The 143,743-nt window shown below is 45.5% G+C and overlaps 3 protein-coding genes and 1 pseudogene across 8 annotated transcripts in view; 1 reads left to right on the top strand and 3 right to left on the bottom strand.

The window, feature by feature from the left end:
- The window catches only part of CUNH19orf12 (chromosome unknown C19orf12 homolog), a 14,388-nt gene extending 12,962 nt beyond the window's left edge, over positions 1-1,426 (top strand). For both annotated transcript variants that reach the window (XM_041644901.1, XM_041644902.1), the window contains exon 3: positions 1-1,426. This exon is cut by the window's left edge and continues 1,034 nt beyond it. The gene's annotated coding sequence lies outside the window, so the exon portion shown is untranslated.
- Positions 1,427-21,962: 20,536 nt separating this feature from the next.
- Plekhf1 (pleckstrin homology and FYVE domain containing 1) lies at positions 21,963-27,055 on the bottom strand. Of its 5 annotated transcripts, XM_041644888.1 has the most exons (3): positions 26,817-26,975; positions 25,479-25,553; positions 21,963-23,497 (listed from the first exon to the last, which is right to left on the bottom strand). In XM_041644888.1, the coding sequence occupies exon 3, from the start codon at positions 23,479-23,481 to the stop codon at positions 22,660-22,662; it is 822 nt and encodes a 273-aa protein (XP_041500822.1). In that variant the 5' UTR covers positions 23,482-23,497; positions 25,479-25,553; positions 26,817-26,975; the 3' UTR covers positions 21,963-22,659. The 5 variants fall into 5 exon arrangements, with proteins under 5 accessions (XP_041500822.1, XP_041500819.1, XP_041500823.1 ...); XM_041644885.1 differs by lacking the exons at positions 25,479-25,553; positions 26,817-26,975 and adding an exon at positions 27,006-27,055; XM_041644889.1 differs by lacking the exon at positions 25,479-25,553 and having other exon boundaries at positions 26,821-26,975.
- A 48,860-nt stretch (positions 27,056-75,915) lies between these two features.
- Positions 75,916-87,774, bottom strand: LOC121443223 (annotated as a pseudogene).
- A 15,367-nt stretch (positions 87,775-103,141) lies between these two features.
- LOC121443209 (uncharacterized protein C2orf78 homolog) lies at positions 103,142-140,746 on the bottom strand. Its single transcript, XM_041644883.1, has 4 exons — positions 140,521-140,746; positions 106,806-107,567; positions 104,515-105,031; positions 103,142-104,465 (listed from the first exon to the last, which is right to left on the bottom strand). The coding sequence occupies exons 1-4, from the start codon at positions 140,744-140,746 to the stop codon at positions 103,142-103,144; spliced, it is 2,829 nt and encodes a 942-aa protein (XP_041500817.1).
- Between the last annotated feature and the right edge of the window lie 2,997 nt (positions 140,747-143,743).

Raw genomic sequence — 143,743 nt, 5'->3', positions numbered from 1 at the left:
TTATCTTTTACTTTTATTGTCAATTCTGGACCCTTTTATTCTCTACGCTTGTAGTCTAAGTTAATTTCACTCTAATTTTTTTTCTTACTGTGTTGCCTGGACTGGCCTTGAATTCCTGGGACTGTAGGCTGTGCCACCGTACCCAGCTTTACCTCAGAGACTGTTCTTTTCGCCACTGTATCTAAGTTTGTTCTTCCAGGTTCTCTATCCCAGCTCAGTTTTCTCCCCTCACTGGCTGCAATTTACAACTCACTTGTGTGGAAAGGCAAAATTAACAATGAATCGAGTTCAAAGATCCTAACTGAGCTGGGTGCTGTGGTGCACACCCACGGTCCCAAGTAAGGGAAAGGTCAAAGCAGGAACATCCTTGAGCCCAGGATTCAAGACCAACCTGGACAACATGGAGGAACTGGGAGATAGAAGGTGGGGACATAGCTCCTTGCTTAGCTTTTATTTACAGCCACAGAATCAAGACGCAGTGAGTGTTCTGATGTGCTCGACAGGAGACGAAGGGCAAACACAGACAATACCAGCACTGAGGTTAACCCCTGGGCAGCACCTTATCGCTCTGGTTAAAACCAGGGATTTGGCCATCCTCTCCTTGATTTCCCCAAGTGACAACAGCTCAAACCTGACAAGCAGCTTGTTTGGTATTCGTTTTTCTTGTGATGCTGCGGATGGAGCACGGGGCCTGCATACTCTAGGTAAATACCACCCCTGAGCCCTGCTCCCTGCTCTCCCTTGCTAGATCCAAGGCCAGTGCTGTATGGGTAAGCCTGCTCCCAGCCCTTGAGTGGCTCAGTTTCGGTTTGGCCAGTTGGTTCCAGTGCTCAACGGATGACATCATATACATTTGATTAAACATTTGAAACTTCTTTTTTTTCCCCCGTCAAAGATGGGCACTCAGGGAGCGCAGGAGCTATGTGTCTTGTCATCTTGTCACACCCTACCCATCTCCAGCTTGCTCCTGCTTGGCACCGTGGCTTTTATGTGGGGACACTCAATGAATATTCATCTTTAATGCTATGTGCTTTAGGTCTTTCTGGATTTTTGTTTGTTTATGTTTTGTCTGCATTTATGTAAACATAGTATGTATGTGTGTGATTCCCACAGAGGCCAGAAGGGGGCACTGGACCTCCTAGAACTGGAGTTACTGACAGTGTAAACTGTCATGTGGGAGTTGGGAACCGAACCCAGGCCCTCTGCAAGATCATTAATGGCTAAACCGGCTCCCTACCTCTAGGTGTTGTTTTTTTTCAAAACAGGGTTTCTCTGTGCGGTTCTGCTTGGTTTCAAACTCATGATCCTCCTGCCCCAGCCTTTTGAGCCATGAAATTACAGGCAGGCATCACCAAGCTAAGATCTATAATATTTTGTTGTTGTTGAAGTCTTTAAATTCTCATTGTTTTTTTTTTTTTCATTATTTTGGGACAGGATCCCATGTAGCCCAGGCTGGTCCCCAGTTCTCTGTAAAACCAAAGATGGCCTTGAACTCTTGACCCTCCTGCCTCCACCACCCACCAAGTGTTGGGATCATAGAGGTATGCGTCGCTATGCCAGGCTTCAGCAAACAGTTTTGGGAGTCATTGTTTTGAAATAACTTCCTATGGAACTTCTCCAGGAAAAAGACAAGTGACAGAGGAAACCTAGGATTCGATTTCAAGCTTCTTGAAACAAGTGGGGTTACCAACCATGGAAGCCAGACTTTGACCTGGTGATTCTAGAACCCAGAGCCCTCACTCAAACACCAAATGGGAGCTCCCCAGTTTTCGCGAATAAGTTTGGGGAATGTTTTCCACATGAACTATTTTTAGTAAGATGTATGCTGTCTCTGAAGTGATGGTGGTGAGGCCCACCCATGGACAACCAGGATTTCTGTCCCCAGGTCTTCCCTGATACTATCTTCTCTTGCTTTCAAGACTACACCCCGAATGTCATCAAATTACTAATAAATTACTTTCCTCTGAAAAAGTCATTTTCTGTGTATTTTGTGTAAGCCACTTCTGAGATTTGAAGCCTTAACCTAAAAGGGAAGGTTGTTTGATTTGTGGTTTTACAGGATGGGTAAAAAGCTGCCCAGCCCAGCTCCTGACGACTGTCTCAAGCCCAGCTTCAACTGTGTTGTTGCATGGCATGCTTAGCCTCCTCCAGCCGCCTCTGCCAAGTCCCGTGCAAGGGTAGTTAGTGCTGGGACCGAGATTCTGTTTATGGCTGCAGCCTGAGATTTCAGCCGCCAGAGGCAGGTGCTGGATTGAGGGCCAGCTGGGAGAGCCCAGCCTCTGAGTGGCAGAGAGCTCCGTGTGTTCAGGAAGCCTTCTGTGGACTTCGCCCCATGGGGGTAGGGATGGAGGGGGCGGAGCTTTTGTATCAGAGTACCTCAGCTGGCATTTGTCAGATGCTCTGTGACACCTGGAGCTCCTGAAGTCCGAGAAAGGGGATGGGGCAGGGCTGGGAGCAGGTGCTGTCTTTGGAGACTATGGTTCTTCTGGTTGAGCTGACATTTCCTGTTCCTCCTGCTAATCATTAAGTGACCCTCTAGGCCTCTGGAACTAGAAGTCTAAAGTCGAGACCACACCCCCAGTTGCTATGGCTTCACTGGGCTCTAAAGTTGCCCTCTTAGTGGAGCAGTGAAGACATCGGGTGGCAGATACTTGGCATGAGACCACAGTTAAGATTTTGTTCAGTGCTTCAGGTCAGGGGATACTTTCCCTTTTACTTTGTTTTGTTAGTTTGAGTCAGGGTCTCACTGTCTTTCTATATAGTCCAGGCCGTGGGACTCAGCAATCCTCCTGCCTCAGCCTCCCAAGTGCGTGTGCCCCATTTTGAATGGTATGTCCAAAATGGGGCACACGCACTTGGGAGGCTGAGGCAGGAGAGTTCTGCAACTGCTTACACCCATGCATTTAGAAACGTCAGTGATGTAATAGAATTCCACCAGTTAGGCAGTTGGACCCAAACTTCCATGCTCCTGCATGAGGTCCCACTGTGTGCCAGGCTTGGGGAACGAGGAGGCCTGGGGATTTGTGTCTGATGGAGAAGCCCTCAAGTGAGGGCACCTTGACAGCCAGTCCTGCTGTGACTCAGTGACATTGGGCCCAGCAGGGCACCCACCTTCCACCATCCTTTTTTCCAGGAGTGGGAAGTGTTTACCTGGATTTCCCTGGTGGTGGCTTCTCCGTCCCTAGTGATGATGGCTTCTCCATTCCTGTTCTGTAGCCCTGCATCTTTTTGGTTAAACTTTATTTTGAATAGCTAATAGCTGACCGGCACAAAACTACTAGCGAGCCAGAGGACGCTAACTGTGACAGAAAGCTGCCTGGACTGACTCAGAAAGGCAGCCGCTCTGCTGGGTTTGCCCTGATTTGGTTTACTTTGGGGTTATTTTTGAGACAGGGCCTCATCGTGTAGTTAAGGGCTGCCCTCAAACTCATGATCCTCCTGCCTCAGCCACCTAAATACTAAGATCACAGGCATGTACCACCATGCCCATCTTTAACTCTGTATTTTGAAACAGTTCTTAGAGACCACTTATTTCCTTTTATTTGTCAATGATTTTTGCTGAAAACTTAGAAAAATCTAGAAAAGTGTATTACTTCTGCCTCAGTGGCATGCACCACTAACTTCATATTCCTTTTAAAAATGTATATATTCATTTGTACGTGTATGGGTTTTTTGCCTACGTGTATGATTGCATGCTACAGGCATGCCCAATGTCGACATATGCCAGAAGAGAGCATCAGATTTCCTGGTACTTGAATTATGGACAGCTGTGAACCACCAGATGGGTGCCGGAAACTGAAGCTGGGTTCTTTGGAAGAGCACCGAGGGCTCTCACTACTGAGCCATTTCTCCCCAATTTCATATTTTTAAGGTAATTTCAAACTCCTTGGAAACACTGGCAGTGGTTATACGGAATCTTTTATATCATAGCATGGTATAGTTCTTATCTTAGTAGGCAAGTTCTTATCTTCTTACATCAGAGCGCTGCAGTGAATATGCTTGTTACTATCTCTGTAATTTGCATTTTGATAGTCTTTGGGTTATGACAGATTTTTCCAGAGCGAAATGACTAGATTTCAAAGTATGTGTTGTTCAATCAAAATTTCTCATTAATTTATCCTCCCAGGGTTTGGCGTGCAGGTCTTGTTGCATCTTCTCCGGCAAACCGACTATCTGTTTAATCTGGGTCCAGGCCTCCCTGGGGAGAAGGGGCTCCCTGCAGGGCTGTGTCACCACTGGTAGCTGGTGGCAGCAGGTGGCAGGGCACACGTGGGGGTGTGACACCCACCTGCTCCCGCTGGGGAGGAGGCAAAGGGGAGCAAGCCGAGGCAGGGATCCGGTAATTATAAAAAGCGGCCATCTGCTCAGAGGCTGGTTATTAACCTGCGTCGGGTGCTGACATGGCAGCGCCAGAGAGATTTTATTCACAGGCAGATGGTGTATTTTCAGCTAGACTTGATTTTGATTCTGTGTTTGGAGATGCAGCCAGAGTCTGGAAGGAAGCGCCCGGGGAGCGATGCAGGGCGAAGGCACTATGGCTAAGGATGCAGGACAACGTTCCTATGGTTAAAGATGCAGGGCAGAGGCACAATGGCTAAGGATGCAGGACCAAGACCCCGTGGCCAGGAGAGGAGGCAGGCAGGGAGGCTTAGAGCTGGCTGCTACTACTCAGCGGAGATTATGAGGCACCATCTAGCGGTGAGCCACACAACTTCTGCAGCTCAGGTCGCGGGGCGCCCTCTCGTGGTCACCGTTCAAAACCCAGGATGTCACCACAGTGGAGTCTGGTTTATGAGCTGGGGTGCAGAGGACTTGAGGACTTTCTGAGGTTTTAATAAGCCTAGAGCAGAACACTGTCTGAGTCTCCTGCAAGCGATTTTTTTCTGCATGCAAAACTGGATGTTTCGGCAGTTGAGCGAAGCAATTTTTTGAAGGCGTTCACACCAACCCTTCAGGAGGGCGTGGTCAAGAAAAAAAAAACTGGATGTTTCTCTATTCTAAGCAATCAATATATGGCGATTAAAAAAAAATGTCAGGATTCATCTTATCCTGGGTCTGTCTGGTGTCTCCAGTTTGCTGGGAGGAGATAAGTGGCTTCAATAGCCAGAAGAGACTTATGAGGCCGGCATGATAAATGGAGGCTCAGAAGGCTGGGCTCTGGCTTGGCTAGGTGAATCACGGGCTGGAGGTTAGCTCTGGCTACTCCCCCCCTTATTATTTTGGATTTAAATTTTTTTTACTATTTTCTAAGACTTCACTTTCTATGTGCACGAGTGTTGTCCTCACACGTGTGTCTGTGCCTTGTTCATTCTGGAACTGGAGTTTTGGGTGTTACTTTATGTGTGTCCTGGTAATTGAACTGAGGTCCTCTACAAAAACAAGTGCTTTTAACTGCTGAGCCATCTCTCCAGCCCCCTTAATTTTTACTTAAAAAGAGATAAAAGATTTAGTTTTGTTGGATGTGGTGGCACATGCCTTGAATCTCACTCAGCACTCTGGAAGCAGAGGCAGGCAGATCTCTGAATGAGGCCTGCTTAGTTTACATAGCAAGTTCAGGCAAACCAGGGATATATGATACAACGCTGTTTGAGCTGCCATTGGCATGCTGGGAATTGAACCTGGGTCTTCTGGAAGAGCAGCCAGTGCACTTTAACCTCAGCACTATTTCTCCAGACCTGTGATTGACGGAGACAGGGTCTCATATAACCCTGTGCTGTGTGTGGGACAACGGTCTTATAGCCTGTAAAGTTTTGTAAGTTGTACTGGTTTAATAAAATGCTGGTTGGCCAGTAGCCAGGCAGGAAGTATAGGTGGGATGATGAGAATAGGAGAATTCTGGGAAGAAAAAAGACTCAGTCTGCACAGAGGAAGCAAGATGAGAATGCTTCGCTGATAAAAGGTACCAAGCCATGTGACTAACATAGACAAGAATTATGGGCTAATTTAAAATGTAAGAATTAGTTAATAAGAAGCCTGAGATAGCCGGGCAGTGGTGGTGCACACCCTTAATCCCAGCACTTGGGACACAGAGGCAGGAGCATCTCTGTGAGTTCAAGGCCAGCCTGGTCTACCAAAGCTAGTTCCAGGACAGGCACCAAAGCTACACAGAGAAACCCTGTCTCGAAAACAAAACAAAAAACAAAAACAAAAGTCTGAGCTAATAGGTCAACCAGTTTATAATTAATGTAGGCCTCTGTGTGTTTCTTTGGACAGAATGGCTGTGGGACCAGGCGGGACAGAAACCTCTGTCAACAACCATGGTTGGCTTGGAACTTACTATACAATTCAAGATGGCCTTGAACTCACAGAAATCCTCCTGCTTCTGCCTCCTATATTCTGGGATTAACAGTGTGGACCACCATACCCAGCATAACTGCATTTTTTTTTAAAAAGTAAGAATAGTGAGCCACTGAGATGGCTCAGTGCCTAAAGGTGCTTGCTGCTAAGCCTAGTGACCTGAGTTTTATACCTACAACTCACATGGTTGAAGAACTGGCTCCTGCAAATTGTCCTCTGATCTCTCCACACACTGTGATACATGAGTGTATGCGCACACACACCACACACACACACACACACACACAAATTTTAAAAACATAAAAATCAGGGACTCTGACCCCAGCAGGGGAGACAGATGCTCACAACATGGTGTGGGTATCAGAATCCATGGGTAGCAGTGGGAGAAGGTAGCTCTGAGGATGGGATTTCACAATAAAAACCACTACAAGCTCTGCGATTTCCAGGCAGGCGGTAGAAAAGACTGTGGAGAGCAGTATATATTGTTTCGATATAAATTTACTGCTCAGGTGAGAGATCCTGACCCTGGGGAGTCTGTTAGCTAGGAACTCACAGACCCTTGTCTCTGCCTGTGAAAGGGGGGTGGGGAGATGGCTGCAGACACTATGGCCTGAGCAGAGACTGGGTTCTAGCATCACATTCTTTTTTCGTTTTAAATATTTATTTATTTATTTATTATGTATACAGTGTTCTGCCTGCATGTACACCTGCAGGTCTGGTTGAGGGCACCAGATCTCATTACAGATGGTTTTGAGTCACCATGTGGTTGTTGGGAATTGAACTCAGGACCTCTGGAAGAGCAGCCAGTGCTCCTAACCACTGAGCCACTTCTCCAGTTTAAATAAGTGGGCATCAAAATTGAAAACTTGCTGGGCGGTGGTGGTGCACACCTTTAATCTCAGTACTTGGGAGGCAGAGGCAGATCTCTGAGTTAAAGGCCAGCCTGGTCTACAGAGTTAGTTCCAGGGCAGTTAGGGCTACACAGAGAAACCCTGTCTCAAAAAAAAAAAAATGAAAACTTTTGTGTTTCAAAGACCACCAATAAAGTGAATAAGTAAATCACAGGATTGAAGAAATTATAAATCTTCTGATAAGGAACTAAAATACAGAATGTATAAAGAATTCTCATATGCCAATAAAAAGACAATGCCATTTAAAATGGGCATTAAGGAGGCTGGAGAGATGGCTCAGTGGTTAAGAATATTGGCTGCTCTTCCAGAGAACCTGGGTCCTTTCCCAGCACCCACATGGCTGCTTACTGCCATCTGTAACTCCAGTCCCAGGGGATCCAACACCTTCTTCTATCCTCCAAGGGCACTGTATGCACATGGTGCACAAACAGCATGCAGGTAAAACACTCATAATACAAAATAATAAAATAAAATACTTTTATTTAAAGTAAGTGGGCAGCCGGGCGGTGGTGGCGCACGCCTTTAATCCCAGCACTCAGGAGGCAGAGGCAGGTGGATCTCTGTGAGTTCGAGGCCAGCCTGGTCTACAAGAGCTAGTTCCAGGACAGGAACCAAAAAGCTACGGAGAAACCCTGTCTCGAAAAATCAAAAAAATAAAATAAAATAAAGTAAGTGGGCAGTGAGCATGTGAGGTGAGTTCTGCCCTATTCATCACCCCAACAAGGAGGGACTAGAGAGGTGGCTCAGCAGTCAAGCATGTTTGCTCCGACATCACACTGAGGCAGGATCAAGGTCCTCCCCCCCTGTATCTAGGCTGCCAGTTCATGCACTAAGGATAAATCCTAATCCCACTGCCAGCGGCATCATAGACTGTCCAAGCCACAAAACTGTCACCCACATTCAGAGGGTCTAGTTCTGTCTTATGCAGGTTCCCCAGATGCCTCTGAAGAGTGGATGAGGGGATGGGGTGGAAAGAAGGTTGGGGGAGCAGGAGGACAGGAGGGAAGGGGAAACTGGGATTGGTAAGTAAAATAAAAAAAAAAGATTTTTTTTTTTTTTAAAGAGTGTTTGTTGTTTTCACAGAGGACATTCTGGTGGCTCACAACCTACTGTAACTCCAATTTCAAGAGATCGAACGCCCTCTTCTGGCCTCTGTAGGCACTGCACTCACATGTGCACACACACACACATACACACACAGACATGTACACACTTACATACAGACACATGTGCAAACATGTAATTACAAAAATCTTCAAAACCATGAGAAGATTTGATTTCTTCCCTACAAGAATGGGTAAAATAAAACTCGAAAGAAGTGTCAATGAGATTGGAAAGAATTAGAACCTTCCTTCTGTTCTGGAGGGAATGCCAAATGGTCCAGCCCTTTGGAAAAGCAGTTTGACAGTTACAAAACCTTAAACCCAGACTTGCCAAGTAACTCCACTTTTAGGCCTGTCCCCAAGATCATTGAAAACACATGTCCACACAGAAGCTTGCACACAAATATCCATTAGCCTCCTCACTCATGTAGCCAAAAAGACAGAAACAAAATAAAACAAAAACCCCTACAGTTCAAAAGATGGATAGAAACAAAATATTTTTTAAGTGTGTGCGTGTGTGGTGGGGGTGGCATGTGCGCATGAGCCATCGTAAGGACTAGGAGTCCCCAGAACTGGATTTACAGGCAGTTGTGAGCGGCTGTGTTGCTGCTGGGAACTGAAGGTTCCGACCTCCACGGGGACCATGTGATGAACAGACAAACAGAAAAGTGACTAATACAAGGGGCCTGGAGAGCACTTTTTGGGCAAACTTCCATGGAGGGGAGGGTTGCTCGTGAGGCAGAGGACAGGGGAATTCCAGTAAATGACTGTGGTGAGCGAGCTCTGCCCCTCCTCCTTGCAACCACAAGATAACCTGATGCTTTTACCTGCCTCCTGTAGCACAAAGGCTAGGCCAGGCCAAGTCACACGATAGGGAAGTCCCCATCCTCCCTGAAAATCTGTAAGAACCCCTTTCATTTGGGGGATCTGACAAGGCCTTCAACCTCCCGTCTTGCTATATATGGAGGCTGGCTTTCTTCGGATGCATTTCCTCTTAGGCCCCATCATGAGGTCTCCGATGTGAAGGTGCATCTCTCCTGATGTTTTCCTCCTTCAGGACCCAGCTACGGTCCCTCTGGGGTAGGGGCTGTCTCTTACAGCACACTCTGAAGGGTGGTCCAGGACAATTCCTTTTCTGGGAACCTGCCTATTTTCCTCTGACAGCTCCACCACCTGAAACCGACCATAGCTGCAGTATCTCCCTCCCTGTCTGGTAGCTTTCCCATAGGAGTTAGCATCCGTCTACGTGGTACTGTGGTACTGTACTTGCCTGCTCCCAGTTAGCTTCCGGATTGCCATGATAAACATCATGACCAGAGGCAACCTGAGAAAGATTATTGCCATATAGAACTTACAGTCCATCAGGAGGAGAAGCTAGGTAGGAACTCACATAGCTGATGCAGGGGGGTGTGCATGGATGATGCCTTCCGACATCTCCCCCCCCCCCCCCCATGGCTCACTCAGCTTGCTTTCTCATCCAATCCTGAAACATCTGCCTAGAGCTGATACTACCCACTGAGGGCTGGGCCCTCCCACATCAATCATAAATTAAGAGAATGTCCCCGCAGACGTGGCAATCTGATGGAGGCCGTTCCCCAGTCAAGTTTATATCAAGTCGACAGACACTAGCAAGCACACTGCCCCTCCCCCAGATGAAAGGATTTGTATCCAGGGGAAGAATATTAAGATAATCTCTTGAAGGTAACAAGCTATACAGCACAGCCGCAAGGCTGAATTCATATGTTCGGGCATGCGCTTTACAGATGTCATGGCCCCTCTTTGCAGGAAATCTTTCTAACACTGGAGAAGATGCAGGAGATACGGGACTGTAGGGAAGGCGAAAGCAGAACACTTCTGCCCCTGACACAGGGCTCGCTGGAATGATCTGGAAAGAGATTGACACAGGCAATGGGGGCAGTCACCGAAGCATGCTTGCCTAAAGCCAGTGTAGGGCAGATTCCTCTGTGTCTTTCTTCATGGAGGCTCAGAGATGGAAGTGAACTTGGGAGGCAGTGGAAATGAGAGCAAGCAACAGTTAGTGATCAACTTTTTGGAAAATGAACCTTGGGAGAACCATAGCTGACAATTGGTCCAGGCTGTCTCTTCCTCTTATCTGTGTGCATACAGGCATGTGCATGTGTGTGTGTGTGTGTGTGTGTGTGTGTGTGTGTGTGCATGTGTGTGTGTGTGTGTGTGTTTATTCACTGGAGCTCTGGGGGTGACCTAAAGTCCTTTATCCAGCTGAGGGAGCGTCCCAGGAAGCCTCCCACAGTATCTCCTGCTTACCAGGGGCCTTTACTTTAAACTGATCCCCAGGGTACACACTTGTTTGGGGGTGAAATTCCCTGGATTCCTCTGGTAACAGGATTCTAACTTGTTTCCTGTCTATCTGCCTGCCCCAGCGAGCTCCAGGAGAGAGATCTGCCTGTTTCCTTCACAGCTGTAGCCCCAGTTCTCGGAGGCACCCAGCACGTTTTTTTGTTGAACGAATAAACAAAAGATGAAAAAGACAGGAGGTGACCTGCTTCCCTTTCCTGTGGCTTCAGTGCCTTCTGAACATTCATTGTCCCTTTGGAGGCAGGCCTCTGGCCTCAGCACGATCTTGGACTCAGATGCCCATGGGGGAGTCAGTTCCTCCTAGTGAAGGAAGGAAGGCAGACTGTCACAGCCCAAGGTCCGAGGCCAGAGTTCCAAATACAACCAGGATGGTCACTGGGCAAAGGACTCCAATCCTGTGGTGTGGCAGTTGAATGATAAACGCCCACCATAGGTTCGGCATCTGAACAAGGTCCCCAGGCGGTGGTGCTGTCTGGGGAGGTTTAGGAGGTGTGCAACCTTGCTGGAGGCAGTATGTCACTGGGGGGCCAGTTTTGAGAGTAAGTAGCTTCACCCTGCTTCTGGTTTGCTCCCTCTGCTGCATGCTTGTGGTTAAAATGTGACCTCTCAGCTTCCTGTCCCTTGCTCCATGCCTGCTGCTTGCTACCTTGCCTCCCTTGCATGATTTCCAATCAATTTCCAGGTTCGTGGTATGCATTCTTTTAATTCTAGCATTCAGGAGGGGGAGGCAGGTGGATTTCTGTGAGTTTGTGGCCAGCCTGGTCTACAGAGTAAGATCCAGACCAGCCAAGGCTATAGAATGAGACCCTGCTTCAAGAAACAAAAACAAAACAAAAAGTTGTGTTTAGGGCTAGAAAGATAGCTATGTAGCTAAGAGTGTATATTATAGCTAGGTGTGGTGTTTCATGCATTTAATCTCAACACTGGGGAGGTAGAAGCAAGAGGATGTTTGTAAGTTCAAGGCTAGCCTAGTTTACATAGTGAGTTCCAGGTCAGCCAGACCCTTCAGAGAGAGAGAGAGAGAGAGAGAGAGAGAGAGAGAGAGAGAGAGAGAGAGAGAGAGAACGAACATACAGCTCTAGAGGACTTGGGTTCAGTTGCCAGCACTCATGTCAGGCGCTCAGAACTCCAACTCGGGGGATCTGATGTCCTCATCTGGCTTCTGAAGCAACTTGACTCGTGTGTATATGCTCCTTACCTCATAACTAAAAATAATAAAAAAATCATTAAGAAAATGTATGTGCTTCACTAGAGGGATGTTATATAGCAGTTAAAAGAGAAAATGGGGGAGGGGGGAATTAAATGGAGTTGTTCAGACTTGGAATCTCGGTTCCTCAGGAGGCTGAGACAAGAGATCACAAGTTTGAAGCTTGCCTGGACTACAGAGTGAGTTCATTGCTATCCGGGAACTTACTGAGCCATGTCTTAAAATAAGGTAGAAAGAAGGCTGGGATGTAGCTGAGTGGTACCTTGCTCACTTGCCTTACATGTTTAACACTCTGGGTTCCGTCTCCAGCACTGCAAAGAGAACAGAAACAAAAAAACAACTCCAAGCCCACCGAGGACCAGGCCAACCTGGGCTATTGAGTACGACCCAGTCTCCTCTCTCTCTCTCTCTCTCTCTCTCTCTCTCTCTCTCTCTCTCTCTCTCTGCAGGCATGCACAAATGAAGGAGGCTGGGGCATGACTCAGTGGTAAAGAGCTGCTCTATGCTCTAGCATAGGCACAGGCCTAGGCTCAATGCCTAGAAACACCAAAAAAGAAAGAAACAAACTTTTAAGGAAGGAAAAAGGAAAGATGGAGGAAGTGGGGAGAAAGGGGAACAGTGGGATGGACTGACCATCTTCTGTTCTGTATCAGGCTTCCTGCTAGTTCTTCCTAGGACTTCTCTGGAGACATAGATTTCCCCCTCCTGCTCCACCTCTGTGGAATCAGTGTACACAGTACAGGTGTGCCCAGGCTGACTGACAGGAGGGCTCAGGCTCTGACTGACAGGAGGGCTCAGGCTCTATGACTGACAGGAGGGCTCAGGCTGCTGTGCCACAGTGGGTCTGCCCAAAGGTCTTCCTGCATCAATATTTTTCTATGTTGAAGAGGGCTAGAAGGCCTTTATAGCCCTAGTCAGTTTGTATCTGAATTGTGTTTCTTCCTGGGCTGTGACTCATGGAAATTGGCTCGGGAGGCAAACAGCCTGGCTTGTTTGTGACTAGAATAAAGGGCTCTCTGTGTCCATTGTGGTTTGGACACCCTGTTACCGTCTTTCTGCCTTGAGCTGATTGTTGATGATTTCTTTCTCAACGGAACTCTGCACAGGGCTGGAGAGATGGCTCAGTGGTTAAGAGCACTAGATGATCTTCTAGAAGTCTCAGGTTCAAATCCCAGAAACCACATGGTAGCTCACAGTCAGCTGTCAATCCAGTCTCCAGGGATTCAATATCTGTTTCTGACTTCCATGGGAGCCAGGCAAGCAAATGGTACAAACACCCACACCATGTGACTGAGGGTGCAGTGAGTGAAAGAGGGAGAGAAAAAGAGACAGAGAGACAGAGACAGAGAGACAGACAGAGACAGAGAGACAGAGAGACAGAGACAGAGAGGTGAATCCAGATCCTGAGACCCTAACTCACTTGTTTTCTTTTCTTTTCTTTTTTCTTTTTTTGGTTTTTCGAGACAGGGTTTTCTGTAGCTTTGGAGTCTGTCCTGGAACTAGCTCTTGTAGACCAGGCTGGCCTCGAACTCCCAGAGATCTGCCTGCCTCTGCCTCCCGAGTGCTGGGATTAAAGGCGTGCGCCACCATCGCCCGGCCTCACTTGTTTTCTGAGACTCTCCCAAGAATCATGGTGACACCTGATGACGTGACCTCAGGACTACAGCTCCCTGACACAGGTAGGAGAGATGAGGTTGGGTTGGCCCTCACAGACTGAGGACTGTTCTGGTTGTCAATACTTAAGTTAGAAGGCTATGTCTAGAGCCAGGACATGGGTGAGGTCATCCTTGACAAACTGAAAGGCTCAGGGAGGAAGGAGTGATCTTCTGAAGAGGACTGACGTTCACGGGAGCCTCCATCCGCAGCTGGGCAGGGGCTGCGGGCAGGGAATGTTTCTAGTTAAGAGTGTAGAAATGAGTAAGAGGGGGCCTCACACTTGTTCCTCCTGTGTACCCTGTGCCCTTCAGCCCCCTGGGACGACAAGGCCGTATAGGACAGGGCACTTGCGTAGTTGCCTTCCCTAAGACCGCTTCTTCTATGAGGCTCTATTTCTCATTCTTTCACTGGACTGACTCCAGAAGACATCCAGGAACTCCCACAGGCCAGCAAGAGGATGATTGGCTCAGGGCTGAAAAAGGTCAAAGGCTTTGCTCCTTGGGGATAGGAGTGGGAACCCCCAGAAGGCTTTGATGCTATTTGGAACCCAGGAAGAGCCATTGGGTGTATTCAGGATTTTGATGATTTGCAAACTTCATGAAGTTTCCATGGTATTACTGTGGACAGCTGGGAGCTACGGTAAGCATGACCATACAGAGGGAATGTCATCCTTGGCAGACTCCTGCATGGTAGATGACTGGTTCAGGTGCCAGGTTCACTCCCTGCCAGTTTGAAGCCACTTTGTGCATGAAGGGGACTCTGGAAGACCTGCTCACTGGAATCAGACATCTTCCAGAATCTCCACGGAGCTCCAGTGACTGAAATTTCCATTTGTTTTTGCCCAGAACTGTCTGACTCTGTGGTCCGCCCCTGCCATCCCTCACATCCATCCTCATACTGCCTTTATGTTGGCCTAGGAGGCTGCACTGGGAGACAGCAGGAGAAAAGAGGGGCTTGGGAAGACAGAAGGCAGCCCTGGTCTCAGTCTATCCTGTCCTGAGCGTCAGATGGGGGTTGAGTCCCTAGGCTTTGGTTTCCTAACCCTGAAGATGAAGAAGGGTGAGAGGAAGAGCTGCCTGGAGAGGTTGTGTGTGTGTGTGTGTGTGTGTGTGTGTTGGGGTGGGGGGCTCTGACAGAGGTCCTGCCTAGAATCTACTCAGTGAGTGACTGAGGGTGCCATTCAGTAGGAGAACCTGAGAGTTCAGCAGCAAAGGTTTGGCAGCATGACTCTGCAGTACAGCTTGCATTAGATCCACTATCAAGGGACTGGTGACATGACTTGGTGATGGACCTTGCCTAGAATCTAATAGCAAGGATCTGGGGGCATGGCTTAGCCGTAGACCACTTGCCTAGAATCCACCAACGATGGGCAGGGTCCATGTGTCTGTCAGTGGCAGAACACCTGCCTAGAATCCTCCAGCAAGGGCCCAGAGGTTAGTGAGAGAACACTTGACTAGCATGCCCGAGGCCCTAAGTTCAGCCTCCACAACTGAAGATCTCCTTGCACCCATCCATCCAGTCTTTACGTCCATGATGAACCAAGGGAGTCCTATGTCTGAGAGCAGGAAGGAAACAGACTGGAGCTGGAGGAGAGAGAGAATGTGAGAAGTGTCTCCTCTAGGATCTGACTCCACCTACACAGCCTGAGCCACGTTTACCCCTGCGTTCTTGCTGGAAGGACTCCCACTCGGCTCAAAGGGAGCTCCTTGGGCACTGCACTGTACAGATCCCACTCCTATGCATATTTCCCCACGTACTGGGGTAGCCACAGGGTTCTGGGCCCCCAGGGCATCCGCAGATAGGGTGTCGCTGGAAGGGTGAGGGAAGAGGCAGAAACAAGGGCGGAGCTGGGAGATGCAGGAGTGTCTGACTAGATTGCCCACTGCAGGTGTTGACCGAGGTAGGACCAGTAGGTGGGGATGAGGTCACACTTGGAGAGCTGTCTTGGTTACTCTCTGTTGCTGTGAGGGGACACCAATACGAAGGCAACTTTAAGAGAAAAACATTTCATTGGAGGCTTCCTTATAGTTTCAGAGTTCAGCGGCAGGAGGGTTGGGGTGAGAAAGGGGGTGGGCTGGGTCTGGTGGCTTTTGAAACCTCAAAGCCCACCCCCAGTGACATCTCCTACAACAAGGCCACACCTCTTAATCTTTCCCATACAGGTTCCACTCTGGTGACTAAAGCATTTAGAATATATGAGCCCTGAGCTGTGAAGCAGTGGTGCACACCTTCAATCCCAGCACTCCAGAGGCAGAGGCAGACGGATCTCTGAGTCTGAGGCCAGCCTGGTCTACAGAGCGAGTTCCAGCACAGCCAAGGCTACACAGAGAAACCCTGTCTTTAAAAATAAAACAAGTCAAATCAAATCAAATATATAGGCCTATGGGGACCATTCTCATTCAAAGCACCACATTTTCCCACAATGCCCCAGAAGCTAGCGGAGGTACCGATGCTTTCAAAGGAATCATCTGTGATTGCTCAGCACTTCACAGGGTACCAAATGGGATACTTTGTGGAAAGGTGGGGAAGCCAGCGCAGGGGAACATAGACAGACACGTCAATTATCCAGGCTGCAGAGCGGAGGTGGTGTCTATGCTGGAAGGCTGAACATTCTGGCCTGAGGAGGGGAGTGGTGGGCAGCCAGAAAGCAGCTCTGGGAAGCTGAGGCAGACTGGCTCTGCTCCAGCCCCCTTTTGTCCTCTGAACACAGTTCTGAGCAACACTGCTTGGATGGAGGCAGAGCATATACAAGGAGGATGTGGGCTTTCACAAGTGGGGGCCTCTGCAGACAGTGGCAAGGACTGAGGCTTAAGCTTGGGGGTAGCCAGAACTCGATGATCTTACCTTATGAAATGTTTCCCACACCCAGCGACAGTCCTGCCTCTCCCCACAGCCCCTGTCTGGGTAGGTCACATCCTGGAGGCCTCAGGAACAAGCAGGTCAAGAGGAAGTGGCTGGCCTTGTTTTGTACCTGTCCCAAGACTTCAGGTTCTGACATGAGAACTGAGTCAGCCTTTGAATCACGCTTATAGGGTCCCAGTCCCAGTGGGTGATCCGAATTCCTCCAGCAGGACTGAGAGGCAAGGGAGAGGCCAGAGTGGCAGTCAGGTGTCCACTTAGATTACAGAGCCTCAGCCAATCAGCGGGACAGATGCAATCTTTCCAGAAACTTCTATGGTATAGCGGGCACTTCTGCCCCAGCCTGAGGGCACCTCACAGTGGGTGTCAGGAAGAACTCGCCCTGCATCTGGGACCCTGTGTGTCAATTAGCTATTGGAACCTTGGGGTCAAGCTCATCCATGGTGTGTGGCACCTTTCTGGTATCACTTTCTTCGAATGAGACTCTGAGGTGGGGAGCTGGCTCAAGTGTTGGATCTTCCATTCAGCTGAGGGCCTGCGCACACTGTTATAGATAGGATGGCTGGTCTAGTCCACTTGCCCTGTCAACGTTGCGGGTGGGTCCTTTTACCCACAGCCTTACAGCAGGGTTTTTTACTTCTTAAATAGTAAACATCCTAACTGGGGTGAAAGGACAGGTCAATGAAGTTTTGATTTATATACCCCTGATGGCTAACCATACTAAGTATTAATATATATTAATTATATATAATCAATATGATTATAAATGCTTAGTATTAATGTATATAGGAAAAATATATAAATAAAAATGTATAATATATATTTCACTACTTCTTTTGAAAAGTGCCTATTTGCCCAATTTTACAACTAGCTTGAATTTTCTTTTGTTGTTTGTTTATCTGAGGCAGAATCTCACTATGCAGCCCAGGATGGCCTTAAACTCACAAACTGGCAGTGCCACCCCATGACTCAGGGGGCAAAGGCAGGCGGGTCTCTGTGAGTTCAATGCCAGCCTGGTCTACATAGTAAATCTCAAGCCAGCTAAGGCTAAAGTGAGATCCTGTCTCAACACCTTTCTGTTTGTTTTTTCTTTCTGCTGCCAGACTGTCCAATCTTTTGAGTCTCTTCAGTTGACTGTAGCCCCCTGTCTATTTTTGCTTTTGGTGTCATATGGAAAATCATTATCTGTTTAAGTCTCATGAAAGTCTGCTGGTGCCTACATAAGCAGAGAGAGAGAAAAGACTTCTGCAAGCTGTCCTCTGACCTCCATATGGCACATGCCACCCACATTACAAATGTAATACTTTTTATCTTTTAAAATTCTCTTCGAGACAGGGTGTCTTATTTAGGGTTTCTATTGCTGCAATGAAACACCATGACCAAAAAGCAAGTTGGGGAGGAAAGCGTTAATTTGGTTTATACTTCCACTTTGCTGTTCATCACGGAAGGAAGTCAGGACAGGAACTCAAACAAGGCAGGAACCTGATGCAGAGGCCATGGAAGGGACCTGCTTACTGGCTTGCTTCCCATGGTTTGCTCAGCCTGCTTTCTTACAGAACCCAGGCCCAGCAGCCCAGAAATGGCACCACTCACCATGGGCTGGGCCTTCTGCACTGATTGAGAAAATTAGAGCTGGATCTCGTGGAGGCATTTCCTCGGCTGAGGCTCCTTCCTCTCTGATGACTCTAACTCATGTCAAGGTGACACATAAAACCACCCAGTACACAGGGTTTCTCTGAGTAGCCCTGGCTGACTGTCTTAGAACTTGTTCTATAGACCAGGCTGGCCTTGAATTCAGAAATCCACCTACCTCTGCTTCCCAAGTGCTTGGATTAAAGGTATGTGCCACTATGCCCAACCATGTTTTTTAATTTAAAGAAATTTAAAAAAAAAGAAAATTTAACAAAATAGCTAAATATCAGTATCCCAGTCCTCAGGGATACCAAGAGGAAGCCTGCTGAGGCACCTCATTCTGAGGTGCCAACAAATGCCTCCTTTCCCAGGAAGCCTTTAAGGCCATTCTTTTTGAGCCTCAAGACTTTGTGTGACCTCCCTTTGTCTCTGCATGGAACACAGATAGACCTTAGTAAGTGGCACCAGCATTCACCCTCATCACAGGGACAACATTCCTGGGGGCCCGGGACCCCCTGCCTTCCTCCCCACCTGGACAGACTGCATTTGGATGTCATTAGTTCTCTGTAAGTGGCAAAGTTCTCCTTTGAGAAAATGTGCCACCTAGAAGTCCCATGGCCAATGCGCAGGCTAGGATCCCTAACCATGTCCTTTGCACAGCCTCTCCTGGTATCTGAATCCTGTGCAAAGATTGGACCCCATTGAACTGCAAGAGCAGCCTGTTTCTGACGCACTGGGCCCCAGCTGCAACCTGCCGCCTGCCTCAGAACTCCATAGGGCTGGACTCTGCACAGCTGCCTCAGACAATGCTGAGGCGCAAGTTCCCACGCTGCAGGGTCCTGGCCTCAGAGCTCCCTTGTCTCTCTCTCGATTTCCAGGACAAGCAAGGCAGACCCCCTCCCAAGAACCAAATGCTGCCAGAGGATCACATGTTCCTGGCAGGGACAGTATTCACACAGCTGGGAGGACACATTCCAGGGAGACTCAGCTGGCAGGACAGTGGGTTCCTGAGCCCTTGCCAGGCCTTGTGAACAGAGCCATGGGCAAGAGAGTGAAGCCTGGCCCCAACCCATCAGACATAGCTCTCAGATCCTGTTGGCCTTTAGTTCAGTACTGGGTAAATAAGACACTGGCAAAGAGCTGAGGTGCGAGTTCCTGGGTAGGCGGCAGCCAGGGGCAAAGGTCAGCAGTATAGCCTTGATTCAGCACCTTAGCTGAGACAGCTTCAATAGCACTCTTGCAAGCCTGGATCCCAGCCTGGCTGACCACGGTGCCTCAGCTAGGGACTGAGGACGATCTCCCCCACGGTTCCTTCACTTCCCAGGCTGCATTCTATGGGCACCTGCTAGCTTTTTTTCTTTTCTTTTGTTTTGTTACATTTACACATCCTTATCAAACACTTTGATCATATTCACCCCCTTTCTCTTCTTAAATAGTACCGTCTACATTCTTATCTTTTCCTTAAAAAAATTAAGACACTGCCTGTGAGAGAAAACATGCGATCTTTGAGTCTGGCTTGTTTGGTTTCACATGGCAATCTCCAGTTCCATCCATTTCTCTGCAAATGACGCAATGCCCTTCTCCTTGGTGTCTGGATAGATCTCCAGTGTGCATGACATTATCTTTATCTGTTCATGTGCTGATGGACACCCAGGCTAGCTCCATATCGGCTGTTGTGACTATCACTAGGATAATCATGGTACCCAAGTATATGCTGACCACCCAGATTGAACAGGGTCACCCCCAGATGTTTTGTGTACAATGACGGCTATAGCGACCAGGGCACAGGTCTCCTCTTCCATACAGGCTCAACATTTTGTTTCCTTATACATCTTATTTCGAGGCCTTCATTCCTGTAGTTTGTTCCCCTCTACGCTTCAGCAGTGGGGGATACTAGGTGTCACTTGGTCTCACACAAGGGTCCTAGCAGTCATTTGGCTCTTGGGAGCTCCCTCAGTATCTCAGTAGAAGAATTGGGCAGAAGGGAGGACATGAAAGTGTCCCACCACCATTGGCAGAAAGAGCAGAGGATGGACTTTTGATAGATTACCCTCCCTTGGATATCCCAGGCTGGCTTCTGGCCACACGGTCACCACGCCTGCCTACTTCTCCACTTTCTAGCCATCTGCGGACAAGTCACACTGCAAAGCCATCAGAGCACAGACTGCTGCCTGTGGAAGTCACTGTGGTCCTGAGTGGGGGTCTCTTGTCATTTGTCTTGACCCCACCATGTTTCTCCAGGACACATGGGCCCCTCCCGCTTCAGGGCCTTGACCCTAGTCATTGCCAATAACTCGAGTGCTGTCTCGCTATTGGCTGGCTCACTATTGCTGTCTCGCTATTGGCTGGCTCACTCTCTTCACCCAGAATGTGCCCCTGTATATCTAGTGCCAACCTCTAGTCTCCCCTCTCAAGTGAGAGCCAAGCCCATCTTATTCACAGGCAGGGAACATGGCAAGTCTCAGCAGCTTTGCATCAATGAAGACCTTCCCAAGGATGCTGACCACCTGGGGCCCTTGTGGTCTCCAACATTTGGAGGCTTAGGAAAGTAACATCCCTGTCCTAGGTCTATGGGAGAGGGAGCTGGACTGAGGGATGAACCAGCTTTTTTCTCTGCTCTCCACAGTGCCACACGGCCCCCCACAGCCTGCCTCAACCACCCAGTTCCCGCCACCATGCTCGTCTGCCAGGTGGCTGAGGACAGCGGCTATGTCCAGGCTCAGCATCAGGCAGTTCTGTGTGTCTACGGGAACAGCTGATTTTCCAGGAAAGGAAGGTTCCAAGGGAGTGAGGTTTGTGAGTCACCAGCCATGAGTGGAAGGGATGGGGCTGCCTTGTCTGGACTTCCGAGAAGACACCAGGTCTAGCTTCAGGAAGCTGCTCTTCACCTAGGAACCTGCCTGGCCCTTTGCCCAAACAGGAGAAGCAGCCTGAACGAGTCTGTGTGGCTGACAGAGGCCACAAAGTGAAAGGGCTGCAAACAAACACATCTCCAGTCCTTCCCAGCTGTCACTGCCAGGACAGGAGGGGTAACAGGCAGCTCCTCGGTGCTCCATAGTCTACCCCTCCAGCTCTCTTTGAAGAGTGACCACGTCTGTCAACTGCAGGTTTTGGAATCTGAACCTAACCTACAGAATCAGAACATGGACAAAGACAATATTGTACTGGGGGGAAGGGAGATTGCTGATAATAGGGATTCACTGTACTAGAGTTGGAGGAAGCTTTCTTAGCTCTAAAGTCCCACATACAGCTGACATTGAGCACACTCTACACACAGGGACTCCATGCAAGGACAGCCAGGCACTAAGTCATAAGTAGTCAGGGAAAGCATGGTTTCTCAAGACAGGGTTTTTAGGTAGCTGGGGCTGGCCTCAGACTCATAATCCTGGCTCTTTGAGCCCTGGAATCACAGGCATGAATCGCCATGCAGAGCTTTAAAGATAGCTTCCGAAGGGCCCTGTAAAGCTCTCTCGTCTACACACAAAGCTAGCGGCTCACTCTCCAAATCATAGGCACCGTCTGCTGGGGCTGAGCCAGAGACTACACAGGCGTGTCTTTTCATTCCAGAAGGATCAGGCTGAGCCAGACAAATACCTAGTTTCCTTTACCACCCATTAGGTAGCTCACACCAATAAACCAGGTGTAGTGGTACACGCTGGTAATCCCAGCACCGGGGAGGCTGAGGCCAGAGGATCTCAAGTTTGAATCAGCCCTACATAGCAAGTCCCTGTCTCAAAAGAAAAGGAAGGCAGGCAGGCAGGCTGGCTATCAGAATAACAGAATGGGGCTTTGTTCTTGGGCAGCCAGACACAGTGTGGCATGAATGTCTCACTGGGTGGGAGGCATTTCCAGGGATGCCCAGTGTGGCAGTATCAGTGATGGTTGTCCCTAGTCCCTCAGTTGAGCAGCATCTGAAACTTGGGTACTCTTAGAATTAGCAATCAAGATTTGTTTGTTTGGCTTTTTTTGTTTTTTATTGGTGAGTCAGTCTGGATAGGGTTTCTGTCCTTGAAACCAGAGTCCTAAGGAAAGACATCACTTCTACTGACTGCAGATAGAGATGAGGGCAGGACAAACAGGCACCAGATGAGACCTTGATGGGTGGCCCTGGGTTGGGGGAGCTCAGGGGGCAGCTCACCTGGGCCCAGAGGGCACACACAGTGCATCTGGGGTCCAGCTTGGCAGGACCCGGTGGCCAGGTGGTGCCATCCGCATGGTGGAAAGTGTACAGGCCTTCTGCTCTGGCATGGCTGTGACTGTTAAGGGGCAGAGGTGGGAATGGGGTCTGAAGCTCAAGCTTCAGAATGGAGTGGACCCCAGCTCTGGTTTGGTCTTCCATTGGCTCTCTTCAACCATGGCCTTTTAAGGCTTGGGACACCTGGCCTGGTCTAACCCCAAGGGCTGTAGCTGTAGCCTGGTCACCAAGGGTTCCATGTTCTGGGCCTTGTGAAATGGAAAGACAATTATCTGACCAGAAGTAGAAGACGGTAGGAGGTTGCTGTCTAGCAGAAAGGCACTGGTAATGGCTCTGGAACAGCCACCTGTCACAGGCCCACTACCATGGGCAGGGGTCCCAGCAAAAGTCAAAGTTCAGGACCTGCACTCTTGGAGCCCTGGGCAGTGGACTGGTTTGATGCAGACACTCTGAAGCTGAGGGTCAACTGTGGAAGGCTGACCAAGAGACACCAGAAGCGTAGAACTCCACCTGGCTGGGCCAGTCACCTTCTCTGTCCTCATCGGAGTCATCGTCACTGGACGCCCCGCAGACTGCGCCCCCTAGATGGGTTGGCTGTCCTGGAGAGTCCCCGTACCTCTCCTTGGCCTCCTCGCTCCGCTTCTGCGCAGCTAGCTCTCGGTAGCAGAGGCTGCAGACACGGAGGGGTTTCGGGGAGAGACGTGGCAGCAGGAAACGCTCCTTGGAACACTCAGCACAGACCACAAACCCACATTTGCGGCAGTGGTGACGCCGGGTGAGTGCCGAGAAGCGTGTCTGTGTGCAACGCATGCAGATGTCCGTGGCTTTGTCAGGGATCCAGGGCGCAGCGTGCTCAGTGGTGGGCTGGCGGCCCGTGGCCAACAGCTGCCTCCGTACACACTCTTCGATGTGGCTGATCCACTCCTGGCGCTCCGTGGTGGAGGCCGCCGACACCACAAAGGACTTCTTGGCTGTCTTGATCATCCAGCGGTTCTTGGCCTGCAGGGTCTCTGGCAGCGTCTCCAATGTTACCTCTTCCAGGGGGATAATATGCTGGCTGCGGTACTTGCGTTTGCTAAGCACAATACTGCCGTACACCAGGATGTCATTGAAGAGGAAGAAGATGCGCGGCTTGGCCTTCTTGCGGCACTCCTTGGTCAGCACCCCCTCGCCCAGGAGCACACGGCCTGGCAGGGCCAGCGGCTGCCCCGACGCCCCGAAACAGCTCTCCACTGCTGCGATCCGCTGGCTGTTGATCTCTGTGTTTGCCAAGTGGTCCACCATCTTCTCAGTAGCTAGGCTGTAGGAGGCAGACAGGGAGCGATCAGCTTGTCCTTGAAGTCAGAACAACACTGCTCATGCCCCCCACGCCAGCTCACTCACCCACCAAACCAGACAAACCTATTATCCCACTGTGCCTCACAAGCTTACCCAGCCACCCGGGCATGGAAACTGAATGCTCCAGAGGCCGACCTGATACAAGAAGTGGAAGAAATGATTGGGGGTGGAGTGGGTGAAGGGGACCCTCCTGCAGGAGGTATGTGGAAGGTAGATGGTAGTGAGAAAACAGCCATGAGGAGCTAACTGCAAGAAGTAAGAGACTCAGTGGTCTGAGGAGCCTTGGAAGTAGAGCACACTTCAGGCATGCATCAGGAGCACGGAGGCTGGAATAGTGAGCCTCCAACTCCCATCCGCTGATCTGGGACAGTCTTGATCAGAAGAATGGGGGTCCACGTGCTAAACACTGTGTGTCAGACAATATGAACGGAATACAAACCGTTCACAGACTCTGTGATCTCTCATTTGCCTCCAAAGTATCTAACTGTTCTGGGTGGCCTAAGGTTGCCATGGCCATCTTGGGGGCCATGTGCTGGGTATGATCTACGCCCGGGGCAACTTTATCTCTGCCTCTGCCTCCCAAGTGCTGGGATTAAAGGCGTGCACCAGGTGGCATTTTCTTAGTGATTGATGTGGGAGGGTCCAGCTCATTGTGGGTGATGACACCCCTTCGCTAGTGGTCCTGGGTTCTAAAAGAAAGGAGGCTGTGCAAGCCAATCAAGCAGGCCAGTAAGCAAAACACCCGGTTTTTTCCTGTCTGGTTACTGCACATAACCTTCTGTTGTCTCTACTCACTCCTTAGCTCCAGCAGAACGGTAGCCTTTTCTTGATAATGGCTCCCTTGACAATTCTTAAAACTGTGCCACATGTATGAACCTCCCTGTGAGACCCAGGTCTTACTTGCTGGGAGGAAGCTGGAGTGATTTGACCTCTTACCACATGCAAAGGTCTGCTGAGACATACACAGCCAGTCCCTGAGCTGCATGTGTGTGTGACACACACACACACACACAGCTGCCCACACCACTTGATGTAATGACTATTTTTAGTTTGCTGATCTTGGCAACAAACTTTGCAACCCCAAGTCATTCTGCCACCTGATCACCAGTTCTTGGCTGAGGGACGATCTGACAAACCTACAGCGTGTCCCTTAATGTGCCAGCATGCTACCTCCACAGCCACCAGGCACTGCGCTGAGGATCAATGTGGATAACATCTCACTGTGGAGAGGCCAGAACGGCCCAGGGGCAGTAGATGCAACAGTGCTGTGGCTTCTGGGTAGCAGAGACAACTGGAACACTTAGGAGCAGAGGGAATTATAAGACACAGGGTTTTGGGCTGGAGCGATGGCTCAGCAGTTAGGAGCACTTACTGCTCTTCCTGAGGACAAAATTTGGATCCTAGTAATCACAGTGGGTGCCTGGCTCACAACTGCCTGTAACTGGAGCTCCAGGGATCTGACGTACTCTTCTGGCCTCCGAGGCATTCACACACAGGTGGCATTCAGTCACACACACACATGAATAAAAATTAAACAAAACAAAACAGGGTCTCCTCACACGATGGATAAATGGACCAACAGGAGGACCACTTGATAGACACCCCCCATTAAAAACAGAATTATCATTCACCCACATTTCTCACTATGGTTCTATCTCCAAAGGGACTGGAAGGAATATCTATATTCTTGTGTGTGTCCACAAAAGCCAAGAGGCAGAAGCAACCCAGATGCCCATCACTAAGAAACACGTGAGTGAAGATAACCAAGGAGGAAATGTTATCTACAACCAGGACCCAATCTGGCCAACTGCCAGCCTTCCTAAATGCGACCTTAGTGAAATACATTCAGGCTAACATGATCTAAAATATATTTACGCTCTGGTCCGTTGTAGAACAGGTTTTTTGACCCTTGACCCGTGTATGATGCACTCATGGATACTGACAATCACATCTGTCCCGACCATAGCCATCAGGTCCCGTTGCCTGCTGTAGTACAGCCGCTAAGAGAGGTCTGGGTCCTGGAAGGAGGGGGGCACAGGGAGGGGTAAAAGATCAGGTCACAGGGGCAGGTAGGGTCATCTTGCCGGCTCACAGGTCAGTGTTATTGCAAGGGTAGTGAGTCACTGAGGTTTTTCTGGAATCCTCCTTCAGGAAAAAAGAATAAGTAAAATGAACCCTTAGGTGCCAGTTTCTCAGCACCTGCTGCTACTTAGGGACAACATTAAGCACAGAGAGCATGGTTGATCTAACTCAGTCCCCTCAAACACGCACCTGGAGGAAGCACCAAGCCGCTTCACAGCCACCTCCCTAGAACCTTGGCGAGTGGCCAAGTCTCCAAATAAGCTCTGAGGCAAAGAAGAAAAACTTTGGCCTGGGGTGCACACCTGTAATTCAGCACTTGAGAAGATGAGGCAGGAGGATAGCGTTCAGAGTCATTCTGGGCTACACAGAGAGATCTTATCTCAAAAACCAAAACAAAACCTAGCTGGGCAAAAAAACGGCTCAGAGGGTAAGGGTGTTTGAAGCCAAGACTGACTGAATCCCATCCCAGGAACTCCCAGGAGAGAATGAGTCCTGAAAGGCGTGCCCTCTTCCATATTAAACAAAATAAACATTCCCCCCCCCCACACCCAGAATCAGAAGTTCTTAAACTCCAGAGTGTGTAGTCTTTTCTACTGCCCAACCTTCGTGTCTTCTCTCACTACAGACACACAGGGTGGCCTGTTCCACCCTGCAGGTCACTAAGCCAAACCCCTCCTCCCTTGGCGCGGCTGGGTTGGCCAGGTTCCAGTGCTCAGGCAACTGGCCTGGTCAGTGTAGGCAGTTCTGAGGGCTGACGTGGGCAGGACGCACAGTAAGTGAGGCGTTCAGCGTCCATAAACCACTGGGATCTTGACCCCAGCACTGATCGTCCCTCCTCCGTGGGCTCTAGCCCCGTGGAATCTGATACCAACTCTGTTCAAATTCCAAGGCCTGTGCCCTCTAGGCGTGGGCACCCGTTCTAGAGTGACTCGGAACTGCCTTTTTTTCCCCTCCTACCTTGAGGCCTGGAGACGGGGCTTCTGCACTTCAGGTGTTCCCTAAGAAAGTCCTGTCCCTGTCCCACCGCAGTAACTTCCTGTTTGAAGAGTCGCCAACTCAAACTCCTCAGGATGCCAAATCAGAGGACAGTGAGAACCGTCCTTCCCACCCCAAGGCGTCTCGGGCCAAGTAATGACTCCCGGTAGGACAAGGTGCGGGCAGAGATTCTGTGGAGGACCCTCCCCCGGCTCAGAGCTTACGCACAGCTCGGGGACTCCGTGGCCCTCGAGTCCCGGCTGTCAACCGCTTTCCAAGGAGCCCCCACAAGTCAGCAAGGAGCGAGCACCCTCTGCTCCAGTGGAGTCCCGGGACGTCGATCCCCGTGGCCACCTCGACCCGTTCCCCTGCGGGCGGGAGGGGAGCGCTTCCCGGTGCCGTAGCACGCTTACCTCCCGCGGAGATCCGCGCACCCAGCACGGCCAGTCCGCCTACGGTCACCGCTCAGGCTTGCCAAGTCCGGCGCCGCCCACGTCTCCCGGTTCCAACTATTTGGTCACGCCTTCTCGAGGGCCTCCTGGCTAATCGGAGCCCTGGAACGCAGGCGGGGGCGGAGCCGGAGCAGGCCCGAGTTCCTCAGAAATGTGAGCGGGTGGGGTTGAACCGCTGGACGGCAAACGGGTCAGCTCGGGTTCGGGATGCGTGGGGTGGCGGGACTGGTCCCTGGTTGGAGTCCCGTTCCCGGCTTCCCTAGCCACCATGCTGAAGACTGAATCGGCGCAGGTTCGGGGTACGGGCCACGACTGAGGCACGCGCGACGGGATGGTGGGACCGTGGGCCCTCAGATGCCCTTGCTATCATGATGGCGATCTATTTTCGGCAATGGTGACACGCATTTTATTGACGACAAACAGAACTTTTTAGAAAATTCTTAGTGGAAAATGTCAAAAACATAAGGGAAGAAATAGATGAGTTCTCATAACGTTGCTACACCGTAAGCAAGTACTCCATGCTTGACTCCACCCAGGCTGGTGGTGACATTCGGAGCTCAATTCCAAGCCTGCCTTCCTGTCTCACCTGCCCCCCCCCCCCCCCCATCCTCTCCCACCGTCTTCTGGTTCCTCAAAAACACTGGGCTGGTTCCACTTTGCACGCCCCTTCCTTTGTCACTTCAATGTCACCTCCTCGGAGAGGTCTCCTTGGCTCCATGGCAGCAATTCTCTACTTCGTCAGTTTTTGTTGTTGTTGGTTTTTGTTTTTGTAAAGACAGGGTTTTACTATGTATCTATCCCTGGCTGGCCAGAAACTCTGTGTCGACCAGGTTGAACTCCCGGAGGCTTTGCCTCTGTCTCTAGAGTGCTGTTGTATAGTGCCAACTTGTTACATTGAAGAGGTCCGAGCTCTGCTTACCCTGGTGCCTGCTGGGTCAGGGTCAAGGCAAGAGAGACCTGGAGGGTTTTGAAAGAGTTAATGGGGCCCTCAGTGTTGATGTTAGGCGCAGACCCTTACCCAAGCTGGGTCTCCAGCCTTCTATCCTTTAATCCCCACCAAATTCCTCCTGTCACCCTTACCCTTATCCCTGTCAACATTTATTGAGCGGCCATACTTTTAAGAATATTTCTTTTTGGTTTGAAATTGGTTTAAAGGGGCTGGAGAGATGGCTCAGTGGTTAAGAGCATTGCCTGTTCTTCCAAAGGTCCTGAGTTCAATTCCCAGCAACCACATGGTGGCTCACAACCATCTGTAAAGAGGTCTGCTGCCCTCTTCTGGCCTGCAGACATGCACACAGACAGAATATTGTATGCATAATAAATAAATATTTTTAAAAAAAGAAATTGGTTTAAACATTTACAAAATGCACTGCAGTGAACATTTCAGATTGAAAGAATTCACATAAAATTGGGGACGTTTAGTCCCCTCTTATCCCTTCCTCACCCAACTTGTATTGGGATTTGAACTCAGGGCCTCATAAACTAGATATTTGCTACATCAATGAGATGTATCACCAGACCTGATTTTTAGCTTGGCTTTAATGGGAGGATTTGGGGGCCTGGTGGCACGTTCCCATAAAGGTTGAGACTTTTAGTCCCATTCCTCCCTCCTCAACTTTGTTCTCCCTACCCCACCAGTACTGGGATTTGAACCCAGGGCCTCACACACTACACAAGTGCCAAATCAATGACCTATATCCCCAGACCAGATTTTTAGCTTATCTAAAATTTGGGGGCCTGGGTGGCACATGCCTATGATCTCAGCACTCAGGAGGCTGAGGCAGGAGGATTGAGTTACAGGTCAGCCTGGGCTACATAATGAGTCCTCGTCTCAGTCAGTCAGTCAGTCATGGAAACACTGGTCTACTGGTCTACTTCTCCACAGCACACTGTCCCCTTTAGTTGGGGTTTGTGTTCTTTCATTCACCATGGAGCGTACCACTCTGTGGTTTCATTCCAGGCCTCCCTGACCCATGGATGCATCCCAGCTGGATCTTTGGTTGGTGGTGTAGCCAAACTCTTCACTGGCCAGAGGGCAAAGACAGGGTCTGAAGCCCCACAGGCTAGAAGCCTGACTGAGTCTCCACCGATCTCCGGTCTCCAGTGATGGGCCAAAGGCAGAGAGGAGACAGGAAGAACAGATTGTCAGGTCTCAAAGTCCGGAGGCACCTGTTTGACATAACAAAGCAGATGCTGGCTGCCCGCTTCTCCAGCATCTCTTGGGATCCTTACAGAACCATCCTGGCTTACGTACCTCACCTGCTACCTTAAATTCTCCAGCTTCATCACTGGGTTGGGCTTCCCTGCTGTCTCTTGGGCACTGCTCTTGGCCCCTGCTCTTCTGATGTTTTGACTTCTGGCTCTTACCTCTCCCCTGACCCTTCTTCCCACATGGCCCGGTTCAGTCTGCCAGCCATTTCACTGTGGACTTTTCCAGATGACTCTACCCATGCACTTCCTCATAGCCACAGTAAACCTTCTCCTCCATCATACCTAGGAGGGTCATATCCTCATTTCATATTTTCATTCACAGTTAAAGGGGTTCTATGACATGCCACGTCTATCTTTGGAGCACTGACAAAAGCTTTAGGTTTAAATAGATGATGAATTTGGGTAGTGTAATGGATTAAGTAAAATGCTGTGGATGGATGGGCACGCCATGAGACCATGCTGTGGGCCCCTGTGGTCCCAAGCAGGGAGCCATGAGGTGGGCGAGAGACAAAGACATGGGTAGGTACACCATGCAGAGTGAGGTTGGATATTTATTTAGTGGGTTATGGAAGGGAAGGGGAGAAGGGAGAAGAGGAGAGAGACGGAAGGGGGTAAGGGAGTAAGTGGGGAGAGACATAAGCTGCCTCTTTGAGAGGATCTAGAGGAAAAGGAAGAAACTCAGGCTGGAAGTTGAAGACCAGCTTGCCTCTGTGGAGAGGGGAGAAAGTGGGTGTGGTTTGTCTCCTAAAGGGACAGAGCAGACCATTATAGGTAGGGGGTGAGAGGACAGGCAGAGACCATTGTGTGAGGGTGACTGGGGTTGGGGGTGATAGACCAGGAGGCTTTGCTAGTCCCAAAATTCACGAATTTGGGACAGTGACTACAGAGCCCCTGTGTGTTTGGGATTTTTGGAACAGGAAGCTGAAGGCAAGATGCTTCCTGTGTGAATGTCATGAAAGCAGTTAGATCCCCCTTGTCTTCAGACCCACAGGCCTTTAGTGGGTGACATGCCTACACGTGGGGTAAGCAGGTGGACTGATGGATAAAGAAATGCAAGCAGCCATGGTGGGCTCTCATCCTTTCATGTCTCCTGTGGGCGCAAGTGAGGAGTCTGCTTTACAAAGAGGCAGTATTCCAGTCCCCCCCAGCTCAGGTAGGATACTGAGAATGTCATCCCAAGGGCACACACTGCTGTGTGGAGGGGTTTTTAAGCTGAGTTGTCAGGGACATGGTTCATGGCTGCATCAATCCTCTGATCTTCCTCCCTTCCCCCTTAGCAAGGGTGGATAGAGATATGGAGGTCGCTAGGATGAGAATGGTTCCTTCTGAGGGCAGAGCAGTCTTGTTGATTTATGATGGCATCTCGGCATCCAACAAAATATCTGGCGGAGAATGGCTGCCCAAAGTAGGGAGTCTAAAAAACCAGAGGAAGAAATGAATACCTGTTGATTCTGGGGTCAGGCAATGCCTCCAGCTTCATTCCACTGGTGATTCAGGGCCCACTGAGAACTCAACAGTCTCCTTCTGTCCCAGCATCCCATGCAGCTGAAGGTTGGGAAATCCCCTACAGCTATATAAACTGATCAGCCACCCACCCCTTCCCAGAGGGGCCTGGCTGTGGGTGGGGAGGCTCCCTCCCTCCTCCAAGGAAGAGGACAAACTCGTGACTCAGGGAAAGGCAGAAGTTGAGTCAACCAAGCCACAAGCTATGGAAAAAATGAAGTTTCCTGGAGGCCTTTTCTGCTTCCTTGGCTAACCATCCTTTCTGGGAAAAGCTGGTTTCCAGACTCCAGGAACCAGGGAGTGAGGGAAGCCTTGGGGGTTTAAGCAGGCCCGGGGCTAGTTTGTTTTTTTTTTTCAACCCTGTATGAAAAAATGCCTGGAATTTTCATTGCTTGTTTATCGAGTTCTGTTTACCCATCAAGCACAGCGCAGCTAACACTTAATTATCTCAGCCCTCCCCTCTCTAAGCCTGCTCATTTCCTGTGACTGGCTCAAGAAGCAGAGGACTTGGGATGTAGCCCAGGGACAGAGGACTGGCCCCGAATGGTCCTGGGTTCCATCCCAGAAAAAAAAAAATGGTAAAGAAACCACTAACATACTTAGGGGTGGAAGCAGCAGAAAATCTTAACCCTTGTTGAGCTGGAGAAAGTCTTGGCCCTGTAATGTTTTCCATCCCAGAACCACACAAAAGACATCTAATCGTTTGCAAATCTAAGTCAGGGGCTAGCAAACTTTCTGTAAAAAAAGTTCAAACAGTAAGTATTTGGGGCTTAGTGAGGGGGTCTCTGGGACCACCACTGCAGAGAGAAAGCAGCCGAGGGGAACATGGAAGCAGAGGTAAATGATATGGACACTAATATTTGAATTTCCTATCATTTTAAAGTGTTATGAAACATCCTTCCTTCTTTTGTATTTTCGTCCTAACCCTTTAAAAATGTGGAAGCTGGAGGGTGGAGAAATGGCTCAGAGGTTGAGAGCGCTTGCTTCCTTCAGAGGATCCTGTTTGGTTCCCAGTCCACAAGGTGACTCACACCAGCCTGTAAGTTCAGCTAGACACTATTACACAGAAAATTAAAAATCTTTAAGGTGGGGGTAGTGGTGCACACTTTTAATATCAGCACTCTAGAGGCAGGTGGACCTCAGCAAGTTTGAGGCCAGCCTGGTCTACAGAGTGAGGTCCATGACAGCCAGAGCTACACAGAGAAACCCTGTCTTAAAAAAACGAAAACAAAACAAATGAAAATGTAGACACCACTCTCAGTTTGTGGCTCATACAGAAATAGACCTCCATTGCTTGTATTTTTACAACTCTGGGTCAGTATAAAAAGTTCAAAACAAAATGTTGGGAAAATAATTTTTAAAGGTCATACCTACAATCTCAATATTTGGAAGGCTGAGGCAGGAGGATAGTAAGTTCTAGGTCAGCCTAAAAAGCAAACAAAAAAACCAAGGACTACGGCATGACACGGTGTGCTTGCCTAGCAAGCATAGGCCATCAGGTCGTGGGTTTTGTCCCTTGTACAGGGGTAGGGATGAGGGGAAGAGAAAAAGAAAAGGAAAGAAAGTAAAAACAGATCATAAAGCTGATGACAGGTATGTACCACCTCCCAACCCTCCACTCCCACCCTCTTTGTTTGGAGACCTGAACTCACTAGGTAGCCCTGGCTGGCTTGGTACTCACTTTGTTGGCCTTGAACTTATAGAGATCCACCTGCCTCTGCCTCTGGAATGGAATGCTGGGATTAAAGGTGTGTGCCACCCTTCCCAGCCATTTTTTTGTTTTGTTTTGAGACAGGTCTCACTAGTAGACCAGGCTGGCCTTGAACTCACACAGATAGCTGCCCCCCCCCTCTGCCTCCTGGAGTTAAAGTCATGCCCAGCTGTTTTGTTTTGAGACAGTGGTTTTACTCTGTTAGCCAAGCTAGCATCAACCTCACAGTCCTCCTACCTCAGCCTCCTGGGGGCTGAGATGACAGTTGTGTGTCAGGTCAACTCTATTACTGTCTTAACAATAATACATTTTGATACTTGTTAAGCATTTTCTTTGAATGAAAGGAATAGGAGACTGGGGTCTGGAAGGGTCTTTAGGGTGAACTAGGACTGGCTGGGGTGAGTAGCAACCACAGGAGTGGAAATGTCCCATACTTGGGGATCTACTGGATCAGGGAGGGTAGGGACAGGACAGTCTGGGGTAGGAACCTGTGAGGCTGTTAAAGTGAGAAGAAAGTGTGACTCAGGAGAAGGTGTGGGGGACAAAGTGAGTGTGGCCCCGAAGTGGCTGAGAAAATCTCAACCAAGTAGACTGCAGGGCAAGTCTATGACTAGGGAAGAATGAGAGAAGAATCACCCTGTAAGAATGCAGGGCAGTGGCAGAATTTTAAGTAAGAAGGAGCGGGTCCCATCTACCCCCATGACTGAAATTGGTGAGGGGAACTTAGGGCCCAAGTGAGATGTTAAAATAGAGTAGGTAGCTCCCATGTCCAAAAAGAAAAGCAATGAAATTACCCACTACCTGCAACATTACCTAGGCTCAGAGAGAGTGATGAGAGTCACTGTAATGGTTTTGGCCCCTGGTCCCTTTAAGAGCCAAGCCATGGCCACCCCCCCCCCCATCCACGGAGGCAAGCTGATCGTCAGCTTCCAGCTTGCTCTCTTTTCCATCTTCCTCTCGGAGAGGCAGCTTTGCTTCTGCCTCTCTCCCCACTTCTCTGCTTCCCCCCTGTCTCTTTCTCCTTTTCTCTTTCTCTCTCTGCCCCCCTTCTCCCTTCTCCCCTTCTCCCTTCCTCCTTCATAACCCCCTGAATAAATATTCAACCTCACTCTGCAAGTCATGTCTATCCATGTCTCTGTCTTCTGCCTGCCCGCCATGTGTCTCCATGCCTGGGACCAGCCACTGCTCAGGGACCAGCAGCCATCTCTGCCTGGGACTGGCTGCTCCCAGGGCCCGCTGTCTGCTGCCACATGGCTCGCTACCACCATTTTGGGACCTACAGCATTTCTGCTGCCTACTGCCACTAGGGATCTTGTATCATTTTTTAAAAAAATATAAAAGTCACCAAGTCTGGGCCTGTCAATCTTCCACAAGGCTGAGTAGTTAGAAAGTTGGCACTTGCTGATGTTGGTGAAGCTGGAGCTCCATGGCGTGGCATAGAGAACAAGCCTACACAGGGGCATTGTGTCCAGGCTGCTGGCAGATAGGGAATGGCCTCGTAGGCAGCAGAGGCCCAGGGCAATATTGTGCCAAATGACCATTTAGGCCACATTTGCAGCAGGCTCCTAGCGAGGTTGATTTAGGCTGAGCTCCAGTGGGATGGAGGCTTGTGGTCAACTTCCCTTGTCCCCCTTCTGGGAGTGCCAGTGGCTTCAGGGCAGCTGTTAGGACTTGGGCTTGGAGCATTGCTTCCTGCTGTAGACTCGTCTGTCAGGAAAAACTCAGCTGCCTCTTCTCAGGCACTAAACACTTTAAAGGCTATTTTCACCAATTCCTTTAAGGGGATTTGGGAACCCTCCTTAGCCTTTTTAATTTTTTTTCTAATATCTGGTACTGACTGAGAAATGAAATGGATAGCCAGGACTGTGACTCCTGTTGGGAAGGCTGGGTCCAGTCTAGTATACTAAATTATGATCTCTCTTGTAATCGGTTTTAAAAGAAGGCTGGGTTTTCATCAGTTATTTGTATGATCTCCTGGAGTTTGTCGAAATTAACAACTTTTTCCAAGACCATCTTCAAACCCTGAAGGCCATGATGTCCCACCTCTGTATGCTGTTTTGGCCTGGTTGATAATCCCAGTATGGTTCTGTGGCTGGCACCACCAATTTCCCCACAGGGACTGTGCTGTCTGCTCTGTGCGCTGTCTTGCTGCTGCCTGAATTCTACTTCTTCAGGAGTGAGAATAGAGACCTGGATGACATAGACATCATGCCAGGTTAAATCGTAGGCCTGGGACAAATAGCAAAACTGTCTATAACATAATAAAAACAGAAGGATTAGCTGAGAAGGAACCCAACTGTTTTTCTATTTGGGAGAGGTCCAGAAGAGAGAAGGGAATGTGGACTTTAATAATGGCATCTGCTCCTGCTGCCTCCCTGAGAGGGCAGAAAATGGCAGGGTTATGGTGGGACCTGGTATGAGAAGAGACAGGGGAGGACTGGGAGGGGTTAGGCCAGTGTGTAGAAGGGGTCCAAGAGGTGAGTTGTGATGTGGAAGGATAGGGAAAGGTGGTAGGAGGAAGGGGAGGGGAGGAAGGTAGGTAAGGAGGAGGAAATTGGCCTTGAACCTCTTGTTTGACTGGGGTGGGTAGAGGAAGAATGTGGAGAATGTTGCTCCACAGGAGGGGGTTGGGTAGTTAGGGTTGGAGGGAGTGGGGAAGGGGCCAATGTCTCTGGCAGCATAGTCATGGCAGAACTTTCAGGGTCCCAGAAATCTTTAATAAATAAATTAATTAATTAAAAAAAAAAGAAAAACTGGCTAGAAACAAAAACAAACAAACAAAAAAGAACTTTCAGGGTCCCAATTCCCAGATGGTCGGGAATCTGGAGGCGCTGTTGTTATGGTAAAGGTAAAAATGCTGCAGATCCCCAAGTGGTTGCAGCAGACAGTGGGTCCTGAGACCATGCTGCAGGTCCCCGAGCAGAAGCAGGCAGTGGGCAGCAGGTCCCAAGAGCATCCAGTCCCAGGCAGGGACGGCATGTTCCTCAAGTGGCTGCAGTGGTTCACGAGGGGGAGAGAGTCCCTGACAGGGAGCTGTGTGGCGGGTGAGAGAACTCAATGGGACAGTCCCATGAGAGACAGACAGATGGGCATGCCACAAGACCACGCTTCAGGTCTCTGAAGGTGGCTGGTCCAGGGCAGGGAGCCACACGGTGGGCAAGAGACAGAGACATGAACAGGCACTCCATGCAGAGTGAGGTTAGATATTTATTTAGTGGGTTATGGAAAGGGAGGAGGGGAGAAGAGCAGAGAGAGAGAGAGAGAGAGAGAGAGAGAGAGAGAGAGAGAGAGGAGAGACAGAAAACTACCTCTTTGAGAGGGAGATGGAGAAAAAGGAATGACTCAGGATGGAAGCTGAAGATCAACTTGCCTTGGTGGACAGAGGTCAGGGGAGGGAGTGGGCATGGTTTGTCTCTTAAAAGGACAGAGCAGATAATTACAGCTGTGACCCTGGCAACCCAAATGGGTACTGTAAGACACTGGCTACTGAGGGAAGGATGGAGTGAAGCGCCTAGAAACCACAGAAATCTGGGTGTTCTTTCTACTTATCCCCGTGCTGGCAAATATTTTCAAGGTCCCAGAGGATGGAAAATTCAAGAGTTCCCTCTGGTGGCTATTATCTGGTGGCTATTATCAAGGTCATGTTGAGGCCAGATCTTAGTGCGTAGAGAGATTAGCCATTTGGGACAGATGGTATCGGATAGTCCCTATTTATAAAGATTTTGTAGAAGGCAGCCCAGGGGCGATAGAGGATCTGGCTTGGAATTGTAAGAGCCCATTTTACAAGTCTCTACCAAATCTTGGAACCCAGTGCCTATCACAATGCGTCCACCATGATAAGACTCTTGAGTCAAAAACAGAAGAGCATGAGAAATGCATGGGCAGATGTCTCTACCCATGCAATCCCACCTCAGCGAGGACTACCTCGCCACTTGTGGGGTCAGGCATCTGGCATGGACTGTGACTTCCACAGACTCCCCCACAAACGACAAACATAAACATATGCCTAGCGGCACGTACTTGAGAAAGGGGAACTCACCCAGACAAAGTCAATCTTAGACTGGCAAAAAGCGTGGGTGAGAAGGGCATTTTCCAACACGTAGCCCTGGGCCAGTGGGAAAAATAGCCCTCTCCCTCGTGGAGCCTCCCAATGTTAAGTATTTTCAGATTGACAAACCTCTCCGCTGATGCAATAATCCCAATCAGACCAAATCAGACTGAATTAAAAGAGGCCCAGGTTTAATGGGTGCCAGCGCTCTCAGGTGGCCCCCAGGAAAACACGGAAGCAGGGATAGGAGGACCAGAACGACCACCGAAGAGGCAAAAGGGGAGACCACATGTTTGTTCTCTGGCAGGCAGTTTAAATAGCCTGTGGGAGTGGTCTTGGCCCTCCTTGGGGAGGGCTCACCGTTTGGCGGGCTTTCTCGGAGGTGGAGTTTGGACTGAGGCAACTCCCAGGGGAGGGAACTTTGTTCCACTCTTTTCTTTTCTTTCTTTTTTTTTTTTTTTTAAAGATTTATTTATTTATTATGTGTACAGCATTCCTTCCATGTGTGCCCGCAAGCCAGAAGGGGGCGCCAGGTCTCATTATAGATGGCTGTGAGCCACCATGTGGTTGCTGGGAATTGAACTCAGGACCTCTGGAAGAGCAGTCACTGCTCTTAACCACTGAGCCACCTCTCCAGCCCAGGGAGGGAACTTTGAAATGGAACTTTCCACCCAACATTTCAAGATGGTTGCTGGGGTGAAGCTCCCCAACTAAACAATCTAAACTCTTTGTATACAGGGGTACCAGGGAGCTGAGGTGATGCTTCCAGCCAAGTAATACTGACTCTCAAAGCTGTGAGAATGTGGAGCATTTTGGAAAGATTTCAGTTGCAGTAGTTGAGAGGACAGATTTTAGGATGTGAGTGATGATTCAGTGCCTAAGAGTGTAGGACCAGCCATGACAAGCTCAATAGAGGCCTGAGTCTCAGTAGTTTATCCTGGTTCCAAGAAAGACCACAAACTGAGACTACCAAGGCACCACCCAGGAGCAGACCATCCAAAGGAAATTCCTAACATTCCATCCATTGTGGATAGGATCACCTGCCAGCACACACACACACCGCTTTTCACCAGGACACCCCTAGACAAATGTCAGCCAATCAGAGGTCCTGAACCTATACCAACCAGTGTCTGAAACTACTTCCTATTGCCTGCAAGCTGTAGGATTCTCACCTACTTCTCCAGTGTGTCTGCCTGCACACCGCCATGTCCCACCTTGATGATAATTGACTGAACCTCTGAACTGTAAGCGCCTCCACCCCAACGAAATGTTTTCCTTCATAAACAGTTGCTGTGGTCACGGTGGCTCTTCACAGCAATAGAAATCCTAAGAAGACAGGGTCACATCATTCGGAAGGTTAAGAACCACAGGTATAGAAGAAGGAGGGCTGAGGGAGGAGTGTGCCAGGAGGACTGGAGAGATGGACTTAAGAGCACTTGCTGCTGTTTTTCCAGAGGACCAGAGTTCAGTTGCCAGCACACATACCAGGCAGCTCACAACCACACATAACTCCAGTTCCAGGACTTCCTGTACTCTTTTGGGTACCTGTGCACATGTGCACGCACACACACACACACACTTTTTTTTTTAAAGTGGCTGGAGTAGCCTACAAAAACAACCAGATTATAGGGATGAATGATATTCCATTTTAAATGACTTAATGGCTCCCCAGACCGCCTAGCGCATTGCCTACTCTTTGCTGGGAGGGAGCATCAGTTGTTACAAGAAACATTTGTGAAGGGCAACATGAATCACAGGGGAAAAAAATCAAGCAGGTCCTCCTGCTAGCTGGTCCACTTCTCGGAATTTGTCTTTGAATATTCTTATGCCTGTGCAAAAGGTTATAAGCACTAGTTAATCTAGGGCAATGTTGCTTGTTTTGCTAGACAGCTGGAAGCATTCCAATCCCCTGCCCATGGGGAGGGTGAACTGACTTACGGCATGCGGGCACCAATAGGAAGGGCCCCCCTGCAGCAAAAAAGAAGGGTCCGTTACTGCGATCTGAACTTGTTACTGAACAGTTACTTGGAAGACTTACTTCCAAGACATGGAGTGCAAAGTTGTACTTATGGGTGAATGCAGTTGTGTGTGTGTGTCTAAAGGATACTCCTGGGAGCTTGCCAGATGGCTCAGTGCTTGCTGCCAAGCCTCAGGACCTTAGTCTGATCCTGGGAACTCACGTGGTGGGAGGAGAGAATCAACTCTTGAAAGTTGTCCTCTGACCCCTACATGCATGCTGTGGCATGTACACAACCCTGAAAAATAAAATCAAGAAGTAAATGGTTTAAAAATTACTGCCGCTTTGTGATCGCCTCTGTAAGGGCGAATGGGTGGTGGCTTCAACTTGTGAGAAGAATTTATTGTATTTTATTGTGTGCCCTATGGCCACCATTATAATGGATAGTTCCCTTTCACACCAAATGAGAGTTGCTCATGTAACCTGAGGAATAATGTGGAAGTGACAGGGTGTGACTTTAAAATATTTTTCTTATGTGTATGGGTGCTCTTGCTTGGATGTCTGTCTGTCTATGCATCATGTGTATTCATGGTGCTTTTAGAGTCCAGGAGAAGGTATCAGGTCCCCTGGAACTGGAGTTACAGACAGTTTGGAGCAGTCCTGTAGTTTCCTGGTCCTCTGGAAGACCTGTACCCTGCTGACACAAAAAAGACAAAAGGGTGTGGCTTTTAAGGTGAGGTCACAAAAGTCCCCTTGGCTCTCGCCTTGCTCTCTTGGCTCTGGGGTGAGATAATTTCTTTGCTGTGACAATTCCAAGGAGTTTTATAGAGAGGCCCATTTGGGAGAAGGAGGGGCCTCCTGCTAACAGCCAGCGTCCCTTGCCAGCAATGTGAACTGGCCACAGTTCTGTTAGCTTTCGTTATCCATTTAATACAACCTAGTTACCTGGGAAAGGGGAACTTGAGTTGAAAGATTGCCTCTGTCAGATTGTTCTGTGACCATGTCTGTGAGAAACTGTCATGACTGACGATTGACAAAGGAGAGTCCAGCCCACTATGGGCAGCACCATCGGTAGGCAGGTGCTGAGTACATAAAAATTCTAGCTGAGTCTGAGTCAGTGAGTACGCAGGAAAGCAGCACTCCCCTGTGCCTGTATGTCCCGGCCCTGACTTCCCTCAGTGATAGGCTATAACCTGGGACTGTGAGCTCTAGTGTTGCTTTTGGTAACGGTGCCCAGCCCAGCCACAGAAAAATCAAACTAGAACAGGCAGGCACCTTGGAGGAAGATGGTGCAGTCCCAGAAGCAGAGGTGCCAGAGAAAAAGAGTACTAGATTACAGAAGCTTTTAAACCACTTATATACTTCAATTCTTTATTATAAATCTGTGCTTAGTCTCTCCAAATGTCATCTGCGAAATACATGCTTTAGGCTCAGCAAAGGCTTAACCTCTGTTTTCTGCACAGCTGCTCCTTCCTAATTCTGATAGTAGCAGTCCTCCTTCCCCGACAGTCTTTTCTGTGTTGTTTTGTTTTCTTTTGAGACAGGGTCTCACTATGCAGTCCTGGCTGGCCTGGGACTCCTTATGTAGTACAGCTTGGAATTGAACTCAAAGAATTCTGCCTGTCTCTGCCTCCTGAGTGCTAGGAGTAAAAACGTAAACCTTTTGGCCAGGCTCCTCCCCATTCTAGTCTTCTAGTCCCCAGGTGCTATCTCTCCCATCGCAGCTACTTTTCTTTTTCTTTTTTCTTTTCTTTTTTGTTTTTTCTTCATTTGATGAACCTCTGTTCATCTAGATGGCCACCCATGGGCTCCCATAGAGCAGGCATCTGAGGACAGGTGCATAGAGGACAGATCAGGCCTGGCATCCCCCATTGGCATTTGCCACTTGTCTCGGCAGTGAGCGGCAGGCCCTTGGTGTCTGAGGATTTTCACTCCTGTGGTAGGACCGTTCTGGGAATGCTCATCTTGCATTCACGCCAGGGAGTAATCATCTAATTACATTCTGGACTGATCTGAGGCACTCATGGGGACCAAATTCATCCCTGCACCCCAGGAGTGGCCTTATGAGGCAGCAGCCAGGGCCAATCAAGTCTCATTGCTTAACTAATAATTCCAAAGTAATTATTATTTTTTTCAATATTTATTTATTTATTTATTATGTATACAATATTCTGTCTGTGTGTATGCCTGAAGGCCAGAAGAGAGCACCAGACCTCATTTCAGATGGTTGTGAGCCACCATGTGGTTGCTGGGAATTGAACTCAGGACCTTTGGAAGAGCAGGCAATGCTCTTAACCTCTGAGCCATCTCTCCAGCCCCCCCAAGTAATTATTTATTTATATATTTACTTTGCCATAAACTAGCTACTCTCATATGAAGGGTCTAGGTTTAAAAGATAACAACAATAAGAAACGGATGTAGGAGATGGACTCTGAACAGGAAGGGGATGGGATGGATGTGAGGGACAAGTAGGGTTAATGGGTTGGATATAATCAAGAGACAAGATATACATTTATGAAAATGTTGTAGTGGGACCCACTCTTTGTTGGGAGAGTCTCTTGATGAAATCTCACAACATACCTTTGTCCCCCAGTAGGTCAGAAAGCCCTCTCATTCCACAGCATCCTGTACCACCCCAAGGGGAGAGAGATGCTGCAGAGAGGCCAAGCAGGATGGTGAAGCCCACAAAACTTTCCATTGCTTTTTCCTGAGGAGTTTTGTATAAGGCTTCTGTCTGCTTCAATTTTTTTTCTAGGCCTGGCATTGTTTCTATTTTCATTTTAGCTATTTCTGTCGGTCCTAAGTAGTATCTTGCTAATAAGGGTTTCCTCAGTGATTAATGCCATTGATTATTATCTATTTGGACCTTTTGTCCATTTTTCTATTGTCTGTTTTTTCCTTATTGTGAAAATTTCAAAAGTACACCTGAATAAGAATTATTGGTGTATACATTACTAATATATATGCAATATTTGTCTTATTATGTGATGTCTTTTCCCTAATTTAGGGCAGTAAGAGTTTCTTCTGATTTTTGTTTTTATTAATATACACATTAATAAAAATATCCACTTTAAAAGATTTATTTATTTTATGTGTGTGAGTGTTTTGCCTGTGTGCATGCACCACGTGTGTACCTGGTACACACAGAGACCAGGAAAGGGTATTGGGACCCCTGGAGTCACAGTTGGCTGTGAGCTTCTCTGTGTGTACTGTTAATTGTTGAGCCATATCTCCAGCCTTATGTTCTATTTTTATAAGAGGCAAAGGGCTCAAGAAGTAACCCAGGCTGACCCTGAACCTGTAATCCTCCTGTCACAGCCTTCCAAGTGGATGGGGTTGCAGACCTGTACTACTGAGTCTAGCGAAGAAGTTATTGTTGTTGTTTACCTATTCCTTATTTGGCTCACCATTTAGCTCAGGCTGGCCTTAACCTACAGTCCTCCTGTTTCAGTCTCCTGAGTGCTGCCGTTACAGAACTGTGTTGCCATACCTGGATAACAAGGCAGCACTGGGTGAACAGAAGTTCTTAGTCCTAATGCCGGGGTCTGCATTTTTAATGTCAAACTAAAAACACACACAAAGACTATTGGCTGCAATGTTTCTTTTCTTTTTTTCTTTTTTTTTTTTTAATTTCTGTTATGCCCAGTCTGTGGACCCCAAAAGGCCACCAGGGAGACTGACTCACTGAAATGGAAAAGTAAGGTTTATTGTGTGCACATTACAAGCTGGCAGGGACCTCCTCAGCACATCATCATCATTGTCGTCAGCAGCAGCAGCAGCAGCACTAAGAGGGGGTACCCCACCCTTTTAGAGAGCATTATTTAAAGGAAAAGCCCAGAAAAGTCACATTAGCAGAGTGTGGGGTGACAGGTTCAATACTGATTGGCTCATGTCTAGGGACTTTTCAGAAATTTTATTTTCAAACCTCGCCTGTTGCTTGTCATATTCTACGGTTATGTGTACTTTCCAGATGGCTACCCTGTTACTTTTGCCCCTAGTCAAAAACTGGGATGTTTTATGGGAAATAGCTTACGCAAGACACAAGATGGAGGCGGAGGACAAAATGAAGGAATTTGGTTGTCTCATACCTTGAAGACTCCTAGAAAGTGACTTATAAGGGACTAGAGAGACGGTTAAGAGAACTGCCTGCTGTTGCAGAGCACAGGGGTTAAATTCACAGCATCCATATCATGGTAACTTACAACCATCATTAAACTCTAGGGAATCTGCTGCTTCCTTCGGGCATCTGCAAGCATCAGACACACATACAAGTAAGGAAATACACACAGACTGAATGAAAAATGAAATAAAAGGAGGAGGATATGACTACTAAAGTATAGAGAAGCTTTTTTTTTTCTTCTTGTCAGAGTTTCTATGTGTAACAGTCATTGCTGTCCTGGAACTAGCTCTTGTAGACCAGGCTGGCCTCGAACTCACAGAGATCCACCTGCCTCTGCTTCCCGAGTGCCAGGATTAAAGGCGTGCACCACCACCGCCTGACTGAGAAGCTTTTTATTGTTGATATAAGGGAGAAAGCAGACAGAGGAAGAATCTAGGCTGAACACGGCTGGCAGACTAACCTGAACCAAGAGAGGAGAGAGGTTAAGTGAGGAGCTGCTGACCTGTTCAGAGTGCCTGTTCCGGAGGAAGCTTCACCCAGCCCTTGGCATCCATATACTCAAAGAGTCTGGGATGTTCTGGTGGAAGCCTCACCTCAATCTCTAGCATTCACACACCCAATGAGTCTGGAATGTTTGGGAGGAAGCTCTACCCCATGCCCCCTCCTTCATCTTTATCTAAACCCTGCTGCATGTCAGAAAGCCTCAGAAATGATGACCCCTCCCCCGGAGATGCTCAAGACCACTCCCACAGGGTATTTAAACTGCCCCCCAGAAAACAGACATGAGGTTTTCTGGTCTTCCATTTCTCCCTCTTCTCTGGGGGGCTAGAAAATCATCCGGGAGTATTTTACCCATTAAATGTGGGCTTTTTCTATTTTGGTTTGATTTGGATTATTGTGTCAGTGGAGAGAGGCTTATCGGGGTTCAGAAACTTTTCATCTGGAGGTTCCACCGAGGGATTGTTTTTTCCCTCACTGGCCCAGAGTCACATGCTGGGAAAACACCGTTCTCCTGGCACCTAGGCACCCACTCTCCACCAGGCTAAGATTGGCTTTCTACTGGGTAAGTAGTCCTTTCTAAGTCATTGCCTTAGAGACCCAAAACCTCCTGTGAATTTTGAAGTGTTCTGGTAATGATGCCGCTGTGCCAGGCCCCCGACCTGTTACCGGGACAAGGACCTGCATTGTCCAGTGGGATCTTTTTTTTCAGAAGACTTTCCGTTCAAAGGAATATTCCATATACCCTGGTTTTTTTTTTTTTTTTTTTTTTTTGACCCAAAGCCTACCACAATGGATGCATTGTGCGAGGCTTCGGATCCCGGCATAGGCTTGCGAAATGGGTACCTGCAATTCAAAGACAGATCCCAAAATGCTCTTGGGCTGCCTTTTACAAAAATCTTTTTTAAATTTGTGGTTGTCTAACACAATATGTCCTGAATGCCTGGATTTTTCTGTGCACTAAGGCCTGGCCTCAGTATGCTCTTGACAATGGTACCCGATGACCACCAGAGGGAACTTTTGAATTTTCCATCCTCTGTGACCTTAAAAATTTTGCTGGCATGGGGACAAGAGGACAGAACTTCCATATGCCCACAGTTTCTGGGTACTGTGCTCCTGCCCCTCCCTCAGTAGCCAGTGTCTCACAGCACTGGTCTTGTTGTCTAGGGTCATAGTGCCTCCAGATTCCTAACTGTGAACTGGGACCCTAAAAATTCTGCCCTGACCATGCTGCCCAAGATACTGGCCCCTCCCCCAGCCCCAACACTGCCTACCCAACTCCCTCCTATTGGGCCACATGTTCCATTCAGTGGGCAAAATTCCTCTCATCCCTCCCCCTATCTAACCCCCTACCCTCCATCCTGGGACAAAGCTGGAGGGCCAACTTCCTCCCCCTTACCCACCTTTCTTTCCTCACCTTCCTACTGCCCCTCCCTATCCTTCCAGCAGCAACCCACTTCCTGTCACCTTCTGCACTTTGTACTCATGCCCCCCCCCTCCCTTCACTGTTTGCTCTTTGTCTGCATCTGTGAACTCCTGTCTCTCTATCTCATTCCTGAGATTCTCCCTACAATGGATCCGTTCCCCCGCCCTCCCACCCTGAGCTGCATAGGTGTTCCGTTCTTGTGTTTCTGTCCTCCCTTACAGCATCTGCTGATGCGGCCCTCAGTGGGACACCGTGCGCTCACCTGGCTCCTGCGGAATTTTTAAGTTGGTCAGCTGACATAGCTTCCTGGGAAAAGTTTTGTTAAAATATCTGTGTGAATAATGTGGCCACCGTATGCTTGTTTATGCCTGGGTTTCTGTGTGTGCTTGTTTTAAAATCTGTAGAACTTGTAATTAGCGCTGCTCTGGAAAAATCACATGATCTGCCGATACCTTACAACAGATGGGCAGGCACCATTTTGGCTGAGGTAAGAGACAGAGATCATATAATTCCTGCCCTGTTCTAAAAACACGGTTTATAAAGAATAAGGTTTACGACAATGCTGATTTCCTGAGCTATTAAAGCTGCACCTCTACACTCATGTACAGAATAAATCTGCACCAGCCAGGTTTTGTAATTTAAGAGTAAACCCCTTGATATTGATTTAAAACACTGAATTGTTTACAATGTTAAAACTTGGTTTTGCCTTATACAGAATAAAATTATACTCTAGGTCTCAGGGCCACAGCTAAAAATTTGAGACTAAAAATATTCCTTCTAATCTTCTTGCCTCTACTAACATTGGTAAGGTGTAACAGATGGGTAAACTATATGTCTAAATTTAACTTTTACGTCTAATTTAGATATATCTGATAGGAAATGGTACCCTGATTCCCAAATGCCTTTACAGATCTGAGAGTATGGCATTTAATAATAATAAAAAGGTTTCCTATGATAGAGACATGCCAGCTTCTGTAGCATCCTGTATCTCCAAGAAGACAAATGGCCGCAGAACTTCCTCCTGGAGGCTTGCTTTGGATGTGGCAAAGCCAGCCACACAGCAAAATACTGCCTTTCATCTTATCGGCTGGAAAATCATCCAGGAGTATTTTATCCATTAAACATGGGCTTCTTTTATTTATTTATTTATTTATTTATTTTTATTTTTATTTTTTTTCGAGACGGGGTTTCTCTGTGGTTTTGGAGCCTGTCCTGGAACTAGCTCTTGTAGACCAGGCTGGTCTCGAATTCACCGAGATCCGCCTGCCTCTGCCTCCCGATGGTCTTCTTTCTAATTTGGTTTGATTTGTTCTGATTTGGACTGTTGAGTTGATGGAGAGGGTTATCAGGGTGAAGAAATTTTTCACTGCCCAGGCCAAGAGACCAAGAGACTGGTATAACCAAAATGACTGAGCTCTTCAGAGGAAGGGAAGCAGAAGCCCAGCCCTGGGGAGATAGAGTTCTAGGGTGGAGTTGGGGTGAGTGCTAACAGGAGTCACAGGTACTGAACAAGGCTGGTCCTGGCTTTGGGACCTAACATTTCAGTCTTCTGTTGATGATAAGGGCTGATGTAATCTCTTCTATAGCTACTTCCTGCTGAAATTAGTGCATTGCTGCCAGGGCCCAGGAAGGCAGACTAATGGACAAAGCTGCTTGGCTTGTTGCCTGGGTTCTGTGGGACCACCTGGGGCTAAGGACAAGCAGGATGCTTTGGAGCAGTCAGTGTTGCAGAGGCTCAGGCTGGTCAGGAATTCAGCCAGAAGCACCTAGGGCTGGCACATTTGGAACAGGTTTAGTCTTCAGTTCACTGCAAATCTGTTGGGACAGATAAAGAGTAGGGACGACAGGTAAAATTAAGGCATTTAGGGGAAATTTTTTTATCTCCGGTATACATTTGAAATTTCCAGGCCCATGGTCTGGCAGTTTGGGGAGGGGAAGACCAGGGAAGAATAAAATATATCTTTAAAAAAAAATCACACATAGTTTAACTTCTCCCACTCAAGTCATACTTTCCCAGTTTAAGAACTGGAGATGAGGCTTCTGGGAATTATTTCATTCCAATGATGAACTAAGGTCATGAAGAAAATGTCATATCATTACAGGACAAGACCCTGTTTCATGGGAGGGAGAATGGCCTAGGTGGGAGTTACCAGGGATAACTTGTTAATAGCACTGGAAAGAAAAGAGTTCTCTCCTCTCTTGTCCCAATCTTACCTCCTGGGATTGCAGTTTATGTAGCAGGGCTGAGCCCAAATGCTTCCCTGCTTAGCTGTGTTCTCGTCCCCTTCTTATGGGCACGACAGAAATAAGAGCCAAGTGGCCCACATCAGCTCCTTAAGGAGTGCAGTCAGAAGGAGATCTGAAACTACTTCAGAGACTGAGCCCAGCTCAGGAAGTTGGAGGGTCATTCATTAGCATCTTAAGAAGACCCTGGGTGCTGGGCGTTGGTGGCGCACGCCTTTAATCCCAGCACTCGGGAGGCAGAGGCAGGCGGATCTCTGTGAGTTTGAGGCCAGCCTGGTCTACAAGAGCTAGTTCCAGGACAGGAACCAAAAGCTACGGAGAAACCCTGTCTCGAAAAATCCAAAAAAAAAAAAAAAAAAAAGAAGACCCTGGGGAAGAGACTGCAGTCCACTGTGATCATTCAAGGGAAGGTCTTGACTGCTGGCTGCTTTGGACACCTATGGGGCAGCAGGACAAAGTCCCAGAGTGTGGCCATCAGTATCAATGGCAGCTGATATAAAGTGGACACTTGTTTTTTTAAAATTTATTTTTATTATTTTTGGCCTAAAATTCCCTACTATGTGACTTCAGCACTAGAAACCTTGGTTCAAATCCCTGTGTTTCCATCTTGCCTGTGAAGGCAAGTCCCTGAGGCTCCTAGGCACACTTGGATGTTGGTAACTGTTTAGGTCCCTGCTAAGTACCCAGTGCCAGCCCACTCGCTACAAACTGGAGTCCAACAACCATCTCTACATCTGTTAATGTGGGGGCATCCTCCTGGACTCCAGGACATCTGTATCCACTTTTGTGGTGACCAAGGGATCCAGCAGGTTCTGGGACAATCACCAGCTGTTCATGGTGGATATACTGCCTGCTCCCTTCTGGTGAGATGTTCTATTTGTATACTGTGTGAAGGTGTATTGCTGTGATTGGTGTAATAAAAAGCAAACAGTCAATAGCTTCAGGATGTTTAGGCAGGAATTCCTGAGACAAAAAGGACTCTGGGAAGAAGAAAGGTGGAGTGGCCAGCCAGACACAGAGAGGAGACAGATGAAAGAGAGGTAATACCACATAATAGGACATAGATTAATATAAATGAGTTAAGTTATAAGAGCTAATTGAAACAAGCCTAAGCTATGGGCCGAGCTTTCATAATTAATAAGAAGTCTCTATGTCATTATTTGGGAGGTGACTGGCAGGCAGAGAAAGACTTGCTACAGTGAGATCTCACTGCAGAGGGGTCAGTTGGAGTGATCAGTGCTTTGGGGACATCATACACCTTCCCAGAATACTTCTTGGGGTCCAGTTTCTGTGGCCTGCAGTTGTTGAGTCCAGGGGGGTTGCGCAAAGATGGGGACAGACCACCAAAGTCTAATAAACCAGAAGCAAACCACAGAAACCAGAACCCAGGAAAAAATAAAAAAATAAAATAAAAAATCTTCATGGGGCACAAAAAGCTTATCATCTAGCTGAGACCACAGCCAGAGATGGTTTGTGCAAGGCTGTGGCCCAGGCTGGTTTCTGAACTCACCTTTTTATAGTAGGGGCACCAAGCTTTAGTCTGAACAAAGGAGTTTTTACAATCTCAAGGTAAAACTCAGATACAGATTGCCCTACTTTACAATCTTCATTAACAAGAGTTTTTCAGTAAAACTAGTGTTTGTACTTAATCTACTGCCTTCTTTGGTACTTCCTGTGGGGTTTACTGAAGCTCTGTGGTCTCCCCGTTGGTGCTGCCAGTTTCACATAGCAGGGATAATGCATAACCCAGAGGTCATAGATCTATTTTCTAAAAGTCGACTCAGCTCATATCCGTAGGCTAGCTCTCAGTGTGCAGAACAGAGCTATGGGTTGTAAAACGAAATAACCCACTGTTAATATTAATCCTTAAGCTAGTAAGAAAGCTGCCGACAGTCTGTTCTCGTTTTCCTAGGCTTATAACTTTATAATTGTTTTTTATTTTTACATTCCTATTTTTAGAATCTACATTTTTATATTCTTATTCTTAGACCCTTCACTGTAACCCTCTTCTTGTCTCCCCTCCCCCTATCAACTGATATGATAGAACACTCTGACCAAAAGTAACTTAAAAAGGAAAGGGTTTATTTGCCATACACTTCCACTTCACAGTCCACTACTGAGGGAGGGCAGGGCAGGAACTCAAGCAGAGCTGAAGCAGAAACCATGGAGGAATGATGCTTGCTGTATCACTCACAGGCTCATCCATAGCTAGATTTCCCATACAACCCAGGGCCAGTCACTTAGGGATGGTGTTGCCCACAGTAGGCTGGGCCCTCTTGCATTCATTAATATTTAAGACAATCCCCTCCAGATGTGACCACAGGCCAAAGAGATCTAGGCAATTCCTCAATTGAAGCATTCCTCCCAGATACCTTTAATCTGTTGTCAAATTGATAACTAAATTAAAGCTAACTAGGACCATGCCCCAGGCCCTTGTTTGGCACTATTGAAGAAGAGATGCCAGGGGCTGGAGAGATGGCTCAGAGGATAAGAGCACTGGCTGCTCTTCCAGAGGTTCCGAGTTCAATTCCCAGAAACCACATGGTGGCTCACAACCATCTGTAATGAGACCTGGTGCCTTCCTTGCCAGCAGTACATTGTGTGCTTAAAAAATAAATAAATCTTGGAAAAAAGAAAACAAACAAACAAAACAGAAAAGTCTTGGTATGTCCCAGGCATACCATGTCAGACCAAAAATAAAAAAAGAATTTAAAAAAAAGAAAGAAAAAGAGATACCCTTTACCCTGGGAGGCTGAGCTGGTCAAAATGGAACTGGATGCTTCCCAGGATCAATTGGCAAGAAATCTCAACTGAGAGCAAAGTTGACAGGGAAAAAAATGTAGTTGAATTGGGCATGGCAGCGCAGATCTGTGACCCCAGCCCTAGGGCGTCTGAGGCAGGAGGATCATGAGTTCTAGGCCAGGCTGGGATATAGAGAAAGCGCTTGTCTTAAAAAGCAAAGCAAAACAAAAATAAATGAAAGGACAAGAAAGGAAAATGTAGTTAAGAGAGAGAACGGCGGCAGATCCCTAACGTCTCTGCTAACATTTCCGTAGAATTAGGCTGCTTCTGTCTTTCACTTCTGTGAATAAATACCTGGACTGCTGTTTTAAAGTATAGGTCAATTTTGAGTTTGTTTTCTGTACTTCCATCTGGATGATCCATCGTTCAGTCTTGTTAGCATTCTGATCAGGAGGAGGGATGTGCTGTCCTGGCTGAGGCTTTGGACTTGGGTGCAGCTTCTTCTTAGTAAAGCTGGGAAACCATCACCTCTGACGCTTGCTTGGAGGGGAAACATGTTTACACCATTTCATTAGTTCAGATGTTTTCAGCTGCAGGTTGCAGAAATTCTCAAGTCCAGGTGTGGTGCCATAGGTTTATAATCCCACAGGGGAGACAGGGGTGGGTGGGTTGGGGGGTGGATCATGAGTTTGAGGTCAGTTTAGCTACATAGTGGGTAAAAAAGAGAATCAATTTATTTCACACAACAGAAAGTTGAGACGTCAGAGAAGTTCAGGGTTGGTTGATTCAATGGTTTGGCTACACCATGCAAAAATTCCACTTTTCTTTTTAAATTTATTTATTTTTGCTTTACGTTTGTGAACATTTGTCTGTGTGTATGTAGGTGCACCACGAGTATGTGTGTGCCCAGGGAGGTCAGAAGAGGGTGTCAGATCCCTTGGGACTCGAGTTAAGGATAGTAGGGAGATTCTCTGTGGGTGCAGGGAGCTGAACCCAGGTCTTCTGCATGAGCAAGTACTCTTAACTGTTGAGACATCTTACAGCCCCAAGATTCCACTTCTCTCAGTCTCTCTGCCATTTTCTGCCTTGTGATTTCCTTTGGGTAGTGGCTTTCCTTCATCCTGGCTTCTGATTTTGAGGTAGGGGCTGAGTCTAGTGTTTTACCTACTTCTATTGCTGTGAAGAGACATCATGACCAAAGCAAGCCATGAGAGAAAGCATTTAATTAGAAGCTTGTTTACAGTATCAGAAGGTAAATCCATGGCCACCATCTCACAGTAGCTGAGTGCTGACATCTTATCAAAAGGATGAGGTGGAGAGAGAGAGAGAGAGAGAGAGAGAGAGAGAGAGAGAGAGAGCGCTAACTGGGAATGGTGTTGGCTTTTGAATCCTTGAAGCCCAAACCTAGTGACACAACTACTCCAACAAGACCATATCTCCTAATCCTTCCCAAATAGTTCTGCCAATTGGGGACTAAGCATTGAAATACATGAGTCTATGGGGGTCATTTTTATGAAAAACAGCACCTCTGGGTTTCTCATCCTGACTTGACACTCCTTAGAGGATGATTTATGTACAAGTTCCTGTTCTATGTCTTACTTTTAGAAACAAAGGGGTTACTCTATTGTCTGTTGCTCTCCTGGTTTGTAATAGTCAGGATAAACTAGGTTATAGATCAGTAACAAAATGTCCTAAAGCCTTGGTGACTGCAAATAAATCTGCTTTGCTCTGTTGCTTGTTATGCTGGGTCAGTAAATGGGCTGTCTTAGTCTCACTTCCTGCTGCTATGAGATAATACTCTGATATTTTGGCTCACATTTCAAGGGGGCAGTCCATCATGGTCTGACGTCACGGTAGCAGGATCCTAAGACAGTCACAAGTGAGAATCAGTGACGAATGCTTGTGCTCTGCCAGCGTTCTCATTTTTATACGTCCTTTACCCAAGACCAGAGAGTGGAGCTGCCCACTTAAGTGTGAGTCTTCCCGCTTCAAAGAACCTAATCAATGTAATTCTTTACTGTCCATCCCAGGGATGAAATAATCCTTCCCAGGTATGACGGCAGGCTCATCTCCTAGGTGATTCTAGACCCTGTTGAGTTCACAGTGAATACTAGCAATCACAGGGGCTCATTCTTCCTCAGGTCACTCAGAGACCCCACTGAAGGACCAGTGCAATCTAGAACCTTGTCGGTGAAAGAGCAAAGGGAACATAGCCCTGGTGAGTCTCCCACCGGCTTCCAAATGCCATAGTTTTGAAATGACACACATGGCTTCTGCTCATGGCATCAGCTAGGGTGTTATGGCCCCACTCAAGCACAAAGGGACCAGGAAAGTTTGGACACACAATGCTAAAAATTGCTACACCTGCTCTCATTTTTCAAGAGAGGGTCACATGGCCATTTTAAAGCTAATCCCTGGCAGGCAGTCTAGGCTAGCCATGACTGGTTTACACCAGACATTTGGATGGTGGTGAGTGGTGACTGAGCTTGCACAGAGACCTCCACAGCCTGTAAATGTGGCTGTGATAGTGGGGGTACAGACTGAGAGGGTGCTCTGACATTCTTATGTCTCTTTTTCTTCCTTCCCTCCCTCCTTTCTTCCTTCCTTTCTTCCTTCCTCCCGCCCTCCTTCCTTTCCTCCTTTTCTTCTTTCCTTTCTTTGTCTTTTTTTTTTTGAGACAGGGTTTTTTTCTGTGTAGCAGTCATGGTTCTCCTGGAACAGGTTGGCCTCAAACCCGCAGAGATTGGTCTAGCTCTGCCTCCTGAGTGCTGGGATTAAAGGTGTGTGCCACCACCACCTGGCCCCACTCTGATATTTCATCACATTGTCTATCTAATTTCTTAAAAAATTATTGCCCCTGATATCTTTTTTAAAGCTTTGTTTATTATTTGTGTGTTTCATTTATGCCTGCATGAATTTATGTGTGCCATGTGTATGCAAGAGTAAATAGAGGTAAGAAAAGTGTGTTGGATGCCCTGGAACTGGAATTACATACAGTGTAGTAATAGGAGCGGCGGGGTGCTTCCTGCCACCCGGCTAGCTTTACGCAAAATAATTACACGACACTGTATTCTTTTAAACACTGCTTGGCCCATTTCTATCTAGCCTCTTCTAGGCTAATTCTCACATATTAATTTAGCCCATTTCTAATCATCTGTGTTGCACCCCAAGGTGCGCTTACTGGGAAGATTCTAGCTTACGTCCATCCTGGGTCGTAGCTGAATCGCGTCTGTCTTCCCGGGAGCGGGGAGCATGGCGTCTCTCTGAGGCGTCTGCTCCCGAGAGGAGAGCTATGGAGTCTGAGCTCACTTCCTCTTCCTCCCAGCATTCTGTTCTGTTTACTCCTCCCACCTATCTTCTAACCAATGAGGGCCAAGCAGTTTCTTTTTATTTAACCAATGACCTTCCTCCGTCAATACAGTTGTAACCCATTCAGCATGGGTGCTGAAAACTGAACTTGGGTCCTCTAGAAGAACAGCAGGTGCCCTTAACCATGGAGCCATCTCTCCAGCTCCCACCCCTGTTATCTTAATGACAAGACATGGGGAAGGCATGATACCTAGTCTGGAGGCATTAGTCCACAGCACTCTCACTTCATGGCATGCTGAACAGACAGATGATGTGGGAGTGTCATATATCAATCTGTTGATTTCACTGGTTAAGCAATAAAGAAACTGCTTGGCCCTGATAGGTTAAAACATAGGTGGGAGGAGTAAACAGAACAGAATGCTGGGAGGAAGAGGAAGTGAGCTCACAGAGATGCCATGCTCCCCTCTCCTGGGCAGACACAGGGATAGCTCTGCTCTCTGAGGCACAGGCGATGAAGCTCCGACCCAGGATGGATGTAGGCTAGAATCTCCCTGGTAAGCCACCTCGTGGGCTACACAGATGATTAGAAATGGGCTAGTCCAGGTGCGAGAATTAGCCTAGAAGAGGCTAGATAGAAATGGGCCAAGCAGTGTTTAAAAGAATACAGTTTGTGTGTTGTTATTTCGGAGCATAAGCTAGCCGGGTGGCCAGGGTGCTGGGGACGCAGCCCCACCGCTCCTATTACTACAGACAGATCCTGGTTGTGTGGTCACTGAAACTTCTGTGAAGAACTGATGGCCTTTGAAGTGACCTACTAGTGCGTGATCACACCAGCTTTGTGGACTTTCACCAAACAACTGCACAGAGGTCTTTATGCTAATCCCTAAGAATGGTAGATTTTTTTTTTAGTTCAAAGTCTATAACATATCATGGCATATCATGATGCATCTGAACCCTTGCAATCTTGCCTTTGGTTGGACGGGCCTCTGTGCCTGTCTATGCCCCCAGTGTGTGGTATGTCTGTGGTTATCTTGGGGACTTAGTGGACATACTTAGGATAGCAAAACAAGAACCAAGACAGAGAAAATTTAATGAGTATCTATGTGAGCTGAACCCCATTTCCTTCCTCTTCCTCATAGTCTTCCTCTCCTCCTCCTCCTTCTTCTGTGCTAGGGGTGGAACCCAGAATCTTGCCACATTCCCAGGCTTTAGTTTTAGAAATGCCACCTCACTATGTAGTTCAGGCTGGCCTTGAATGCATGCTCTTCCTGTCTCAGTCTGTCAAGCTTTGGGATTACAAACATGTCCACACTGCAGGCTTGCAGAGGCGAATGATTTATGAAGTTGAAAGAGTGTAGATTTTAGGGTCCATGCCCCAGGGGTTCTGGTTTAAATTTGGAGACGCAATGATGCTTGAAATTGGTATTGTTCTGGGCTCCCCAGCGATTCTAACATACAGGCTTGAGCAGGACATGTGTGCTTCCTGAGAGAGGCCAGCCCCACACTTTCCTGTGAGCGCCATATGAGAATAGAGGAGGCTGAGTGGGCAGTTGCTGCAAGGCTCACCCTTCGCCCATGCATGAGGATAGATCGGCCATGGAAGGTCAGTTTCCAAGACAAGGGGACAAGGGCTCTCTTTTAGGTGACCCCCAGCATCCATCTCTTTAAGGCCCTGACAGAAGCTAGACAGACTGCTGAACACTGAATACTTGTGTTCCTTCAAAAGTCACACCCCCAAATGTGACAGGTGCCTGGTTACATGATTGTGACAAGAATACCTGACAGAAATGCTTAAAGGGAGGGATGCATTGTTTTAGCTCACGAGTTGAAGTATTTCAGACAATGTAGTGGGGGATGGGGCAGCGTGGTCTTTGTGGTGGGAGCTTGTGGCTGTTTCTTCACATGGTGCAGATCTGGGTACAGACAGCACAAGATGGAATGAAAGTCAGGCTATAAAGCTCAGATCTCAGATCTCCCAAAATGGCACCTTTCCACCTGGGAACTGGGTAATCAAACCCATGAGTCCATGAGGAACTTTTAAGACCCAGTCTAACAGATGGTGTTAAGAGACTTTGTTGTTTGTGGTAATTTACTACCTGGAATCCCAGCTGATGCAGGAGGTTTGACAGGAGTTTGGGGTCATCTTGGATTGCTTAGTAAGTTACAAGTCTAGTCAGAGTTCCATTGCAAAACCCTGTCTCAAAACCAAACAGCAACAACAAAGGAGGGAGGGGGTAGGGCCTTTAGGAGAGATTGAGTCACTATTGGTGAGCACTGTGTCTTATTGAAAGATTCGTAAGCATATGATTGGCGAGCACTGTGTCTTTTTGAAAGAGTCCCTAGGGACCACATTGACCATTGGCCAAGTGAAGTCTCAGCCAGACAGTTATCTTAAAGAATGGGGCCTTACTTAGTATCAAATCTTTCGAAACTTTGATCTTGGACACGCCAGCATCCAGAGTCATGCAAAAGTCTTTTGTTAGCTATCTGATCTGTGGTCCTTTTGTGATTGCAGTCCGAACAGGTGAAGGCATAGGCCCACGGCAGGAAGACCTCGCAGTCTGGAACCAAGATGAATCTAGTGTGACTGAAGTAAGGTGACCAGTCACCCTGGTTAGTTCAAGACTCTGGCAACCCTGATCACTTCGGCAGCTTCATCTGAGCCAAAGGACAAAAGGAAGGCTGGCATGAGGAAGGGAGAGAAGGCAGATGTGCAGACCTAGTAGGATGTGGGGGATAAGCACTTCCTTTCTTTGCCAGTTAGGGAAGCCTTGAAACATGGCCACATGTGTTTTGAGGGGCAGCCGAGCCTCTGCAACGGAAAGGAAAGAGCCAGCATAGCACTGAGCTGACCCAGGACTCCAGGCTAGGCTCGAGCAGCTCTACTCTGAAGGCGTAAGTCATAAACAATGCCACACCAGTTTGGAATTACGATTAATAGGGTGGTATTTATTTAAAGGGGAAAAAACTTACAGATCACCGTCAGTCCTCTGCGCAACCAGGAAGGGAGTCTAGTCACCAGCGGAGCAGCAAGTGAAGAGAGAGAGGAGAGGGAAGTGGCTGCTTTTTTAAAGGGAGAGAGACCACGCCCCAATGGGCTGGTATCTCAGCAGCGATAGGCTGGAGGAGTGGGAGGACCTCCCACAACACCTCCCCCTTTTGTTTAAATAAGAGAGTTCTAAACCTACTATGAAATTATATACAATAAGTACAAATATCCTATTCTAACTAGCTTAGGTCTTGTATAATAAATAACTTGGCCAAGTCATGAGAGAAAGTAACTACATTTATATAGTCTTCAACCCCATCGAAGATCTGAGAAGGGAAATAATGTTACCTGGGTAAATAGGAAGTTCAGTAAAACAACTTCCAAAACATGCAACAAATCACAGAGACAACTAGCTACCTGGGCAATCACCCAAAGTCACATTAGCAGCATTGAAGCAACCACCTTTGGCTAAGGCCTAACATAACTGACATACCATTTTCAAAGGCAAGCAACTTTTCAAAACTATCTTACCCTGTCTTGGCAGGATATGACAGTCCTGTTTTATCCATTGATGCATGCTCTGTATCTTTGTCAGTGGTTGAGGTATGGGCATTTCTTTGCCCCAAGGCCAGTTCTGCCAAAAAGAAAGGCTCCAGGTGGAGTGTCTTTGGTGCTCAACATTCTCTCGGGAATAGAGTGGTATTGCCAGGAGCAATTGTGTCTCACTACCACAAAACTCTGAGTTAGATTAAAGGACATTTTCTACAGCTCTTTGAAGAAGTTGAAGATTATCTATCTATACTGAGTATAATCTCTATATATCTAAAGAACCTGATTAGTCTAATTATAAATGACAAACTTAGATGACTATTAGTCTATATAATTCTCAATATCTATCTAACTTAAAGACTAAGACAATAAACGACTGTGAAACAAATGAGGACAATGACCTCCAAATATAAACAATGTACAAATATACATTGCAGTAGGTAAATATATATCAATACACAAACATTATATAAGTATCTTAATCAGAGGTAGAAATGTACACTGCAATATGGCAAATATATACAATATATATACCAATACAATATATGTCAATATATAAAAATGTTTTAAACAGAGATAGAAACATGCATGCATACAATAGTCAATATAATTTAACTTTGTATCAATATACAAGAATCTATACCAATATATTTGTCTAAAAACAGTAACTCACAATTACAAATCTATTATCCCATCATCCCTCTTTTTTTTTTCAAAATGATCCCTGAGCTTATAAAATTCCTCCCCCAACCCTCAATCGTATACTAATTATAATCTACCCCTAAATGATGTCCCTAAACCCAAGGGCAAACTTTACTGGGAGAGGGGACGTTGTCCTCTAGAATTACTTCCAGCTGTCATGGGGGCAACGTTCTTTCTGGGGGATCCTGTGAAAGTAAAATGATGGTTAAATCTCAAGATCAATGTCTTTTAAAATTGCCAATAGTCTCTGAGTATTTTGTGCAGGTCTGGCCAAAATATTGTATAAGATGTGCACCATTTCAGCTAACCAAGTTGGGATCGTCTTGTGCAGCTGGTATCCAAAACAGGTCTTGTAGTAGCGCTATCAGTATCATGACATCATATCAACCAGGTAGAGTTGTTGTTGTGGGGCCCCATCTTCTTCCTGGAAACTTCAAATGTCACTTCAGGAAAAACTCATTGTTCATTGTGAAAAACTTAAACATTAATCATATAGACATATATAGACATACATATATATATATTCAATGAAAGGCATGATAGATGTATTCAATGAAAAGGATGATAGATATGAAGAAAAGCAAAGATGTTTTCTAAACTCATATTTCTTTCTATCCCATATCATGGCTCTTTAAATGAGACAGAAACTCCAGAAACTCTGGGTTTTTCTCTTACTAACAGGCTTGGAATTTGAGAGGGACTGAGCCAGAGTCCAAACTCAAAACCAGCTCTACATATTTATAAAGAAATGTTTAATAAGACATATATATATATATATAAATTAATACTTACAAAATGTGTCCATCTATCAGTAATTAAATATTCAGGGTCCCTTAATTTCTTTGAAGATGAGTATTTTCCTGTGGAGATAAGAAAAGAACCCTGCCTCCAACCTATCTGTATTTCTTACCATCAGTATGCTCGCCATCCTTATGAATGATTTGCTATTTATCTTTTCCAAGTGGCTCTCTTCTTCAAACCGAACCTTTATTAATTTTGACGGTATCCACAATTTTTCCTCACCTGTGGAGATAAGAGCAAAACCCCTTCCCCAATGCAGCACATCTCCTGGCTTCCATTGTGAGGTCAGCACATCCTTGAAATAAACTGGTTGATTTAGTTCAGCAGACTTTTCCATTATCCAATGTCTTTCTGCAGCCGTTATTCCCTTCTCATTAGCGTTGAGAAAATTCAAGGTTAACAAAGCATTATGTAACCTATTTCTGGGGGTGTTTTCCACCCCTTTCTGTTTGTTCAACATATCCTTTATAGTTCGATTTGATCTTTCTATGACTGCTTGACCTGTAGGATTGTATGGTATACCTGTAACATGCTTGATATTGTAATAATCAAAAAAACTGTTTCATTTTCCTAGAGACATAAGCAGGACCATTATCCATCTTTATTTGTTTAGGTATACCCATGATAGCCATGACTTCTAATAAATGAGTGATTACTGAATCAGCTTTTTCTGAACTTAAAGCAGTTGCCCACTGAAAGCCTGAATAAGTGTCAATGGTGTGATGAACATATTTTAATTTGCCAAATTCTGCAAAGTGGAACACATCCATCTGCCAGATTTCATTCCTTTGGGTGCCCTTTGGATTAGCCCCTGCAGGCAGTGGCGTTTGGTTATAGAAAGAGCAAGTAGGGCATTTCTTTATAATCCCCTTAGCTTGTTGCCATGTAATTGAAAACTCTTTCTTCAAACCTTTACAATTAACATGATGTTTTTTATGAAATTCAGAGGCTTATAGCACACTACCAATCAATAATTGATCAATTTCTGCATTACCTTGTGCTAGAGGACCTGGCAGACCCGTATGGGATCGGATTGTGTTATGTACATAGGGCAAAGCCTGTTCCTGATCAAATCTTGAACCTGGAGAAACAATGAGGTTAGTTCAGTATCATCAGGTATAAATTCAGCAGTTTCAATATGTAAAAAAACTCTTTCTGCATATTGTGAATCTGTAACTATATTAATAGGTTCTTTAAAATCCCTTAGCACCATAAGAATGGCATATAATTCTGCCTTCTGGACAGAATTATACGGACTTTGTTCCACCTTACCCAAGTCTTCTGATCTGTAACCTGCCTTCCCTGATTTATTGGCATCAGTATAGAATGTACGGGCTCCAGTTATTGGAGCATCATGGACGATTCGAGGAAGAATCCAAGAAGTTCTCTTTATGAAGTTAAGCCTCTTGCTTTATGGATAGTTGTTATTAATGTCTCCCAAAAAATTAGCACAAGCTCTTTGCCATGGTTCATTATCTTCCCATAATTTCTTTAGTTCATCAGCAGTGAAAGGCACTATAATTTCTGCTGGGTCTATGCCTGCTAGTTGACGAAGTCTCAGCTTGCCTTTTATAATTAACTCAGAGACTTTTTCCACATTAGTTTTCAGTTTCTTACTTGGTTTATGTGGTAAAAAGATCCATTCCAAAATAATATCATCTCTCTGCATTAAAATTCCTTTAAAAGAAATTTTTGATGGTAGTATGACAAGAATACAATCGAGCTCTGGATTCACCCTGTCCGCATGTGCCTGTTGTAATTTTTCCTCAATCATTGTCAGTTCCTTTTCTGCTTCAGCTGTTAATTCTCTGGGACTGTTTAAATCTTTATCACCATCCAAGGTTTTGTTCAAATGAATTATTAGATCAGGTGTTATTCCAATAGCTGGTCGTAGACTGGAAATGTCTCCTAACAGTCTTTGAAAGTCATTAAGAGTCCGTAGGCGATCTCTCCTAATTTGTGCTTTTTGTGTCTTAATTTTTTGCAAACCTATTTTATAACCTAAATAATTAACAGAATCTCCCTTCTGAATCTTTTCAGGAGCGATTTGCAATCCCCATTTAGGTAAAAGTATCTTTATTTCTTCAAACAGTCTGTTCAAGGTATCCATGTTTGAATCGGATAACAAAATGTCGTCCATGTAATGGTATACTATAGATTTGGGAAATTTCTTGCGTATTATTTGAAATGGTTGGTTCACAAAATATTGGCACAGGAAGGGGCTATTTAACATACCCTAGGGGAGGACGGTCCAGTGGTACATCCTTGAAGGTTGAGAATTTTTATAAGTAGGCACTGTGAAGGCAAATTTTTCTCTATCTTCTTTTTGCAAAGGTATAGTGAAAACACAATCCTTTAAATCAATAACTATGAGAGGCCATCCTTTTGGTAATAAAGAGGGCAAAGGAATTCCAGATTGCAGAGGGCCCATAGGTTGAATAACCTTGTTGATGGCCCTGAGATCTGTCACCATTCTCCATTTACCTGATTTTTTCTTAACCACAAATACAGGAGAATTCCAAGGGCTGGTAGATTCTTCTATATGTCCAGCATCTAATTGTTCTTGTACCAGCTGTTCTAAAGCCTGTAACTTTTCCTCAGCTAAAGGCCATTGCTTTGTCCATATTGGTTTCTCAGTCAACCATTTTAGAGGCAAGGCGGTTGGTATCTCTGAAGGGACATCAATTGCTTGTTCTTGTACAACCCGAATGGCTGGTTTTCTCCGTTTGTAATATCTTTTAATATTCTTCTCAGAAATATAGGCTCTAGAAGTAGCAGGAATGTTAATTTCAGTATTCCATTGTTGTAATAGGTCACGACCCCATAAATTCATTGCGATATTGGCTATATATGGCTTTAATTTTCCTATTTGTCCCTCTGGCCCTATACATTCAACCCATCTTGTGCTCTGCCTTACTCGAGATAGGGTTCCAATTCCCAGGAGCTGAACATTTACATTCTGAAGAGGCCAATATGGATGCCAAGATTCTGGGATAATGATACTTACATCAGCACCTGTGTCCAGCAGGCCAGTAATAAAAATGCCACTTACACACACTCTCAGTTTAGGTCTTTGATCACTTATAGAAGTTTGCCAAAACACACGTAACTTATCTTTCTAGTCATTATTGCTTGTAACAGTAGGCATGGGGCTTTGTAATTGTCCTGACGAGGCACGTTCTCTGCAGAAACTGGAAATGACTGAACCATGTTTGCCATGGGGGCCTGTGAGGCTCCCCCCTCACGTTTCCCATCTGTATCGGGTTGCCTTGTCTATCTCTTGTAGACCTGCATTCATTCGTCCAATGTCTGCCTTTTCCACATCTTCTACATAAACCTGAAGGCTGAGTCCGCCTATTCCTGTTATTTCTAGAAGATGCATTATTATTATTTCTGAAAGATGCATTATTATTATTATTATTTCTGAAAATCCGTTGTCTACAATTCCTTTTCATATGACCCATTTTGCCACAATTAAAACATTTGGTATTCTGGTGTCTCCTTTTACCATTGGAAATTGCTTCTTCTACACATGCTTCAGTGCCATAATCAAATGTATCAACATTGAGTATATGCAAAACCCATTCTTCCAAGGGTGCTGATCTGAGCTTTAAAGGGCCCCAAATCCTTTTGTATTCCACATTTGCATTTTCATAAGCCAAAGACTCAATCATTATACGTCTTGTTTCTGGGTCAGATATCCCCATTTGTACAGCCTTAGTTAATCTTTGTAAAAAGTCACTAAAGGGTTCTCTCTGACCCTGTTTAACTCTGACAAATGATTCCATTCTCTGTCCTGGGTCTTGTATCCTGTCCCAAGCCCTTAAGGCTGCTTAGAACACATGGAGAGTGTGTTTTCATCCAAATTAGCTTGTTCCTGAGGGTCGGAAAAGAGCCCTTCACCTAGAATTTTATCTAGGGAAATGTCAATTCCCTTCGCTTTTTCCTGCTGTTCTAAGAGTCTAGCCTCTTGCCTGAATAAGCATTTCCATTTCAATTGCGGTCCACTCTCAAGTACCGCAGAGCTCAGCTGGAGCCAGTCCGAGGGGGTTGCTCTGCTTGTTGTGGCCCAAGTTCTTAGCATCTCTTTAACAAAAGAGGCTTGCATCCCAAAAGTCATGACAGCCTGTTTTATTTCCTTGAGATCATTCATACGGACAGGCTCCCATGTATCCTCCTTGATGACCCTAGGGTTTTTGGAACCAATCACCTTCTCTGTTGTTATTACTGGAAAGGCAGGTAGAGCTGTACGTAGAGCTTTGTGGAAATTGTCCTGGAGAGATTTACCCACAGATGTAGTTAAAATTTGCCTCTCTACCCTTTGCTCTTCTTCATCAGAATTTAGAAATTCCTCAATCTTTTCAATTCTATTCACCATTGCCTTCTGCAATGTCTGAATCTCCTGTCCAGAATTATGTTCCAAAGCCTTCATTGAGGATTCTAAAGTATGAAGTTTGTCCGTTAGAGATAACATCTCATCTTTGGACATAATTTTTATGGCATAAACCGTGCCTTCTTGTATTGACAATCTTTCCGTCAATCTGTCATAAGCTTTAGACAAAATCCCATTGTCACATTCAGCAGTTTTGATTCTCTCAGTTAATGTTTCATTTCCTACAGAAAGGGACTGAAGCTTACAATCCAAATCAGCTGTTCCCTCTTTCATAGTAATGAATTTCTCCTTAATATCACCCACTAATGTTTCAGTTACTACAGAAAGGGACTGAAGCTTAGGATCCAGATCAGCTGTTCCCTCTTCCATAGTAATGAATTTCTCCTTAACATCAGCCTGGATAACTTCAAACTGATTCTTGAGAAGATTGTTGTCATTCTCAATTGTTTTTAAGCGTTCAATCTCTGCCTTAAGAATTCTGGATTCGTCTTGTAAAGACTTTATCATATTTCTATTATCAAACCATTTAGTGCCAATGAAAACTACGAATCCCAGAAGGATCCATAGATGTGGGGTGATAGACACCTCTTGTAAAATCTCCCACATGGTACAATTAAAAAAACTATTAAATTCTTGAACAGTAATGTGTTCAGACATTTTATTTATAAAAGAAATTTTTTTTTACCTGCAATGATTGGTTCCTGCCAGTGGTGGTCTCTGTGTTTTTGGAGCCTGTCCTAGAACTAGCTCTTATAGACCAGGCTGGCCTCGAACTCACAGAGATCCACCTGTCTCTGCCTCCCAAGTGCTGGGATTAAAGGCGTGTGCTACCACCGCCTGGCCAGCCTCAAACTCACAGAGATCTTCCTGCCTCTGCTTCCCAAGTGCTGGGATTAAAGGCGTGTGCTACCACCGCCCGGCCAAGTCACTTTGTATCAGACCAAATCTGCCACTGCGGAAGCTTTTGTTGCAAAACCGCAGGTACTTGAGCTTCTGCTAATTCAGGCAGTGGGGTTCCATTGCAAACTTAGCCAAGGCAGGCAGAATGGGCCTGTGTGGCTGAGTGTGTCTTGGACTCGGCACTGGGGCCCGAGTCATGAAGTAAAAAACAGCACCCCCCGGGAGGGTGCTGTGTTAGCTAGCGGGCTACCCGCTTGAGTCGGGGGCAAAATAGCCCACGTTGGACGCCAAAATGTAACGGCGTAAACGAATGCAGACAGATCGTAAAAATATATATACAGCTTTAATGGCGAAATAGACTTACAGAACCACCGTTCCCACGGAGACCAGGAAAGCAGAAGGGGCAGCTGGGAGCACGCTCGCCAAATTTATATGCAAACATTAGTCCGAGGTGAACATGCCCCCCAAGGGGCGGGACTTATCCCTACAAATTTGATCTTGGGAAACCTCGACACCTTTTGCTCTTCCTTGCTGTTCCATATGTTTGGATTCTTCTCTGAAATAAATTCCAAACATCAAGGAAGGTCCATTATCTAAAACTGCAGACACTAACTGATGGAAATCATGGGGGGTAGCTCTAGCATTAGAAGCCCAAGTCCTTATCATTTCCTTTACATATGCAGAGTGCAAGCCAAAATTAACAATAGCTTGCTTAATTTCTTTTAGATCATTCATTGCTATTGGCATCCATCTAGCTTCTCTGACTCCCTTTGAGCCTTTAGAAGTTGACGCTTTGTCAGAATTAAGTATAGGGTATGCCGCTAAAACCTTGGGTAAGCCAGTTCTAATAGCTGGTGTTGGCATTGTATCCTGTCCTTGTGCCTTATTCCTCTGTTCACCAGCTCCAATCATTTCTTCAAACATTTCAAGTCTTTTTATTATTGTCTTTATTATTGTCTCTTTTGAATCCTGAATCTCCCGACCTGCATGAGTTTCTTGTAAAGATTGTACGGTTCTTAGGAGTGCCATATTCTTCCTAAATGATAGAATATGCAAAAGAATACTGAAACCTAGTAACCAGTAAATTAAGTTATCCCCATAGTCATATAAACCTTGCATGATATAACCCATTGTATTGGTAACCAGAACAGTAAAATTCGCGTTGGAAATGAAAACTGCCATATTACCTATTATCCAGCAGGTGGCGCTGTTGCCAAGTCGCGATGAAAACAGGGTCCTGTTTCAGAGTCTGCCTAGTATTTGTTAAAAACTGGAAAATGTAAGTTGCTCAACAAAGTAAATGTAATTAAATCAATTCCAGAGACGGAACCAGAAACCCAGAATCCAGGAGTAGAGAAGAGCAACCTGGAAGCCGCTTATGCCTCCACGTGACAGAGTCACCCTGAGGGGTTGCAGCTTTCGGCAACCGCGTGCTCTGGTTCGCGCCACTTAAGAGATGTGCTTGCAAGGGAGATTTAAAAACGACTCAGAAAAGACCAAACCACGTGGGCAGAGACTACGCAGGCCTGTGGAGTTTAAATCCACGTGGGGAGGCAGACGATAGGGTGTTTGGGGACTGGAAGTCAATCTGAGGTGTCTAAAGAGAATATATAAAGAACTGCAGCAAGAAAAGCCAGTGCGTGATGATTTATATTAAACTGCTGGCTCCACGCACAAGACACAGGCCAACAAGGCCGCCAACAAGGCTGCTGCCGCTGCTGCCTCTGCCGCCACTAGGCACAGGCCGTGGCTGAGGAAGGGAGGCTTGCGCCAAGCTGAACTCGAGGCTGGCAGCCGAGCGGGGGAAGGAGAGGTTCTAACACCAAACGTTGGGCGCCAACTGAAGGTATAAGTCATAAACAATGCCACACCAGTTTGGAATTATGATTAATGGGGTGGTATTTATTTAAAGGGGAAAAAACTTACAGATCACCGTCAGCCCTCTGCGCAACCAGGAAGGGACTCTAGTCACCTGTGGAATAGGAAGTGAAGAGAGAGAGGAGAGGGAAGTGGCTGCTTTTTTAAAGGGAGAGAGACCACGCCCCATTGGGCTGGTATCTCAGCGGCAATAGGCTGGAGGAGTGGGAGGACCTCCCGCAACACTACTCCAGGCGCCCCTGAGCCCCTTTGTCTTCATTATTTAGTGCTATGCTTATGTCCAACTCAACCCAGCCAAGGAGGGGCTGCCACCATAAAAAGCTCCTGGAATGGGGCCCAGGTGGCTTTTAGGGCCTCCACAGAGGAACATAAGCTGCAGTGAGCAGACTGTAACTATCTGTTATATTAATTAGGCTGCAGGATAATATGGTGTTCGATGGTTATTGCAGTCTGTAAATCCTGTAGTAAACACGGGTAGGAGCCTGGAGCTGTCAGGGGTTCCTGCCTTACAGAAAAGAGTCTTGGTCTTTTCTTGTCCATGGAGTTTAAATTCAGGGTGAGTTTAAGTTTTGGAGACACAGATGATTTGGGCGAGAGAGGTTCAGCCACGAGGCACATTTGCTCTTGTGTGGTTCTAGGTAGACACATCTGTGTCCTCAGCTAGTAAATGGGCTGCCAGTGTGGCTAACTGGAGTGTGCTGTGGCAGGGACAGCTTTGGAAAGTGCCTGGTCCCTGGTTTGGAAGACAGAGCTGTAGACCCACAACTCTGACGTGGGAGGTGATGTATGCTGTGAATATGTTTTATTGCCATTCGTTAATAAAGAAGCTGCTTTAGACCAATGGCTTAACAGAATACAGAGGAGGAGAAAGACGCTAGCTGCCAGCCTGAACCTTTCTGGTAGGCTATGAGCCTCGTGGTAAAATATAAAATAATAGAAATGGGTAAACCAAAGATGTAAGAGTTAACTAGCAATGCGCTTAAGTGATTGGCCAAGCAGTGATTTAATTAATATAGTTTCTGTGTGGTTATTTCATGGTCTGGGCACCTGAGAGTGAACAAGTGGCCTCCTACAACACAACTCTGGGGTGAAGCCACATACAAGAACTTGATCCCTTACACAGTTCACTCATAGTTTTTATTTTAAAAATGATGCTGAGAAACCAGAAGGCCCATGGTGGCCTGCCTAAGGTCACACAAACAAGACAGGCAAGGATCTACTTCTCTGGTACCTCTCAGCTGTGCCCACCTCGATCCTGATCTTTGGGACCTGACATGCTTCTCCTGCCTCCCTTCCCACTCCCCTTTTCTCTGAGCCCTTGATTGCAGGCCTGTCCCCACATTTTCAGTCCTGTGGGCAGTAGGCCCCCACTTACAATCCATCGCCAGCCTATATGCATGTCTCCCTAGTAAGTCCGTTCTCCTTTGGGCCACCTTGTAGTGGGTACATGGAGATTCAAAGAGGCAGAGACTGCTTCTGAAACCTTGCTCATGGATGCTATCTTCATGCTTCAGAACTGTTTCTGAGATGGCTGTGTGGGAATATGCTTAAACTATGCCTATAATCCTAGCATTTGGGAGGCTGAGGCAGGGAGAGCTGGAGTTCCCCAGTCAGGCTGATCCAAGCAGTAAGTTTCAGGCCAACCTGGGCTATCAAGGGAGAGATCCTATTTAAAGAAAAAAAAATCAAAGCCAATCAAACAAGTGATGGAGGAGAGTCATCTGTCTATCTGTTGCTTTCATTGGTTAATTAATAAAGAAACTGCTTGGCCTGATAGGGCAGAAAATTAGGTGGGTGGAGTAGACAGAACAGAATGCTGGGAAGAAGGCAATGAGGCAGACACCTCAGGCAGTCATCATGAGCTCTGGCCCAAGATGGATGTAGACTAGAATCCTTCCCGGTAAGCCACCACCTTATGGTGTTACACAGATTATTAGAAATTGGTTAAGCAAGTTATGAGACTTAGCCAAGAAGAGGCTAGATATAATGGGCCAAGCAGTGTTTAAAAGAATACAATTTGTGTGTTGTTATTTTGGGTGTAAAGCTAACCATGTGGGAGCCGGGCGGGAATGCAGCCCACCACTCCTCACTACAAACAAGCAAAAAATCAAGAAAGGCTGGGAGTATAGGTCATAGGTACAGTACTTGCCTTGCAGGTTCAAGGCTGTGGGTTTAGTTCCCAGCATAGCAAACAAACAACAAGGAAAAACATGCTTTTGCGTGACTCTGTACTGGATGTTTATGTGTGTCAACTTGACAAAAGTGAAGAGTCATTGGAAAGTAAGGGGAAATGCCTCCATGAAATCCAGCTCTAAGGCACATTTTCAATTAGTGATCAATAGAGGAGGGTCCAGCCCATTGTGGGTGGTACCATCTCTGGACTGCTTATCCAGAATTCTCTAAAAAAACAGGCAGAGTAAGCCAAGGGAAGCAAGCCAGTAAGCAGCACCCATCCATGGCTTCTGTATCAGCTCCTGCTGCCAGGATCCTGCCTTGTTTGAGTTCCTGTCCTGAGTTCCCTTAGTGATGGACAGTAAAGTGGAAGTGTAAGTCAGATTAACCTTTTCCTCCCCAATTTGCTTTTTGGTCATGGTGTTTTGTTGCAGAAAAGAGACCCTAACTAAAACAGCCTCCAATTCAAGCCCTGGTTTAGGCTACAGATATCCTTCACAGGCCATAGCCACCTCCTCCCTGGTCTTGTGTTCCTTGTCCTGGTCTTTCTGGTCTACCCCTTCCCTCTTGCCTACTTTTCCCTGGCTTCTTCCCAGCGCGTCCATAGCCTGAAGCTTCCAGCTGCACCTATAGTTACCTTCTACGTCTTACCCATGCCAGTTTCCCTGCCTGCCTTACCCAGTGAAGATGTCTGGCCTCCCTCATCCTAACGTCAGTTCCCACAGGATATAGGCATGGCTCTTCTCTCTCCCACTCTATAGTCACATGGCCACTTCTCCACTAGTCACTGCCTCACCCACTAAATTCGGGATGACCTATGGGGTGGGGACCAGCAGATTCAAGGCAACCACACCCTAGTGACTGAAACATGGTTGAATGCCTGGTCTCCAGAGGTCCAGGGTAGAGAAAGAGCCAATATTTTGAGAGGCGACAGGAGATATTAAATCATGTATTTGGTGACATACTGCATTCCTTAGGACTTGGTGTTTTCTTGCTTTAAATATGCAGTTCTTAGGCAAAGGCCCTTAGTAGCCTAAGCCCTATCATTGGGATAAGATTACATGGCAATGCTTAAATTATTTCAGATACCTGCTAAGCCTGCACTTAGTAGGCTTATTCATGGTTCTCCTACAGATGACTCCCATTGCCCACCTCAGAACCTAAGATCTTTTTTTTTTGATTTTCAAGACAGGGTTTCTCTGAAGTTTTTGGTGCCTGTCCTGGAAGTAGCTCTTGTAGATCACGCTGGCCTTGAACTCACAGAGATCCGCCTGCCTCTGCCTCCCGAGTGCTGGGATTAAAGGTGTGCACCACCACCGCCCGGCAGAACCTAGGATCTTGCACATACTAGGTAAGTGCTCTATCTGTAGACTATAAAGCTATAATCCTGTTGCACAGGACTAACCTGTGAGCGAAAGTGCAGCCATCTTCAGGAGGTCAACTGGGTTTTCTCTTTAAAGATCATCACAGCTGGCCTGTTGGCTGTTGATGTTTCCTCTTAGAAGGAGGGGCTAAGGATGCTCGTGGAGCCCTCATCTGACTATTCACATCTTTACTTGTCTAATTCTGCCCTATTTCATGTGGCCTCTGGGTCTCTAGAAAGGGATAGAGGACTCAAGCCCTCTAAGATATCCCTATAAGGAGGGAAGGAGTCAGGAAAAAGACTTTCCTGGTTGGTTTTTGTCAACTCAACACAATGTATAATTATCTGGGAAGAGCAACCTTAGTTAAAAAACATGCCCCCATTGGGTTGTCTGTAGGGCATTCTTTTGCTTAAAGATTGATGCAGGAGGGTCCAGTTTACTGAGGGTCTTACCAGCCCTGGGCAGGAGGTCCAGGATGGTATAAGAAAGCAGAGTAAGCAACTCATGAGGAATAAGCCACTAAGGAACATTCTCTCTGCTTCCCAGCTTCTGTTCCTGCCTTGAGTTCCTGCCCTGACTTCCCATCACGATGGACCACAGCTCAATGTGGGCTGTCTTAGTTTTCTATTTCTGCAACAAAACACCATACCCAAAGCAAGTTGTGGAGGAAAGGGTTTAATTGGTTTATTCTTCCATAATTCTGTTCATCACTGAAGGAATTCAGGACAGGAACTCAGGCACCTGGAGGCAGGAGCTGATACAGAGGTCATGGAGGAGTGTTGCTTACTGGCTTCCTTCCCATGGTTTGCTCAGCCTGGTTTCTTATAGAATTCAGGACCATCAGCCCAGGGATGACACCACCCACAATGGGTTGGGCTCTCTCCCATCATTTACTAATTAAAATGCATTATACACTAGAGAAATTCCCAGGAATCCACAAGGATGACCTCAGGTAAGAATCTAAGCAATAGTGGGAAGAGTACCTAAAATGTAATCAGATTGATGATTACCATAATTGTCATCATAGAACCTTCATCCACTAACTGATGATAGGAGATGCAGAGATCCACAACTAAGCACTGGGCCGACCTCCTTGAGTCGAGAGAGTGAGGGGCAATAATTATAAGCAAAGGGGCCAAGACCATTATGGGGGAAACCCACAGAAATAGCTGACGCAAGCAAGTATGAGCTCACTGACTCCAGACTGACAGTTGGAAAACATGCATAATGCCAAACTAGGCCCTCCGAATGTGGGTGACAATTGTGTGGCTTGAGCAGTCTGTGGGGCCACTAGCAAAGGAACGAGTATTTATCCCTAGTGCGTGAACTGTCTCTTTAGAGCCCACTCCCTATGGAGGGATACCTTGCTCAGCCTAGATACAGGGATGAGGATCTTGGTCCTGCCTCAAGTGATGCAACAGACTTTGTTGACTCCCCATGGGAAGCCTCACCCTCTCTGATGAGTGTATGGGGGGTGGAGAGGGGAGAAGGTAGGGAAGCTGGAGGATGGGAGGAAGAGGAAACTGGGATTGGTATGTAAAATAAGATTGTTTAAAAATAAAAAGAATTAAGCTGGGCAGTGGTGGCACGTGCCTTTTACCCCAATACTCGGGAGGTAGAGGCAGGCAGATCTCTATGAGTTCGAGGCCAGCTTGGTCTACAAGAGCTAGTTCCAGGACAGACTCCAAAGCTACAGAGAAACCCTGTCTTGAAAAACCAAAATAAATAAATAAAAGAATTAAAAAATAATTTGACAGCCTTATAGCTGAATCTTATGGAGGCATTTCCTCAATTGATGTTTCCTCCTTTCAAATGACTCTAGTTTGTGTCAAGTTGACATAAGACTAGCCAGCACGAGAGTGAAATTAAACTCTTTCTTTCTCATGTCGCTTTTGGCCACAGTGCTTTATCACAGCAATAGAAACCTACTTAAGAAAGGGGACACCATGCACACAGCTATGGGGGAGGGATCTCCATACTGGATGCAGAACTTTCAATGTGGCTGTTTTCCACTCTCCCATGGCTCTGTAAGTAAGGTCTAACAACTCACTGGTTCCCCAGAGCAAGCTCTGGTTGAATCACCTCTTGGGTTGTTGTTGGCACCTTAGGAGGAGGAGGTAGACATTCTTTACATCTCCTGAAAGGAAGGAATTGTAGCAACAAACCCCAGCATCCTTTTTCCTTTAACAAAACAGTGTCTAAGTCTTCCAGGTTGACTTTGAGTCTTAGCAGTATCATAGGCAGGCCTTTCACTTGTGATCCTTTTGCCCGAGCCTCCTCCAGTCATGAACTACCTTACCTGGCTAACACTTTTTCATTCTCGTATATATACATTTTCCCCTGTGGTCACAAAATACTTGACAGAAGCAATATAACTAGAAAGGATTTGTTTTGTCTCAGTTTCAGAGGACTCTGTCCATCATGGCAAGGAAGGCTTGCTGTTTGTTCCAGTGGAGAAGGGTGGGAGTCAGAGAAAGCACAAATACTAAGTTTATAATTCTCTCCATTTCCCACCAGCATATAACCCGTGTTTTCAGCCCCTGAACTGTAGCATTGGGCTGTCTGTGGGGCTAAGTCTGAAGGCAACCTTTCAGGTCCAAGCAGGAAGGGCATGGCAACAGCTGATCCTGGGGCTTCAGGGCTCCTGCTCTTGGCTTGACCTTGTCACAACCTCTGCTGAGGGCAGGGATACAACCCAATTTCCAAACAGCAACATCTGGAAGGAACCCCATTTGTTCTTGTATAATTTGTAATGTTGAGAGTCCTGCCATGTCAGTTCCATGCTGTCACCACAAACATGTGTCAGGAAGAGAGGCACACACCTGTAGAATATGTTTGTGTGCGCTGTGTGGTCATGGAACACAGTATAATACACTGGAGGAGGAAACTGAGGCAGCCAAGGGCTCTCCACCTCATGATCCTTGCAAGGCAAGCTTTCTGTGGAGGGCCCATGGAAGCATTCAATAAGACATTTCTCTCTCCCTCACTTCTGGCTGAAGGTACAAGTTAATGTGTGCATACTAAATGCTTCTGTAGTAGACACTGCTCCTTATTCCTCTTCTTCTGTTGTTGAAAATGAGGGTGGATAGTGAGTTGGCCTTGACCTCTGATTTCCTGACTATCAAAGATGACAGTACAGAGGCTCACACTCTGCTTCAATGGGTGGAGCTAAGGCATATAATGCTGGACTGCTACATGGTCCTGTTGTTTGTGGAGTGTAGACTTGTGATTATCTTTGTGTGTTGGGGGCAGGCTCTGATGACACAGGGCAGTTGTGGCATCTGGGGACTCTTGCTGGATGCAGTGCCTGCTTGTATGGGAGGGTAGCATATGGACATGCTCTGGACAAGTCACAAGGATGGAGTCACTGCTGTCATCGTGGCAGCTGTGAGAACCAATGTCCACTCATTCATCATAGTCCACCCTTGGCTCCCTCTCTCTAACAAGACAATGCACATATAAGTCATGTGTGTGTGTGTGTGTGTGTGTGTGTGTGTGTGTGTGTGTGTGTTTGAGACAGCCTGTGTAGCCCAGGCTGGCCTAGAACTCACTATTGACTTTGAACTCATGGTTCTCCTTCTGTCTCAGTCTCCCAAGTGATTTGACTACTAGTATGAGCCACTACAACTAGATAAACAACAAATACTTATGAACATGTTTTTCTTCCTGTGCTGAGAGTGGGTGTTAGGGCTTTGACCATGTTAGACAAGGCTCTCTACCACTGGACTACACTTTGAGGTCTTCTTTGTGGTTTTTGAGACAGGATTTTCTATGTAGCTCAGGCTGCCCTGGAACTCATGATCCTTCTGCCTGAGATTACAGGTGTGTGCCACCATGCCCAGTGACTATGCAAAGCAGTGTTGACACAATATGGGGATGTTTGATGGCTCTAATGACAAATAGGTAGGCAAAGTCCCAGCTGACAAGGGTTGTAGTGCACATAAGAAGTGATAGGTTGGTGGAGGAGGGGCTGCAAAGCTAGGAAGGTGGGAGTGATCTAGGAAGGTCATGAGAGAACCTTCCAGTAGAACAGAGACAAATGCAGAAGATAAGGCTGACGTGGGTTGAGGGACAACAGAAAGAAAATCCCACAAAGAACTCAAGAGCAAACACTGAGAGTGGAGCAGTGCACACTTGAGGGTTCCAGAGTGGACAAGACAGGTGCTGGGGAGGGGGAGCATAGCGCCATCAGGGAGGGATTTGGGAATTCTGGTCAGGAGCATGACTTAACATCAACTTAGGGGAAAGTTACTTGTGGGTTTTAAGTTGAAGGATGGCACAGTCTGAGTCCTGTTCCAATGGCCATCTTGTTTGTACGTGGCTGAGTATAGAGTCAGGGAAGCCATGGGAGAGCTGGGGCTGGGGCTGGCTGGGCAGTTGCTGTGGGAGGATGAGGTCAAGAGATAAGACGTGAGCAGAGGTGGGAGGAGACTTCAGTTCTTATTGATGTCCAATAGGACTTCAAGAAAGGTCGGATGTGGTTGTGGCAAAGGAGAAGAAGCAAGGCATAACTGGATCTTGTACCTGAGTTTCAGAGGCAATGAGACAATTCCATGAGGTGGGGGTTGATGTACTTACATGGAGAGGTCAAAGGGCAGTGTTTTCACACCAGCACTCAATGAGACTCTATCATGGGTCAGGTTCTTTCTAGATAACTTGGGATCCAGAATGATCAAAACACAGGCTTTATTGTTACTGAGCTTTTAATTTAACTTGGGGGAGGAACACAATGAACATACTTCCTCTCTGCTTGAAAATATGATTGTGAGAACTTTAGGTGTACCTGGGTTTGTGGCCATGTGACCAGATAGGGAGGGAAGTTGGAGAGAAGTCTAACAATTGGAATGAGGGCAGCTCAACATTTATGCATCTGGAATATAAGGTCCATTGAAGGACTCTAGAGGGAGTGGCCAAGAAAGTGGTGAAAGTTAGGAGGGTGGGGATAAAGAGGAGTGCCCGGGTGAGGAATGGAGTAGTGTTCTACATCTCATCCCATTCCACACTCCGTCCCAACCAACCTGCCTTATCCTAGTGAGTCCCAGTTCCCCTGCTCTATCATACAATGTCATGACCCTCCCCTCTCTAACACTTCTCTTTCTCCATTCGTTTCATGCTCCCCATCTCTTTCCTCTCTTCCCTACCTGGAGCTCAGTCCAAGGGAACACAGAATATTTTCTGGAAATGCATATGAAAGCTGAAGCCTTTGTTCCTGAGTACGATCTTGGTGGCCGGGAAACATCTTTGCCGAAATCTCCTGGGACACAGAATGGTGAACCCTCGGGGTCCTGTCCATTCTGGATTTCCTGCCGCTCTAACACTTTTTCTTTTGCAGTCGTCTCTGCCTACTTAGCAATGCTTGTCCTTCACGGCTCATGAGAAATTACCAAGAATGTTATTGACTCTAATTCTAATTTGTCTAGCAGTCTTGTTAATGATGTCTATTTAAGATACCCATTAAAGGCCTATGAGGTTAATTAAACGGACAATTCCAATACAGTTCTATTAGAATTAAATTAATATTATAGACATTTAACAGATGTCTTAATGAGTCATTATAGATAAGAAATGCAAACTAAATTAATACAAAACCCATTGTCCAGAAAGTGAGCCTTTTTACCATAATTATGTATTTGGGAAGAATCTTCATGTTTATTATTCAGAATCTGAGAGCCTGGTCACTGGATGATCCTTTCCCGCATCCAGAAAAGACTGGCCCAAGAATCTATGGTCAAATCAGATGTCAGGACTGAGAGACTTAGATGCCATCTGGAATGTACCATCTTCAAATACTGGTGACTGGAGGAAGCAGGTGGTGTTACACAAACACAAAGACATGCGAGTTCCACTCCTGGGACCTGACTCTGTATGGCTGAAGTGCAGCATAGGACAGCTGCTGCAGACATGTGCCTGCTTATGCTGCTGCAGGAATCCCAGCACCCTGATCTAGGAGGCCTTCATGCAGTAAGTTGTCTCACTTGACAGATGGTAGGTAGCTTGGAGACCCTGAAAGATTTCAGGTGTTGATGAACTGATCAGAATTTTGTAACCTGCCCCTTGGTTTACAAAGCTAGTTCCTGCTGTGTCTTCCCCACCATTAGAGAGCTGGGTGCAACCTGAGGCATCGCCATTGAGGCCAGTGGTCACATGTCCCCTTCCCATTTCTCCTCCCCTAGATAGACCTTCCCAAGCCTTGCTCTGATTTCCTGGGTTCTTCAGGTTTCTGACCTGGGTGTGATTTAATTCTTCATATTCCACAGCTCCCCTCAGGGGCCAACTCTGCCCATCTCCCATGTTGGACTTTTTGTCCCTGTGATAAAATCCCTGACACAAGTGACATGAGGAAGGCATTATTTTGCTACAGCCGTCAGCCATTATGGCAGGGAAGGCACAGTGGGACAGGACACGTGACAGAGAAGTGGAGAGCAAGCTTCCTTCTATTGTTTCCAGCTCCTGACCCTAGGGAATGAAACTTCCCATGTATAGGGTGGATCTTCCACCTCAGTTAATCCTCTCTGGAAGCCTCAGAAACACACCAAGAAGTGCCCTTTTCAAAGCATTTCCCAATCCAGCCATGTAGACATTAACCATCCCCTCCCTCTACACATTTCCCCCCGGACTCTGCTGGCTCCAGTGGAACAAGGAGGGAGGAGTTTGGCTGCTCACAACTTCGGGACTCTGGATACTGTGCGTGCACCTTAAGTCAAAGCCCATGAAATTCAGGAAAATGTGAGCTCGTAGCCTAGCAGTTAGGCTGAGCTGCCTGGTGTCCCAAGCATAGCATACAGCAAAAAAACCAGCAGAGAAACCCAGGCCACTGTCTGTGGATGGGGTCCAGACTGGACATTGCCACCTTCCTTGGAGGTAAAGCCAACTTTTCTAATTAGGAACATTTTACAGTCGTTACTAACTACCCTCAAATTCCCATGTTGAAGGTCTAACCTCCAACACGACTGTTTGGAGATAGGATCTTTATGAGGTAACAAAGGATAAACGGGTCATAGATGAGGTGTTATCTCATCTCATCACACCATCGGAAGAGGCACACTAGAGCTCCCTTCTTGAGGACAGACCATGCGCACAGAGAGGTAGCTGTTGACCAGTCAGGAGGAAGCCTTAGCAGAAACCAATTTAGACAGCAGTCTGAGCCCTTTCTTGAGGTGCCAACTGTTCTTCCCATTGGCTTCTATGGCACTCTGCATGGGGCTCATGTTTCTGTAGTGCATGGTTTACATTCAACAGAGTTGGTTGTCATGTGACTCTCTACACCCCAAATCTCATTTCTACCAGTCCTATTCCTTGGAGACAGTCACAAGTACCAGTACCATACCCCCTCCATGAAGTTGTGGGGACTTGGATAGTCATGCTGTATGTAATACCAAGTGCAGTTTCCTCAGGACCAGAGTCTGGAGGATGCTGGGGAGGTCAGGGAGACAACAGCAGCACATCCCAGACAAGGCAAAGAGCAGAGACTCTATTTCAGGTGAGCAGTACATTGTCTCCCTTGAGGGAGAATGTCCTTAGCGAGTTAATGGACACTTGAGTTGGGGCCAGCAGTAACATGCTTCACTTGGCAAGTGGCACCAGCAGCTTTTCTGGGAAGCAACTGTGTTTATGCAACATAGCGCGCCCCTTACATCACAGAGGGTGGGGCTGGACAGGTCTGCTCTGAAGGTGCAGCACCTGTGCACTTTGAGCCAGCTAGAACAGCAGTCACTCTACACAGAAGAGTTCCTTGGTAGAGCGCTGGGTAAATAAGGAACATACACACACACTTAGCTGTCTCTCTCACCCCCCTGTGGCTGTCCTCCTGGGAAGAACTTGACTCTGGAGCCAGCTCTTCTGGTTCAGATCTTAGCCTTTCTTTACCAGTCCGTAAGACAATGATCATTTTCAGGCTGAGAGGTCATGTGTGCCCTGAACCTGGGTGGCAAGGACTGTGATAACACGGGGGCCAGGTGGGATGGCGCAGTGCCATGAGGAATGTCTAGATGATGTTGACAGAACCAGGGCCTAGATAATCTCGGGGACTTGGGGGAGCACTTTGGTTTCTGAGAGGGAGTAGGCTTTCTGTTTTTCTGTCATATAAAGATCATCAGGCTCACTCATTCCTCTTCCATCCAGTGCAGTCTGAGTGGGAGGCACCGAGCAAAGACCCCCAGCACCACTGCTGACCTGGGGTGAGTGCTGGATGTGCCGTCACCTACTATTGCCAGGGCAGTTTCTGAGCCGGCCAGCAGTCACACACCTCTTACAAACAAGGGGCAACTGGCCCCTCCGAACTAGGTGTCAATGACAAGGCCTCCTCAAGGCTACTGGCACAGAGTAGCTGGACCCCAGCCATTTTTAATGCTGGTCCTGACCTGTAGTTCCAATGGCCACGTGCAGAAAGACCTCATCTGGTCTTACACAGTAGAAATGTTAAAAATATAGCAGCCAAAATGGAACTAAGATGTCCAAATTTATCATTATTAGCACAGAATGTTCCAGAAACACAGGAAAGTATGAAAGACAGAACCTAATGGCCACCTTCTTCAAATCACCCAAGGTTAGTCCTGGTATATTTTCTGTTAGTCTTTCCTCCCTGGAGAGACAAATCTCTATCCCCGACTTCTTCCTTTGTTGTTCAATGTTCTTTAGCCACTCTTTTTTCCCTGGAGTCAAGACGAGCCACAGCCAGAAAGTGCTTCATGGAAAAGTGTGTATTTAAGGTGTTTCCAGTTCTCAGCTGCCAGGTACATCTGTAGCCAGTGGCAAAGAGTTCACAGGTCAATTGTTCCCTTTACTTTGAACTTCTTGGCAGATCTCTCACTTGACCGAAGCTGGAAGTTGCTTCCATAAATGTAGGAAATGAAGCCATCAATTTCTATGGTGAACACACAATTTAGCTTGGGGATAACTGAATGGAAAAGAAGAAAGGAAAAAGAATGAGGAACAATACAGACAGTGCGTTCATGTTCATGTAAGCATGATTCATGCACGTTTACAATTTAAATTGTATTAAAGTAGTCGGAGGCTGCTTGTTCACTTCCCAGCTGCCAAGACCCAAAATAATCACACAGAAACTATATTAATTGCAACACTGCTTGGCCAATAGCTTAGGCTTCTTACTAAGTAACTCTTACATCTTAAATTAACCCATTTCTATTAATCTATTAATTCTATTATTGCCATGAGGCTTGTGATTTACCGGTAAGGTTCTGGCATCTGTCTCCTTCGGCAGCTACACGACATCTCTCTGACTCTGCTTTTTCTCCTCTATCTCTGCTTGGAATTCCTGCCTTGTTCTGTTTTGCTCTGTCATAGGCCCAAATAGCTTCTTTATTCATTAACCAATAAAAGCAACAATACAAAAGGACTTCCCACAACATTATTAAGGTGATGCTAGACCTTTATGGCCAGCACTTAGGAGACAAAACAGGCAGATCTGAGAGTTCAAGGCCAGCCTGGTCTACATAGCAAGCTCCAAGCTAGCCAGGACTGCATCTAAGACTGTCTTTAAAAAAGTGTACAGGAATGAGAAGACCCATGCCAGAAGTACGCAAAAAAGACCTGGGCTATTTGATTCACAGTCTAAATATAACTCACTGCCTAATTTCCAGATTTAGGGGTGATTAACTTAATTCCCAGAACTGAGGGCTCTCACACCACCAAAGCCAATTTCCCATACAGTCTTGAATTGGTTCTTAGATTTGTGCAGAGTGGGGAAACTTCTACATTACTTCCTTAGACTTATAAAGTGAGCAGAAGAACATACAGGGAAATGGAAAAACAATGAAGCAAGGCTGTGGGGGTAGCTCAGGCGTAGAGCCCAGGATTAGCTTGGTCTTGATTTCTAGCATCAACAGAAATGAGTACAAACCCCTCAACTGTTGTTTGAACTTTGGATTTGTGGGCAAGGTCAGGTACTGGGGTATTGGAAGATTCAAAAGTACCTGCTGGAGTGGCAATAACCATGCTATGGTGTGGGATTTCCCCCTGTATGCTATGATTTCCATTAATGAATAGAAAAACTGCTTTGGATCTATAGCAGGGCAGAACTTAGCTAGGTGGGGAAAACTAAACTGAATGCTGGGAGAAAGAAGGGCTGAGTCAGAGAGAAGCCATGGAGCCTCTGCCAGAGACAAACTCTGGGAACTTTACCTGGTAAGCCACAGCCTTGTGGCAATGCACAGATTAAGAGAAATGGGCTAAATTAACATGTAAGAATTAGCCAATAAGCTAGAGCTAATGGGCCAAGCAGTGATTTAAATATGTGTGATTATTTCAGGGATAAGTGGCTAGGGATGAACAAATGGCTCTCTCCTCCCAACAACACTAAAACTCAAGAGTATCTCCAGCAAGGGTGCAGTTTTCAGAACTCCAGTGGCAGGCTGTTTTGGTTTCTTCTGCCTATCTTTTAGTTATTCATTTGAGAGGTGGTGACCTTAGCAATGAGTGCCGAAGACCCAGATAAGCAGTTCTTCTGTCCTATTGATGGACAGGCTGCTGTGTTCATGATGTCTCTTGGTAGCCATAGGGGCAGGGGCCTCTCTCTGCAGTTCATAACATAGCAAGAACCTGCAGACTCTGACTCCATTGTCAAGTAGAACCTGAAAACCTCAAGGAAAGGATAATGCGCTCTCTCTCTCTCTCTCTCTCTCTCTCTCTCTCTCTCCCCCTAGGGACACAGCACACACCTTTCAGTCTGTCTTCTTTGGTGATGATCTTGAAGACACGCTTGGTCTCCTGCAGGAGCATTCCTGTGACCCCCAGATAGGAGGGGCACTTGGATTTTGTCACTGCAAAGGAGAAAAGCAGATGAGGGTAAGGCCTGGGTAGTGCCAGCAGTCACAGCTTGGCCTCAGGGACTAGGAGCCTGGCCCTTCTAAGCTGAGGAAGAGAAGGCCCAGAGGATAGTGGCTCTGTAGCTGGGCAATGACCAAGCCAGCAAGAGCCCAGGATTCCCAACTCTTAGTCCTGAGCTTTGCAATCTCTGGGCTGTTCTCAGGTATCCTTTGGGTTTTATGCAGGGTTCTGGAGCCACAAGGCCATACACATAAAGAACTAAGTCCAGTCGTGTTGCTTTGATGGAGTAAGTGCCATGGGCAGGACATCCATCATTCACTTTTGACTCTCCTGAACATTTCCTTGAATGCAGTCCTCCTGTAGAGCTGCCCAGAAGTGACAGGCGATTCACCTCACTGGCAGGGCCCTGCCTCCTCCATGTAATCAGCACTTGGAGCTAACTATGTGCTTAGTGTGCTAGGTCAGTGCTGGGACAGGACACTGAACGTGATGGCCTGTATCCTGCTCCTGTGAGCTGAAGCTCTCATGGAGGACAGTGATAGACAGCACGGGCTATTCTATTTCTTGATACTGATAATGGCTATGAGGAAAATAAGAACAGCACAATGAGAGTGGAGGGGAAACCTTAGTGGTGGTAGACTCTCAGGAAGTGACATTAGGAAAGGGACCTGAGTTACAGCAGGAGTCAATGCACGAACCTTCAGAGCCCCTTCGTGGAGAGAAGGAGCCAAGCCAAGGTACCAGGTGTGCAAGTCACACAGAGGGCAGCCAAAGGACACCATAGATTTTTACTCTGACTGGATGGGAAGCTGCTGGAGGCTTAGGACAGGCAAATGGCAGTCGGGAGTCTGATGTCTGATGACAGCCTTCATTCTGTGTATTTCTTCTGGTGTGTATGTGGGAATAAAACAGTATGTGAGCCGGGGGAGGGTGAGAGAAGCTTCCACAGCAGCTTGAGGGAGTTAGAGGCAGGTCAGATTCAGGAACTAGGTGTGTTAACCGACTTGAGGTGCAGGATTAGGAAAGAGGTAATGTGTATGTACTTCTAGGTCTCTAGCCTGAACAAACTGATATGGAGATGTGTCATAATCAGAGAGCTGACCTCAGGGGAGACCAAGGGCTCTGTGTGAGGTACTTTGAGGCCCCTCCTGGCTGTCCAAGTAGCTGTTGGGTGCCATGGGGTGAATGAGTCTGGCAATCATGGAAAAAGTCTGCACTGGTGATGGCACCCTGGAAACATGAAGAGGGGGATCTGTCCCCCAGAGTCTGCACTAGAGGCGAGGTGACAACAGTATGAGCTGACGGCATGCAGACACCACTTAGTGCGTGTTTAACAAGTCCCAGCACGGGTCAGGTCACAACCACCTTAGATCCTCACTGCTTGTAACTTAGAGAAACCTCAGGATGGCAAGTGACAGATGCCAGGCTGAGTACTGCCACTGAGTAGCAGTCTCCAGATGACCATATGCTCTCACAGAAATTACCTGAAATAATAGCACCGTGAAGATCCGCCTTCAGGAGCTTTGCTTGAATCATCTGTGGCTGCCTAGGAGGTCAAGAGAGCCCACAAAGAAGAGCTGGTAACAAAGCAAACAGGATCACAAACGCCCACAGCCAGCTGGTTTCCCAGGCTGCGTCTCTAGTGCACGCAAGACTTGGGATCTAATCCCATGGCAGGCATCAGAAATAAAACTCACGTGTCTGGCTTGAGCCCGTTGCACAGGTCACGGATGTACTGCTTCCAGAGTTCATGCAGAGGGAGGAAGAGACTGTATCTGTCAGAGTCAGAAACACGAGCTTGGGATTTCCAGTGTTCGGCAAACCAGAGCTGGGCTCAAGGCCGAGAGTAAGCACGAGGGAATACCCGAGACTGCGTGGAAGCCGTAGGTGCCCTGACGACAATGTGACGAAGGCCAAGTACATTCCCCTCCTTGAACCTCAATTTCTTCCCTGGCAGAACCTTTTCAGGGCTAAATTACTGCTCTCGAGAAGGGAAGAGGGGGCCCTTTGCCTTGATGCCCTTCCTCCTGGCCAGTTGTAGACATGATGGAGGAGCCCCTGGCTCTGAGCAGGAGAGCATCTGAAGGTGGTGATGTAGCCTCAGCCATAACAACCCAGGTGCAGGTTTCCAGGCAGGCCCTTGTATAAGGTGGCAGGATCGTCTGGAAGGGAGGGTAAAGGACCAAGAGCTTTTCTCTGGGGTTATCCTTTGTCTTGGTGCCCATTCATACCAATCCAGGATCAGAGTCAGGAACACCAGGCTCGAATCTGAAACAGGCACTTCCTGCAAGGACTCCAGGAAGGCAGCCCCAGTGCAAAGTGACACTCTCTTGCCTTCTGGGACAAGAAAGGCTGCGTGGCTATGGAGTGTTATACAAAGCCTAAACATAGTGGCTGCAAACACAAACTCAGAACCATCTCGAGGGAGACATCCTTCCACAAAACAGTGACACATTCCTTTCAGAAACTTCTGAAATGCCAAGGCAGGACCTCTCTCTGGCAGCAACCTCTTAGTGGATGATTCTGTCTAGTGATGTTAAAGGGTATAGGAAAGCACATATTAAAGAATATCAGCCTGTTGCTATGGGAAACAGAGACACTTACTAGTGAGGCTAGGAGAGAAGTTAAATGATGAAAAGTCCTCAGTCTGACCAATGCCTGTCTTTTAGAGGCCAAACTATGACATAAGAAAATTGGTATCGGGAAGCCGCCCCCTTGTGGCAGATGGCGAAGAAGCCCCTGAGACTAATGGGGCAGAGCTGTCCAGGGAATCCTTGGGATCCCCAGTCCAGAGCCCTACCAGGAAGGCTAGGCAATGGTGAGTGGCAAGGCCATGGGAAGACTGGAGTACCTCTGTTGCTCTGGGCTAAAGTCAAAGAGCCTCTGTCTCTCCTCTGTTTGGAAGAAAGGCCTTTGGATTTCTTCTTCTGCTTTGGTTTCTGGCGAGTGAAGTATTCCAAGACCACAGCCTTGCGCTGCAGATGGCTCTCACAGTCTTGCTGGCTCAAATGAGGGATGGTCCGCTTCAGGAAGGCCCTCACAAAGGCCTCAGCCCGCTGGGTTCCCAGCTCCTGCTCAGAGACAAGGTGGTGTGGTTCACTGTTCCGCTCTCAGACACCAGGGCACTCATCCCGTTCCTGAGAGCCACCATCTCTGCTGAGCTAGGCTCACACATCTCCTGTCTGCCTAGTGTTTCCTACACACAACTACCAAAATGTAAAAGTCACACTCATGTGCTAACTGTGACACCGCCCCACACTGCAGCCAGGTCAAACGCTGACCAGTCCTGCTTCCTTGAGGTTACTCTACTGAGCATTCAAAATCCTTTGTGATGCAAACCTTCTCTAATCCTTGTGGGGAAGGAAGCTTGAGAAATGAACTACACAGGTTATTTAATAAGTCATGACCACAAGACTATCTTGAAGTGAAAGAGAACTGGGGTTGTTAGGGAAATGAGCCATTTCAGTATTAGGGGAAACTGTCTAGGGGTTCCAGGTAGGTCAAGGAGGAGAAATTCTGACAGTGAGCAGCACAGTCCTCTTCCCTTGCTTTCAGCCTTGTGGACTCCACGCGGCTGCCCTTGGAGAGGTCTGCTCCAGGCCCACTTTGAGGCAGAAAGTGTGAAGTGCATCTCGGGCACACTCACTCTCAACCACAGGACATATACAGAGTTATATGGACTCCTGGGGAAGGTTGGGAGACTGTTTCACAGCCGCATCAGTCCTGAAACATGCTTCGTTTCCCACCTCTCAGGCTGGGGTAGCAACAGTCTACTCTACACTGGCCGGCAGGTACCTCGCTTGGCCTTCATCTGCTGCAGCTCTGGGCAGTGTTCTTTCCTGAGCACCTACCTCTTGGCTGGGCCATTTGCTGGGTTCTTTTTGCATCACCCAGACAGTAAAAACAAGTCTGAGGCTAACTGCCAGCTTTAGGTTAGCATATCAATAGTAAATGATACCCTCTTTGTGCTAATACAGGAGATAAAAAGAATACATAATCTTTGAGGTAGTTCAAGTCAGGGATGGCTAAACATTCATCATCAATAGAAGGACAATTTGGTTCTTTAAATACATATGTGGTCTCTCTTTCAAGGGGAAATACAATTAAAGGTGGTTAACTGGCCTTTTAACATCTTGATTTAAAGGATATTCATTCTCTCTCTCTCTCTCTCTCTCTCTCTCTCTCTCTCTCTCTTATTCACACACACACACACACACACACACACACACACACACTCACTCACTCTGAGACAGGATTTCTCTGTAGCTCTGACTGTCCTTGAACTTAGAGAGCTGCCTGCCTCTGCCTCCAGGTGCTGGGATTAAAGGCGTGCCCCACACAACCTGGCAGGATAGGAGCCACAGGTAAAGCTTCTGCCCAATTGACAAAGCCTGTGAAGCATCCAGAGAGAATCTGTAACATCCACTTATGGAATGGGCTGAGCACTGAATGGGGCACAGAAGCAAGATCAAGACAGGTTTCTGGTAAGCACAGGCTGTCTGTCGTTCCATACAGAGTGGGAGATGACATGAAATTAAGAGCTGACTCCGGTACCCTAAGAAAGGAGCCTAGAACATGAAGACACCAACCAAAAAGACCTTGATTTGGCCTAAAGTACGACCTGTGCAGATGAGTAATCCATGGAAAAGAACAGCTAGATGAGTCTAAGAAGACATTGAGCCTGCTCTGCTGTCAAGTCTACTGCTCCCAGCCTCCTCTGAACGACTGTACCTGCACCTCGTGCTCTCTGGCTTCTTTGTGAGGAAATGCACGGTAAATCACAGCTGGGGACAAACACAAAAATAGACGATTACTTCTGTTAGGAATGAGTATAATACCCAAGGCTTTTCTAACTATGACAATAGCTACACTTATTTAGAGAAGGAATACTGAGTTAGTAGGAAACGGCAAAGCTTTCTTGGATGATCCTCCTGTTTTACTCTGCAGTGTTGGGGGGTTAAACTCAGTGGTGTTTTATACACGCCAGGCAAGTGCTTCACCTTGGATCCATGTCCTGACCCTACTGAACACTGCTTAGTTACATATTACTTAAACAAGGCCTCACTTTGTATCCTAGGCTCGCTCAGAAATTGCTATGGAGCCCACAGTGGCCTTAATCCCCCAACACTCTGGTCTCAGGCTCCCAGTGCTAGTTGCTGGGATAATAGACATGTACCACCTCAACTGTCTTACATACTTCTTCCTCTTTCCTCTGGCTGGATTTGTCCTAGAAATTCCCAGGATGAGGTTTAAAAAGAACACTTCTCAAAGCTTAACATGTTTAAGAATCACTGGTATCTTATTAAAGCATGGGTTTAGTTCCTACTCCAGATTCTGCCTGTCTAAAAGAAGTCCTCACTGGAGCACTCTAGAGTTGTTCTCGTTTAAAATACTGGTTATAGTTACACGTGGGCAGTGCTCACTAAGTAGTGAAGACTCTAAAGGTGAGGTGACATTAATGGCTAGGGCATGTGGTTGGTTGAAATACTACAATTTGCTGACTACAAGAAATTCGAAACAGATTTTTCACAGTTCAGAATCCTGACAAGATAAAATACAACAGTCTTTTTTTCAAGTTCTAAATATGTCCAGCATGATGCTGAAGTCCCTTTAAGCATCCATGCTCCTGTTTCTTATTTGTTTGGAGGAAACCATCATGGTGGCACTGGGGGACAGAGTACAGGAGTAAATGGGATAAGAAAGAGCAAATGACCAGAAAATGTAGCTCACACGACCCCCTATACATTTATTTCTAAGGTGAGTGTAGTGACACACATGGTTAATCCTGTCACTTCAGAGGGAGAGGCCAGCCTAGTTTACACTGTGAGTTCCACCACATAGCTCGCCTTATCCCAACAGCAACAACACAAACAAAGAAACAAAAACCCAACTCTGTTCTCTTGGGCTTCCCTGAGTACATGTTTGCCCAAGTAAACAAACCAAGGTAGTTACCAGTTTTACATGGAGAATCTGGTTCTCCCTTGAACTGTAGATTGAGTTTGTTTACTGAGAAAATTGTGCAGGGCCTGGGACCCTAGGAATAACTTTGTTTTACCTACGCCAGATGCCTATCATCAGGATTAGAAGTCTTTATGCATCAGTACACATGTAACAGCTCTGGTATACTCATTGCTTGTCAAGCAGTTGATTTAAAAGGACACAAATACACTCAGAAGTGTGTGTGCACATTTACTTTAGTCTCATTAATTCTTCTAAGCAATTTTAAATTAGTTATTCCTAACTATGCCCATAATATTTCAAAAATTTATTTATTTTTTAATTTTTTTCTTTTTAAAAGATTTATTTACTTTTATTATGTATACAACATTCTGCCTCCATGTATGCCCGTGCTCCAGAAGAGGGCGCCAAATCTCATTTCAGATGGTTGTGAGCCACCATGTGGTTGCTGGGAATTGAACTCAGGACCTCTGGAAGAGCAGCCTGTGCTCTTAACCACTGAGCCATCTCTCCAGCCCCTAATCTTCTAAAAAAAAGTATTTATTTATTTATTTATTTATTTATTTATTATGCATACAATATTCTTTCTGCGTGTATGCCTGAAGGCCAGAAGGGGGCACCAGACCTCATTACAGATGGTTGTGAGCCACCACGTGGTTGCTGGGAATGAACTCAGGACCTTTGGAAGAGCAGGCAATGCTCTTGACCGCCGAGCCATCTCTCCAGCCCAAATTTATTTTCTTAAAAAACCATCTCTTTACATTTTACATACCAATCCCAGCTTCTACCCCATCCCCCTCCTCCCGTTCGCTTCACCTTCTCCCCCACCCTACCACCATCCACTCTTCAGAGAGGGAAAGACTTCCCATAGGAAGTCACCAAAGTCTAGCAAGACCAAGGCCCTGCCCAGTATAAGGCCGAGCAAGGTATCCCTCCAAAGAGAATGGGTTCCCAATAGCCAGTACAAGCAGTAGGGGTAAACTCTGGTCTCACTGTCAGTGGCTCCAGTCTGCCCCAGTCATACAGCTGTCACTATAAACTAGAGGGCCTAGTTTGGTCCTATGCTGGTTGCCTCTCTGTCAGGCTGGAGTCGGTGAGCTCCCATTAGTTCATGTAAGCTGTTTCAGTGGGTATCTCCACCATGGTCTTGACCCCGTTGCTCATATTATCGCTTTCCCTCTCTTCGACTGGACATTGGGAGCTCAGACCAGTGCTTCACTGTGGATCTCTGCATCTGCTTCCATCAACTTCTGGATGAAGGTTCTATGATGACATTTAAGATAGTCATCAATCTGACTACAGGTAAGGCCAGTTCAGGCATCCTCTCCACTATTGCTTAGGGTCTTAGCTGGGGTCATCCTTGTGGATTCCTGGGAATTTCTCTATGCACATAATACTGAAGTCGAGATATGCCAAGGCACGCGATCTCTGAGAACAGGACAGGGCAGGAGTGCGAATCATCTTGATCGTATCCACTCTCCCCTCTAATAGTGCTCCAGTGCTTGCTTCCCCTTCCTGACACATCTGTGTTCTGATCAAATACCACCGCCTTAGGTTTGAGATACTGCGCCTGGGAAGATTTTTTTACAGGATGAAGCGTGAAAAGCCAGGCTGTAGAGGGGAGCAGGCACTTGGCCACAGTTATCAGGGCAGGCAATGCCTAGTTCTGGCCAAGGCCTTGGATCCACCTCTTCTAGTTTCCCGGGTGAGAACACACTCGATCGATCGTGACATCTATTCCTAGCTTAGAGAGAGTCGGGCCGATTCACACTCTGGGTCTCGATTTCTTTTGTGTGCTGAGTCAACTCCATGGATATTGTCCTGGGACTCTTTGGGACAGGTATCCCTGATTCATCTTCCAGTCCCGACCCTTTCTATACTGTGATCCGTGCCCAATTTCGTGTCTCTCATCCCGCTTACCCTTCATCGTCGGAACACTTCCGGAGCGCTCTGATGACGTCTCCTTCGGGCCTCACGATTCTTTCTTTTTCTTCGTTTTGTTCTGCAGCTTTCGGTCACCAGGACTCTTTCTTGTCTAAATTTCCGCTAGAAAACCAAGAAACAACGTAGGCACAGTACACAAACAGACTTGCTCCAGCGGGCAACAGTGGACTGCGACCAGATTTCGGAGATGGCGCCTTGCGTGACGTCATCAACGCGCGTTGTCGTCTGGCGGTACCTGCGCCTTAGGTTTAGCTCCGCGGCCAAGGGAGGGGCGAGCTAACCGCCCCTTCTGTGCCGGGAGGAGTCCGTTCGTTGTGTCATCTTTCGTTTGAGTCTCTCACCGGTTGAAAGAGTCGGGTCACGGGTCAGAATTAATGAAGTACAGCGAGGCAAGCTGTCATGGAGGAGACGCAAGGGAGATTGGGGACAGGGAGGGCAGAAATGGGTCTGAAATAGTGGAGGTAATGGCTGTAGTGAGGTCTTAGGATTCCTTCAGCGTGTTTGAGACAGGGTTTCTCTGTGTAACAGTCCGGGCCGCCCTGGAACTCACTGTAGACCTGGTGCCCTAAGACTTAGACATCTGCCTGCCTCTGCCCCCTGAGTGCTGGGATTAAAGGCCTGACCACTACTGCCCCGATTGTCTGTCTGTCTGTCTGTCTGTCTGCCTGCCTGCCTCCCTCCCTCCCTCCCTCCCCCTCCCTCCCTCCCTCCCCCTCCCTCCCTCCCCCTCCCCCTCCCCTCCCCCCTTCTCTCTCTCTCTCGCTCTCGCTCTCTCTCTTCTCTCTATTATGGCGTGAACCACCGCCAACTGTTTATTTGTTTGTTTGTTTAGCAAGGGGCTCTTGTGACGCTGACTGGTCTAGAATTCCCTCACAGATACTATTCCCATCTTGTAACGGTGTCCGGGAATTTCCTTCTGTCTACTAAGGACAGCTACTAAGTTTTATGATCCCGTTTAAGGGTCTCTTTTCTATGAGTAAAGAAGGAGAGTAGCTTTATCTGCTTTTGCTCTCAGAACGCGTGCTTTTTTAAATTAATTTTCCCCTGTGAAGACAAAAGTCTCCCTGTGGAGCCCAGACACTTGCTATGTAGCCCAGACTGAGGATGGAAGTGTCAGTCCTGTCACAGCTCCTGGAGCACTAGAATTTCCCTGCCTCTCTGACTGCCTCTAACCCAGACAGCATTCTTGAGACTGGGAACATTAATTTCTGTCGGTAAGATAAAAGACAACAAGTAATTCTCATGGCTAGAGATCTGGGACACAGAGGCCCAGCCCAGCCTTCTCAGGTTGCTTGGGTTCTGTCCAGACACTGCCCTTAACTTCTCATGAGTGCTGCCTCTAACTTGGATGGTGGGTGAGAGAAAGCAAAGTTATTGTCTCTGTACTCTCTTAAGTCAGTGATTTTTTAATACTGAGTACTATGCATACAACCTCCTTTTAAAGAAGGACAAAGAATTCTCAGAGAAACTTGGGCAAACACCACCACATCCTTGTTTAAGAAACATAGGCTTTGTATCTCTTTGGGTGATAGTTGTGTGCCATTTTGATCTTAGGCAGTATAGGACATGCTAACACACATATGGTTTAGAGCTTGAGGCCAGCCTGACAGCAACAGGATGGACATTCTGTGTGGCATTCGCAAAGGCCTGTGACTAGTTTAGCATCTATAAGACTGTGGAGAGAAAGTGCCCTTGGGGACTCAACATGTGAACTCAGTATTGTACCACTTGATTTCTTTTTGTGACTGGGTCTTTGTAGGCCTGACTGTCCTGGAACTGGATATGTAGATCAAACTGGCCACAAACTCTACCTGCTTCAATCCCAAGAGTGCTGGGATTAAAACATTTTAAAAGTTTATTTGACAAAAATTGTATATATGTATGACATTTAAAATGACACTTTCAAATTTATATATTGTGAAGAATAGCTAAATCAGACCAATTAACCCAACACCCTCATATAATTGTTTTTGTGGTGAGACATTTAAAATTGTAGTGATGTTTTTCAAGCAAATGATGTTGCTATAGTTACTATGACATAATTAGAATATTATATGTGAACTTTTGGTTTTCTTTAAAAAGTTAATTAATTAATTATTGATGCTTAGGATCAACCCAGGACTAACTTATGCTGTATACCACTAAACTATTCCTCCTCACAGTTATGAACTTAGAGAAGCACAAGACAACAGCGGACTAGGTGTGTAGCTCAGTGGTAGAACACTTGCTTTGTACAATGAGGCTCTGAGTTTGATTCCCAGAGCTGCAGGGATGAGGTTGGGTTAGACAACAAAAGCAGCAGTCATTTTGTGGGTCGTATATGACTTCCGTGGACACAGTGACAGAGGCAAAGGCCAGTCTCTTTCAGGATCTTAGGAGTTTCTATTTTTAAAAGAACTATTTTTATTTTGTGAGTGGTTTTGCTTTGGTTTTCCAAGACAGGGTTTCTCTGTGTAACAGCCCTAGCTGTCCTGTAATCCACTTTGTAGACCAGGCTGGTCTGCAACTCATAGAGATCATCCTGCCTGCCTCTCAAGTGCTGGGATTAAAGGTGTGTACTACCATGCCTGGCTCTATTTTATAGTCTTTTGTCTTTATGTAGCTATGCGCACTGTGTATGCAGTGCCTTTAGAGGCCAGAAGAGGGAGCCAGATTCTCTGGAACTGGACTTAACACAGACAGTTGTAACCCTTTGTGGGTTCCATGTGCATTGATCCTGATCCTTGGGAAGAATAGCAGGTGCTCTTAGCTGCTGAGCCCTCTCTCTAGCCTAGTTATTAGAAACCACTTAATGAACTCTTTTCAGATAGCCAGCATAGCTTTGGGTATCTGCCAATGTTCCCTGTGATACTCAGATTACAGTAGGGTAATGAGTTCCCTAGAGCACAGTTGTCTGCTTACTAAATATTTGCTCTTTAAGAAGGAGATGCCCCCACTTTATCATCTTCAGAAAACAGTGCAATACAAGAAATATCTATTAGAATTCTTGTGATTATTCTTTATGATAGCAAAGTCTCAGAACAATATTTGACAGTCATGGGCTGAGCAAATAAAATATGTGCTAATTTATTTGGTAAATTTATCACGTAGGTGATAGAGGGCATGTCTATAATCCTAGCACACAGAAGGCTAGGCCAGGAGGGTAGAGAGTTTTTTTTTTAAATTTATTTATTTATTAAAGATTTCTGCCTCCTCCCCGCCACTGCCTCCAATTTCCCGCCCCCTCCCCCGATCAAGTCCCCCTCCCTCATCAGCTCAACCGGCAATCAGGGTTCCCTGCCCTGTGGGAAGTCCAAGGACCACCCACCTCCATCCAGGTCTAGTAAGGTGAGCATCCAAACTGCCTAGGCTCCCACAAAGCCAGTACGTGCAGTAGGATCAAAAACCCAATGCCATCGTCCTTGAGTTCTCAGTAGTTCTCATTGTCCACTATGTTCAGCGAGTCCGGTTTTATCCCATGCTTTTTCAGACCCAGGCCAGCTGGCCTTGGTGAGTTCCCGGTAGAACATCCCCAATGTCTCAGTGTGTGGGTGCACCCCTCGCGGTCCTAAGTTCCTTGCTCGTGCTCTCTCCCCTTCTGCTCCTGATTTGGACCTTGAGATTTCAGTCCGGTGCTCCAATGTGGGTCTCTGTCTCTGTCTCCTGTCATCGCCTGATGAAGGTTAGTATTCAGGAGGATGCCTATATGGAGGGTAGAGAGTTTGAGACCCTCTTAGCATACACAGTAGGACCCTGTTTGAAAAAGCAAACAAATGAAAGGCTTCAAAAATTCTGATTCCTAGGCGTCTCTTATGAGAGTTGCCTAGCAGATGAGTACCTAGAATCTGTTTTTAAAAAGGATTTTAAAAATTTGCCAGAGAAACCCTGTCTCGAAACAAAACAAAACAAATTTGCATGTTTGTGTGTGTGTGGTGTGCATGTGTGTGTGTGTACACACACATGTGCACGTGTGTGCTCACTGTACCTGTGCCAGTAGTCATAGAGGCTAGAGAAGAGTTCCACTGAATCTGGAGTTTGTGGAGCCACCTGCTGTGGGTGCTGGGACCTCTGGATGAACAGCAAGATATCTTAACCCCTGAGCCATCTTGCAGCCCAGAATCTGTATTTTTAGAGGATGTTCTCAGGTGAGGTGTTCTTAAAGAACAGCTGAAGTAGGGTCACCTTACAGGTTAGATAATCACAATGTTTAGGATGGTTATGGAAAAATGGTAAATGACACCAAATCTACACTGAAAAATTATACAATTACATTGAAAGATATCATAATGGGTCACGAAATGTTTTTGCTCATTTAAAAAATTCATCTTATAGAAGTGACACCTTAACTTTCCCCTTTATAGCAATGAGCGGTAACCTTTGCATCATGGATGTGCGCATATTTTTCCACAAGCGAATCTGTGGAAATTCTGCGAGAAGTTGCGGTTCAGTGACATGACAGTGACTCCACCCACCTCCAACAACTTAGTATGGAAAAGTTGAAGTAGGATTGGTGAGTTGGCTCAGCAGGTAAAGTGTTTACCATCTAAATCTGACCATTGAATTTCATCGACAAATTCCACTAGGACAGAAAAGAACTGACTCCAGAGAGTGACCTCTGACCTCCACACATGCCATGACACGCGTGTACCAGCGTTTACACTCACCCTCTCCAGGCTGTAAATGTTTCTATAGCTAGATTATTTTGCTTGCTGCCCTAAGACCTTCAGCTTGCCATACTGAAGACTGAAGAATTTTTCATATAGAAAATCAAGAGTAAGTTTCAGTCATTAAACACATGAGTATTTGAAAATCAAGTGATTGACTTGAATTACTTTCTTTTTTTCCCTTTTTATTTTATTATTGTTTTTTATTTTTACTTATGTGCATTGGTTTTTTTCCTGCATGTGTATCTATATGAGGGCATCAGGTACCCTGAAACTGGAGTTAGAATTGTGAGCTGCCGTGTGGGTGCTTGGAATTGAACCCACGTCCACCAGAACAACCAGAGCGCTTGACCACTGAGCCATCTCTCCAGCCCCCTTTTTTTCTTTTACAGTTATTATGTGTGTCTGTGTGTGTTTGTATGTGCGCACCACAGCGCATGTGTGAAGTCTAAGGACCGGTGTAGGGGTCAGTTCTCTCCGTTCACTCTGTGCCCCTGAAATCGAAGCCCTGCCATCAGGTTTGGCAGCAGCATATTCACCCACTGTGTTAGTTAGGATTTCTGTTGCTGTGATGAAGACTACGACCAAAAGCAACTTGGAGAGGACAGGGTTTATATAAATTTATTCACATCCTGAGTCACAGGCCGTTGAGGGAAGCCAAGGCAGGAACTCAAAGGCGAATGAGTCTGGAGGTAGAGGTGATGCGGAGGCCATGGAGGAGCGATGCTTATTGGCTAACCCCTCAGTGTTTGTTCAGTCTGTTTTCCTACAGAACCTAGGACCACCTGCCCAGGAGTGGTAGCAGCCACAGTGAGGTGGGCCTCTTACATCAATCACTAATTTAGAAAATGCTTTCTGGAGGCATTTTCTCAACTGAAACCTCAGTTTCACCCTGCAGTCGGGTGAACTCGTATCAAGTTGGCACAAAACTAGCCAGCATACTCACAGAACCAACTTGCTAGCCCCTTAGTTTATTTCTTGCTGCCGTGACACCATACACACAGAAAATAGGGTGGGAAGGTTAACTTTGGCTCAGGGTCTGTGATCTGCAGTCTGTCACAGCAGAGTGGGCGTGCTGGAGTGGCCCAGTTCATGGCAGCGGAAGTGTGTGGCAGTGGCTGCTTATGTCATGGCTGACCAAGAAAAGCAGAGCGGCTAGGACTGTCTGGGCTCTAAACTCAAAGGCCACTCCTACTTATCCACTTCCTCCAGGAAGGCTGGGCTTCCTGAGGGTTCCATAGCCTTCCCAAATATTACCACCAGCTAGGGAACAAGTACTCAAAACATGAGCCTCTGGGGGACATTGCAGATTCAAGCCATGTGTTCCGTAGGTGACGGAGATCCGTTTATCTAATGACTTCTGGTGACGGTGGGAATTACTTTCTGTAGCCTCCTTCACTTTCAAATTAGGGAATCACATTTCTACAGGAGTTTCCCAACACCACTTAAAACTTAGGGATTAGATGAATTACCTCCAAGCGTGCAATTAGAGCCAGAAGGCCTGGTTAATCATCAGAGGTGTAATCTACCAAGTTTCCTTACTCTTTTATTTCATTTGCTGTATGAAATGTGTGTACACCCATGCATACATGTGTCTCAGCCTGTCCAGTGATGGGATTGTAGATCACTACTGTGTCCAATTCTGGCTCTTTTGAATATGCATGAGAGAGAGAGAGAGAGAGAGAGAGAGAGAGAGAGTCCTTTTTGTGCTTTCACAGAAGAAATCCCCTTGTGTAACAGCATGAGAACAACAGAGGGTGAATATTTCCCATCTTATCCAAAATGTCTGGGACCAGAAGTGCCTCTTTCTTTGGAGTTTTCTGAACTGGGGGAATATTGGCATGAATCTGCTGATTGAAGTATCTTAATCTGAAAACGCGAAGCTGGAAATTGTCCTGAAAATCTGATGGTTTTTCAAGATACTTTGGATTCTGGGTTACTTCCGATTTTAATTGTGAATTCTCCTGTGCTTGCTTCATAGCTGACTTGGAGTACTCTGCGATACAACACTGCCTGACAGGATACCCAGCTTTATCTATGCCCTCAACAATTAAGACACAGATTATGAACTTCCTGGCCCTGCTTTGCACTTGATCCAAATACTGGCCTCAGTACAGAGGATTGCCATGCAGGGCTTGGAGGTTGTGGATAGAGGAGAACATGGGTACAGTGGCACCAGCACGCTTCAGGTTGGTGATTACCTATTGTGTTTGGGAGTATACGTGTGTATGTTCACCATGCCATGTATGTGGACGTCAGAAGACAGCTCAGAAGAGTTGCTCTTTTCCTTCTATCTAGTTTAGGATATTGAACTCTGGTTATCAGGCGTGGCAGGCTGCTCTCTTACCCACTGACCCACTTTTCTGGCCATGGTCTTCTAGTTTAATAATGTCTCCAGATGCCACTGAAGAATCAAGAGACTGACCTTAGTTAGACTTTACGTTCATCCATTTATCTTGTTAGTCCCCACAATGTTGTGGATGGACCCAGTTTTCCCACTTTCCATGCAACAGATCTACTATTGAACTCTAGCCCAGCTCCACATTGAGCATTTCTCCTGGGCAGACCGTTTCCTGCATTGAATAAGTAGACACACTGGATATAGAAATTCCAGGCCTGATTATATGCACCCCCCTGGTCAAGAGGTGGCACTGTATTTTAATATTTGGAATTATCAACATTAGAAGCTTTGGCACATAACATGTATAGCCCAACATCAGTTTGTCAGATTCAATTCCCTGGTCTTTCAACTTGTGAAAGTGACTTTTCAGGCTATTTTGACCCCATGTTGTATACAATAGGGCTCTGGTAGATTTCTGTTCCACGGCAGTGTCTCATTATGTTGTCCTGGCTGTCCTGGTCCTCACTGTGTGTTGATCAGAGTGGCCTTGAACTCAAAGGGATCCACTGGCCTCTACCTCCTGAGTGCTGGGATTATAGTATGAACCACTACTTTACATTTTCAGTAGATTGTTTAGGTTAGCTGAAGGGTCTTGCTGTGTGTTGATCCCATTGAGTAAAACTTGGTTTGGTTTTCTGTGCAGGGCTCACATAAATTTGAGGCTCTTTGGATTTGGGGGCTATTCCTGAGACACTGGAGGAGTTTGCAAGGGTCGCACTGTAGGCTGCAAGGGTATGCACTCAGTTCACACTGTACTTCCCTTTCTCACAAGTTCAGTCTCAGAGAAGTTGGCACTGGCTGCAGGCCTCAAGAGTTCCCTGTGCATGTTGCCATGGTGGTTCCTAATACTGGCAAGTGAGAGAGGGGGAAAGTGGTGGAAGCAGAGACTGAAGTTCGGCTGTGGTGATGTGTCCTAACACCTAGCTGGGAGGAAGAGCCCTACCTCCCCTTCAGGCCACAGTAGACTTGGAGCTACCTTAGCCTGGTTCTGTGAAGAAGAGAGCCCCTCAGCATAGCTGCTTGCAACAGTTTAAAAGCCCTGTGTCTTCTGAGATGAGGAAATACCTTTAGCTTCTCCTGCTTCTTCTGTCCTGTAATGTGCAACATGCAGCTTAAAATATAAAAAGCAGTATAGGAGAATATATAAAAAAGAACAAAGGAGAAAATGATGCAGATGCAGGAAGCCACAGGTTAGACCAGAAAGGACAGTGCTATCAGATGCAGGAAACCACAGGCTAGACCAGAAGAGGACAGTGATATCAGATGCAGGAAACTGCAGGTTAGACCAGGAGAGGACAGTAATATTAGATGCAGGGAACTGTAGGCTAGACCAGGAGAGGACAGTAATATTTGATGCAGGGAACTGTAGGCTAGACAGGGAGAGGGCAGAGCTATCATATGCAGGAAGTTGTAGGTTAGACTAGGAGAGGACAGTGCTATCAGTTGCAGGAAACCGCAGGTTAGACCAGGAGAGGACAGTGTTATCAGATGCAGGGAACTGTAGGTTAGACCTGGAGAGGACAGTGCTATCAGATTCAGGGAACTGTAGGCTGGACCAGGAGAGGGCATTGCTATCAGATGCAGGAATCTGCAGGTTAGACCAGGAGAGGACAGTGATATCAGATGCAGGGAACTGTAGGTTAGACCAGAAGAGGACAGTGCTATCAGATGCAGGAAGCTGCAGGTTAGACCAGGAGAGGACAGTGCTATCAGATGCAGGAAGCTGCAGGTTAGACCAGGAGAGGACAGTGCTATCAGATGCAGGAAGCTGCAGTCTAAACCAGGAGAGGACAGTGCTATCAGATAAAGGAATCTGCAGGCTAGACCAGGATTGAACAGTGCTGTGGACATCTGAGATGCCTGAACCGGAAGGATCCATGAAATACTACGACAGACACATCAACAGCTTAGAGGAAAAGATGGCTGAATAGGTGAGCAAATGATCCTCAGAAATGCTAAAGACCTTGCTCCTTGTTCTCATTGGTGGCTGCACGCATAAAGTAAGCTCATGGATTATTACTGAGCATAAACCCACCCTAAAGTCACAGACACACTTCATGCTCAGTCGTTTGATAAACAGTTATATGTGCGATTGACCCTAGCAGCTGACGTGTACTAGGCAAATGTTCTGCCACCCAGCTTGATCTCTACCCTCTTTATGCGTTTTATTTGGAGCCCAGGGTAGGTGTCCAGGCTACTCTTGAAGTTGTGATTTCCCGGCCTCAGCCTCTCAAGTAGGCTGGAAAACAGTTCGCATCACCGGGCCTAGCAACAATTATCTTCTGCCAGCTCTGAGATCTTTCCCTGAACCTCTGGGACATCGAAGTGCTCAGCTTGGAGAAATAAATACAAGCCTGCAAAATCGCAGGAGGGTCTTCAGAATAATACTCGAGTTGCCCACTAGATGTCAGTGTAGCATCAGGAATTGAAATAAGACCAGTCCCTTCCTGGGGAAGAGAGTGATTTTCCCCTGTGCCTGTTTAAAGTCAGGATCACCCACCATTTCTGAGGAATGCAGCTGGTTCTTGTGAGAAGGAGCTGTGGACATTCAGGATCAGAATTATTTCTCTGTCCACATCCTGATTGGATTTTGATTTAATACTTCAACAGCTAGGTGGCTTCAGTTTAACAGATGTTAAAAAGGAGAAGAGGCATGTTTGCAGATGACATTCATGAACTGGTGGCTGCTCAAGGTGTTGGAAGAGCAGGCGGCCAGCCATCCCAGAGGAGAGGATGCACAGGTAGATCTTAGTGAGCCCAACACAGGGCTGCTCCTATGAACCCAAGGGGCTTGACTTGTCACTCTGGCTTCATCTCGTGTTTATTTCTTATTTATTTTTGATGGTATCCTTTTCTCTTTTCCCATGAAAGGCTTCTCTGCCTGGTGACTTTGTTATGGCCATGGAAGGACATTCATATCTGCAAAGTTCTCTGCATTGAACAGTATATATGTGTCCACCATTGTGTATTATGTATGTCCACAAGCTCATGAATTTAAGGTGCTGGTGTTATTTTCCTGTGACAAGTAAAACTCAAGCAGTCACAGGGAAATTGTTGCCAAATGAGATTATCTATTTTCACACTTAGTGTGTATATGATGACATTTATTGGTGTCATGTCATTGGGATTTCAATTTTCCTTCTTCATCAACATGAGAGACAAGTTTTTGTGAGAGGGGCTTCAGACATGTGTGATGGCAGGATCCCAAAATGCTGAGGTGTGTGCGGGGTGCAGACAGCATTTGTGAAGGAGTGTAGCAATGACTGAGTGACTGGCCCATGCTCAGGTAGCTTCCTAAGTGGTGTGATTCCAGGGAGCACCATAGCATGTCAGATTCCCTGTTTCTATCAGCATAGTAACAAGCAAGCTCTTGTTCCAAGGAACTGCAGGGCCCAAGTTCCCAACAGCAGAGAGGAGAGTCCTTCCATCAGCAGAGGTGGCCAGCTTTCTTCAGGGTCATATTCTGGAATGCACATGCTCTTGAGCGGGTACAAAAAGAACCCTGCTGTATCCCAAGGTACATCTGTAGCCTGCATCACTGATGGAGTCAGGATGTGAGCAGTGTCCCAAGGTGCATCTGTAGCCTGCATCACTGATAGAGTCAGGATGTGAGACGTGTCCCAAGGTGCATCTGTAGCCTGTATCACTGATGGAGTCAGGATGTGAGACGTGTCCCAAGGTACATCTGTAGCCTGTATCACTGATAGAGTCAGGATGTGAGCTGTGTTCTAAGGTGCATCTGTAGCCTGCATCACTGATGGAGTCAGGATGTAAGCCGTGCCCAAGGTACATCTGTAGCCTGTATCACTGATAGAGTCAGAATGTTAGCCGTGTCCCAAGGTACATCTGTAGCCTGCATCACTGATAGAGTCAGGATGTGAGCCGTGTCCCAAGGTACATCTGTAGCCTGCATCACTGATAGAGTCAGATGTGAGCTGTACCCAAGGTACATCTGTAGCCTGCATCACTGATAGAGTCAAGATGTGAGCCGTACCCAAGGTACATCTGTAGCCTGTATCACTGATAGAGTCAGGATGTGAGCTGTGTTCTAAGGTGCATCTGTAGCCTGCATCACTGATGAAGTCAGGATGTGAGCCGTGCCCAAGGTACATCTGTAGCGTGTATCACTGATAGAGTCAGAATGGTAGCCGTGCCCAAGGTACATCTGTAGCCTGCATCACTGATAGAGTCAGGATGTGAGCTGTACCCAAGGTACATCTGTAGCCTGTATCGCTGATAGAGTCAGGATGTGGAGGGAGCAAGTGAGTAGGTAAAGATCACGATTGGGGGTGGGGAGGACTGAGGATCAGACAAGCTACACACACAGATTCCAGTTTTCCCCCTAAGGACAATAAGATTCCACCTGACTAGGACAGAGCCTCTGGGAGCTTGGCTCATCTCTGGTGTGTGTAACTAGGGAAAAGTAGCTTGTCTTCTTATCCACTGGGCCCCACCCACCAAGGATCCCCACAAAAGGTTGCAGGAAGGCGGGATGTGAGGAGACACAGTTTGAAGAGCTCACCCCTGTTTGTCACCTCCCTGAACTGACCACTTTACTTTGCCTACTGAGTTCTGTCTACTCAAGCTGAGTTCTGTTTGTCCCACACACTGTACTTTTCAAAGTGTCCCCCCACTTCCTGGAGATGCACTCTCTTTTGGAGCCACAGAGCACACATCTTTCTCACTGTTCTTGCAAAGTGATCCCTGTTAATGCTGAACCCCAGTAGAGAGGCAGCCCCAATGGATATGAGAACTGCCCATAAATGCACTCTGGTGGGCAGAGAAGCTCTTCCTTCTCTTTAATTAGGAGATTGATCAGTAACATGGATGAAAAAACTCTGCCTGTTGACCATGTTCCTGGATGGATGGTAATCAGTGATGCTAATTTTCAGCACACAATTTCTGCAGTAGGCACTGATTGGAAGGGATAAAGCTGTGTGGTGGATCACGGTGTGAGATCTAGGAAAGACACACACTCAAAGGGTGTCCAGGAGGTTTGCTTTTACCCACCTAGCTAACAGGTAATGAAATGGGGAAACATTCCTTGTAGCTGGTCCTGAAGACAGATGTTTAAAAGTTGTTCCCTATGTCACATGAATGACCATTTATGCTCTCTGGGTTCCAGTGACAAGAAAATGACAGTGCAGAGCTGGCAGGAGCCTCTGTCCCTTCTGATCCAGATGGGAGTCACTACTGGGAGGCAATGAAACTTTTAGGATTTGGGGACATGGGAGAAGTTAGGTCATAAAGAGGAGTGTAAGATCCTGGCTCCTTTTTGACTTTTTTTATTTTAATTTTTTAATTTATTTTACATACTAACCACACTTTCCCCACCCTCCTCTCCTGCCATTCCTCCCCCACCACCTTTCTGCCCTCCATGCACTCTTCAGAAAGTAAGGGGAATCAACAAAGCATAGACTATCAAGTTGAGGCAGGACCAAGCTCCTCCCCCTGCATCAAGTCTGAGCAAGGAATCCCACCTTAGGGAGTGGGTTCCATGCACCAGGGACAGATCTTAGTCCCACTGGTAGGGGTCCCATAAATAGACCAAGCTTCACAACTGTCACTCACATACAGAGAGCCTAGCTGGTGGTCTTGAGTCTGTGAACTCCCACAGGCTTGTGTCATCTGTCTCTGTGGGTTTCCCCATCATGATATTGACCCCCCCCCCATCATCTAATCCCTCCTCCGTCTCTTCGATTGGACTCCCAGAGCTTGGCCTAGTACTTGGCTGTGCATCTCTGCATCTGCATCCATCAGTTACTGGATGAAGGGTCTGTGATGACAATTAGGGCAGTCACCAATCTGATTACAGGAGAAGACCAGTTCAGGTACCCTCTCCACTATTGTTAGGAATCTTAGCTGGAGTCATCCTTGTGGATTCCTGGAAGTTTTCCTGGCACAGGTTTTTCTCTAACCCCCAAATGACCCCTCTATCAAGATATCTCTTTCATTGCTCTTCCTCTCTGTCACTCCCCCTATGGACAATCCGGATCGCTCCCATTCCCATTCCCTGCCCTCTGTCTCCCTCAGCCCCAGTTTATCCAGGAGATCTCATCGGTTTCCCCTTCCCAGGGCAATCCACATATCCCTCTTAGGGTCCTCCTTGTTACCTAGCTTCTCTGGGACTGTGGATTGCATCCTGGTTATTCTTTGATTTACATCTAATATCCACTTCCGAGTTAGTACGTACTGTTTTTGTCTTTCTGGGTCTGGGTTACCTCACTTAGGATGATTTTTTTCTAGTTCCATCCTTTTGTCAGCAAATTTCAAAATGTCTTTTTTTTTCCTTTTTTCTTTTTTGCTGAGTAATACTCGATTGTGTAAATGTACCACATTTTCCTTAACTATTCTTCAGTTGAGGGCATCTTGCTTGTTTCCAGGTTCTGGCTATTCTGAACAATGCTGCTATGAACATCATTGAGCAAGTGTCCCTGTGCTATGATTGAGCACCTAAGAGTGGTATCACTGGTTCTTGAGGTAGAGACTCCTAATTTTCTGAGAAACAGCCCTACTGATTTCCAAAGTGCCTGTACAAGTTTGCACTCCCACCAGCAGTGGAGGAGTGTTCCCTTTACTCCAACACATCTGCAACAAAGCAGTCATCAGTGCTTTTGATCTTAGCCATTTTGACAGGAGTAAGATGGCTTCTCAGAGTCATTTTGATTTGCATTTCCCTGATTACTAAGGATGTTGAGTAATTCTTTAAATGTCTTTCGGCCAATTGAGATTCTTCTGTTTAGAATTCTCTGTTTAGATCTGTTCCCTTTAAAAAATGGAATTATTAGGTATTTTGATGTCTACTTTCTTTTTTTTAAAATTTTTTTTTAAAGATTTATTTATTATGTATACAATGTTCTGCCTGCATGTGTCCCTGCAGGCCAGAAGTTGGCACCAGATTTTATTACAGATGGTTGTGAGCCACCATGTGGTTGCTGGGAATTAATCTCAGGACCTGTGGAAGAGCAATCAGTGCTCTTAACCGCTGAGCCATCTCTCCAGCCCCTGATGTCTACTTTCTTGAGTTCTTTATATATCTTGGATATCAGTCCCCTGACCTTAGCACAACCGACACCATATTGTAGGGACCATTCTGACCCTAGAACCCAGCAAGTGGGTCCCAACACCTGCTAAAATGGGAACAAAGACCTAATCCTCAAAGACATAGTCAATAGTTCCAGGATACAGGAAAGTCTAAATGTACTAGCCTTACCTTTTGGCTTCTATAGTTCTGCTTCTTGCTAACTAAATTATGTCAACCCAGGAGGTAGATTTTGTGCTTAGAAGATCAGAGGCAGTGAGTCTTGGGGCTGCATCATTTATGCAAGTTTCCCAGGCAGCTGCTGGCCAGAAATAAAGACTTTGTACTCAACTTTAAGAGTGTCCATGTGTGCTCTTTGTTAGAATTACCACACAACATAATCACAGTGGAGGCTCTTTAAAAAATTAAAAGTGAATCAGTTATACCACTCACGGGTATATACACACAGCATTTCAGTTCTTTATATTAGAGGCATATCTGCACATCAATATTTATTGCAGCATACTTAAACTAGTCAGGCTTCCTTAGAGGAACAGAACTGATAGAATCTATCCATCTGTGTATTTATAGAAAGGTGATTTACTAACGTGGCTTATAGGTCATAGTCTACCTATTTCAATAATGGCTGTCTACCATCAGAGATGGCAAGAGTAGAGTAGTTGTTCACACCATGAGGGTAGATATCTCAGCTGGTCTTCGGTATATTCTGGAATTCTGAAGAAGTAGGCTCTAATCCCAGTGAAGGAATGGACATGCTAGCAAGAGAAAGGGCCAGCCAGCAAAGAGCAAAGGGCTTTCTTATTCTTTATCCTTTATGTAGGCTGCCACCTGAAGATGTGGCCAAAGTTAAAAACAAAGCTTCCCATTTCAAAAGAGCTGGATTAAGTTGGGTATTCCTACTTCAAATGATTTAATTTTTTAATTAAGAAAGATCCCTTACAGGTGTACCCAATCAGTTGGGTTTTAGTTAATTCCACATGTGTTCAGGTTGACACCAACAGTAGCCATTGCGACAGTACGCAGTAGTTACATTAGGAAAATAGTCTGGGTGTCAGAATCAGAGAAAGGTATAAAGAAAATGTGACGTATCAGCATAATGGAAAATTATTTATTCATAAAAGAATGGAAATTATGCTTTTTTTTGCAGGAAAAAAATTGAGTGGAGATAGTCATATAAATTAGCCAGGTTCCATAAGCTATCCATGTTTTCTTGCAGATGTGGTTCCCAGATTATATTTACATAATGAGCTCCTGTGTGCATATGTTTCAGGAGACTAGAGGCAAAGCTCTGTAGCGGAAAATGATGACAAAGCACTGCGGGGAGAGATGAGAGCTGGGCGGACTGTGGTAACAAGGAGTGTGCTCATACTCAGTATGTGCTTCAAGACATCCCATGTCCAGTGAATGAAGTCACAAGGAGAACGGTTTTAATACCACTATAGCTTTTTATTAATTGATCCAAGATTAAATACATATTTTGTGAGCTTTATTTCATATAGAATATGATACTGCAATTAGAAAACATAAATGTTAAATTATCAGAGAGAAATATTCAACCACTCATTACTCACAAATAAAATAACAGACTTAAGATTTTTAGAGAGTTTTACTAAGTACTCAATTATGTGTGAATAGAAATATTTTACATATCCATCTATATCTACATGTCATCTGTACGCCTATACTTGTGCCAATGTATCAATATATTCACACAAGTCTTTAAAACCTATGTATGCCTGTGTTTTGGTACTTATATCTCTTCTTAGTCACATTGAACAGCACTTTACTCTGAAAACCTGGCTAGCTCTTACATTGCATACCCATAATATTTTGAAATTTCCATATCCTTCTCCCTCTGAAGGAAAAACTGCAGTTTTCCCAGAGAGGTACACTTGGCAGCATTCTCTCGCTCCTGTTGAGCCCGCCTCTTCATGGCTTCCCTCTCTGGCCTCTGCTCTTCAGTGATAGGCTGTGAGATGACTGGCCCTGGAATGTCCACTTTCCTCCATGGGATGGGTTGGCAACTGAAGTCTAGCAGCAGGTATTGGGTTTTAGCTTTGGGAGATGAAAGGGCCTTGTTCCTGGCAGCAGAAAGAGGCTCCCTGTGGAGTGAAGTGTGAGATGATGCTCTGTAGGGTGCAGGCAAAGAGGCAGCCGGCTGAGGCCCAGTGCAAGACTGGATGGGCTTGGTTATGTTGGCTCGTGTGGCACTGGTGCCATTTGGTGGAGCTGGCTTGTCAGAGGCCATCAAAGATGTGCTGGCAGGAGCTGGTTGGGATGGCTTGAGCGTGGGAGGCTGAGCTGAGTGGGAGTGAGGCCTCACTGGGTAAGCCATAGTGGACCTGCGTGAAGCCAGGCAGAGAAGCTTTCTAGAAACAGGTTTAGTTTGAGGCTTGTCCGGGACTGGGAAAGGCAGAGGTACTAATTTGACCTTCCCAGGTGGGGGCAGCTCATACTGGGATGGAGATGGACACCGCTTGGGAGCACTGCTCGCTGGTCTCTGAATCTTGCCCAGGCTTTTGTCAAGGCTTTGGCCCTCACGTGGCATATCCAGCAGTGATGTGGTATCAGGGCCTGTCCTGGGATCTTTGTTGCTGCTCAAGTTCAGCAGAGCCCGGGAGGAGGAGACGCCAGTTTTCCTCTCACTCTTCTTCCCCAGTGGGTGAAAGACCTGCACAGACGCCAGCATGTGCATGCCGAGGTGAGTTCGAGGCTTCTTAAAGCTGTCATGGCTGAGCTCAGGTGGATTCCTCTTCCTCTTGGTCTTTGGGATGGCGGGCTTCTCTTCTGCCTTGACTCTGTGACTTGATGGCTTCAGCTCCTCTGTTTTCTTGGAGCTGTTTTCTCTAGTCTTCTTGGCCTTGTCTTGCCCATGTGCCCTAGCTCTGCTGCGCTTTCTGGGTGTGACTTTCTGAGCTTTGCCCTCCAAGTGCTTGGCCACGTTGTCGAAAGCCCCTTCACTGAACCCAGCACTGCCCACAGCCTCTTCTCCCTCCACCAGTTTCTGGAGCTGGATTCTGGCTTGAGGAGCTCCATCAGGCAGCTCAGAGACTTTCTGGTCATTCTTTCTTACTTGGTCTGAGAGTGCACTGATGACGCTGGAGCTTTCCTGGGCCTGATCCCTCCCGATGACTGGAGTCTTTGGATTGAGCTGCTCTGGGATCTTGGAATTGGTTTAGCTCTGTGAGGGAGTTGAAGAGTTGGGGAAGGTGAATATCTGCCACGAGTGCAGTCATGTCTGCAAAGTCCATGTTGGAGCCCACCACACTCTGAAGCACCCCAGGCTCTTCCTGACCTAGGCTGCTGTTTCCCAAGGTGTCATTGTCAAGAACAAGGTTCTGCTGTAGGCTTTCAGCATCAGTGTATTTCAGGGTCTGCTGCATGTTGGGGTGCACTAAAGGTAGAAGTGCTAGTTCTTGGTTTTCTTTTGTGCCCTCATAGGTAACCAGAGGTGTTGATAGATTGGCTATCTTGAAATCCAAGTTGTTATTTTCTGTTTGTTCCAGGCTTGGAGCTGGAGGCAAGGGCAGGAATTCTGAAGGACTGTGGATGGGGGCAGTTAATGACCTGTCCTCACTGACAGGTGGTGTCCTCATCCAGGTGTCATGGGTGCAGGCATTGCCAAGGTCTGGACTCTGCAGCAAACAGAATGTCTGAGCTGAAGGTGTCAATTCCAGGGGTGTCTCCATTTCCACCACTGAAAAAGAGTCAAGTAAGAAGTCAGTGCCTGGTAAGTGAGATGCTCCCCTCCTCTTCCCCTCCTTTTAGTGCTCCTCAGTACTGAGACCCTACAGCAGTGGGGCAGGCATTCCTATGAGCTCTGCTTGAATAGCAAGGGGCAGCACCTCTTTTGGGAGACTCGTAGTGAGTGCTCTGTTCTTTCTGGTGATAATGCAAAGTCGTGTTTTCACAGATAATTGTGTGTTCCTTTGTGTTTGTGTGGTGTGTGCACGCGTCTTCACCATGGGGAGGTTACAGAATTCCCTGTGTGTGCCCCTCTCTTGCTTTACCCTTTGTCTTTGAAAGTGTACCCCTCATTTCCTTGCAAGTTTGTTATTAGGCAGGTTGTCTGGTCCATCATTTTTAAGAACTTAATCCATATCTTCCAACTTCTTTAAGTTTTTGTCATTACTTAAATACCCCCAGAATCTTGGCTTTTTATGTGGCTTTAGGTATCCAAACCAAGTTTCTTCACTCCTACAAGTCAGGCAGTTCAACAACCCAGGATTTCCTCCAACCCAACATTTCAAAGTCTTGTTAGTAGTGACAAAAAATTGGTTTAAGAAGTAAAATCAGCCAGGGAATGGTGGCACACACCTTTTATCTCAGCACTTAGGAGGCAGAGGCAGTCAGATCTCTACGATCGAGGCCAGGTTGGTCTACAAAGCAAGCTCCAGGACAGTCAGGGTGGAACAGAGAAACCCTGTCTCGAAAAGCAAAGCAAAGAGAATAAATGATGTAGGTGGGTCTTCTTTCTATGTGTTGCTTTTATTGGTTAATTAATAAAGAAACTGCTTGGCCTGATAGGTCAGAACATAGGTGGGTGGAGTAGACAGAACAGAATGCTGGGAAGAAGGCAATGGGGCAGTCTCCATGAAGCTCTGGCCCAAGATAGACGTAGGTAAGCCACCACCTCGTGGTGCTACACAGATTATTAAATATGGGTTGAAGGAAGATGTGAGAATTAGCCAATAAGAGGCTGGAACTAATGGGCCAGGCAGTGTTTAAATGAATACAGCTTCTGTGTAATTATTCTGGAGCTAAGCTAGCCGTGCAGGAGCTGTGCGGGATGAAAAGCAGGCCTGCTTATCTCATCACTACAAACAAACAAACAAAATTGTAAAATCTTTGGGCTTGAGTGTGACTGTGTTGTAGAAAACATGTCCTAATGATCATGGTCTTAGAGAGAGAGGGAGAAAGAGAGAGAGAGAGAGAGAGAGAGAGAGAGAGAGAGAGAGAGGCTTTACCCAACTTAGCAATTGTACATGGGTTATACTGGACTCTGGATGCACTTATATTTGTAAGAGAATTGCAGGGCCAGCACTTGGAATCTGGGAGTAGTTCCTCCAGGACTGGTTTGGAGTTGCATTGTTCCAGAGTCAGATCTCAACACAGGGAAAATCAAGTGTTTTGGAAACAGAAAGGCCTTTGTGTCCTCTAGAGCCCTGAGCAATAAATTAGGAAAGAGGTGACTGCTGTGTGTTGATGGATGGGATGAATTAGCTTGCAGGGTGACATGCGTGTCTGTGGGGGTAGTCCTTGGACATGTCTTAATGAGTGATGGATGCCACTCATTGCCCTACATTCTCTCATTATAGAGACTGAAGACTGCGATGATGAGCCCGAGGCAAACCTAACCTATCAGAACTTACATTCTCCCTTTGTATGGACTGTCCACTACTGAGAGGTAAGTTGTGCCCTCTTTGTTCGAGGGTTGATCTCACTCCTTCCCCTCCTGGCTCTGTTCTCACCTTGAAGGCTGCTGTCCGGCATGGCTTGAGCAGATGAGGGATAGTAGAAGGCAGAGGTGGAGAAAGGTGTTTGAACGTTCATTGAATGAAACTCCCTTAGCATCATCACCATCTCTGGTTGCAGGGAGGAGGCCTGAGTTCCAGAGTAGGACACAAGGCGATAGGCCTGCAGGCACTGCTCGAGTTCTCCAGCCATCAGAGGGCCCAGGCTGTTGAGGCTGTAGTAATAGAGCTGGCTGCCATCCTGGTAGGAAGGTGCCAGGTTGTATCCTTGATTTGGCACCTCTGATGGTGTGGCCTGGACGAGGCTGGCAGAGAGTGTCGGATAAAGAGGGACTAAGGCATTGGGATCTAGAATGTTATCACACTGGGCTGTCATAGCCAGGGAGGAGAGTGTGGTATTCTGGTCAATGATAGTTACAGTGAAGTCCTGGAATGCAGTTTCTCTCCTGTCAGAGCTTCCTGTGAGATCACACTGGAGAACACCTGCATAGGGGAGTGCCAGGGTGGTGATCTGGTTCTGGTTGGTCAGTGCAGTCAACGTGGTAGTGCCAGCTCGTTGGTAAAGGGAGGCACTGTCCACGAGCTGCTGGCAACAAGTGCTGGAGTCTGATGGCAGGAGCCATGCTGAGCTCGCGGCTGGGGTGGATACCCCATAGAAGTTGCACACACTTCCTGCTGAGGGTGTGGCATTCCTCAGCACAGGCACAGAGGGCTGCAGAGCACTTTCTGCCCCAAAGAATGGTGCACTTTGACAATTTTCTGTAGGAAACAAGAGGACAGTGGGAAAATGGTGAGATGGAAGCTTTCTCGCTTCCTGTGAGGAGCAGTGCTGTCTCCAGGTTGTACTATCCGGAGGAGTCTAACACCTATGTCCCCTCACATATCCCAAACAAATGGGTTCAGAATGATTCTTGTTACTATATAGGATGGCACTCATTTAATAAGCTGCCGGTTCTTCCTGTGTGGAACTGTAATTCCCAGTTGATCTGCTTTAACTCTCACTGTGCTCTAGACACCACTGTTCTTTCCCCTGCTTTGTCTTGCTCTAATACCTGCTTTGACACCGCCTTACAACTGTGTCCTAGAACAAAAGTGTTTAGAGGTAGGAGAACCTTAACAGCTTCTCATGGCTGTATCTTTACCCTATTCTGTGCAGATTTTTACTCTGTGTAGACACAGGGTCTCATTCTGGTCTTGAAATCACACAGATAGGCCTGCTTCTCTATCCAGAGTTCTGGCTCCATAGACATTTGCCATGTCCACCGGGCTTGTCTCTACTCTGAGCTTTTTAAGTAAATGATGTATCAGGAATTTCATATATAAGTACTATATTTAGGTAATTATATGTTCCTCCCCTAACGCCTCCTGTTTCCCTCTACTTTTTGTATAAGTCATGATGTCTTATTTTGTATAGCCATTGAGTGCGTATGCATATATGACTGCACGAATAGCCTGGTGATAACATTTCACGTTGCTTGCCTGTGTTTCATGTGACATCTTGGGAATGCTAATGTAGTATGGGTTCCTCTCTGAACAAGATAGTTTCTTAATTTAATAGTTGGTAACTAGTTCTTAAATGATCAGTTCCTCAGTAACTGTTAATTTCTTGTAACTCTTCTAGTGGGCATCCTTGTGAGAATTCCCCCCACCCCATGTGTCAGTTCTTGTCCAGAGAACAACTGACCATGGAGTACCCAGCCCCTGTTGAAATCATCCAGCACAACAGTGCACATAAGGTGTTGGGAATGCTCTGGAAGTTGGGCTGGGTAGATGTTAAGAGCCAGAGACCAGAGTGGGATGTTGTTTTCTATATTTGATAGGGAATCTCAGCAGTGTGGTTGCCTAAAAATGGCTTGGAATATAATGCTATCTTGTGCCTTTAGATTTAAAATCTCTGGCTGTCTGTAACATTCAATTCCCAACTACCTACATGTACCTCTACAGCCATCTGTGCAGTTTATCTTCTTTTATTTCTGTTTTCTAACCCCTGGTAAGAACCAAAGCTAACTGTAACATTCAACCGGAGATATCTATATCAACATGAATAGTGTGCCCATTAAACAAAGATTTAAAAGCATAGTGAAAGTAAGAGAAGTGATCAAAAGAAACATGTTAAAGTTTCTTTCCTTACCTGACATGGTCAGGGGGAGAGGATCAGCAATCCACAGTACAATGGAGGAAGGTCATCCTTGTCTGATCAGCTGACCTCAGTGGCAAGTGTGTCCAGTATCAGACAGCACTTACTGGTCACTGGTCACAAGTGATCTGTGATGATCCAAATTTGTTTACAGGCATCACCATGGAAACACCAAGATTCTACCAGGTGCTGGTAGGGTAGGAGGGAGAATGATGTCATAAATAGGCAGCAGCCAATGGGGATGTCTGATTCCTAGCTAAAAGATGGGATTGGATAGAGCAGATGCCAGAAGACCAACAGCAGTCATGAAGGCTGAAATTGGGCTAATGAAAGGAGGAAATTATGGTACAGAAATCCTGCTTCCCATGGTGTTTAGCCTAGGCTATCATGGCAGTGCTTCTTCTAAGGTTCACTGATGAAGCTGTGCATGATGCCCCATCAGCCTACCCTGTCCATACAGTCGGTAGCCTTGGGCAGGAAGGAGAGGAACACCTAGGTTGAGGGAACTCAGGTGGGAAACCATTTCAGCTGATCTGCTTTATGAGCTGTCTATTAGGGTCCGAGAGAAGTCCCATAAAGGACCACCTGTCATGTATGCAGTCAGCAAGAACATTTATTAAAAAAACTGCCAACATGTTGGGGTGGCAAATGGCAATCCCCAGAGAAGCTCACACATATGTTTTATACAGGGTGAGGGAATTCTAGAGAGGAGAGGTTATTCTGAGGGATGGTTGGTGGGTATAAATCAAACTTTCATGGGATTGGCAGGTGGCTCTAGGAACTTTGCAACAGCAGGGTAGGGAAAGCTATCTTTAGCTAGTAGGAGGCTGTGGGGCATCTGCTGAGCTAGTAGAAGGCTGTGGGGTCCCTGGTGACTGGTTGCTCCTGAGTTGTGATTTTTCCAAGAACTGCTTGCTCAACTCCAGCCAGTTCCAGTAAACCAAAACTAAGGCCTGGTCACTGACAGGGGTTGTTAGAAACCTGTCATGCCTGTGGTCTGGCTCCCTGGCCCTCTCATCCCCCCTTGAGTAGAATTTAAAATCCTTGAGATGTTTTTCTTCTAAATTTATAGGCTTGTATTGTTTTTTAGAACCACTAGTTGGACCATAGAGATCTGCTTCTTTATAAATTTGACTAGCGCGTTAATGATGCAAGGTCCATAGGTTAAGGCCAACATTAAGTGGATCAAAGGCACAGCCAATGATGACAGGAGAGTAATTAACCAGGGTGACCAAGTGAATAGAGATTCATATCATAGCTTTTTATTCTTTTATACATTTTTATTGATATTTATTGAGCTCTACATTTTTCTCTGCTCCCCTCCCTCCTCTCCTCTTCCCACTTCAATCCTCCCCCAAGGCCCCCATGCTTCCAATTTATGTTTTTTTTCTTTTTTTCTTTTTTCTTTTCTTTTCTTTTCTTTTTTTTTTTGATTTTCGAGACAGGGTTTCTCCATAGCTTTTTGGTTCCTGTCCTGGAACTAGCTCTTGTAGACCAGGCTGGCCTTGAACTCACAGAGATCCGCCTGACTCTGCCTCCTGAGTGCTGGGATTAAAGGCACGCGCCACCACCACCCGGCCATGCTTCCAATTTACTCAGGAGATCTTTTCTTTTTTTACTTTCTGATTCCCATGTAGATTATATCTATGTAAGTCTCCCTTCATGTTGACATTGTTGTCTAAGTTCTCTGGGTATGTGGTTTGTAGGCTGGCTTTCTTTGCATTATGTTTAAAAACCACCTATGAGTGAGTACATATGATAATTGTCTTTCTGGGTGTGGGTTACCACACCCAAAAAATAATGTTTTCTAGCTCCATCCATTTTCCTGCAAAATTCAAGCTGTCGTCATTTTTTTTCTGCTGTGTAGTACTCCATTGTGTAAACGTACCACATTTTCCTTATCCATTCTTCGGTCAAGGGGCATTTAGGTTGTTTCCAGGTTCTGGCTATGACAAACAAAGCTGCTATGAACATAGTTGAGCACATGTCCTTGTGGCACAATTGAGCATCCTTTGGATATATACCCAAAAGTGGTATTGCTGGGTCTTGAGGAAGGTTGTTTCCTAATTTTCTGAGAAATCGCCACACTGACATCCAAAGGGGACGTACCAGCTTGCACTCCCACCAGCAGTGCAGAAGTGTTCCCTTTTCCCCACAACCTCTCCAGCATAAGTTGTCATCAGTGTTTTTGATGTTGGCCATTCTTACAGGTATAAGATGGAATCTCAGAGTTGTTTTGATTTGCATTTCTCTGATGACTAAGGATGTTGAACATTTCCTTAAGTGTCTTTCAGCCATTTTAGATTCCTTTGTTGAGAGTTTTCTGTTTAGGTGTGTACTCCTTTTTTTTTTATTGGATCATATGTTCTTTTGGTGTCCAATTTCTTGAGTTCTTTGCATATCTTGGAGATCAGACCTCTGTCTGATGTGGGGTTAGTGAAGATCTTTTCCCATTCTGTAGGCTGTCGTTTTGTCTTGTTGACCGTGTCTTTTGCTCTACAGAAACTTTTCAGCTTCAGGAGGTCCCATTTATTAATTGTTTCTCTCAGTGTCTGTGCTGCTGGGGTTCTATTAAGAAGTGGTTCCTGTGCCAATGTGTTCAAGTGTACTTCCCACTTTCTCTTCTATGAGGTTCACTGTGGCTGGCTTTATGTTGAGGTCTTTGATCCATTTGGACTTGAGTTTTGTTTATGGTGATAGATATGGGTCTACTTTCATTCTTCTACATGTTGATATCCAGTTATGCCAGCACCACTTGTTAAATATGGTTTCTTTTTTCTGTTTGATATTTTTTGCTTCTTTTTCAAAGATCAGGTGTTTGAAGATGTGTGGATTGATATCTGGGTCTTCTACTTGTTTCCATTGGTCCTCTTGTCTTTTCTTATGTCAATACCAGGCTGTTTTCAGTACTGTAGCTCTGTAGTAGTGTTTCAAGTCAGGGATTGTAATGCTTCCAGATGTTCTTTTATTACATAGGATTGTTTTGGCTATTCTGGTTATTTTGCTTTTCCATATGAAATTGAATACCGTTCTTTCAAGGTCTGTGAAGAATTTTGCTGGGATTTTGATGGGCATTGCATGGAATCTGTAGATTGTTTTTGGTAAGATTGCCATTTTTTACCATGTTAATTCTGTCTACCCAAGAGCATGGGATATCTTTCCACTTTCTGGTGTCTTCTTCAATTTCTTTCTTTAAAGATTTAAAGTTCTTGTCATAGAAGTTTTCCACTTGTTTGGTTAGAGTTACAATGTATAAATATCTTAATCAGAGGTAGAAATATATAATGCAATATGATATATACATCCTAAAATTGTATCAATATACAAAATGTCTTAAACAGAGGTAGAGACATGCATGAATGCATACAATATGACAAAATAACTTCACGTAGGTGTACAGATGTTGTAAAGTGGAATAACAAATATAATTTGATCTTGTATCAATATACAAGAAACTATACCATGCTGGAGAGATGGCTCAGATGTTAAGAGCACTGGCTGCTCTACCTGCGGTCCTGAGTTCAATTCCCAGCAACCACGTAGTGGCTTATAACCATCAGTAATGAGATCTGGTGCCCTCTTCTGGCCTGCAGGGATACATGCAGGCAGAACACTGTAAAGATAATAAATAAATAATAAATAAATAAAAAAAGAAACTATACCAGTGTAAATTTTCCATAAATAATAGCTCACAAGTATTCACTCTATTACTCACTATTATTACTATTATCAGTATGAATAAGTTCACACTAAATTACCTATTATCCTATTCAATCTTCCTTTTTTTATCTCTAGGCCTACATAATTTCTACCCCAACCCTCAATCCTATGTGAGTAATAATCAACCCCTAAATCGTGTCTCTAACCGTGAGGACAAACTTTGTGGGGAGAGGGAACAAACTTTGTGCTTTGTGGAATTGCTTCCTGCTGTCATGGGGCAATGGGATCTTGTAAAAAATAAAATGATGGTTAAGTTTCAAGATTACTGTTTTGTGCAAATGGTCTCTGAGTAGTCCATAGGGTCTTTTTGTTTGTTTGTTTTGAAGTTCTTATTTGGAGTTCTGGCCAGAATGTTGTAAGAAGGTGCACCATTTCTGCTGGTGGTACCCAAAAACTAGTCTCATAATAGCGTTACCAGCATCATGATGTCATATCAATCAGGTGGAGTCATTGTTGTGGGGCACCATCTTCTTCCTGGAAGCTTCAAATGTTATGGCAGGAAAATCTACTGTTCATTGTGGGAAAACTAAAGCATTATTCATATAGACATATGTTCAATGAAAGATATGATATAAATAAAATGGTCACGGAGAAAGTAAAATATTTCCTTTAAATATATCTTCTTTCTGTACCATACCAGATGGTTCTTGACATGAGACAGAAATTCTGAACTTTTCTTTTAACTCCTTGCTTGGATTTAGAGAAGGATAGCCATTGTCCAGCTCCAAAGCCAGCTCTTATTTTTAAGTAGAGATGTATATGTGTCTAAATAATCAAATTTACAATGCTGATAATACAGCATCATAAAGCAGATTTCTTTTTGCTTGTTGATTCTTTATGGATAGCTATCTTTTTATCTTTAGGCATCTAGATGTTCAAGGTCTCACTACTTTTTGAAGATGAATATTTTCCTGCAAGGACAAGAACAGAACCCTGCCCCAATCCTTATGAGGTTTTCTTACCACCTGCATAATTGTCATCTTTGTGTATGAACCATCATTTCTATTTCTCAAGAGGTTTCTCCTTTTCAAACTGAATCTTTATCAATTTTGATGGTATCCATAGCTTTTTCCCCTGTGGAAACAAGTTCAAAACCCCTTCCCCAATGTAGCACATCTCCTGGTGAAGTGATGAGGTGAGCAGGCTTGCTTTTTGTCCCGCCCGGCTCCCGCATGGTTAGCTTTACACTCGAAATTATAACACACAAATTGTATTCATTTGAATACTGCCTGGCCCATTAACTCTAACCTCTTACTGGCTAACTCTCACATCTTGATTAACCCATTTCTATTAATGTATGTAGCACCACGAGGTGGTGGCTTACCGGGAGGATTCTAACCTGCATCCATCTCGGAGAGGAGAGATATGGCGTCTGACTTACTTCCCTTCTTCCCAGCATTCTGTTCTGTCTACTCCACCCACCTATGTTCTGACCTATCAGACCAAGCAGTTTTCTTTATTAATTAACCAATGAAACAACAGATAGATAGAAGACCCACCTATGCCATCCTGGTTTCCATTGTGAGGTTAGCTGATGATGGAAGTCACAAAAATAATCCCATACCAGTTCAGAATTATGAATAATAAAAGGGTTATTTATTTAAGAAGAAAACTTACAGATCACTGTCCTAGATAACAGTCCTCTGTGTGAACAGGAACAGAGTCTAGCAGCCAGAAGTGGGAGCCATAAGCAAGAGACCAGGCACATGCTTTACAACTGCTTTTAGAGTATCAGAGACCATACCCAATTGGGCTGGTATCTTAAAGGCTATTGGCTGAAGAAGTGGAATGTGCTTGCACAGTACCTTCCCCTTTTGTTTTAATAAGAGAGTTCCAAACCCAATACAAAACTATATACACTAGGAACAGATATCAAGTATAATTAGAATTACAACCAGCATAAACAATATTAAGCAAGGAACACATGCTAAATGCAATATGAAAAAATATTCTAAAAGTTGTATCAATATACAAAATGTTCTAAAAGAGGTAGAAACATGCATATATACAATCTGACAGAATAACTTTGCATAGGTATACAAATAATGTAAACAAAAATAATAAATATAATTTGAACTTGTATCAATATACAAAACCATACCAATGTAAATTATCCATAAATAATAGCTCACAATTATTCACTCTATTATCAACTATTATTATCCCTTTATTTTCTACAAACACAGTTTTCACCCCAACCCTCTATCTAGTACAAGTAATAATCAACAACCCCTAAACAGTGTTCCCAACCCTAAGGACAAACTTTTTTTAGGGGGGTATGGGGGAGTTGTCTCCTAGGATTGCTTTCCACTATCATGGGGGCAATGTTATCCTAATGGGATCCTGCAAAAGTAAAGTGATGGTTAACTAGATGTATAGATGCAAATCATTTCTGAGCAGTTGATAGGGTTGTTTTTTTATTTTCCTGAAGATCTTATTTGGAGTTCTGGCCAGAACATCATGAGAAGGCGCACCATTTCAGAAGCTGGTACCCATAAATACCAGTCTTATAGAGCGCTATCAGCATCATGCTATCATCTCAGTCAGGCAGAGGTCTTGCTGTCAGGCCCCATCTTCTTCCTGGAAACTTCTGAGTTCAAGGCAGTTGCCCATTGAAAACCTGAATACGTACATGTCTGTGGTGTGGTGTACATATTTTAATTTACCAAATTTCATAGAGTGGAACAAATCTATCTGCCGTATCTCATTCCTCTGAGTACCCTTTGGGTTATTCCCTGCAAGCAATGGTGTTTGACTATAGAAAGAGCAAGTAGCACATCTCTTTATAATCTCCTTAGCTTGTTGCCATGTAATAGAAAACTTTCTTAAGCCTTGGCTATTGACATGATGTTTTTAAAATGAAATTCAGAGGCCTGAAATACACTTCCAATCAATAATTGATCAATTTCTGCATCACCTTGTGCTAGAGGACCTGGCAGACCTGTATGGAATCGGATGTTGGTTATGTATATAGAACAAAGCCTATTCCTGATTATATCTTGAACCTATATGAATAATAAACTCAATTCTGCATCATCTGGTATAAATTCAGTGGTTTCAATATGCAAGACAACTCTTTCTGAATATTGCGATCAGTAACTATATGAGAGGTTCTTTAAAATCCCTTAGTACCATGAGAATAGCATATGATTCGGCCTTTAGGACAGAAGTATAAGGGCTTTGTTCCACCTTAATCTTCTGATTTGTAACCTGCCTTTCCTGGTTTATTTGCATCTGTATAAAATGTACAGGCCCTAGTTATTGGTGCGTCATGTACAATTCAGAGAAGAATCTAAGTAGTTCTCTTTATAAGGTTAAGTCTATTGCTTTTGGGATAATTGCTATTAATTTCTCCCCAAAATTTAGCACAAGCTCTTTGCCAAGGTTCTTTGTCTTCCCATTTTTTTTTTATTTCATCAGTAGTAAAAGGAACTATACTCTCTGCTGGGTTTATGCCTGCTAATTGATGAAGTTGCAATTTACCTTTTATAATGAACTCAGATACTTTTTCCACATAAGTTCTTAATTTTTTTTACTTGGCTTATGTGGTAAAATTATCTATTATAAGATATCTTCCCTCTGCATTAAGATTCTTGTATGGGATATTCTGGAAGGCAATATGACTAGAATAAAATTAAGATTTTGGATTTACTCTTATCTTCATGTGCCTCCTGTAATTTTTCTTCAATGACTATCAATTCTTTTTTCAGCGTAAGCTGTTAATTCTCTGGGACTACTTAAGTCTTTGTCACCATTTAAGGTTTTGTTTAAATTAACTATTAAGTCAGGTATTATCCCAACAGCCGGCCATAGGCTGGAAATATCATCTAAAAATTTTTAAAAGTCCTTATGAGTCCACAACCATTCTCTCCTAATCTGTTTCTTTTGTGTTCTAATTTTCTATAAACCTATTTTATAACCTAGGTAATTGACAGAATCTACTCTTTATATTTTTTCAGGAGCATTTTTTAATCCTTATTTAAGCAAAACATTTTTTGCTTCTTCAAACATTCTAATGTATCTGCATTTGAGTCAGATAACAAAATGTTGTCCATGTAGTGATAAATTATAGACTTAGAAAATTGCCCGCATATTATTTTCTTTTTCTTTTTCTTTTTTTTTTTTTGGTTTTTCGAGACAGGGTTTCTCTGTGGCTTTGGAGCCTGTCCTGGAACTCGCTCTGTAGACCAGGCTGGTCTCGAACTCACAGAGATCCGCCTACCTCTGCCTCCCGAGTGCTGGGATTAAAGGCGTGCGCCACCACCGCCCGGCCGCATATTATTTTCAATGGCTGATTTATAAAGTGTTGTCACAGGGTGGGACTACTGAGCATTCCCTGTGGGAGGATAGTCCACTGGTATCTTCTAGTAGGCTGAGAATTAGGAATTTTTTTGATCCTTTTCTTGTAAAGGTAGAGTGAAGAACCAATCCTTTAAATCAATAACTATATGAGGCCATTCTTTTAGTAATAGAAAAGGCAGAGGAATTCCAGATTGTAGAGGGCCCATAGGTTGGGTAACCTTGTTGAGAGCTCTTAGATCTGTCACCATTCTCCATTTTCCAGATTTTTAACAACAAATACAGGAGAATTCCAAGGGCTGCTTGATTCTTCAATATGGTGAACATCTAATTGCTCCTGTACCAGCTTTTCTAAAGCCTGCAGTTTGTCTTCTATTAAATGCTACTTTTTAACCCATATGGGTTTCTCAGTACAAGGCTGTTAGTACCTCTGAAGGTTTGATAGTTACTTTGTGTTCTTGTCCAGCCTGAACGGCTGGTGACCTTCCTTTATAATATCTTATATCCTTCCCAGAAACATGAGTTTTTGGGACTGCAGCATTGTCAACCTGTGTATTTCATTGCTGCAAATGGTCTCAGCCTCATAAATTAACTGCAATATTAGCTACATATGGCCTTAGCCTTCCTTTCTGTCCTTCTGGCCCTATGCATTCAACCCACCTCAGGCTTTGTTTTACTTGAGATAGGGTTCAAATTCTTTGGAATTGAATATCTGCCTCTTGAATAGGCCAATTTGGATGCCAAGATTCTGGAGTAATGATAGTCACATCTGCACCTGTGTCTAGTAATTCCTCAATTACAATGTCATTTATATGCACTCTTATCTTTGGTCTCTGATCATTTATAAAAGTCTGCCAAAATATACGTTTCCTATTTCCCACTGGAATTTTTGACTAGTCCTCCAGGTCTATTCCATCGTCCAGAACTATGGTATGTTTTTTTTTGTTTTTTTTTTGTTTTTTTTTTTTTTACAGTAGGCACTGGATTGTTTAATATTCCTGGTGAGACATGTTCTCCACAGTTCATGGGAATGACTGGGCCTTGTTTGACATAGTGGCCTGTGAGAGGTGCCCCAAGGAGTTCCCAGTGGTATCAGTTTGCCTTGTCTGTCTCTTGCTGAGTGACATTCATTAGTCCAATGTTGGTCTTTGCCACACCTACATATACCAGAAGGGTGAATCCTCCTATTTTTGCCATTCCTAGAGGAGACATTATTCCTAGGAATTTCTTATCTACAGTCCCTTCTTAGATGTCCCATTCTTCCACAATTAAAACATTTGGCATTTTGCTGTCTTCTCATACCATTGGAAATCACTTCTCCTACCCAAGCTTCAGTACTACAATCAAATGTTTAAATATTAATTTTATGCAAGATCCATTTATCTAAGGGTGTTGATCTAACCTTTAAAGGTCCAAGGATAATCTTACATTCTATGCTGGCATTTTCAAAAGCCACGAATTCAATTACTACATGTCTAGCTTCAGGGTCTGTCACAGCCTTAGTTAATCTTTGCAGGAAGTCAGTAAAGAATTCTCTCTGGCCCTGTTTAACCCTAATATATGACTCAGTCCTCTTTTCTGGTTCCTGAATCCCATCTCATGCGTTTAAAGCTGTTGTACTATATAGGGACAAGGTGTGTTCATCATAGCGAGCTTGTTCCTGAGGATCAGAGTAATGACCCTTGCCAAGAATTTTATCTTGGGAAGTCTCAATCCTTTTACCTTCCCCTGTTGTTCTAAATTTTTTTGCCTCTTCTCTCCAATAACAGTTCCAAAGCAGCTAAGGTCCATTTTCTAGGACTGCTGAGATTAATTGAAGCCAGTCTTGTGGGGTTGCTTTAGTGCTTAAAGACCACATTTTCACCACTTCCCTGACAAATGGTGAATGTAGCCCATAAGAAACTATTGCTTGTTTTACTTCTTTTAGTTCACTCATATGTATTGGTTCCCATGCATATTCTTTGACTACCTTAGCATTCTTTGTACTAGATGGTTTCTCTGAGGAAATTACTCAACATGCTCTTGAAACTCTGTATAAGTCATCCAGGGGTTTGGCATGTACTGATGAGGCTAAATCCTGTCCTTGTACCTTCTGTCCCTGCTCATCAATTTCAATAAATTCTTCAATCTTTTCAAATCTTTTACTACTGCCTTTTTAAAAGTCTGAATCTCCTGTCCAGTGGTCTGTTCTAATGTCCTCACTGAGGATTCCGACTTGTCCAGTAAAGATAATGTCTCATCCTTGGAATATAACTTTTCAACAGATTCTGACAGATTCAACACCACAAATTTTTTCAGAAAATTTTGCCAATCTGATATTATCCCTCTCCATAGTATTGAACCATTTTTAATGAGATAATATTGAAAACAAAGCAAATCCCCAGAATCAAAAAATAGGAAGGAAAATAGCCTAAGTCTTGTACAATATCTTCCATAATATAAGCAAAATAATTATTGAAATCCTAGATGTTATCAGTCATTTTTTGTAGTTTTTCAGATCTTACCTGTCGTAAAGTAATTCTAATGAATTGGAGCAGGTGTACTAATCGTTAGCGGCCAGCAGGTGTCGCACTTGCAGCCATGTGACCGAGAGACGTTAGCAGCAGTGAACAGCATGTGTTGCTTACTTAGGTATGGAAAATATGCTTTGTTTAACAAATTAAGAACAGTTATTAATGCAATCAAATGATTCTGAGAGTTGGGGCCCAGGATAAAGAGATGACTCAAAGTTTTCCGTTAGTGCAAGTTGTGGGCTGTGTACACTTCAAGGATCGCAGGCAGCAGTGTGTGGGCTGGTGTGTGGGTCATGAACTGGGATCCTCGAGCTGCAGCCTGCTGAGTCTGAGGGCTGGCTAAAGCCGTGGGCAGGGGAGTCAGTCTGTAATGCACCACATGGTTGGTGGACTGATCCCAAAAAGTGTGGACTGGTCCCCAGATTTGGGAGCCAGATGATGGAGGAAGATACAAAATAATCCCACACTAGTTCAGAATTATGTATGATAAAGGGTTATTTATTTAGGGAATACTTATAGATCATTCTCCTAAATCACAATTTTCTTCACAAATGGGGAACAGGAACAGAGTCTAGCAGCTGGAAGTGAGAGCTGGAAGCAAGAAAGTGAGCGCATGATTTACAGCTGCATTTATAGTATAAGAGACCATGCCTAAGTGGACTGGTATCTTAAAGCTATTACCTGAAGGAGCAGAAGGAGCTCCCATAGTGTCTCAATAGGTTAAAGTGACCTGGTTTGAAGGGCAGGCTTGTGAGGTCAGTCCTTGTCAAAGACACTGTTTTAGCTTTCTTAGACCTAATTTTCTAGGCTTTTGGGTAACCATTACCTTATTGTGGCTCAAGGGTTTTCATGGCTGTAGGGGCCAAAATTCTAATTACAGGGTGAATAATGCCTCTAGGTCTTTCCCTATTGATCCTTTCATTTGGTGATATAACCTAAGGCCCCAGGTTTTCCTGACTCCAACCATATGTCTTCTTACCAGCATCAGTGAATTGAATTAGATTTGCATGCCCCTTCTCCAGAAAATTAAGACCATCAAACTCCCACATTGTTTCATTCACCTTTTTTAGTTTGATAAAGTCTCTATCTCTTGGGGGCCTTCCACCATGTGTGACCCATGGAGACAGCTCCATGAAGCACAGAAATAGTTGCTGACCCCCCCACTATTCCCTATCTGGGCCTATCTCTATCATGTCCAGGGCAAACATAAAAATGGGTGACTTCTTATAACTTAGCATCAGATATCTTAGTCCAACCATAAAGCATCCCCAAGATAAAGTACAAATCAGGAGAGCCAGTCCCTAAAGAGGCTTCTTGGGAAGTATGGCCCAGGATCTTTTCTGAGTCAGTGTTTATGATCTTCCATGTGAGAACAAGGGTAGGTGGTGGTTGTTGTCCCCCTTGATGGCCTGACTGGAAACCCCAGCAGGTTTGTACTAAGGAAGCACAGGGACAAGTCCATCACTTAGCTGCATCAGTGACTTTCTGCATTCTCAGTTTTAGAGGGTCCTGTAGGCATGCAATGGCTCCCCAAAGTCCAATGTTGACTCTCTCTGGAGTGTGGTAGACCTCCAAATCAGCCCGTGGATTCACACTGTGGGTGTTGCCATGATGATTGTAAGGTCTCTTCTAGCCACGCTCCAAGGACTTTTTTGTAGTGATATTTTGTTTGTAATCTAACAAATAAAGCTTGTCTGAAGATCAGAATGCAGAGTTAAGCCAGTAGCTATCTATAGTAACCAGGCTTTGGTGTACACACCTTTTAATTCCAGCAGTCAGAAGACATAGGCAGCTGAATCTCTGTGAGTTCAACACGCTGGGCTACATGAGATTGAATTCAACACTTGGGATCACATGCCTTTAATCCCTGCACTAGGAAGGTGGAGACAGAGATATGGCTGGGCAAATAGAGGACTGAATATAAGGTGAAGGAGATAGGAACTCAGATGTAGTCTGAGGATTCACTGAGCCAAATGTAGTCTGAGGTTTCATAGAGACAGCAGCAGTCTGAGGATTTGTATAGACAGGATCATGCCTTTGGTCTGAGCATTGAAAGAGATAAGAACTCTCCAGTGTTTGACTGTTCTGCTTCCCTGATTTTTTTGTATTAATCCTTATATCTGACTCCAGGTTTTTATTATTATTTTTAATTTTTTTAAAAAAGTATTTTTTCTAATTATACATGCCCAATCCATTTTCCTCTCCTTTTCCTCCTCCTGCTCCCTCCACCTTTCCTTCTCCCACACACCATCACACCCCTATCCACTCCTCAGAGAGGGTATATCTTCCAATGGGGAGTCAACAAAGTCTAGCACATTGCTTTGAGGCCCTCAAGGTATCTAGGTTGAACAAGGTATCCCTTCTGAGAGAATGAATTTCTAAAAGCCAGAACAAGCAGTAGGGATAAATCCTGGTTTTACTGCCAGTAGCCCTACAGTCATCTCAGCCATATAACTGTCACCCACATTCAGCTGGTTCCCTTGCTGTCAGGCCAGAGTTGGAAGGCTCCATTAGCTCAGGTAAGCTATTTTAGTTGGTATCCCCAACATGGTCTTAGCCTCTTTGCTCATATTCTCACTCCTCCCTCTCTTTGACTGGACATTGGGAGCTCAGACCAATGCTCCACTGTGGTCATTTACATCTGCTTCCATCAGTTGCTGGATGTAGGTTCTATGATGGCATTTAAAATAGTAATCAATCTGACTACAGGGCAAGGCCAGTTTAGGCACACTCTCCTCTATTGCTTAGGGTTTTAGCTGGGGTCATCCTTGTGGATTCCTGGGAATTTCTCTAGTGCTAGGCTTCTTGCTAACCCCATAATGGCTCCCTCAATCAAGATATGTCATCCCTTGCTCTCATCTCTGTCCTCCCCACATCTCAGCTTTCTATTCCCTCTAAGTTCTCCTCTCCCTCCAATTCTACCCTCCTCCCCTTCTACTTTCCCTTTTCTATCACCCCCATGCTTCCAATTTTCGCAGGAGATCTTATCTATTTCCCCTTCCAAGGGATCTATGCATGTTTTTCATAGGGTTCTTCTTGTTACTTAACTTCTCTGGGGTCATTGATTATAGGCTCCTTATTATTTGCTTTAGAGCTAGTATTCACCTATGAGTGGGTTCTTACCATGCTCATCTTTCTGGGTCTGGCTACCTCACTCTGGATGGTTTCTTCTAGTTCCATCCATTTGCATGCAAACTTTAAGGTATCACTTTTTTTAATCACTGAGTAATATTCCATTGTGCAAATGTACCCCCATTTTCTTGTTCCATTCTTTAAGTGAGGGGCATCTACATTTGTTTCCAGGTTCTGACTGTTACAAATAATGTTGCTATAAACATAGTTGAACAAATGTCTTTCAATATGGTTTAGCATCCTTTGGGTGGTATTGTTGGGCCTTGCGGTAAGTTGATTCCCAATTTTCTGAAAAACTGCCATACTGATTTCCACAGTGGTTGTACAAATTTGCATTCCCACCAGCAGTGGAGGAGTGTTCCCCTTACTCCACATCCTTTCCAGCATAAGCTATTATTGGTGTTTTTGATTTTAGCTATTCTGATGGGTGTAAGATGGTATCTCAGAGTCATTTTGATTTGTGTTCTCCTGATGGCTAAGGATGTTGAACATTTCTTTAAGTGTCTTTCAGCCACTTGAAATTCTGTTGAGAATTCTATGTTTAGATCTGTACCCCATTTTTTATTTGGATTATTTGATATTTTGATGTCTATTTTCTTGAATTTCTTATATATTTTGGAGATCAGTCCTCTGTCTGATGTGGGGTTGGTGAAAATCTTTTCCCATTCAGTAGGCTGTCTTTTTGTCTTATTGACTGTGTCCTTTGTCTTACAGAAGCTTCTCAATTTAAGGAGGTCTAATTTAAATTATTGTTGTTCTCAGTGTCTGTGCTACTGATGTTAAATTTAGGAAGTGATCTCCTGTGCCCATGTATTGAAGGTTACTTTTAACTTTCTCTTCTATCAGATTCAGTGTGGTCAGATTTATATTGAGGTGGTTAATCAATTTGGACTTGAGTTTTGTGAATGGAGATAGATTTGGATCTATTTTCATTCTTCTATATGTTGACATCAAGTTATGCCAGCACCATAACTTGTTGAAGATGCTTTCTCTTTTCCATTGCATAATTTTAGCTTCTTTGTCAAAAAACAGGAATTCCTAGGTGTGTGGATTAATACCCAGGTCTTCATTTCAATTCCATTGGTCTACCTCTCTGTTTTCATGCCAATATCAAGCTGTTTTCATTGCCATAGCTCTATAATAGAGCTTGATGTCAGGGATAGTGATGCCCCTGGAAGTTCATTTATTATACAACATTGCTTTTGCTATCCTGTTTTTTTTTTTCATATGAAGTTGAGTATTGTTCTTTCGAGGTCTGTGAAGAATTGCGTTGGGATTTTGATGGAGATTGCATTGAATCTGTAGATTGATTTTGGTAGGACTGCCGTTTTTACTATGTTGATCCTACCTATCCAAGAGTGTGGGAGATCTTTCCATTTTCTGATATCTCTTTCAGTTTCTTTCTTCAAAGACTTTAACTTCTTGTAGAACAGGTCTTTCACTTCTTTGGTTAGTGTTACCCTGAGATAATTTATGTTATTTGTTGTTATTGTGAATGGCGATATTTCTCTGATTTCTTTCTCAGCTTTTTTTTTTATCATTTGTATCTATCAGGAGGGCTACTGATTTTTTTTTTGAGTTGATCTTGTATTATGCCACATTACTGAAAATGTTTTTCAGCTGTTGGTGTTCCCTGGTAGAATTCTTGGGATCACTTATGAATAGATATGGAGAGAGTGGACAGCCTTGTCTTATTCCTGTTTTTAGTGCAATCACTTAGAATTTCTTTCTGTTTATTTCAATGTTGGCTGTTGACTTGCTGTTTTTTGCATTTATTATGTTTAGATATGTTTCTTGTTGAACAGGTCTTTCATTTCTTTGACTAGTGTTACCCAAAGATATTTTGTGTTATTTGTGGCTGTTGTGAAGGTTGATACTTCTCTGATTGCCTCAGATTCTTTATTATTTGTATATAGCAGGGCTACTGATTCTTTGAGTTGTTCTTGTTTTCTGTCACATTTTTGAAGGTATTTATCATCTGTAGAAGTTCCCTAGTAGAGTCTTTGGTATCAGTTATGTATATTATCATATCATCTGCAAATAACAAAAATTTGACTTCTTGCTTTTCAGTTTGAATCCCCTTGATCCCCTTTTGTCTTATTGCTCTAGCCAGAACTTCAAGAACTTTGTTGGATAGATATTGAGAGAGTGGACAGCCTCATCTTGTTCCTGATTTTAGTGGGATTGCTTTGGGTTTCTCTCCATTTAATATGATGTTGGTTGTTGGATTGCTATATATTGACTTTATTATGTTTAGGTATATTCCTTGTATCCCTGATCTCTCCAAGACCTTTATCATGAAGGGCTATTAGATTTTGTTGGATCCTTTTAAAGCAGCTGATGAGATGATCATATGGTTTTTTTCTTTCAATTCATTTGTATAGTGGATTACATTTATAGATTTTCATATGCTGAACCATCCCTGCATCTCTGGGATAAGGCCAACTTGATCTTGGTGAAAGATTTTTTTTTTGATATATTCTTGGATTCAGTTTGTCAGCATTTTATTGAGTGTTTTTGCATCTATATTCATGCATGAGATTGGTCTGTAATTCTCTTTCTTGGTTGAGTCTTTGTGTGGTTTTGGTATTAGGGTAACTATAGTGATGGAGGAAGGTCATTGGTTAAAAAATAAAGAAACTGCCTTTGCCCATTTTATTGGTTAGAACATAGGTGGGTGGAGTAAATAGAACAGAATGCTGGGAGGAAGAGGAAGTGAGCTCAGACTCGACAGCTCTGCTCTCTGGAGCAGAGGCCATGCTCCCCTCTCCCAGGCAAAAGCATGAAGCTCAGACCCAGGATGGACGTAGGCTAGAATCTTTCCCGGTAAGACTGATGCTACACAGATTATTAGAGATGGGTTGATCGGGATATGAGAATTAGCCTGTAAGGGCTAGAGTTGATGGGCCAAGCAGTGTTTAAAAGAATACAGTGTCCGTGTAATTATTTCGAGGCGTAAGCTAGCAGGTGGCTGGGGTGCTGAGGACGCAGCCCCGCCGCTCCTAATACTACACTGTAGCCTCATCAAAAGTGTTTAGCAGTGTTCCTTCTGTTTCTGTTTTGTGGAACACTTTGAAGAGTATAAGTATTAGCTCTTCTCTGAAGTTCTGGTAGAATTCTGCACTGTTCCTGGGCTTCTTTTGGTTGGGAGGCTTTTGATGAAAGCTTCTATTTCTTTGTAGGTTATAGGTCTATTGTTCACCTGGTCCTGATTTAATTTTGGTATGTGGTACCTATCCAGAAAATTGTCAATTTCTTTTACATTTTCCAATTTTGTGGAGTATAGATTTTTGTAGTATTACCTAATGATTCTCTGCATTTCCTCAGTGTCTGTTGTATTGTCCTTTTCAATTCTGGTTTTGTTAATTTTGTTTTTTTCAGTGTTTATTATATTTTTTATTACTTTAAAAATATACCAATCTAATTCTAAATTTTCTTTAGAAGAAATTCCCACTTCCTCCCCTCCTCTCGCTTCCCTCCCAACCCCCCTACTCTCCTCCTCACCGCCTCCAGTCCTAAGAGAGGGCAAGGCACCCTATTCTGTGGGAAGTCCAAGGCCTTCCTCACTACATCCAGGCTGAGCAAAGTATGCATCCAAAGAGAGTAGGATCCCCAAAAGCCAATACATGCAGTAGAGACAAATCCCAGTGGCATTGTTATTGGTCCCTCGGTCTGCCCCAACTGTCAACCACATTTAGAGGGACCAGTTTGAGCCCATGCTTGTTCATTCCCAGTCTAGCTGGAGTTGGTGAGCTCCCATTAGCTCAGGCACACTGCCTCAGTTTGTGAACCCCTCATGGTCCTAACTTCCTTGCTCATATTCTCCCCCCTTCTGCTCTTCAACTGGACCTTGGGACCTCAGTCCAGTGCTCCAATGTGGGTTTCTGTCTGTCTCCATCTATCGCCAGATGAAGGTTCTATGGTGATATTCAAGATAATCATCAGTCTGACTATAGGACAAGGCCAGTTCAGGCACCATCTCCTTCACCGCCCAGTGTCCTAGCTGGGGTCATCCCTATGGACTCCTGGGAAACCCTCCAGAGCCAAACCTCTTGCCAACCCCAAAGTGGCTCCGTCAATTAAGATATCTCCTTCCCTACTCCCATATCCATCCTTCCTCCATCTCAACCATCCCATTCCACTAAGCTATCTCCAAACCTCCTTTTCTCCCCTTTTCCTCCCTCTCTCCCCTTCTCTCTCTCCTTTGTCCCCATGTTCCCAACTTTTGCTAGGCGATCTTGTCTGCTTTCAGTTTCCAGGTAGATCTCTCTCTATATGGTTTTCTTTGGGTTCCCCTTATTACTTAGCTTATCTAGGATCATGAACTATAGGCTCAATGTCCTTTCTTTATGGCTAGAATCCATGAATGAGTGAATAAATACCATATTCATCTTTTTGGGTCTGTGTTATCTCACCCAGTATAGTGTTTTCGAGTTCCATCCATTTGCATGCAAAATCAAGATATCATTGTTTTTTTTACCACTGAGTAGCACTCTAATATGTATATGTGCCACATTTTCTTTATCCATTCTTCCATTGTTGGGCATCTAGGTTGTTTCCAGGTTCTGGCTATTACAAACAATGCTGCTATGAGCATAGTTGAACAAATGCTTTTATAGTATGATTGGACATCTTTTGGGTATATTCTCAAGAGTGGTATTGCTGCATCCTGAAGTGGGTTGATTCCCAATTTTCTGAGAAACCACCACACTGATTTCCAAAGTGATTTCACGAGTTTGCATTCCCACCAGCAATGGAGGAGTGTTCCCCTTACTTTACATCCTCTCCAGCATATGCTGTCATCGGTGTTTTTTTATCTTAGTCATTCTGACAGGTGTAAGGTGGTATTTCAAAGTTGTTTTGATTTGCATTTCTCTGATAGCTAAGGAAGTTGAACATGTCCTTAAGTAACTTTTGGCCATTTGAATTTCTTCTGTTGAGAATTCTCTGTTTAGTTTAGTACCCCATTTTTTAATTTGGTTATTTAGAATTTTAATGTCTGGTTTCTTGAGTTCTTTATATATTTTGGAGACCAGTCTTTTGTCTGGTTTGGGATTTGTGAAGATCTTATCCCATTCAGTAGATTATCTTTTTTTCCCTATTGACTGTGTCCTTTGCTTTACAGAAGCTTCTCAATTTCAGGAGGTCCCATTTATTCATTTTTGCTCTAATTGTCTGTACTACTGGGGTTATATGTAGGAGATGGTCTCGTGTGTCTATGCATTGCAGACTACTTCTCTTCTATCAGGATCATTGTGATCAGATTTATATTGAGGTCTTTAATCCATTTGGACTTAGTTTTGTGCATGGTGATAGATATGGATCTATTTTCATTCTTCTACAGATTGACATCCAGTTATGCCAGTACCATTTGTTGAAGAAGCTTTCTTTCTTCCATTGTATACTTTTAGCTCCTTTGTCTAAAATCAGGTGTTCATAGGTTTGTGGGTTAATATTCGGGTCTTCAATTCGATTCCATTGGTCAACATCTCTGTTTTTATGCCAATACCAAGCTGTTTTCATTACTGTAGCTCTGTATTAGAGTTTGAAGTCAGGTACGATAATGCCTCCAGAAGTACTTTTATTGTATAGGATTGTTTTGGCTATTCTGGGTTTTTTGTTTTTCCATATAAAGTTGATTATTGTTCTCTAAAGGTCTGTGAAGAATTTCATTGGGATTTTGATGGGGATTGCATCGACTCTATTGATTGCTTTTGGTAGAATTGCCATTTTTACTATGTTGATCCTCTCAATCCAAGAGCATGGGAGATCCATTTTCTGTTATCCTTTTCAATTTCTTTCTTCAAAGACTTAAAGTTCTTGTCAAATAGATCTTTCTTTTCTTTTTTTTTTAGACTTAGAGTGTTGGCACGTGGTACATTTTTTTTAAATTTATTTATTTATTAAGGATTTCTGCCTCCTCCCTGCCACCGCCTTCCATTTCCCTCCCCCTCCCCCGATCAAGTCCCTCTCCCTCATCAGCTCGAAGAGCAATCAGGGTTCCCTGACCTGTGGGAAGTCCAAGGACCGCCCACCTCCATCCAGGTCTAGTAAGGTGAGCGTCCAAACTACCTAGGCTCCCCCAAAGCCAGTACGTGCTGTAGGACAAATAGATCTTTCATTTCCTTGGTTAGAGTTACCCCAAGATACTTTATGCTATTTGTGGCTATCGTGAAAGGTGATGCTTCTCTGATTTCCCTCTCTGCTTCTTTATCCTTTGTGTATAGGAGGGCAACTGCCACATTACTTAAGGTGTTTATCAGCTGTAGGAGTTCTTTGGTAGAGTTTTTGGGGTCACTTCTGTACACTATCATATCATCTGCAAATATCGAAAGTTTGACTTCTTCCTTCCCAATTTGAATCCCCTTGATCTCCTTATGTTGTCTTATTGCCATTGCTATAACTTCAAGCACTATATTGACGAGGTATGGAGAGAGTGAACAGCCTTGTCTTGTTACTGATTTTAGTGGAATGGCTTTGAGTTTCTCTCCATTTAATTTGATGTTAGCTGTTGGCTTGCTGTATATTGCTTTGTTACCAATTATGTGGTCAAGTTTTGAGAAGGTTCCATGCGATGCTGAGAAGAAGGTATATTCTTTTCTGTTTGGGTGGAATGTTCTATAGATATCTGTTAAGTCCTTTTGGTTCATTACATCTGTTAGTTTTTTTATTTTTCTGTTAAGCTTCTGTTTGGTTGACCTGTCCATTAGTGAGAGCGCAGTGTTGAAATCTCCTACTATTAGAGTGTGGGATTTGATGTATGCTATAGGTGAGGGAGGTAGGAAGAGGCAGTGGAGGGAGAATTCTTTTAATTTGGGATATATTTCCATAGGGATTTCATTGCTGTTCTTGGTAGAAACATCTAACTGTGAGCTGATCATAGATAGACTCTCCCTCCACTGCCTCTTCCTACCTCCCTCACCTATAGCTCCATTCCTCCAAATCCCTTAACTCTAGGGCTTGCTGTTTGATGCTCATATCTCTCCTACTCAATATGAGGGAAAACACCAGGTCCCTCAACTTCAGAATGATCCTGACAAAACCACCTATTCTTTCCCTCCCCCTGCTCCACTTGTGGTGTTTATGACAACCAAGCCTAATCATGCCTCTGTTGTTCTCTGACTACTAAAGTGCCCTAACTCCACCTGTGAGGCAGACTCCATTTTAGAAACCACTTGCCTGACCTGCTGTGAATACAGAGCTGCCCCTATTCAGCATCCTTGCCTTGTCCTCCCCATCTCTGTGCTTCCATTCCTCACTCAGTGTAATCAGATCTGAGGCAGAATGGGTAGAGGTGTGGGGACCTAAGAAAATCGACTTGGCCTCATAGACTCCATTTTGAAAAAGGGCCTCCATCTTTAGATATCTGGTAACCAGGGGTTGAATTCAGTTCCAGAAAAAAAAAACAACAAAATGTGCAGTGGCAGAGAAACTTAAACACTGACCCCTAGACACAGCCAATTAGAAGATAGGACAATGAACTTTACAAGGTCCGGATGGTCAGATATCCTGTTGGCATTTGTGTCTTTGGGCAATAGCCTGACCAATGATTTTAAAAATCACCTGGCCCCATATCCTCGACCCAATCCTGAAATGCCAAGACATGGAACTCCCTGCTTGTGGTTGTTCCCCTTAAAAACTTACCCTTCTCTGAGTTTGGGGTCGTATTTTTTCCATCTGCTGTGTTGGAGTGTTGGGTTGCAGACCAGGCTTGAGCTTGTCAATAAAGACCCTTGTGTGTTTGCACTGGAAACCAAGTCCTTGCTGGTCTCATTGAGGGTCTTGTGACATGGGCATAACACAAGAAGATGGCCAAGTTTGAGATCTAAAGTTCTTATCAGTAAAGCTGTGTCTTCCTGCATAAAAGAGGTGGAGACAATGTCTCTTATCTACAGCTAAAGAATCCTGAGGAAGAGATACATCCCTAAAATAATCCAAGCAGCAACATTTATTTTGTTAAATTTATTTATTTTACATCCCAATCACAATTTCTCCCCCCCTCTACTCTTCCTATCTCCCCCCACCTCTCCTCTGCCCCCACCCATCTACTCTGTTTCTGTTCTGGAATGGGTATCAACAAAGCATGGTGTATCAAGTTGCTGTAGACTAGCTCCTCACATTGCCTTTTGTAATAAAGAGAAACTTCCAAGGCAAAAAGAAAAAAAAAAACCCAAAGATTCCTGAACATCCCTTACTGTAGCTTTGTCAAATTTTACACTTCATCCTGTTTTAGGAGTCATCCCTACACACCACTCCACTGCCTTCTGTAACTGCTTTCTAAATGTTTCCACCAATGCAGTTTTAAAAATTAAATTGTTTTTAAAAACTATCTTTTTTCATTTTACATACCAATCTCAGTTCCTACTCCCTTCCCTCCTCCCAGCCCCATCAGAGAGGGTAAGGTTTCCCATGGGAGGTCAACAAAGTCTAGCTTTGAGGTAGAACCAAGGCCTCCCCACTATATTTAGGCTGAGTAAGTGTCCTTCCAAAGTGAATGGGTTCCAAAAGCTGCATTTTTTCAGAGCCATGATTTGTAACTTTCTTTGTTCTGTTACTGCTCTGAAACTGCTTCCATGTGGGGACATGGAACCTAGGTTAACTGGACTCTGTGTTTCCTGGGAAACAAAATCAAATTTTGCTCCAGAATGGTCTTTCATCCCTTTTGAGGTAAGAGCTGTAATTTTTGCATTAACAGAACACTGAAGGCAGGTCATTAACGATCAGGAATGAGGACTAGTGGTCATGGTGCAGGAGCAGGACCTCTCAAAATGCTGGCCTGAACAAGACATTGCCTATTATTGAGTGGGGATAGAGTAATGGGGGAGCCTACAGTATCTCCATTCCATCTTGACTCAAGGTCAGAGACTTCAAGTTTGTTCTTGCTCCTCAAGGCCAAATAACAGGATGTCTGACCAAAGATGTGGTTATTAGATGTTTTGCGAATTAAGGAGGTGATTATGCTTGTTTGTTCTTTGAACCATGGTAAGAACCTCTTTCACTTTGGGTATAAAAGGGCTTTGAGAAATGAACTTGGGGCTGCTGCAGTATTCACTGAAGCTCTCCTGATTCTATCTTCTGTCTTTTATCTCTTTCTTAATCCTCAGGCCCCTTTCTGGTGCTGTTCAACAGGTCGGCAGGTTCACACAGCGTGAGAGCACCATGGGGTAGACAAAGGCATGGGGCCATCTTGTTATAGCAGCAAGGCCTTGTGCTACCCTTCAGGATGTGCTCAACCCTGATTGGTCCAATGGTGACTAGTAGCTGTGCTCTGAGAGTCTGCCCCAGGCCAGTCCACTCGTAGGAACATGAAGTGACACATTGGGGGATGCTGGCCACTGAGCTCAACCACACTAGTGACAGCCTGGACAGCCATCCTTGGAGAGGTGGATGGTGGGACAGATAACTTCCCCTCTCCTACCTTTCTGATTAGGGTTCAAGAAGTCCTGGGTGTGGAACTCTGTCAGAATTGGCCCCAATACCAACCTGAACACATGGCATAAGTGAAAAAGTAGGAGGAGCCTTGGGACGGGGAATCTGAGGGCACAGCCTCTCTTCTAAACAGAGTTTGTCCAGGTTTGTTCCCCAGGGGCCTGGGAAGAAAACTCACCAGAGGTGCTTTTGTTGTGGGCTAGGCTGATGATCCCCGTGGCCTCTCATGGGTCATTTTAAATTAGAGTCAAAATTTGAGTGCTTACTAAGTGAAGTCATCTGCTAACAACGCACTCAGGCAGTGGCCACTGGGAGAAACCATGAGGCAGGACTGATGCCCCCTGCCTTCCTTTTTTTTATTTCTATTTATTGATTGATTGATTATTTATTTATTTATTTATTTATTATGTATACAATATTCTGTCTGTGTGTATGCCTGCAGGCCAGGAGAGGGCACCAGACCTCATTACAGATGGTTGCGAACCACCATGTGGTTGCTGGGAATTGAACTCAGGACCTTTGGAAGAGCAGGCAATGCTCTTAACCTCTGAGCCATCTCTCCAGCCCCACCCCCTGCCTTCCTTAAATGTGTGTTCAGAGGCCTTCCTTGGAGATGCATGAAAAATATCAGTGTACCTGGATCCGGTATTAACAGCAAACTGAAGAAAGGATTCTACCCGAGTCCAGCTCATTCAGACAATTGGAGCTCCTTGCAGAAGTGTGGGTGTGGAGTGACTTACAAGAAGGGGTGACTCATGGCAGTTGCATCGCGATGCCTGTCCCAGCACTGGCTTCAGCTGAAAAAAGTTGCATTTCTGGAGCTCTCTGACAACCTGGATATCATGCCCTGCTGGCCATTGTGGTTCATAGACATCCCAGCTCGGTACGACTATTTATGGCTCCTCCCTCTGAGAGCCTCCTTCCTAAAAGCCTGAAATGATCTGAGATCCTCAAGTGCAAAGGCCACTGAAGCGTCATATTGGCTTAGACTCATGAATAAGGAAATGTCGGCCTTTTTGATCATTGAGGCAGAAGCTACTATGGTGCCCTCATTTCTTTACTCTTGCTGTAATAAGACACCATGAGAAGGCAAGAAACTTGTAAAGGAGAGAGTTTAATTTAGTTTTACAGTTTATGGAATTAGTGTCCTTGATGGTAGGAACAGCTAAGAGCATGCTTTGACCTACAAGTAGGAGGCAGAGAGGCAATCACTGGGAAATGCATGGGCTTTTGAGACTGCCAAACTCACCCCTAGTGACACACCTGCTCAAACAAGGCCACACCTCCTAATCCTTCTCAAAGAGTTCCATGGACTGAGGACCAAGTAATGACACAGGAGACTATGGGAACTGTTCTCCTTCAATCACTTCAGAGATCCTTAGCATTATCACAAGAACAGAAAAAGTTATTGAGGGCAAAAGAGGTGACAGTCACTGTGGGTTAAGGTGAGCAGTGTGGGAACTGTTTCTTGTTCACCGGGAACAGTTGTGAACATGTATATAAGTCTGTGCTCTGGGTTTGAGTTTTGTCCCTATACTCTAGGAAGCTGTTCTTTTTGCAACCTAAGGAACTCATATGTACCTATGTTGGTTTCATTTCCAGTTGTTGGATTGAGATTTTCCCAGGACCTGTCAGGAGAGGAGCAAGGCAGCTGCTCTGCCTCACTTCTAGGCCAGCCCCTTCAGAAAAAGAGCCTCAGGAGAAAGTAGGTGTTGCTTCTTACTAAGGTTGTGTGGGCTTGACCCTGTAAAATTAGGCTCTTCTGGCCTCGCAAGGGACCCAGCAGGCACACAAATCTTATCTTAGAAAGCACAGAGAAGTATCTGTGCTATGTTTTTTTTTCTTTTGTTGTTGGAAATGCCTGTTTTCCAAAGGTCACAGCATTTGCATGCAACCTGCTTACTCCATATCATGACGGCATCTGTTTTTAATTAAGAACTGAATGTGCTGGGGAGGAATTCTGATTTCTGCTGGCAGAAGAGGTCAAGAAACAATCTGAACAGATCATAACAGCGATCAAATGCTGCCAGAAAACAAAGTTGGAACCACCCACTTGGATGCAGACAGCAATGTCAAGGTCATTGCCATTGGTCTCAATTCTAAGGGTAGAGTTGGGCATGAACTAAGCTCTTTAATGCTCCCAAACCCTTTCTCAGAAAAGGATATGATGAAAATAATGGGTAGAATTTGGGCAGGATGCTTTCTGAGTTTTGAACACTTGACACCGCCCCTGCTTAGGGAACAGCATTCACAGAGTGCAATGCATCCTAATAGGGACATACAAAATTCCAGGTCATGCCTCTGGGCAGCTAAAAACCCTCATGCACCAACTTTTGGCAGTTGTACCACAGAGGTCACCCACTACAAGATACTCAGAAACTCCTATGGTTCACTAAATATGAGCAAAGTCCACAGACTATTCCAAGTGAGATCTGCCCAGGCCACAGCAACTTAGCACTGTGCTCTCCGCTCTTGGGCATGACATGAATATGATCTGTGCCTCAGTGCAGAAGAGAGATTCTGAGAAAAAGAAACATGGGGATATTTCTCACCCTGAAAGGGTGTCCAGTACCTTGGGCTTGTCTGAAATACCTCTGCAAAGATCATATACCTTCCGGTGCCACACAAATTCTACCCCTTCTGCTTTCCTACAGAAACCAAGAGCCAGTATCCTGCCCTTGGCCTTTAGGGCATCTGCTCTCAGGTAAGCACCTGTTTGAGGACATGTCACAGGGGAGAGAAGTGTCTCCATGCTTTTTGTCTTCTTCTATTGTCCCAAGAAGTAGAGCCATCCACCTCCACCGGTAGTGCCCAGTTCCCCCCATGTTCAGCTGTGCCTTTCCTTTGCATGAGATTCAGCAAACTCTCAGAAGCAATGCCCTTGCCACCTGGGGCAGCACCCTGATTTTGCAAACTGCTTCCACACTGAAAGGAGCCCAGAAGAGGCAGGGAGGGGGATGAAGGCATGCCTTCCATGATTCTTTTGCTGCCTGCAGCTCAAAATAAATGCACACTGGTATCTTCCCAGATTGATGGCAAGGCCTTCTCCCTGTTTGATGGTGTTTGCATACTGGTATCTTCCCAGATTGATGGCAAGGTCCTTCCCCCTGTCTGATGGTGTGTGGACACTGGTATCTTCCCAGATTGATGGCAAGACCCTTCCCCCTGATGGTGATTGGTGACAGGCCTTCTGTAGATTTTGTCATAGGGACAGGCTTTCAGCATGCACTTAAGTGCAGCTAGAAAGAAGTCCCCATCATAGGAGGACCCAGAGAGCAACAGCCCCTGCAGAGCTGGAAGAGGCCTCACTGGGACCCCACTCTCTATTATCTGATGAGTACTCACTGCAAATGCATTTTCCTCTAGTCCCTGAGCAATAGCTGAGGAACTGAAGCCCAGGACACATCAAGGAAGGGAAAGGGGTCGGGCACAAAGCCCATCGATCCTCAGAAGAAGCCTGACAGAGGGAAGAATGCAGTGTCTGACTCTTCAAAGCCAGCTCGCCATGTCCTCACAAGGAATCCTGTGGCCAAAGACGTCAGACTCCAAAAAGAGAAAATTACAGATATTGAAGTGACCTGTTCCCAAGCTTAAGTTGTAGGATTGTCATCCACTTGTCATAGCTGATGGAAACAACGGCTGAACACCTTGATTTCCTTACAGAATCTGAGCATCCTGTTAGATGCACTCCACAACACCAAGGTCATAGATAGTTGTCTGGAGACAAAGTGTAGAGCCGGGCGTACACTATCAGGGTCCTAGGGAAATGCAAATGGAGACAGCCGGATACAAGGAACATATCTAAACATATTAAAGGCGATACACAGCAAGCCAACAGCCAACATCAAATTAAATGGAGAGAAACTCAAAGTGATTTCACTAAAGTCAGGAACAAGACAAGGCTGTCGACACTCTCCATATGTATTCAATATAGTTCCTGAAGTTCTGGCTAGAGCAGTAAGACAACAAAAGGAGATCAAGGGGATTCCAATTGGAAAGGAAGAAGTCAAACTTGCACTGTTTGCAGATGATATGATAGTATACATAAGTGACCCCAAAAACTCTACCAGGGAATTTCTACAGCTGATAAATACCTTCAGTAATGTGGCAGGATAAAAAATCAACTCAATAACATCAGTAGCCCTCCTATATACAAATGATAAAGAAGCTGAGAGGGAATTCAGAGAAATATCACCTTTCACAGTAGCCACAAATAACATATCTCTGAGTAACACTATCCAAAGAAATGAAAGACCTATTTGACAAGAACTTTAAGTCTTTGAAGAAAGAAACAGAAGAAAATACTAGAAAAATGGAAAGATCTCTCATGCTCCTGGATAAATAGGATCAACATAGTAAAAATGGCAGTCCTACCAAAAGCAATCTATAGATTCAATGCAATACCCATAAAAATCCCAACACAATTCTTCACAGACCTTGAAAGAACAATAATCAACTTTACATGGGAAAACAAACAAACGAACAAAAAACCCAGGGTAGCCAAAATAAAGGAACTTCCGTAGGCATCACCATCCCTGACATCAAACTCTATTATAGAGCTACAGTAATAAAAACAGCCTGGTATTGTCATTAAAAACAGACAGGTTGACCAATGGAATAGAATCAAAGAACTGGCTATCAATCACACACCTATGAACACCTCTTATTTTTGACAAAGAAGCTAAAATTATACAATGGAAAAACAGAAAGCATCTTCAACAAATGGTGCTAGCATAACTGGATGTCAACATGTAGAAGAATGTAAACAGATCCGTATCTACCCCCATGCACAAAACTCAAGTCCAAATGCATTAAAGACCTCAGTTCTGGCACCTTTAATTGAACCCTGAACGGAAGCCTTACAGGCTAGAACTTTAAGGCTCCCACTTACTGGCTCCTGAACAGATTTCTAGTTCCCTTTCACTTATTGTGGAGACCTTTTTTTTAAATGCTGAGGGGGTTCCTGGAGAGATGGCTCAGAGGTTAAGAGCACTGGCTGCTCTTCCAGAGGTCCTGATTTCAATTCCTAGCAACCACATGGTGGCTCACAACCATCTATAATAAGATCTTGTACTCTCTTCTGGTCGCAGGCATACATGCAGGCAGAACACTGTATAATAAATAAATCTTAAAAAATATCCTGAGAGGGGTCTCTAGAAGCTGAACTTTTAGGGACCCCGTTACCTGTCACCTTGAACTAGGTACTCAGGATTCAAAAGAAGTAGGCATAAAAACACCCCCGGAGAAAGAGGTGTCACTCATTTGGAACTGTTCCCAGAGATGAAGCTTCCTGGAGGTACTGATCAGGAAATCTCGCTGAAGGAACAGACCTTTTTTGAGGGATGATCAGGAGACCCTAAAGCATCAGCCTCACAAATAAGATCTCACCAAGTGTCCTTCAGACCCCGAGGACACTGACCCCCTTGTTGAACTGGTGAGTAGGATTGAATAAACCCCCTCAGAGAGTACCCTAGAGAGGTCTCTTCTGGAAGCATCCCAGGGACACTTCCAGTATCGGCAACTTTTCAGAGAGTCCTCACCAGTAGAAAGCTACTGGTTTGAAGGACATAAATGCCCTGTTAAGGATGAGTGATTTCCCTCCTTAACCCTCCTAAAATGTTCACTTTATGTAATTTTCTCTCTTACTAGAGGTCAAAAAAACTACAATGCAATGGGCAATTGTTCAGATTAGCAGTTCCATAGATGATACTGATACATCAGGCATAGAAAACTTTACCTTGAGGATATAACTGAAAGTCAAATGCAGACAAAAGAGGCTGCTGCTCTTTTACTTGGGGTCTAACAGAGAGGCAGTGAAACACTACAAACCTAATTGGTGTTCCTTGTTACTTCTAATGAACCATTTAACAAGACCCCCTGAGAACGCAGCAAGGACCAATGATGTTTCTGCCACAATCTCCAAAAGGCTTTCTTTACTATGACTCCTGGAAGCTAAAGGGTTAAATTTTGCTCTAAAACTCCCTAGACCCTGCTCCAGGGAGCTCAGCTGCCCCCACTGCTCCTCACTTGGGTGCAAAACAGGTTTCCCTGACAGACAGACAGACAACTCTGCACCTACAGGCTACAAACTCCTCACGCTGATTCCCCAAACTTTGTAGAGGATTTCTCTAGGCTGTTTCTCCTATCACTGCAAATCTGTCTCTCCTTCTCTTTATCTCTATATGGATGAAGTTATCCAAGCAGACACATGGGGCAGCCACAGCTCTGGATGGAGGGTATAGCTATAAGTGGGGCTCTTCTTCTGGGGATAACACAGAAGCTTGGAGGCACTTCTGACTATCTTCTGCCCTGATAATGTCAGGACATCAGGCAGGTGCTGTTGTGAGGGCTGGGTGTGAATGAGGCTAAAGGTGGGCTCGCTGGTTCTTTGTTTTGGGGGAAGACCAGAGATATAGGATGTACTGGAGATGGAAAAGGCATATGGCCAAGGTGCGCGGGCTTGGCTGAGGTGGTAGAGCCAACCTCTAGTTCCTTGTGTATCTGCTTTTTGATGATAAGGTATGTCCCTACCATTTAATCATATTTTCTTTTTTTTTATTAAAAATTTCCACCTCCTCCACTCCTCCCATGTTCCTCCCCATTCCCCCACTCCGGCTCCCTCTCCAGTCCAAAGAGCAATCAGGATTCCCTGCCCTATGGGAAGTTCAAGGTCCTCCCCGCTCCATCCAGGTCTAGGAAGGTGAGCATCCAAACAGACTAGGCTCCCACAAAGCCAGTGCATGCAGTAGAATCAAAACCCAGTGCCATTGTCCTTGGCTTCTTAGTCAGCCCTCATTGTCAGCCATGTTAAGAGAGTCCGGTTTGATCACATGCTCCATCAGTCCTAGTCCAACTGGCCTTAGTGAGCGCCCATTAGATCAGCCCCATCATCTCAGTGGGTGGGAACACCCCTCACAGTCCTGACTTCCTTGCTCATGTTCTCTCTCCTTCTGCTCCTCATTTGGACCTTGGGTCTCTGTCTCTATCTCCATCCATCGCCAGATGAAGGTTCTATGGTGATATGCAAGATATTCATCAGTGTGGCAATAGGATAGGGCCAGTTCAGGTGCCCTCTCTTCAGCTGCCCAAGGAACAAGCTGGGGACATCTCTTTGGATACCTGGGAACCCCTCTAGAGTCAGGTCTCTAGCCAACCCTAAGATGGCTCCCTTAATTAAGATATATACTTCCCTGCTCCCATATCCACCCTTCCTCCATCCCAACCATCCCATTCCCCCATGCTCTCCCCATCCTCCCCTCCTCACTTCTCTCTCCCCATCTCTCCTAACACCCACCCTACCCCCACGCCGAATCTCCCAACTTTTGTCTGGCAATAATGTCTACTTCCAATATCCAGGAGGATAACTACATGTTTTTCTTTGGGTTCACCTTATTTAGCTTCTCTAGGATCACGAATAGTAGGCTCAATATCCTTTATTTTTGACTAGAATCCACTTATGAGTGAGTACATACCATATTCATCTTTTTGGGTCTGGCTTACCTCACTCAGGATAGTGTTTTCTATTTCCATCCATTTGCATGCAAAATTCAAGATGTCATTGTTTTTTACTGCTGAGTAGTACTCTAATGCGTATATATTCCACACTTTCTTTATCCATTCTTTCATTGAAGGACATCTAGGTTGTTTCCAGGTTCTGGCTATTACAAATAATGCTGCTATGAACATAGTTGAACAAATGCTTTTGTAGTATGATAGGGCATCTTTTGGGTCTATTCCCAAGAGTGGTATTGCTGGATCCTGGAGTAGGTTGATCCTGAATTTCTTGAGAAACCGCCACACTGATTTCCAAAGTGGTTGCACAAGTTTGCATTCCCACCAGCCATGGATGAGGGTACCCCTTCCTCCACAACCTCTCCAGCAAAGGCTATCATTGGTGTTTTTGATTTTAGCCATTCTGACAGGTGTAAGATGATATCTCAAAGTTGTTTTGATTTGCATTTCTCTGATCGCTTAGGAGGTTAAACATGACCTTAAATGTCTTGTGGCCATTTAAACTTCTTCTGTTGAGAATTCTCTGTTCATTTCAGTGCCCCATTTTTTAATTGGATCAATTAGCATTTTAAAATCTAGTTTCTTGAGTTCTTTATATATTTCCTCTTTTATAGGGATTCCAAGCTGGTATTTGCATTAAACCCAAGACCAGAGAGGATTTCCAGAATGCTAGAATCTGGGTTGGTGTCACTTGAGATGTTTTCTTCATATTTCATGTCCCATGGATGTTGCTGAAGGTCTTCAATGGAGGGCCTCCTGTCTGAGGCAACTGTGAGCATTTGGTGAATTAGGTTTTCAAGTTGCCCCAAGATGTGAGCTGGGATATCATAGGTCCCATTGGTGATGATATTCCTCTTGGACTCTTTCAGAGTGCTTCCTCTGAAGGGGTTTTGCCCAGTGGTGATAAAATAGAACAACTTCCCAGACTTTGCACACCTGCCTTCTTCCCATCATAGCCTTCTCTCAGTACCAGTTCTGGGGCTGTAACTCTTAGTCCCACAGCGCCCTTGTAGCACAGTGCCAGCTCTACACCTGGTGGCAAGACCAAAGTCTCCCAGCTTCATATTGCCATCTGCATCTAGTAGGATATTTTGGGGCTTCAGGTCTCGATGGATGACGTCATGGTCATGGCAGTACTTGATGGCTGACCGGATATTTTCTGCGACCTTTCGTCCTTTAGCCTGCCCATCCTTCATTAAAACTTTTACCTAATTTCTTCCCAGGGCAAATTATGTTATAAAATGAGAATGTATTTATTTTACTAGAACTCTGAGAAGGCAAATGATATTAGGATGCTCTAGTATTTTGAGTGTCACTGTGTGAAGGTGCTTTTCTCTGTTGTCTTCAACTTTTATGGCCACCGTGCATGCTGCCTGTGAGGCAATGATAGGCCAGTTTCACAGGGCCCAATGCACCTTGACCAATGGTTAATAGGACCTTTGTACTGTTTTTTCAGGCTAAATTTTTTGGGATGGAGGTCATTGAGCTATGATGTGGGAAGGTCATTTGTCAATCTGTTGTTTCATTGGTTAATCAATAAAGAAAACTGCTTGGTCTGATAGGTCAGAAAATTAGGTAGGTGGAGTAGACAGAACAGAATGCTGGGAAGAAGGGAAGTGAGCCAGACGCCATGCCTCTCCTCTCTGGGCAGACATGATGAAGCTCCAGCCCAAGATAGACATACACTAGAATCTTCCCAGTAAGACACCACCTCTTTGTGCTACACAGATTATTAGATATGGGTTAGTCAAGATGTGAGAGTTAGCCAACAAGAGGCTAGATATAATGGACCAGGAAGTGTTTAAAAGAATACAATTAGTGTGTTGTTATTTCAGGTATAAAACTAGCCAGTGGCCGGGAGCTGGGAGGCAGGAAGCGGCCTGCAGCACCTTACTACAAATGGTGCCCAACGTGGATAACTGAATCCACAAAAAGCCTGAGAAAGCTTGGGAAAGAATAGAGTGAAAGAATAGAGTAAAGCATGTTTTCTTGGCAGCAATTATTGGGTCTGTTCTGCTTGCTAGAGGCAAGCAAGCAAGTGCTCTCATCTAAGAGAGGCTTCCTGACTGAGGTTTAGCTGCAAAACCCTGCACCTCTTAAGAGGTCCTGCTATGAAACACTTAAATGGTGTTGATAAAAGCTGACTGCATGCTTATTTGTTTTCAGCTGTAGCAGGAAAAAAAGTTGTGCTGTTTTGAAATGCTGGTGTTCTGGTCCAAACTTCCAGGGCAGACTCCGACTCTTTCAGACAGGCAGGCCAACTGAATGTGGTCTGTGAGCAGAATGCTGCAGCTTGCTTGCTGGCAAGGACCTTGAAATGCCACAAAGTTGTAGCAATAAAAATGGCTCCAGGGGTACCTCCTCCATGAGGCTGGAAAGCTAAGAAATGGGCTGGATCCAGCCACCAAAGCCATTAGCTAGATTTGGATACAATAACTTCTCCAGTCTGTTGTTAGTACCAGATCTGGGGTACCCTAATATTTTCCAGGGCATTGAAGGTCTTGGTGTCACACATTGCACTTGCAACATAGTGCCAGCTCTACACCTGGAGGCAAGGTCAAAGTCTACGAGCTGCACATTGCCCTCTGTATCTAGCAGGTTGTTTTGGGACCTCAGGTCTGGAGCGACAATGTCAAGGTCATTCTTGGCAGTGCTTGATGACTGACACACTCTGTCCAAGTGATTTTTGTGCCTTTTCCTCCTGCAGCCTGCCATCTTCTTATCAGCTGGAACAGGTAACCTTGAAGGACATGTTCTGTAATGAAATAAGAATGCTGGGGGCCTGGCGCAGAGCCTGCGTCTGGGCTCCCACTCCCATATCTCAGGCCAGCTAGTGGACTTCCCTGCCCTTCCTTCTTGTCTTGGAACAGGTCTTTCACCTCTGTTCACCTCCTCTGCCCATCTCTAAGCTGCAGAGATCAACTGGGGGATGGAAAGCAAAGCCCAGATTGGCTAAGTTTTCTGCTCACAGAAACCATGAAGACTATGAAAAGGATCAGCAAATAGTGTCCCTGGTGACTCAGGATTGCAATAGGTCCCTGGTGCCCCAAAACTGCAGATGTTAAGGGTAAAGAATAGACTGTAGTGTCTGAGACTTAAAGTGTAAAAAGCCACCATTTACCTCCTGGAAAAAGACACCCACATGGTTAATTCATGGGCTTCATCTTATCACCTGCTGAGGGTGCGAACATTTCAGCTGGGCATGGTGAAAAACACCTTTTTACCCACAGCCACTTGAGAGGCTGATGTGGAAGGGTCTCTTGAGCCCAAGAATTCAAGACCAGCCTGGACATTACAATGGTACCCCATCCCAAAAAAGGAGGGACATAGTCTTTGACAAAGTACACTTCCTTTGCCTCTTCTGTGTTTATTTCAGTCTTTTCAGACAGTTTATGCAAAAGCTATGCATTTTCGGAGTGACAGAGGGGTGATGCATGAAAGGAAGATTGTGGTGGGGCATAGGGGTGGGTGGATAAATGTTTGCTTCCAAAATAAAAACACAGCAAAAGTTCCAACAGCCAGAAAACATCTTTGAAAATTAAAAAAAAAATGTTTTCAGGTTTCCAGAACCTGGAAGAGGCTAATGATGTTGGGATGCTGTTGCATTTTGAGTGTCACCGTCTCTGACATGATGGACTGAAGGTGCTTCTCTATGTTGTCGACAACTATAAAAGCCACCGGGTTGCCTGAGAGGCAATGATAGGCCAGTTTCACAGAGCCAAGTGCACCTTGACCAATGTAAACAGAACCTAGTATTGCCTTTTAAGGCTTTTTTTTTGGGGGGGGGGAGAGGCAGGCCATGAGGCTAGGTGGTCACGGGCATTGAAAGGTGCAGCTGCCCTTCAGTCACCCCTTCTTGTGGCGGACCTCTCGACCGGCGATGAAGAATGACCACCACACCAGGATTCCACTCAGATCACGCTTTTACTGGAGTGCCCTTGATTGACGGGGAGCATGGAATGAGGGGCGGGAAAACGAGGAACAGGGAGCAGACGGGAGAGGCAGCAGGAAGCGAAGGGGAGAGGCAGCAGGAAGCGAAGGGGCGGGGTGCCCTAAGGCAGCCGCTTAAATAGGGAATTGGCACACGGGTAGCCCTGTGATTGGCTGCCAACAACAGCTGACACCAGACCGCATCGGGATAGGCTCAAGGATCCTCATCCTCTGCGCATGCGGGAAGCGGGGACGCGCAGCTC

Source organism: Microtus oregoni, unplaced genomic scaffold (assembly GCF_018167655.1).
Source record: "Microtus oregoni isolate MIOR12 unplaced genomic scaffold, Mior012 000102F_ref0000329, whole genome shotgun sequence".
Lineage (NCBI taxonomy): Eukaryota > Metazoa > Chordata > Mammalia > Rodentia > Cricetidae > Microtus > Microtus oregoni.
This window is presented reverse-complemented; position numbering and strand designations above follow the sequence as displayed.

Coding starts and splice junctions, on each gene's coding strand:
- Plekhf1 (XM_041644885.1), bottom strand. CDS start 23,481: ATGGTGGACCACTTGGCAAACACAGAGATCAACAGCCAGCGGATCGCA.
- LOC121443209 (XM_041644883.1), bottom strand. CDS start 140,746: ATGAAGGATGGGCAGGCTAAAGGACGAAAGGTCGCAGAAAATATCCGG. Junction 107,568..140,520: donor GAGTTACAGCCCCAGAACTG/GTACTGAGAGAA, acceptor TGTTTCCTACAG/AAAATTGTCAAAGTGCACCA. Junction 105,032..106,805: donor GCCGGACAGCAGCCTTCAAG/GTGAGAACAGAG, acceptor ACTCTTTTTCAG/TGGTGGAAATGGAGACACCC.